Below are 144,179 nucleotides of genomic sequence, written 5' to 3' on the forward strand. Positions count from 1 at the left end.
GGATCTATTCAAAGATACCGAGAAATACACTGATTGCTTCAAAGACAAAAAAGATAAAAATTCAGACACAATACAGGTTATGCAAATTCCCATAACTTCTCACTCACAGTGTAAGAATTGGAGTATGGTCAAGGGACTGTTTGCTAAACCAAGTTTCTTCTTCGTGGCAAGCATATGGAATGAGAATAGAAGGAAAAGAGCTTATTATTCTGTTTTCCCAGATTCACTACATTGGGAGAGGCACAGTAAGCTAACACAAGAACTGGCTTATTTTTTAAAACTGTAATACAGACATGTGCAGTAGAGCAGCATATACAGTGCACATAAAATTCTTTCAAGATTTTCATTTGCAAAGCTATCCTGTGCTGCAAGATCAAGTCTACGACAAGATAAAATTTCATACTATGGATAGTCTGAGAAATGTAATTACATTACTATGTATAGAATGAGATGCAGGATATAATAATCCTGTACCAGTTATAAAAATAAGTAACTATAGATTTGAATATGTGGTTTCAGGTAAGGTAGTGCAATGTAAACTAATATAACAACTATGATACAGCATCCAGAATAGTATTTCAGAGCTCATTTTGAAATATAGGCAAGGCTTTTGAAAATACTTCTCAGTTCTGTCCTTTGTACCATGCCACCACCTAGCACAGGCTTCCAGTTCCAGATAGGATCAGGACTTGGCATTGATATGCACAACCATGTGATAATCTCTGGAAGAGTCAATATGCTGAAATGTTTAACTTTCTTTTTTTTTTTTCCTTTTAATGTATGTGTCTGTATTTTTTTCACATGCAAAAAATGGGAACGCCATACAATTCCATATATATTTTTACTTGGGAAAGGTTGTTTTTATTTTCTCTGCAGAAATTAGATGGTAGATCTACAGAGCGCAGGAATTAAATATGAACATCTTATCTGCAGAAGAATTTTACCTTTAGTCCCATCAACACTGCTCATCCCCTTACAGTTGTGTGGTAAGTCACCCTCCCACTGGCAGAACACAGACAAGGAACATTATGTTATTCAGTGACAACTTAGGAGTCTGACAGCACCTAATATTGCAGAAAGTGGTTGTTCCTCCAACCCACTCCTTCCCACCTGCAGGGGAACAGCACACCAGAGCTGCAGGAAGGGTCATGCTGGCTGCACTGACAGCCTCTCCTGTCGACACCCTCTGTTCCCAAAAGCAATGGGTAGCATTTGGGCAGTGACTAGACAAGTCTATTTTTAGTAACTTTTTATGCCATATATTCTATTCCTGTCACTACAGAGTACTCATGCAAATGTATGTAGGGCTGCTGCTGTTCCAAAGCTGCAATTTCCTGGGCTGCATTAATTTTACTACAGTAGATTATGACAGACAGAAATTATAATGGTAAAGAAGTCTTCATTTACACAAAGGGAGGCGTCTTCTGTTATTTGTAACTGGAATTGCAGTTCCTGTAAAGCTTATTCATGTTATCATCTTTTCGTGATTGCACATCTGTCATTTCTTTTACAGTATTGGTGCTATTTCCAGTTAACCTTATTTTTAGAATAATGGGGGAATTTTCAGTCTCAATTAAGAAGTAGTTCACACTGGAAAATATAATCCTTATTGGCAGGAAAATTGTTTATGGGTTTTAAATTCCTTTACATTCCAGCTCCATCTCTATGTGTTACCATAACCGTTAAGCACTTTCTTGGTTGTCTTGAAGACACCAGCTTCTTTCAAAAATCTTTATTTAATATATTAATCGCCTCTTAATCACATTACCTAGACTCAAGATTCTTTCCTTTGTTATTTGTCAGAGGTTGCTACCCACTAAGTATTATATTATTTTAAAATATCTATATCATATCTAAATATATAGATCCCTTTCTTTTGTAAAATCATTTAGGTTGTTTACTAATATCAGTCAAATGGGTTTTGAATAAACTTTTAGTTCCTTTTTTTTTACTTTATTTTCTATTATTGAATGGATTAGTATCACAGAGATAAATTAGGTAGTTTTATATTTGTTAGACAATTCTAAATGTTGGCATCATATACAATTTTAATTTGATCTCTGATTTTTAATCCTGAGGGGCAGTTTGAGGGGAATGAGGAAAATATTGTCCAACACTTTTATTTCAGCATTTTTTTTTCAGCTTCCAATGGAGTAACTTTTTAGCCAGAAACACCTCTGAGTCTTTGCTCATGAAACCAAGCAATATCAGTCCATACTTGGATAAGAGACACTGAAGAAAAGCAGGTAAAGATCTGATGTAACTTGTGGTGCTTCTCTAGACAGCACCTTTTGCTTTGAGACAGAACAGAGCTGCTGTACCCTCCTGGCACCTGGTGGAAATGAAGTATAAAGATGGAAGCTCCAAATTCAAGTCAAGGTTACAGCAGCTTTTGATTACGAGCTATCCCATGACACATATCACAAGAATATCAGTATCTTGGTCAAACTCCAGTTTGGATAATTATGCGTCTGACTTGAATTCCCTTTGCCATTTCGGTCTCTATGAGCAGCCTTCTTCAATTCCAACTGGAATTCATTTAATGCAACATGTTCATTAAAGTGTAGCTCCATTTCAGGAATGGATGAAGTGAAAAACATACAGTTCATGATTTTTCCAGGACGATTAGAAAGAGTAACAAGGCCTGTCACTCAAGTTATTTTATTTGAGCACCAATCTCTATGTCAGTTAAGTAGCATCCTTGATGATAAAGCTTAGTAGATTTATGACAACACTGTAAATGGTACTGCAAAGACTGTTCCACACAGATATAAATAGTGTGAAGTGGCACAGTGCTCCTTTTTAAACATAGCTGCATTTGTTAACATAGTACATAGAGTGTTTGGTGGAGGAACACAAAGATGGTGGGGGCCAAGAGGGAAAGCTTGTATGAGGAGCAGCTTGAGGTCCCTTGGTCTGTTCAGCCTGAAGGAGACTGAGGGGAGACCTCATTGCAGTCACAATTTCCTTGTGAGGGGGAGAGGGAGGACAGGCAGTGATCTCTTCTCTGTGGTGACCAGTGACAGGACCCAAGGAAACAGCATCGACATGTGTCATGGAAAATTTAGGTTACATATTAGCAAAAAGTTCTTCACCCAGAGGGTGGTTGGTCACTGGAACAGGCTCCCCAGGGAAGTGGTCACAGCACCAAACATGATGGAGTTCAAGGAACATTTAGACAACACTCTCAGGCACATGGTGATACTCTTGGTGCTGTCCTATGCAGGTCCAGAAGCTGAACATTAGTGATTCTTGTGGGTCTCTTCTAACTCAGCATATTCTGTGATTCTGTGATTTTATGAAATGTGATCAAGAGCAGCCATACTGAACTGATGATCTTTGAATCACCAGCACTTTGGAAGTAAACATTTGAGATCAGACTGGGGGAGTGAAAATCCCCAGGTGATGACTGTCTCCAAGGTAAGCTTTTCTACTGGCAGCTGCTCACAAAGATGTTGCTGCAGAAAGAATATGCAGATGTCAGAATAATGAAATTCTTAAAGAGCACTGGGTGCCTTGAGCTCCTCTCCGCTATGGCTTGGAGTTCTGCAAAGCTTCTGTGGGTTAGAAGAGCTCCTCATAACCAGATGGGAAAGAAAAGAGTTTGAGGCAGAATGAGTTTACTCTAGATGTCCAGAAATCAAACTGTTTGCATGTTTGCATCTAAATAATGGCTGTACCTGCAGAATTTCTTCAATGGATGCTTTTCATGAAGAAATAATTTCGTTTTACAGATATGGAGTCTTACTGTGCGCCTCTCAGTATGGAATGCAAGGGTGGTTACAGCTAGTCTAATTACAGCCACCAATAAAGAATAATTTGTAATTAACCACAAAACATTGTAGCAATGGGAAACCAGACAAATTAGAGGCCTGGACCGTCTTCAGCTACTAAAAGGCTGAATTTTCTGCTGTAAGAATAGAAATAACAGAACTAAATATTTTTCCTGTATCTTGCCTTTATGCAGATTTTATCAGTACGTAGATTGTAAAGGGAAAAGCAGAAACAAATATTATTCTCCCTGTGATGGAAAAGATGTGGGAATCATACCAATAGTCATTGTGAGTTTAATCAGAAGAGCATTACAGCTTTTTGATACAAATCCCAGTATCATTCTGGGAAACAGAGCCAAATTTAACAGAGCCAAAATTATCCTTATCTACTGATCAATCTTAAAAATGCCAGGAAAAAGATGCAGGTCCTATAATGAGGAGAAAGAATGCAAAATAGTGCAATTAAGGTAGCAACTGAATAGGAAAAAAAAAAAAACAACAAAACCTTTACCAGTACTACAAACAAGTTTCAAGACTCATGGAGTTGAAAAAGGTGCAATGAAATGAGTGCATTTCATGCCATTGCACTATCTTTATAAGTAGGTCCCCAAGGAAGAGCAAATAAATATGAAGTCTGCACATTTTTAGCACATGATGCTTTAAATAGGATTCCTGTGATCTTTTTATCTGGAGAAAAGAAATGAGACTTAGTTGTTCCACTGTATCTCTGCAAATTCTACTTTGATATGCATCAGCTTTGTGAGCCAATGACAATTTTGTTTTCCTGATCTTGCTATGAAGTTACTCAAGTTATAATATTTTGCTCTCTCCTTGTAGAGCTGGAAGACCTTGCTTGCATCGTGCTGCTGTTCTATGTGCATATAGCAGTTTGGATGATTCCACTTTCCTTATTTGCTGCAGGCAGCTGTTACAATTCCAGCTCTGCCCTAGCATGCTATCTATTATAGATCACAAATCACCCAAATAGCTTATCTAAGAAATATATCACATCTATGTTCTTTGGTATGTCCTTGTCATTTAGCAGCAATCTAAATCTCTGGGCACATTACTGTAACAGATGAAAGAGCAAGAATTAATACAATTCTCCAGCATATTTTTGAAGAATATATATTGGAAATTGAAGAGTTGGGAGTACAAAGGGACTGGTTTAGGATTTCCAAGGAAATGGAAAATTCAATTCTGCCACATATTCAAGCTCTAAAAGGGGCTTTGTTTCCTCCTAAAAAAATTTAAAAAACAAAACCAAACAACAACCAAAGAAATTGACTCAGAAGGAATAACACCATTTATTTCTATAAGTGTCACTTGCTTATAAAGTATGGAAAATTGTTTTTGTGAATTGCTTAATAAAATGAATGGAAATACACACTAGCTTTGGGTTTTTGTTGCTTTGGATTTGAAGAAACTGTTGGATTTTCTCTTTTTTTATAGATTATATACTGCAAAGGTATAGAAAGCCCTGGCTGGTTGCTTATTAATAGTTTCTATCGATCTGGAGAGAAAAAATTGTGAAGCTGTTTGAGAGAAGGATGGAATGATGGCTGATGTTAAGTACCAGTGCTGGTTTGAAATGTTAGTAGTGCTTTTGTACCTACAGCCCTCTAGTTAAAATGTACAGCTTATTCATTCGTCATTTAACAAGGGCTGTATCCTTTACATGTTCTGCACATTTTTCAAATAATGCAGTTTTCTCATTTCAAATCAATTGTTGTCTTACTCCATCTCACCCGTCTCCACAATTCAGTTGTAAATCACTCCATGTGAGGAAAGTCTGTTGTCAACTCAACTATTTAATTTGCTCTTTGTTTGTAGATGTTGGAGCTAGTTTGTTAATTTTCTTTGCAGGGTATGCAGCAATGTCTCTGTATGTCAATCAGAATATTTGTGGGGCCCACTAACTTGGAGATTGCACTGCAGAATTTTGGAGTTTGTACATCTGTTTTGTTAATCACTTTTAACCATTTCATTGCCCATTTCTCGTATTTACAACTCCAAGTCCTAACCCTGGTTTACCTCTTGCTTTGTCTTCCTCTGGTTTCTCACTCAGTTTACCCCAGTTTTCTCTTGCAGGTTTCTTCTTGCCAGAGAGATCTCCAAACTCCACCTATCTATGATAGGGATCAATTATTCTTTTCCTCCTTCTCTGACTACTCTTAGTTCCATTGTTCATCCTGTTCTAGAATTCATAGGATCATAGAATGCTTTATGTACCCCCTGCAATGAGTAGGGACATGGCTCACTAGATCAGATTGCTCAGAGCCTTGTCCAACCTGACCTTGAATATTTCCAGGGATGGGCCATCTACCACCTCTTAGGGCAACTTCTTTCAGTTTTACCACCCTCAAATTCCTCTCCCTTTTTCAAACATGCTTTCTCTAATTACCTCTACGGTTTTCTCTGTTGGGTCCAGACATTCCTTTCTCTTGTCAAAGCCATATCTCTCACCAACAATCACCTCTATAGTTCCTTTCAGAGCTCTGAGTTTTCCCTTTCCTTTCCCTGTGCCAGGGTCACCAGACTCCTTTTCTGAATCTTCTGCTTGTCTTTTCTTTGTCCTCAGGCAGATTCCTTTCTTCCCCCTCCCCAGGGTACCCAGCAGATGAGAGAACTAGAGGTAGGCTCCAGTACCCAGCGCTATGGAGAATACTGGCAGTCCCAGGTTGGGATTAGAAGATAGGCCTAGAATGGTACTTCATTCCTTGCCAGCAAGTTGTTTGACATAGACAAATATTTTGGCTTGAGCTGTAACAGTGTTTATGTATGCTAGAAATGGGAGAGACTTATGTATGCTAAAAAAATATACAAAGGTGTATAAGTAAGGTGTATAATGTAACTGTATTTTATTGATATAAGAATTTATAGTGTAAAAAATCACAGGGCAAATACTGAGTCATATATTTGTCTTGAAGTCTATGTATAAGCAAAATGCAATTTTAGCTGGAATGCTTACTATTGAATGCTACTTTTGAGAGTCTCAGAGATTGAAGTAACTATCCTGTTACTCATTTTAGCACTTTAAGGAGTATCTAGGATTATCCTTGTTTTTTCTTTCATTATAATGTGATATGGGAAGATTACCTGGCCAAAAAAAACAAAACAAAAAAAAACCCCAAAAAAACAACTGCTTAACATGTGAGACTCTCTTTCCTTGTTTTACAACTATAAGATGAGCTATTGTTGGCAACTACACAGTGTACAAAGTAAATAAAGTGCATGGTGAAAATAAAAGAGCATAGTGAAAATGACAACAGCTTCAAGGGGTTTAGCAGAGCCTAGATTATTGGCCACGATTCTTTCCAGGACTACACCAGCAAAATGTGATGACATCCAGTGCTAGCCCTGTGAAACCTGACTGACAGTGTCTGCTGAATGCATTAAGGAGCTGTACTTACATACTAGCAATCTCAAATGTCCAATTTGAAATACTTTTTCCTCATGAAAAGCAGTGTAAAGAGCTGCAGTTAGGCTTTTTCTTTTTGTTTATTGTTTCTGAGCATCTAGAATGCATTCAAGTCACCTCTTGTCAAGCAAAGATCACATCTCAGTCTTGTAGCCAAGAAAACTGATTAAAAATCCAGACTTGCTGGTTTTTTTTATGAAATCTCACCATTCTTGCTTGCTAAAATTTAAGAAAGAAAAATACTGCAAAGTTCACAATACATCTGCTGAGGTTGGCAAAAAGGTGCTAGCACTAACAGACACATTTCTCAAAAGCAATCTTCACATAAACCAAGGATATCTCCAGCTAACAGCCACAGTTGCTCTGTATCCCAGCATTACTAAGACAACTGTGAGTGAAACTGAATCTATTTGCATGAACAGAAACCTAAGATTTTCTTACAACTTCTGATCTTACAAATAGAAAAGATAAACACATTGGTCTTTGTAAGCTCAAAAACATCAAATCCAGAAATAAGCCCCTCTATTTTTTTAACAGATAAATGACTCATTACAGATTTTGTTAAGGGATTTTATATGCATTAGGTCATGACTCTTGTCAGATTTGTGTTGAAAAATTACTAGAAAAGTTTCACACATGAGGGATGTCAGCTGCAGAAGTCCTGCTGCAAAAATCTGATAGCACTGTTTCCAGCAAACATAAACAAGAGGAAAATTTCAGCTGGTTCATTTACTGGTATAAGTGAACTTTTAGATAGTCTGTAGCATATATACCATACTGGGAGATTTTAAGAGCCTAACAGCACTTGCCATATTGAGCTTTATATTCGATGGAGGCTTCATTGTAAAGTCATGTATACTCCTTCATTCATGTAGACTGTACTGCCAACCAATTTTAGGGCATAAAGAAAAGGATAGATTAACCACTTCTGCTTCAGTATCTGGGCTGAGGTGACCCAGATTCACTGATTATATAACAAGTAAATCAGAAAACTCTCAACACAACCTTAGCAAAACAACAGGACCATTTAAACAGTTTCATGTATATCTGTAACCAGCCTATAATTCACTTTAATACTCTGCAAGACACATCTTGTAGATAACGGGGGGGGGGGGTGAGATACATGCTGATGTAAAAGAAGATAGCTTCTTTGCTTCACCAATGTTTTATGTCACTTAGCTGTGTAAGATTTAGGTAGCCTTTACTTCTGCCATGAAAACTGCCTGCCAAACAGCTTATTGGTTTTGCAACTGAGGAAATAAGATCAAGATTTTGGAGAGTAACAGAAGCAGTGGGGTCCTACCCCAGCTTACTTATGAATGAACAAACTACCTTCCTGATGTTCACGTTACTAAATACTGTGACACCACCAGGAGAATGATACTAGAAAGGATGTCAAAGTGCAGTACTTGAAATAGCCATGCATGCTTTTCTCCCCAGAAAAGAAGTATGAAAGAAAGTGAACACAGCCGCTGGTTAATTCTCTCTGTCCAAGTCAGCTGGTATCACTGGTATGATGTTATTAACTTCAGTGACTAATTTGACAGTATTCAGGTGCATTGCAGAAGTACACCTTAATTCTGAAAGTTTCAGTTTTGTCAGTGTGTAAGACAGACTGTGGTTAGTACAGAGCATCTTACAGCTATCATTGATTCCAATTGGAGGCTCAAGTTCCTACAGAACAGATTAATGAAGTCATAAATTTTAATATCAGAAAGGGCCATTATAGTAATCCACTCAGACTTCTTTGAATTCTGAAAGTCAGTAAATGCTGCTTGCATTAAGTCTGTAACTTAGATCTGAGCTAACACATATGTATAGGAAGTATTTCAGTCTTGATTTAAAGACCTGTGTGGCAGCAAATCCGTCAGATTCTAGATAAAGTACTTCATAGTTGGTTACCTCAGATTTCAGTTCTCTTTTTTTTTTCCCCCCCTTTCAACTTCTAACCATCAAGTTTCATTATGACCTTATCAGTTTAACCACCCTTTCTACTCAGGAACTAGGTAAGCTGAGCTTACATGCAGGAAGAATCAAGCTAGGTGCTGTAAGACTATCAGAGAGGAAAACCAGAATTTGTGGAGGGGAAAATGCTGATGAGCTGGCAGATCAAGAGACCCCTGAGGAGCCAGGGATCGTGGTGCAAGCAGGCAGGGAGCAGGCAGGGGGCAGACAGGAACAGGGAGGGCCCCTGGAGCAGGGGTAGGTACAGGCAGGGAGACAAGGTGCCACACATGCCACCCTGCCAGTCCCACAGAGACATCTTGACTGCAGGTCCCTGTGATGGCAGTTTCCCCAAATTCAGATTTATTTTTTTTTCTTTTATAAGAGGATTTCTGATCAGCCAGCAGCCTTTGGTCTCCATCCCCTAGGCCATACTTACATTTGGTGATACCAGAGAGTGTCATTTCCTCAGGTCTCAGCAAATGCCTCCTCCTGCTGCGTGTTTGATCCTTCTAGCTCAGCTGCCGCTTCCCTTTGAGAGGCTCAAAGCAGTCGTCTCCATAACTTGTGATGTGGTTTTTTTAAAGCAATAATTTGATATCAGTTAGTTTATAACGCTGGGTCCTCTGTTTTCAGTATTTTCAAGGCCTCTGCTGTTATCCCACATTAAACTGCAGTTCATAACAGGTCTTGGCACAAATCTCCAGTTCCCAGGACAGGCTCTAACCACAGGCTGATAACAAGTGCTGCAGGCCAGAACTGGGGCATTGAGCCTGTGGCCTGCCACTAAGGATGGAACTGCTCTTCTTAACAGCTTTCATTTATTCTAGGTTTCATGGCAGCAGAGGAAACTCATCGTTAGCTGGTTGTGCAGCGTGACCTGCCCAACATTTATGGTACGGCTGTTCTCAAACATGTATTGCCTCATACTTAGGGCGCACTAAAATTTAATTTAAAATTTAATTTAAAATTTACACCTGTGTAAATTTGAGTTCAGTTATATTAAGTGTTGATCAAATGAGGCTAGCTTTAATCAACTCAGCACTGTCCATTTGGTGACTTGAGGTGTTTATTTGGTTGTTGGTATTTATTTTATATTCTTTTGGGTTACTCCTAAAGATCTGGCAGAAGCCTGGACTAAAAACAGTGGTCCCTGCAGAGATTTCACTGGATCCCCAAAGTGACTACCCTTTGACCGGGAATAGTTCTACTGGAGAGAAGGAACCTCAGCTACCTTCTTTTTCTGAAAGATTTAAGGCTGTAGCCTCCTAAAACACAGGGAAGCTCAGCCTCTTTGCACAACACTGTGTCTTATGTCTTAACATCTAATTATAGTGTCTTGTCTGGTAAAAAGAGGATTTTTTTTTTTTTACTTTGTTGTGATTTCTAACATTCTGAAAAAATACCCTGGAAATGTAAAAGGTTATATGTTAAGGAAACTCTCCCAGCTGACCATTCTGATGGCAATCTGTGAGTCCCACTTCCACCACTCCAGATTTTAATGCTGGGACAGAAGCCCCTTTGCAGGAAGTAGATCCAGTGACCTGACAGGTTTGACTCCCTGCACACCCCACACTAAGACCTAAGTTCCCGTCATCAGCTTGACCCCAGGTTTCCCATAGCAGAGTCCCAGATGTCCTGTTCCTTTTAAGTAATTTAATTACAGAGCAACAAATTACAGAGCTGGGTGCTTCTGGGGAAGGGCCCTCACCAAAAAGATCACTGGGGTTTTATACCCTCACAGTCTATGCACCTGTGCTTCAAACACCTCTTGATCCAATGGTGGGTTTTGGTCTGGGCTCTTCTCATTGTTCACTGGGTCCTGCAGAGTCTCTGGGTGATGGACCATCCCTGCCTGGCTGGTGTCGTAGGTCCACGTGCCTTTGCCAGGCAAAAGGTCAGTGCACCTTCATGGCTCCTTGCTTGTGGTTCCAGCTGTCCAGGGCACAGTAAGCACATCACACACCAAGCAATCTGAACTGGGTGTATTGCTCAACAGTCCTTCTGCTAATATACTGAAAGGAAAAAGAAAAAACTTTCTAGGAATTTAACCACTGCCTTTACATACAGCATTATTACAAGTAACAAACATAACAAAATTAAGGCTACCAAGATTACCATAGTGTAGAATACAAATTCATAGATTTCTGTGCACAAATAATCAAATGATTACAAATACAAAATCACCAAGGATTCTCAGAAGTCCTTTACAACTGATTGATTGCCCACTCTTCATTTGATGTGAGAATAGTGTATCCAGTTTTCCTTACCTAAAAGTTAAACAGCAAAATTTTAAACAGCAAAGTAAGGATATATTTGGAAGGTATACGTCCTTCTCATTCTGGTGATAACTTGGATTTTCTAGAGAATACCTTAATTAAAACTTCATCTCCAGACTATATATTATATACCTGTATTTCAGTTACCATGTGTTGATACCATTGAGCATACTCTTTTCTTCTCTTACACGCTCTTTTTGCATCTACAAAATATACTATGTTAACAGTACAGTTTGAAGGCAAACAAAGCCTGACTTCCTTCATCTATTGGGATGCTGAAAAAGCCATCTGTTAAATTATTTACACTAAAATAGCCTTCTTTAAGTGGTATTTACAAAAGTGCAGTCAAGGGGCCTGGCACCACTGGGTGAGGGGTCACTGCATGTTGGTTAATTGCCCACAAATCCTGCACAAGTACTCAGGGTCTTAATCTAACTTATTCTGGTTTGCAGGCAATATAGGAGGTTATATGCAGACACATATGCTTTAAAATTCCTTTGTCTAAGTATTGGTCTATCTGGTTTTGGATACTTTCCCAGCTTCCAGAGGAATAGGATACTGTCTCAGAGAGGGTAGCATTTCTGCCTTGGTTTTAATGCACATGGGCTCTGCTGAAACCAACAGCTCCCCACCTGTAGTGGTCTTACCCCAGAACTCTGATAATACAGCTTTCAATATTACTAGTATCTTCTGTTCATTTTTTAAGCTCTCAGTAATCATAGTGCCATTATTAAATCTATTCCTTCTGGTGACAAATGCAATTTTGCATCCAAGGCCTGTAGATGCTCTCTCCCTAACAAGCACACTGAGGAATCTTCTACTAATACAAATCTTCCCTGCACAATCTTATTTCTTATTATTGCTAATACAAGTTTACTTTTTTTTTTCCTTCCCAGTGGCTACATGTATGAATATTTTGTCTGTTATTGACCCTCTTGGGTCAAAGTTTATGTGGCTCCTGTATCTACCAGAAATTCAAAAATGACAATCACTCCCCACATACTATATATCCCTGTTGATCTGGGTGTTCTCCACAAATTGTGTATTTCTAAATGTATGGCTCCTCAAATTCAGTGGAATTGCTATCCTCTAGTCAGCATGACAATCTATCCTTGCACAATTACTCCCACACTTGGTTGGAAAGGCCATTCTCTTTGACTATGTCCTAAATTTCCATAATAGTAACACTCCATTCCCACATTCCTTCTCTGTATCTTTCTGCTTTCTGGTTTAGGTCCACCAATTGTATTTGGTCCTTCTCTCATTCATTTTCTCCCCTGGAGGTTTCCTGTCAAGAATACAGCCATCAGATTTTCCACTTTCTTGAATTTCCCTTTTCTCCTCTACACGCTCTGCCCTCTCTTTCTTCCTTCACCCATCACACACAAATACTGCAACACATGAATTTTCTATAATTTTCCTCCCTGCCACCCTGGCATATGCTCCTTAAAATACTTGTGGCTGTGTTGTGCTGCCTGACCTACAAAGACACTAATCTCAAGTGTACCATTAAAGTTTCGTGAAGTCATTCCCCCATTTTCTAGCAAAACCTGTTGGAGGCAACCCCAAAAATCTCTAGGATTGTTGTCCATTCTTTTCTACATTCCATTATTTTAGTCCAGTTAACCTTTCATTCTCCATGAAGATATCGCCTCAACCAGGTTTTGAACTCTTGTCTGACATGCAGCCCTGTACTCCGTGTTATTATCATTCCAATTCGGGTCATTCATTGGCCAGGGGTTCCTGTTTCCTTCTGCTTGCTGTGCCAGTTCTGCTTTGCTATTAATTATTTTTTCCCTTTCACCTGGCTAGAACAGTTCTTTCAAAGGCACCTGCATGTTCCCCCAGCTTGGGTCATGTCCAGTACATATATGACAGCTGAGCACATTTTTTGCCGTCTTCCCTCAGCCTTGGCACCTCACTTCCCCATAATGGCAAATAACTCAGACCCCACGGCTTTGGTAAACACTGGGAATAGCCTCACAGGAGGAAAGTTAGACAGTGTTGAAAGAGTATTTAAAGGACAGGGTGGTGCCAAGGCAGAAAGAGCACCGGGATTCCTGTTTTGGAGGTTAATGCCCGCGATCTGGCACGCCGGGGTTCCTGCTTTGGGGCTCAGCCCCTGCCACCGCCATTGTCACCATCTGTTCAGCTTCCCTCTGCTGACCTCTCATCTGTGCACTGCTGTTCCAAACATAACAATAATCCATGTGACCTGGGAATCCATTTTCCAGACATTGCCACAGGAAAGTTAACTTGCGTAGATCCAAAAGTGCCTTGTGACGGCCTTTGTTCTGCCGAGCTGCCACTGCAGTTGACAGCCAGCCAATGCTCCTAGCACAATGCTCCTGGCTCAATGCTCCTGCCTGCTCCTCGAGTAACAGCAGATGAGTAACATCCCAGACACGCTGTTAAACTTTAAGTGATTTAATCGTGGTGCATCTGTGTGCCTCTGGGGAAGGACCCTCCCAAAACCACGGGAGTTTTATTCCCTCACAGTCTGTGCACCTGCACTTCTCGCAGCTCTTGGTCCAGTGGTGACTTTTGGTCTGGGGTCACCTCACTGCTCATCAGGTCCCACAGAGCCTTGCGGTGACCAGCCACCCCCTGGTTGGTGTTGCTGGTCCCCAAAGAGCCCTTGCCAATTCACAGCTCATTGCCTGGGTTCCCAGCCACTTTCCCCAGCCAGGGCACGCATGTTGCAGAGATATCTGCAAGGGGTGTTTTTCATGCAGCATAAATTGGTATTCTACAGTATAAACTGGTATTCTATTTTTAAATAGACAGTATATTCAAAAATATGTACTAAATGTAATAATATTAATATATAGATACACTTGTGGACAAATATATGCCACAGACAAACTGATACAGAGCACATGTGTTAGTCAAACCAAATCCAACACGGATTTGTCCCTATTCTGGATTAGCAGAGTATTTACAAGGCTGCCCTCGTACTTTCCAGTGCTATACTGTTTACCTAGGTAAAAGGCAATTGCCCTCCTTCTCTTTTCTTAGCTGATGTATGATCTCTTTTATCCTAACAAGATGGAAATAGCAGGTGGAGTAAAGGAAAAATACACTTTAAAGTATTGGCATATGAATCTGAAAATCACTTACCTTTCAACATATTTCTAAAAGGGATCTAAAAAAACCAGTGGTTCTATACAGCAAGAGAGTTTGATATATCATTTTGATTCTGTTTTAGACTTGTGTCCTTTCTTTGCACTCAACACTGTACTTCATAGAATCTCAGAATTGTCTAGGTTGGGAAACGTGTATGATGTCCGATTGTTAACCCAGCACTGCCAAGTCCATCACCAAATCATATTTCATATTTACTGCTTTTTAAATACCTTCAGGGAGGTGTTCTTGTAGACACTGTGTTCATAAAAATGTAAAATTAATAACAGCAATGATCTTAAGAGTTAAAAGCAAACGCAGTTCCATTACAGAGGTTTTGCTCAGTTTGAGTAATTTTAAGCACCATTAAAATATTAACTTTTATAGGCTATATTTTGTCCATGTCAAGTGAATATTTCACAGTGTTGGTCCTTCCACCGAACAGCAAAACATCTCACTACACAATTTGTAGTTCTCACTTTAGGATGCTGATTTGACCCCAAACGGGAAGTTTGGCTTTTTACTGTAACAAAAAAATTCACTTTCTGAGGAGTAATTTTACTTTGGTGAGAAGACACAAGCACCACAACTTAGAAAATCGTGAGCCTTCCTAATGTTTTTGAGCTTCGTGAGAAAAACTGGCACACGCAGCACACTGTGCATTTTGCACAGAAATGAACAGGTTAAACAATTTTTATTTTCCCTTTATGTGATAAATGTCGTGTAAGCCCTAACCGATTCCTTTCTCACCTCCCTGTCTAACAAGACCTACCTCTAGATGAACTAAACATATGGCTGTTTCCTAGCGCATACTTGTTCACAGGAGTGCTTTACTGGGACATCGCAGCAGGAGTGAGAACCCCACAGATATTAGCAGACAGAAGGGCTCACAGCCCTTCCTTCCTTCCTTCCTCCCTCCCTTCCTCCCTTCCAGTAGTGTCAAAGGGTTTGGATGGTCAGGATGGACGGAGTCGAGAGATCTCTAAGGCCAGGTGTTGGAATTTGTGGTTTATTGCAAAGGGCGTGGGTGCAAGGGCCCTGCTTGGAGCTGCCAGCCACAGCTTGGAGCAGGCCCAAAAGAGCAAGAGAGCAAGAGTAAGAGTAAGAGCAATAGTAAAAGGAAGGGTAAGAGAGTAAGACAGTAAAATAAGAGAGTGAGGTTTCTGTTACAATACAATCAATCTTCTGTGGTGAATATTCTAATTTTCACTAACCCATCTAATACAAGGCACAAATCCTATAGCATTTACATACACCCTATAAGAATCATTACATTACCATACTGTGTTACACTTTAAACCCTAAAAATTACTCTTTGGAGCCCTTCTGCCAAACTAGCAGGGTCTGCTCTGACCCTTGGACCTGTCTGCAAGTAGAAGGAATTGTTCAGTCAAGAGGGGATTACTTTCAGCTGGCCATACTATTGTTTTCCAGTTGTTCAGTAACTTAGGTTTGGTATCTCAAAGATGGCTTTCATTTCAATCTCGCTTATAGTTTCCATATTCCCAAAATCTTTTGCCAGGCAATCATATTTATAAGGTTTTCCTGTTTCATCTTCCCCAACCCTCCCTCCCTCCCTCCCTCCCTCCCTCCCTTCCTTCCTCCCTTCCTTCCTCCCTTCCTTCCTCCCTTCCTTCCTCCCTTCCTTCCTCCCTTCCTTCCTTCCTTCCTTCCTTCCTTCCTTCCTTCCTTCCTTCCTTCCTTCCTTCCTTCCTTCCTTCCTTCCTTCCTTCCTTCCTTCCTTCTCGCCGAGCCGAGCCGAGCCGAGCCGAGCCGAGCCGAGCCCAGGCCCCAGGGCCAGGCGCGGGGGGGCCGGGCCGCTCCGCTCCCCTCCGGCCCCTCACGCCGCGGCGGGGGCGGTGCCGGGCGGGGCGGCGCTGGCGGAAGCGCAGCGAGCTCCCGCCTCCCGCCGGGTTCGGGGGTCAGCTGCGTCCGCCGGCTCCGGGCGCCCATGGAGGGCTCGGGGGACGAGGAGCCGGGGTCCGAGGGGCCGCTGCAGCAGCTGGTGAAGCGGCAGCGCAAGGAGAAGCGGGAGCTCCAGGGTGAGGGGCGCCATGCCCGGCGCAGGGCGGGCGGGGAGAAGGCTGGGGAGCGGCGGCGGGGACACGCGGGGCCGGCTGGGCTCGGCGTCTCCTCTCCGCCTTCCCTCGCAGGGAGCCCCGTTCGGCAGCGCGAGTGGCTCGGAGGGGCGGGAGGGACGGCGGCGGCTGCGGAGAAGGAGGGAGCAGCCCTGGCAGTGCCCTCGCAGGGGGACGAGGACGGCGGTAGCGGAATGGAGCGAGCGGGCGGCGGTGTGGCGGCCGGGCCGAGCTGCGGGAGCCGCGCTGGTCCTGCGGGCGGCCTGCCTTCCCGTGACCTGGGGAGCCGGGAGATGAGCGGGAGCTGCGGCTTAATTAATGCTGGGCCATTGGCGTGATGTTCGCGTTTTGTTACTTTGGTTTTAAGTTGAAGGTATGTTTTTTTTAAGGCATTCCAGATTGAAAAACTTGCCTAGGGGCTTTTCCTGCCCAGCCTGTTGCGTTTCTTCATTCCAAGTGCAGTTGATCTGAACCAAATTTTTATGTCCCGTCCAGCCGTAATAAAGTATCTGTACTAAAAGACCTGTGTGGTCTTACAGTGCTTCAGTAAACACTGTAACACTTTACGGTATTTGACCTACCCTATTACAATATGTTAACATAATTAAGGAAGTATGATAGACGAATTCTGTTGAGTTTCATAGTTTATAATAACATTTTTGTTAAGTCTTTCTCGTTGCTCGTATATTGATACGGGCTTTTCCTTGTTTGGTTTTTTTAGTACGTAATGAAAAAGGCCCATCTGGAACCTATTATCAGAGGGTTAAAGAAGAGAGGAGTCAGGTTATATGACTGTCACTAAATCTATAGGAACTTCATGTTTTGAGATGGCTGTTCCTCCCTCAGATTTGGTTGAAATTGAAGAGGGGTAGGAATCAAGCATTGTCATAGGTAAATGGCACATTGATTGGGAGGAGCAGAGGGTTTTTACATCTAGAGAAGGTGATAATGGTAGTTCTCCACTACCAAATGGTGGAAGGGGTAAACACAAGGCAGAGCCCCTTTCTTCCCAGTTGGGACAGGCAGGTGATTTATAGGTACATGTTTGCCTACTAGAAAATACATTCCTGGTTTGTGCATTGATGACTGTTTACCAGAGAGCAAAACTATAAGAATTAACACAAGGTGCATCCCAACACCTCTGGTTGATGGTACTTGCCTCCACACTCCCCCTCCCCCCTTTCCACCACCCATACTCTCCACTGTGTATTTATGTGTGCCTTTTATGTTCTGCATTCATTTCTCCTCTGTTATGTTAACTTTAATGAACAAAGCTGCTTTTCAGTCATATTCAGCTTATTAATCTGTGGGCTGAATGCTTAACATAAAGCTTTCAGTATAAGCATTCTTCCTGCCTCCCTTTGAAAAGTTTCATGATTATTGCCATCATCTTCAGCTCAATTGTGTCAGTCAGGGGTGAAGGACAGGAAAATGTACAGGTGATGAATAGCAAGCAGGGCATTAAATAATTGCTGCTGTAATTCTAAAACAGTGAATACAGAAGTAACAGCGTTAGCAGGAATGTTCGTTTAAGAACACAAGAGAAGACTGTGAGGGGAATCTGGTTGTAGTTTCCTATGTGTAATGGATGGAGCCAGATGCATTAAAGTAGAGAGAATATACTAGAGACACGGGCTGAAGGGCAACAAGAAACATCTTCATGGGAAGAATAAGGGAAAATATTTTCATAGCAAGAATCATTAAGTATTGTGAAAAAAGTTTCCCAGAAAGGTTGCAGAATGCCCATCCCTGGAGACTGCACAGTCACCCGAATAAATTTCAGGTACATTTGAATTAACGTAACCTGATGTAGCTTTGAGTTCAGCCCCACTTTGAGCAGGAGACAGAGCTAGGTAACCTCTGGACACCATTTCTAACCAAACTATTCTGTGATTTTAGAAATGAAACATTGATGTACAGCCTAGATATACTTAGGGACTTCAATCAAGTTAAGATTATTTTGTTTTCAAATACCCATTTTGCTTTTAGAAACTTTGTATTAAGGCTTAGTAAATTCAGTTTTAAATTTTAATCTGCTGCTTGTGTGATAAAAAAATTGCGCATCTTTTCTGGGAGATTTGATATTTTGATGCCCACAAAATCTTTTTGAAGGCAACAGGCCAAAGTCTGCTGCACTGTTGACGTTCATATGTGTTTTTATTAGTTACCTGGCATAAGTTTTTCCTCTTCTTCAGAGAAAGAAAAGGCAGTTTGCATCCTTTAAGAAAAAATATGGCCATTTGGAAAATCTGAGGATTATAACCAGTAGTCTCATAGCTAAGCTATTATACTGATTTGTTGATGTTTGTAAATTAATTTTTGTGTGTGATTTGTAGTCATTTTCTGCAATGACCATAGAGTATATATTGAGAAATAATGTTTTACTACACTGCTTCTCTAACAGCAAAAATTCAAGGCATGAAAAATACTGTTCCCAAGAATGATAAGAAGAGACGAAAACAGCTGGCAGATGAAGTTGCCAAACTAGAGGCAGAACTTGAACAGAAGCACAAGGAGGAATTAAAGCAGCTGAAGGAAGCTTCACCTGAGCAGAATAAGGTATGTGCACTGACTTCAGCTGAAATTGTACAGGTACAATTTGTGTTAGGTCTTTTTTAACTTTTAAAAATTACAATGAAATAACACTTCAAAGTAGTTATCCTTTTATTCACAGTATTAGTGGCTTTTAAACTTAGGAAGGCTTTAGCTCTTAGAATAAATGGGCAGTGCTAGAAGGGGCATGTAACAATAGGGGATTTTTGTTGTTGAGCACTGTTAAGAGAGTGGTTTGGTTGGTTGAAGAATTACTGTAAAACGTTGCTCAAGAGCAGGTTTAGTATAAATTTGCAAAAGCATAACAAAATTCAATGGCAAGATTTACTGTTACTGAATTCATGGATGAGGTTTACAGGGAAAAACACAAATGCTAAGCTGTAACAGAAATTAAATGTAGAATGGGGGAAAAGTGCACCAGCACAAGTAGTATTTCATGTTGCCTTTAAGGCTACATGAGTGACTCAATTATGTTAGAGAATTATTTTTTTAAGTTATTGTTATATTGCCACTCTGGTTATCTTATGTAAGCTACTCAAGTATTGATGACCTTTAACAGGTGTTTGACCCATCCAGTGTGTTTTGTCTTGCAATTTTGTCAACAGTGTGATTTTTTTTTTTTTTTTTTTTTGTTATGGCTCTTACTGGGTTAGGTTTGTAAGTTTTTTTTTTTTTTGAGAAGTTTCAACTCTATCTTTTTCAACTGCTGGTTATGCTTTGATACAGAGGATGGACCCTTCTGCTTTAATTTTCACAGAACTTGCTGATGGCTGGCATGGTGAGGAAAGGTTTTCCTTTCAGCCAGTAAGCAGTATTCACACTCCAGTATGTAAGAGAACATGCATCTTAAATTTGAGATGCACATAACTGTGTTGGGACTGCAGAAAAGTAACACAAATGCAGACAGGAGTTTGGGGTGTGGAATGCTTTGATGGCTTTTGTGCTACACACGGATCTTTGTGGTTAAACTTCATAAAAATACCCTGGAAGAGAACTTAAAACTTTTTAAGAAGATACATATCTTAGTTACTGTTTATACTAATAAGAACATTTAACTTTGTTTTTTCTTTTCAGACAGATTCCATAGCTGATGGGATTGCAAATATAGAGCTTGAAGGAGTAGAGCAGCAGATTCAGCATCATCGAATATCAAAAGCACAGAAGAGGCGGGTATGACTTCATGTTAAACATTTTGCAAATAACTGATTGACTCTTATGTTCAACTAAACATAACTGTAATAGCCAAATTTTGCAGGGGACATTACCTAGGTAATTCTGTGTTGATGCTGTACCTACTGGGTGCCTTGAAAATCTATTAAACTACTGCCTATGTAAGGATTTTAGAAATAGTTGTACTTTTCTATGCTCAGCCATGAGCTGGGAATCAGAATAGGTCAGAAAATGGGAACCATAAAAAAAGAAATTATGTAAAGAGGATGATTTTTTAAATGGCTTTCACTAAAAATATTATTATAGAAGTAGTTTAATTAAATACTATGTGGAAATTATGCAACTGATAATACTTTACACATTTAACAAAAGAACATCAATACAGAAGAAATTATTTTGAAATACTGAGTTGTTAAGAAACACTGCCTAGTGTCTGCTCTGTTAGGCTTAGATCTGGTTAAACATCAAATGTTATGGATTAACATTATCGTGCCTGCATGGATGTTGGGTCAGGGCCAGGGGAATACTGCTTTATTGCATATTTTGTCCTGTGTTACATGATCACTTACAAACATGTTAAAAGGATGTTCATAATTCATGGCACCCTGTCTAGGCAGACCAAGAACTCTGGTCTAGTTTGCCTATATTCTTATTTCCTAAACCAGTCTGGTCTTGATTTGTGGTGAGTTTTAAGTCTGTAAATGGGAAGATCAGTCTTCATACTGTTTGCTTTTTTGCTTGCTTATTTACATTGGTTCATGTTCCCTTGTTAACATCAGCATGAGCTTCTGAAACATTCTATGAAAGTAGGGTTTTTTTGTGCTATTACATCCCTACTAATATTCTCTACATGCATTCTTATCCATCCTTTAGGTTAGGAACAGTCTTTTATGATGTAGCATATCTGTCCTGAGGGAATTTCAGTTTCATGGCCTGAGCTCCATTATGCAGTCATGTACTTAACTGGTAGATCTCACACTTCTTATGAAAGAGGAGTGTATTCTGATGTTTAACTAGAATTCCCATGCTTGACTGTTGAAATAATAGATCCTGAAGAAAGGACTATGATTAAAAGCCTTTATATGAGTGTTGTAAAGTGTTATTTTGCATGTTGATATAAGTAAGATTTCTCTTGTGGTGTTGGAGGCAGTTAGGATATATCTATCACTTAACATTTGCTAAAGTTCGGGTTTATGAGGTCTCTAATTGATAGTACTGATTCAGATGAATATTTTATAGATAAGAATGTACTGAGAAAACATTGGATGTGTTAGATATAAGCATTAAGCTAAGAACTGTTGTACAGGCATATTCTAAATTTTAACATTTGATGTAATTTTTGTGTGTTTTTAATCTAAGGAGAAGAAAGCTGCTTTGGAGAAAGAAAGAGAAGAAAGAATAGCTGAAGCTGAGATACAAAATTTAACAGGTGCTAGACATCTTGAAAGTCAGAAACTTGCCTCCCTATTGGCAGCAAGGCAGTTAGAGATTAAACAAATCCCTTCAGATGGCCATTGCATGTACAGAGCTATTGAAGATCAGCTCAAGGATCACCAAAATTCCTGGACTGTTGCAACTCTGAGGAACCAAACAGCAAAGTATATGCAAAGTCACTTTGATGACTTCCTGCCTTTTCTTACAAACCCTAATACTGGAGATATGTATAGCAGAGGTAAGACTTGTAGTATATGAGATTTTAAAAACTATTATTACTGTGTCTGATTAATCTCAGTTACTGGCTGAATTAATCTCAGGCTGAATTCAGACATGTATGGTGTTTGTAACTTTGTTTGTTACTTTATTGTGTTCCATGGAACACAGAATTATGATCTGCTGTGAAACTTGGTACAGCTGGATCTCTAATTATTTTTAAAAATTAATCTTGGAAATATTATTCCCCATTAAAAAGAAGAAAACAGAACTTCCTGGTTACTAGATGATGTGAACCCATTCTGGGATGTGATTCAGGTTGAGGTGATCTTCTTGTCAAGTTTTGTATTGGTGTTTTCAATGTACACAGGAAAGCTGTTAAAATAGGTGTGAAATTCAAGCAAATCTATTTTATAAGAGTTTGAATAGATGCATCTTCTTATTCTACATTGTTTTTCCACTGCAAAGTATTTTGGAACCATTTTTTACAAGTAGACTAAACTTAAAAAGTATAAAGAGCTTTAGTGTGGATGGTGTCGGCTAAGTAAAAACGGAGTTTATGTACCTCTTATTTGAGCAATACATGATTTATTCATTATGCCTGGAACACCACAAAAATGCATAAATTTCCTTAATGCTACACTTGTTTAATAGGCGTTGCTTTGGATTTAATGTGGCCACTGGGTTCTGTCTTTCCCGTGTTGACAGACATTATTGTCACAGGTTAAGTGTGTCCCAGGAGAAAACTGGATAAAATTCTGCACAGCAACAGAGAATTTTGCTTTTCTGTTATAAAGGAAGTGAATGAAAAGTCATTCTGAGCAGTCTTCAGAAAATCTGAAGATGCTTCTTTCTAAAAATCTGTTTGTAAGGTTCAAAAGCTCAAGGGTTTGTAATTTACAAATTTTGTACTTGGTTTATGTAGAAGATGATCTGGAAAGATTTTCTATATCTATTTACAAATGAACTATTGAGAATAAATACTTCAGAGGTTAAAAACAAGGCAGGTAATCTGGAAACTTAAAGAAACCCTAGCCAACTCTTTAACTGCATGCGGTTGCAAGATTTTTAAAACATATCTGACACCTGACTAATGTAAGAACTAGATATCCTGCTCACTGTCACATTCTTTTCTAAAGTTTCTAAACATCCTCTGAAACTTAACAGGAAACTTAATTGTATGCAATTTCATGTTTGTTGTTACCTGTTGTTCTCTGAATAAAAAATATAAAGTATTAGCTGTACTTCCTTTTTTTTTATCCCTCTCTTCAGTCTGAAATTTTCTTTTTAATGAGGTTATTTTTTTTCCCTCTGCTTTTCTTCAGTGAACATTTTTATTTTCCTTTATAATGTGTTTGTACTTTTCTGGCTCTATTTCTTCATTGCACAATCAGTGATTTTCCTCAGTTGCTTGTTCTCAAACAAGACAACTACTAAAAATTGTCTTTTCTTTCCCTGCAGAGGAATTTGAGAAATACTGTGATGATATAGCAAATACAGCTGCATGGGGTGGTCAGCTGGAAGTAAGTATTGATAATTTTTATTTGTGAATTTCTGAAGGGGGTGAATATGCCTTTAGAAAAGGCTTCTTTAGAAAGAATATCTGAAGTCATAAAGAAACATAGTCATAAATAGCTTATTTAGCACTTATTTAGAATCTCTTGTGGTTATAGGTTGTTTTCCCACCATCTTTTCTGATGGTACGCCACTGTTCTGATGTATTTGACAGGTGAGGTAGTGAATTCATTCATAAATATCATTAGAAAGACTGACACTATGAGTGGGGGAGTGTTGTTAGGTTGTTGTCATGTAAATGAGAACTTGAGCTTCAAAAAATATGTATTTAGTTTGTCTTAATTTTAGGAAAGAACAGTTAGCAAATTAATGAAACTGGCCCAATGTTGCATCCTCTAAACAATGATTAGTTTAAGACAATCTGTTTTCAATTAAAGTTTTGAAAGTTAAAATAATTTTGCTTATTTTAATAAAGTTTATTTTCTGAAAATATTACTAATGTTATGTTTGAACTGTCTGCTAAAATTAAATACCTAGTCTTCCTGTCTCCTGCCTACATTGTTTTTTGTCCTGTTACTAAATTGTTTTTGCCTTAAAGCTAAGGGCTTTGTCACACATTTTACAAACACCTATTGAAGTAGTGCAGATGGATTCTCCTCCCATTGTTGTTGGTGAAGAATATTCAGGCAAACCAATAACACTTGTGTAAGTATGTAATTTTATCACTTAAATTTAGTGCACTTGTTTCTGTAACAGAGGGCTCAGCTTTGATTCTCACCTGCTCTTTTATTTTCTGTTACATGTATGATGTTGAAACACTGCTTGAGTAATGGTTGTGCAGGTCAGAAATTGTTTGTGATTGACACACTTATTTTGGAGAAATAGTAATTGGATTGTGTCTGACGTGCATCAGTCACTGATTTAGAGAATGCTACAAGGTCATTTTACCTATTAAATAATTACGAAGTAATAATGACTTTGATACAATATGGAAACTTTTTGTCTTTCTTCAGAGTATCTGTCAAACTGTGCCTGGAAGTCACCAGAATTTAAAATAGTTTTTATTAATGCTCTTCTGTGTAGTGAACCTCTGCATTTTTGTTGCTAAAGCTTGGCTTTATTTAGGTTGTCTTCCAGTGCTGTTACTGTTGGAATGATGTATAATTTTTGTTAAACTGAACATATTTCTGTAACTTTTTTTTTTAGGTATATGAGGCATGCCTATGGATTAGGAGAACATTACAATTCTGTAAAAGTTCTAACAGATGCTACTACAGAAAACAGCAGCTAGCGTACAAAAGTTGTACATTCACATGGATAAAAGTTGCATTGTGGTGTGCTGGGCTCCAGGAAATTCCCAGTAAGACTGGAAAGTAAATGGAACGGATTATAAATTAGAAACAAAGAATAAAAGACCTGCAGGGTTTGACTATAAATCAAGAATAGCAGAAACAAGAACGAAACAAAACAAAAACCAAAACCACACAACAATATTGTGAACTTGTTGGTGTTAATTATCTTTAGAAGATCTGTAAAATGGTGGCTGTGTAGATCAGGGTTTTTTTTCAATAGAGCTTCCTCTCAATGCTGCAGGGAAAATATCAAGTAATAAAAATTTGTTTTGGTTAATCTGCATTTCTGTTGAAGACTTAAGGTTACCTGAAGGTAGGTCCCTGTTCTATTATTTCTGTCAGATTTTTGCAGTAATGGAAGAGTTGAGGCATTTGAAATAACTGATTGTATTTTGGTTATGGAATACCCTCTGCAGTGTTTCTGTAGTCCTATCAGGATCTAATTTCAACAGTGTGGTATTGATTCCCTTCTTTATTTGGGCAGAGAAGATTTGGAAGTAAATCCAGCAGCAGAATATCTTGCTTGGCTGAAAGAATTGCACAGTCTTCTTAAAGACTTTAATGTAAGATTTTTACCAAGGCTAGATGTAGGGATTTTTTTGGTTTTTTTTGCAGTTGACAGTAGGAATTCAACTCTTGTGCAGAAGGAGCATTGTTGTTTTGGACTGTACATTATCCTGTCAGTGCAAGTTAACTGCACTGTTAATTCTCCACAGTCTTTCAGCTGTGCATTTTGGCGAATCAGAAGACTTACAGAGCTCCTCAGTATCCTCACTTCGGGTATTGAAACCAATCTGAACTCATAATTTCTGGATCTGCTTATCTAAGCACTTTGTCATCTAAAGTGTGATGTTTTATACTGCATTAAACAGCTGGGTACACACAGCTGTAGAAATAACCACCTTGGGTTTTGTCAGTAACTGAAAGTGATCTGGCAAAGAATTAAATTTATTTTAATTCCTTCTTATGATGTACAGAGACTTCAAAGGTTTTAATATGGCTTGACTTTTTACATTAGAAAATGTAGATTGTTGTCTGTAAATGTGACTTCAAAATTAGGAACATACTGAAACCAAAGTTTTAATCCAAAATTTTTTTAACGGGAAAGTGATTTTTGAATTTTTTTTAAAGCCTTAGACAGTAAAAGAATTGTCTGTATTTTACTTCTGCTGAGTTGGTTTGGAGAAAAGTGGTTCATGAAAAGATTAAACACCTTTGCCCTGGTTTGAGGATTATGACCTAACAGTATGTATCTTTTAGTCTTGCAATAGAGCTAGCCTGCAGACTTACATTCCTGGAACTTAGAAAAATCTGCTCGCTCTTAAGTGGAAGATAAGTGATCACTTTATGGGTCAGATTATTTCTGATTTAAAGCACTTTGAAAGAGAGGGGGCAAAAAAAATCAGATAATTACAGCAGGAGTTTTTGGACAAGCAGTTCTTCAGGCTCGTGCCTGCCAGGAAAACAAAGTATTAACCAGATCAGGAATTTTTACCTTCTTATTCATCTATTACAGTATAAGAAATATAGCTGGTTTGTAATACCAAACCAGCTGGTTTAGTGTAAACTTTGGTTTACTTCCTTGATTGTATAAAATGATGGTTTTAATTTTAAACAGAAGGGTAGGATACAACAGTATGAAAAGAATGTTTCTATTTATAATTCCATTACAAATTTCACTAAAAATAATAAGTACTCTTCTCTGCGTTGCTTAGAATTGATATGATATAAAATGCACATGCTGCATTTTATAGATATGCAGTTCTTTGGGTTTTTGGGTTTCATTTTTCTTTGATTAACTGAGAGAGAAAAGATGCCAGACCCAGGGAACATCTTCTTCCAAGAGTTTGTCATGTTGAAGATGTTTACAGTTTGTATAAAGTTAAATTAATTTAATATAGTGAGTGAAAGATCTTTGCTCATGCTGTATGGGACTTGCCAAAAAGTAATAAATTGGTTTATTTGTGGCAAATCGCGTTTGGGTCAGTTTTATCTTGTACTCAAATAGTTCACTTATTTCCTAGTATGAATAAGCTTATCCATTTAAGTTTTAGGATCCTATCCTAGTGTAATAGGAATTATAAAACAACTGACTGTATTCAGGCAGACAGAGCTCCACTCCATATGAAATTGTTTCTGAACAAAATCTATCCTCAGTGTTTTAGCAGTTAAAACTTGAGCTCATCTGAAAAACTGTATTTGAAAATAGTGTTGAACTTCCCCATGCATTAAAAGGATGGAGTGAGACATGGGGGGGGGGGGGGGGAGGTCTTCTCACATTTAAGCTTTCAATTTATTTGCCAGATTACGTTTTTCTCTGCAGAATAACACTATTTGCTTTTAGTGTTTATTTCAGTTGCTTTCCTTGCTTTATCTGTAATTCGGTTTTTTCAGCTGCTGTTTCTTTTAAGGACTGTTGGGTACTTCTTTCAAGGTTAATTGAGATAGTTGCCATTAGGAATGCTCACATAAACAGGAGGGAAGCTGTCTAGTGGTCTGAAATAAATTGCGTACCATATTCTGAAGGGGAAAAATGTATTTGTTGTTGCAAGCTGGTTACATGTGGCTCTTAGTGCTTGTCCTTGTCCCCTTCACTTACTCTGCACCAGAGTCTGCTCTCCTGTCCAGTTGCATAGGCTGCAGGCAGCCCCAGAGAGGGGCTGGGAGGTGGGTGGCAGCCAGAAGGAGTGCAGACCTATCATAATTTATTTAAACAGTAAATCATCTAGTAATTTATTATTTAGATAGTAAATTATTTCAAGGATTTTTTTAAAGAAAGAAATTATGTAAAATGAAGTAAAGCAGTGATGTCCCTTGTGCACATTTATACAATTACCATGACATCTTGTATTTAAATATATTGAAATATTGCACCAAAGCTAAAAAACCTTTTTTCTGTTGAGGGTGGCAGAGCACTGGAGCAGGCTGCCCAGAGAGGTCGTGAAGTCTTCCTCTCTGGGGACATTCAAAACCCACCTGGTTCCTGTGTAACATGCTCTGGGTGACCCTGCCTTGGCAGGGCGGTTTGACTGGATGATCTTCCCTTCCAACCCTAGTGATCCTGTAAAATACAGTGAAGAGGGAATTTGTTTCACAACCACTTGCTTTGAGGTAAAATTGTCGGATTGCTTTTTGCCTTCTCCCCATGCTCTGTTCTTCACCCCTTTTCACATGCAATTCAACAGGGGCTGTGATAGGCTCTAGGAAAAAAAAAACCAAACTGCTGAAATTTGGGGTATATGCAGAGCACATCCCCTCTGTTCCTACTGTGACTCAAGGAGTAAGATGTGTCGGCAGCGTTGTGACTGGGTACATCTGCTGCCTGTGGGATGGTGGCTTCCCCTGGGCTCAGTTATGCTTGAGTGTAACATTGTTATGAATTACAGAATTACTGGAGCTAAATGCATGGGTGACAGTAGAGTGGGGCCAGGAGGGGCACTCCCTCTGGCAGTTTGGGCTGTGGATTTTACTCAGTTCCTCTCTCAGCAGCTCTGGTTGCATTGCAGCTTGTGGATTCAGTGATGTGACAGTGACTGAGTGAGGACAGGCAATGTCCCTTTTGTAGGCAGTGGGGGCGATCGCAGTGCTGGGTCAGTGGCACTTTCCTGCCAAAGGAGCCAATGATGAATGTCCCGGAGATGGCCTGAAAGGTTTGGTGAGAATGGACATCAGAATGTCCCATCTGCATCATCTGGCTGCTTTGGACTGCCATCTGTCATTGGCCATGGAATTGCTGCAAGTGTACAACTTTCTGTTTTTAGTCCTTGAAACACATCGTGCCTCCCTCTGTCTCTCAGGGGATCTCCTGGGATGTATTTATGAATGACAAGCAGCCTGTATTCATTACTTGATCTATAAGAAGTTAAGCAGGCATAAAAATAGGATCTGAAACACAGAAGGCCTTTTCTGTACGTTCCTTGGCTCCAGTGAGAATGCTAACCCACCAATTCCTTTGTTTTGAGCAACTAATAAAAACAACAGATGGGTTATGATTGATCACTAGAGGCATATGATAGATGTACTTTTGAATACAACTTAGCAATTGCCTCTGTTTGTTAGAAACAGGTATAAAAAACTATTCATGCACAAAAATATTGGGTAAAATTCGGAATAAACTGATGTAGTCTCTGTGTTGAAGATTGAATAAATACATCAAGGTGTTAATTGAAAAGCTTTATATTCTTTACAAGTTGGAAAAATTAGAGTGCATAAACTTATATAGCAAGCACATTCAAAAATATTCCTAGGAGCTATGTTTTCTGCACAGGCTCCCTCAACTTCATCAGTTCTGCAAATATTTTGTCATTATATATGAAGGAGTTAGACACATTAAGAATCTGATGGTGCTGTGTTTGTCCATATATGAAAACCTTCCAGATGTGAGTAATGCTGTTTTATTTTTTATTGCTTTTTTTTTTCTTTTCCTTTGAGGGATAGTGTTATGAAAACATTTGAGCAAGGTCTCTTATTTGAAATTATTACATAAATCATAAAGATGCACTTTGGCAATTGCATTCTGGAAGGTATAAATATTTTTAAAAAGCTAAGGATGTTGAGATTTTAAACTAATAATTCTTCCACATACATACATATATATACACACATATATCCTCTAAAATCAAAATGTTAATAAAACCACAATAGTATAAATATGCAATAGTTTGCCATTAAATCATAATAAGGCTCCATTGAGTGGGGAAAGAGTGAGTGGCATCTAATGAAGAGTTATTTTAGTTTTAGCTGTTTGCAGAGTGTTGGAGCACAAAAAACCCCAGAAACATAATGGGGGAAGTAGTTGTGAATTGGGCATGCCCACATGAAATGCACAAAATTATTCAGTGTTGAGGAATATTCTGGATGCTGGTGGCTGGGTGTGCTACACATTGTGCCCTTGGCTGGGGGGGAAGTGACTGGAGCCCCAGGCAAACAGCTGTGAGTGTCCTTTTACACTTCAGTGCTTGTCAACAGTTCCACCATATTAATCAGCAGCCTCCAAAATCCAGAGTTTGGTGAGCTCCCTGAGAGTGTTCTCTGGGTTCACTGGCATCACATCTGCGTTCACATTACATCTCCTTCACTGGTTGGTGGAACCACAGATTACATCAATGGATTTTAAAAACTTTATTTTGATCTCTGGTATATTTATCAGTATTATACATTCTGTGCTTAATGTTACTAATTCAATTTTAGCACTTGGTGTCTGCTTGATCTGCTGCTAGAGTGTTATCCATCTGCTTCTGAACATTTTATCACAACTTTTGCAAACAACAGAAGAATTAGAGTCAACTGGGATATGTTTGAGGAAAAACTACGGGGGACAAGGAAATGGGGAATATAATGCAAGAATGCTTTAAATCCAAGTTGAAAAAGTGTTTTTCAGTAAAAAGCAATAAAGAAGCTATTAAGGAAAATTCTGCTGATCTTCCAAACCTTTACATTTTAGATTGTACATTTATTTTGTGACAATCAAGTAAAAATTGTGTTTGTTTTAAATAGAGAAGAAGCTGGAGAATCTGCAAAAGCTGAGCACTTGCTGTCACTTCTAAAAGAACCTTAGCTTTCCCTATCTTAACAAGTGATATTCTCCCTCTTGTGGAAAGACACATTACTAAAACTATGATAAGAGTCTTTTTCTAGTGAGACCATTTGGCAATTCTGTTATTTTTCATGAAACACTTTGATGCTGTCATGATTATCTACACCATCCCTATGTCCTACTTGTGCCTGACTGAGAGCCTTCTGTCTACTCTTGCCACAGACATCACTGGAAATAAAAAATGTAAAATGGGTTGTGTGGATACAGACTTGAGAAAGGACAGGCTGGGAAGGTGAGGAGGAGAGGGTTAGCTTACTGCTTGTCTGTGGTACAGGTGATGTGTCTGTTCATAGCTCATGGGTCAGGATCAGAGAGATGGCCTAAGTAGGCTTGTAGTAGGTCCCTGTTACACATCAACAAAAATATTTCATATTTTTATTAAGTTTACTAATAGCATGGGTATTTTGCACAGTTTGAGCTCCCTGGCCTACTCCAGAGCCTTAATCTAAAAGTAAGGCAAAGTAGACTAAATTTGGAAATTTTTGCTTTGTCAGTACATTTGGTTATGAAATCTCAGTAAATCCTGTGTCTGAAATTCTGTACCTTTTCTCTGCAAGATTTCTTTACACATTTGAAGAAGCACACACAGGTTATTTGTACAACATAAGAAAGCAAGTCTCAGTAGAGGATTTCTGGAGTATTTCACCTCACAGAATGTATGGTACACATCACAATGATGCATGTGCAATTGAAGTTTGTCCGATGCACAAGTGAAGCTATTATGACCTTCACAGAGTGGCCTTTCCAAAACTCATTAAAAATGTTACATGAAGATTGAAGTAGTCTTTATAAATTTCAAATGCATTGGTATGCAACAATTTGCAATCAGAAGACATAAAAAAATAATTTCCCTTAGCCCCATCCCTGGCAGTGTTCAATGCCAGGCTGGATGGAACCCTGAGCAACCTGGTCTGGTGCAAGATGTTCCTGCCCGTGGCGGTAAACTTTAGGGTTCCTTCTAACCCAAACTGTTCTATGATTATACCAAGGACTGAAATTAAATATTCATTTTAATAAGGAGGAAAAAGAATCCAATTCTGTACTGTGCACTGTAAAAATAGATGAGCAGTACTGACTATTAGAATCTAAGTAAACAGGTCAAGAAGAGAATGAACTGGTAAAGCTTACTTTTTAATAATTAAAACACTATGTTGATTATATATTGTTCAGAGTAAACTCTCAGTAAATTTTATTTGAAGAGCCTTAAAAATTATAAAAATAACTTCACTTCTAATTTTGCACATAGTACATGTCACAAAGATTTCCTTTTGAAGTATTGAAGTGAGGGAATCGATAATTCATAACTATACTAAGTCAAATTATGTTTTAAATTTTGAAACTAAGATTCTGCATGTTGCTCACGTGCACATGGACATACAAAAAATACATAGATATGAAACATGTTCTACATCTTTGGTACTTTCCTCAGTTCATTTTCTAAAGTAATGCAATAGTTAAATTTCTGATGTCAGGGGTGAATGTATCAATACACATGGCATTCTCTTCATTCAGTTAATGCCTTCAAGGATAGTTTAACCCAGTATTGCTGGTACACAGTGCACATGACGTTCTCTTCATTCAATTAATGGCTTAAAGAATAGTTTAACCAAGTATCTGAAGAACTATACACCAAGATTAAAGATATGTATTGAATAACTTTATCTCTTAAATATAGTCTCCTGCTTTAATAATAGCATAAATCAAAAAGCAGGGTGGTGGATGTGGGGTGGGGATATTGGTCTCAAAGCTGGGAAAAATGTAACAAGCTTTAAAAGTGAGCAAGTACCTTCCAACAGTTGGTTTACAAAATATCAAAATTTGATGACATTTTTCTAAATGCAATGTACAACAAATGAGTAAACATGAAGCATGATTTTCATATAAAATGTTAGTTTTAAAGGGATCTCTGGTGGTCCTCCAGACTGACATCCAGCTCACAGCAGCACTAGTTTCAAATAGAGCAAATTATTCTGTCTTTTGTTTTATGAGTGTCATCTTTTACAAGGAAAAACAGGAGGGAAGGCAACTGAGAACTCTGTAGACACAGTCAGAAGAGAAATGCATGTTCTGTGTGTTTGCTTCAGGCTGCAGGTATCTTGCTTCTGTGTCCATGCCAGTCCAAGGGGCCACCTCAGAAATTTTTTATCTGAAGGTTTAGCCAGTTTGAACTGAGTTTTCCAGTTTCTTCAGGCTCAGTCTCTTAGGTCATAGTGAGGGAGATGTTTGCTTGGGGTTTACCTATCACTTTGATTGCTACAGCCAGCTGACAGACTGCTTTAAAGGTATTTCTGCTTATTCAACCTTTTTACAGTACTGGTGTGCTGTATTCACTACAATTAACTCACCTGATGCTTATTCCTTTAGGCAAATCTTTCATTTCATCCTTCTTGTTAACTCTGCATTTCTTATATGAGCTATTGTGTTTAGTGCTTTTCAGATAAATCATTTTATTGGAAAATACATGAAGAGTTACAGAGACTGTCATCTCCTTCTGCTAGGGACTGTTTGAGTTACTGAAGAATTGGATATCAGTTGTTTCTTGAGACTCCCGGAGCTCTCAGCTGTGTACCCTGGTGGTTGTGAGCACATTCCTTGGCAAAGAAATCTGCTTACCATGTTTGGGCAGATGGGGAGCAACTCGCCCTTTCATTTTCTGTTTGAATTTCAGTTTGTAATTTTTTGTTTGCAATTTTCCATTTCCAAAGATCTTTTCATGATCACACCTCCCTCCAGTTTAGCAGCAGCTCCACATCTCATTAAAGCAGTTTCTATTTCTTGCACCTCTTTAATAAAGGTCTTACAAGACTGGACTTGACATTACTAATGAACTTTGTCACACAGCATTAGCTATCCCTCTCAGCAGATGCCTTGAATTCTTTATAATTCTTCCTGAGCCTTTCTACATCATGGAACACCAGTCCCAATGAACATGGAGTGTTTCTGACGCACTTTGTTATGAGGCATCAAATACTTTGCTAATTGGATGTAAACTACACAAGTTATTGTACAAAAATTGCTCATTTCATAGGCCTTTCACCTCTTTTGAAAAGACTTCTCCATCTAAGAGTAGGTAATCATTTCTTTGCATGTGCAAATTCTTGCTGTGACTGCCAGTAAGAGCTCCACCCATATGATGATTTTTTTCAAAATCTGGGTTTCATCCATGAGTATCTGGTCTCAGGCCAGGGAGTTAATATCAAATAGTTTGCAGAAACTCTGTGTTATAACTCATAGAGTACGTAATGAAAAGAGTGACTTGGAAATGGAATGTCCTAAATTCCTTGGCCATGTCCCTCAGTCATCCAGTCCTCAAGACACGTTTGCATTTTTATTTACTTTCTGAACCGCTGATAGCCCTAATTTTTCCCGAGATCCTCTTAAAGTTATAGAGTTTTGGGAGTAAAAGATTTGTGGGTTGGATAATGAACTTTCAACCCCATATGAAATGATGTAATGTAGTTAAAAACTGCTCTTGAAAGAGACTGAGGTGGATATGCCTCATTCCAAATGTGGGTGACTTAAAGGGTCCTATTATGGAAAAATAAATGGAGCTTCATACTCATAATTACTTTAGCTGACATGTTTAGCTGAGCAGCAATAAAACATACATCATCTTAATATATATTGTTAATCTTGCCAATGATTTATACCATGCAAGCTGAAATTACCTCACCCAGTTAGAGAAAATGAAGTCAGTGAAAAGCAGCTAAGGATAATTAAGCTAGACAAAGCTTGCAAGTAGGTTGTTCACTGCTCAGTACATGCTATTACAAATTATTTAAATACTAAAAGACAACATGAAATTCCTTTCTTTTAACCATAATTGATCCTGCTGTGGATGTGTTCAAACAAAAAAGATATTTCAGATATCTCATAACAGTAAATAAACATAGTTTTATTTCATTTGGAGAAATGTATTAGAGTGTACAGATTTTAGGCTAAGATCTCCAGCCTTGACAAGCTTCTGATAAATCATGGATGCAAAGCAACAAACAAGCAAACTTTGCTGTTTGGGGGAGTGTGTCTAAACACACTTCTGTCTGTACTGCTTGGGAGAGAGAATTTTTGTTTAGGTATGTTTCTCACAGCCTTTTCTACTCTGAGAGCAATCAGCCTGGTGATGGCAGGAACTGGGAATCTTTGTAATAAGATAAAATTGTGTATTCATCTACCTTTTATCCTTTTCTATTTAAGATGATTATTCTTTAGATAAAACATACAGAAATTATACTTATTGGGATATTTTTAAGCACTTTGGCATAGAAGGAGATAATTATATTTTATTGTCTAACAATATCCTTCTTTTCAATTTGGCCCTCGTGGCAGATTTTGTAGCATCATTGTGCGAGATGGACTAGTAAGGTTCATACACATTTTGAAGTAATTAATAATGAAAACCAGATGAGCAATGAGCAATTTCACTAAAAAAAAAAAAAAGAAAACAAATGTTCAAACCTAAGATTTAGAGGAAAAGAAAATTATATGCTTTTAAGTTTTTGTCATTGTTTGTCGTGTAAGAACTTGGAGCAGTATCTCAGTCCAAGATTTCAAACAGAACATCGTTGGCTCTTTAGTCATGGTTATGCAGTTGCTTGAGGTCATCATCACTTATGTTCTTTATGCCAGTGAACACAGGAAAAGACAAATTTCTTCAAAGCAAAGGCCGGATTTAATAAGCTGTTTCTGGTTACTCCTAGTTGTTTTTTATAACTGAGTTGTAAAGGATATGCTCCTATGCAAACCTAATTTTTTTGAGATGGTGTGCATTACATTTCTATGCTGGTGGTGGAACACAGGTGCATCTTTGTGCTTGTTATACAGGCCACTGATTCACTGTGGTAGATAAGGCCACAGAGGTTAAATGTTTTGTCTGCAATATGATGAATTGTACAACAGGAAAGAGAATTGTATTACACAAAGATGTGTGATGAGAAATTGAGATGGAATTGCAAATCTCTAGGAAGCGTTTGGATGTGCAGTACTGAGAAAGTGGAAATCCTGAACCTCTTCAGCATGAGCATAAATATCTATGGAAGTAAATTAATTTTAAAATGGCCAAAGTATTTGGATTTTAAAACTGTAATTTTTCTGTTTCTCGATGATCTTAGATAAAATAATTAACAGTACTGAAGGACTGAATATTTGATTCTTTCCTTACACAGGTGCGTAACTACAGGCTTTATTCTGGTTTATCATTTATAGTTTTATAAAGCATTTTAAAGACATCAAATGCATTTTGGGTCCCAGTACAGGCGATGGAAAGGAAGATTGAGGATAGTCAACACCTTGGAAGCCCAAATCTCTTAAGAGTCATTTGAATGTGGAGCTACTCCCAGCCAACAGTAACATCTGGATTTCACAACAGCTTAAATAACTTTCCAGATGGATGTTGCTTATGTTCCCATTTCCATAGACACAGCTGACATTGTGAAAAAAGAGTGAGAAGCTTGAGGATCTGTTTATAGCATCTGTATAGTGCTTACCTTGTTCTTAATGGCAAGTCATCCATTTCATGGAGCTTGAGGGTCAAGGAATTGCCATGGTTGGAAGAGATCTCCTGAGATCATCTAGCATAACCCCCTGCTCAGGCAATTTAAATCTCTTGGCATGTATCCTGGTTTTGGCCCAGAGCAGCAGGAGGTGGAATGGCCAAGACCGATGTTACTTGATACCAATTTATGTCATTGCCAGCGGTGGGGGAAAGGGATGCTCTCTTTTATCCAAGATGAAAGGCATTCTTTTGCAGTGGCAAAAAAGCATGGGGAAGAGTCAAATGGCATTTGTTGTGTATTTTTTGTTTACACAGAAAACTGTGTAAATGGGTTTCTTTATCTTATACCTTTTGTTATTAATATTGTTGCTGTTACTGTTAATTTTCTTATCTTATTGCTGTTTCCAGTAAATTGTTCTTATCTTAATCTGTAATTTTCACCTTTTGTGCCTCAAATTCCCAGCTCAATCCCCGGAGTAGTAAAGGGGAAGGGAAGGAGGGAACGGTGAGCAATCAAGCAGTGTCTGGTTTGGGAGAATCCTGGTGGGGGCACTGAAGTGGGGAATACCATTCCTAAACCACAACAGTATGTTCGCTATGGATAGGAATCTCATTCGGTTTCTGAAGATGTTGTACTGAATGTTGAATAGAGAGTAATATTCACAGTGTCTTGAATTCTGAAGCGAGGCATTACTAATCTGCTGGATGCATCACACGGCAGGACCTTGCAGGCAGAAGGCTGCTGCAGCCCAGTGCCAGGCACTCTGCTGGACCCTGCTTGGTGTGCATGGCTCCAAGAAACAACCTTTATCCTTCATGTGCTCCTCATTCTAAAGTTTCTGAAGCAGGCTGAGGACAGTTTGTCCAGCTCAGGAGGGTAACATTTCTACAGAATGGAAGTGAAGGTATGTATAAGTTTTTAATAAGAGTTCAGCATGAAGATTTTTAGGGGTTTGTGGGATTAGAAAAAATTCTGGGATAGCACTGAAGGGCTGAGTATGCAGAAAAAGGCAGAACTGTTGTAACCTTATCCATACTGGATTTTGGCTCTGGTTTTTGCAAGTGAAACCTCCTCCAAACTTCACTCAGTTTGCAGCCCAAATGATGCAGGGAGTAAGTGAAAAATGAAGCACTGTGGACACTGAAGGGTCTGACGCACAAGTTCATTTTCTGACCCTCAGTCACTTATCAGCATGGATGTCTTCTATGAATTTCAATCCTAATTAGAATATTATTTATACTGCAGCATAAATAATATGTAAATAGTAAATTAATTTATTCTTCCTAAATTAAAAATAATCTAACTTGTGTTTTTAATTTCAGAAAACTTACGTTTTCTTCAGCAACATTACTGACTGTTCCTTGCTGAGGGTTGCATATGACTAGGCAGATAACAGTGGCCCTGTCCTGAAGATCTCTACAATTAAATAGATTTTAAATAAATTTTGTCTTGAAGACAAAATTTGTGTGTAAACTGCGCCCTTGGAAACCTTTGTACCTTTGAAGCCATTTTGAAAGAACGAACACTGTACAGAACATCTGGCAGAAAAAGAATTCAGCAGTACTTGGAGTACAGATCTGTGGAAAATAATTTTGAAATGTTGGTGTTGCACTGGTGTTTCTTCAGAAAAAAATGTACAGCAGCTTTTATTTTCAGAAGAAAATGAAAGTAAGCTGAAATATACACCTGCTAGTGTAGAGAAAGTGCTGTGCTCCTACCCAGGGTAGTCAGGGATTGGATGCTGTTACTGTGCCGTAGAGCAAGCAGGGAATGCACTCACTAGATCAATCAGATTGCTCTCTTTGGTATTGTTTACAATAATTGTTAATTAGTTTCCTAGGATAGTACCTCATTTGCGGTCAAAATAAAATGTACACCAGATGGAGAGAAAAAGAATTCCAAAGCAGTAATCTATTCGTATGCATAATTTTTCCTTGTAACTCTAATGGTGGTGGTTTTTGCTGTTTAAACTCCAGCAACAGATAGATCAAGCAGATGACATTGCTTAAACATTATTCAGGGTTTTATGGGTAAACCATAAGCAATTGATATATGGTTGCTTTTTGACTGGCTTTTTTCAAGTGTTTTAATTTGATATTGTGATTAACATTTTTGCATTTGTAGACTTTGAGTTCAAATTTTAAAGCCGCAGAAAATTTTGGATGTGCTTGAAGTGTTACTTGAAATATGTTTCAGCATTTTTGCTTTAAGTCCTGCCTTTCCTTAGTTTTGAAATTGGCTTTTAAAATGTGATGTAGGAATGCCTTGATTTAGAAATAAATGCATTCTTCAAAATGAAGATAAAATACTAGGTTTGAAATGCTTGTAGAGTTTTGTGTTGTTTTTTCTTTTCTGGGACAACTTTAAGAGCCTCTAAGAACTCATGGAAAATAGTGAGAAAGCATGAATTCCTTTATCTTTAGAAAGGCTGTATTCATATTCTACCCACGTTTTTATTCTTGTGGGTTATTTCATTTGGAATCAAGATTATTGTTACTTTCTTTTATGCTAAGAATCTGATCATTCATGAATTCTCTCTTCACCTAAAATTAGAGAGTTTTGTTATTCCTCACCCTTTTGAAAGAAACATGTTGTTACAAAGACAAAACTGATTCAGGAAACATATTCTTAAGTATGAAATTAGTAAGTAATTTCAGTGGGAGTCTCAAGGTGCTTGAATTTAAGGATGTGCTTAGTAAGCTTCTTCAACTCATCAAAGTTTACTTATTTTGAAATAATTCTACTATGTCTAATACTTCTATAGTATATGACCTTAAGGATAAGTAGGTATTCCATAAGAAGGTGTGGATTTTTTTTTCCCCATGTGGATTATTTTTTCTGCTTAGAATAAAGGATTGCTGGAATGCAGACATTTCTGGAGATGTTTGGCTCTCTGATGGAGCCTGTGGGGACTTTGGTCTTGATTTTTTTTTTTGTTTTGAACAATGAAACTGGCTGAGAGATGAACTTTTATGCTGCTGTACGAACTGTGAGGGGTATCTTGGCTATGCTCTAAATGTTCTCTCACCTTCCTGAATCTGAACATTTCACTAAGAGGGTGTTTAAAGAACACTTAACATTTTGGTTTTTATGTAGAATAAAAATGTAAAAAATTACATACTAAATTCATATCCCCATTCCATTAAGATGATATTAAGAAGGCTGTAGTAGGTGCCTAGATATAAGGAGTTGACAAAACAAACAAAACCAGAGCTGGTCAGGGGACTTTATTTGTACTTTGCCTTTAAAGGTCTTTAGAAATCAACATTTTATGTGCAATCAGATTGCACTGCCAAATACAGGAAGATCAGACTGTTTTCATAGCTGTCTAGTCTAAGATATAGCATTAAACACGATATAAAAGCCAATTATTTAAAATAGGTAAGGTGATCCTATGAGGGTTTTATTTTTTACATTCAACAATTTATGTAATGTATGTGACGCTTTTCCGTTGGTTATGGGATAAATCAAAATCCATGTATACCAAGGAGAAAAGCATATTACTGAAGTTTATGCAGTGTTCACAGAGCAAATATTCACATGAGCCCTGGCACAATGTCTTGTCTGTGTAGGAAGACATCCCCGTATACTGGTTAAACATTTAGAAACCTTGGGAAAATAAATGCACATAGATAATTTTGTAGAACATTAAAAATTATCTGTAATTTATGTACAAAAATTGTTTTGTCCAGGTTTTACTGTTAAATGTACACATTCTAATTTACGCCGAAATATTTGTTCTGTTTTCTTTTGCAAAAGCAGTTTCATTACAGCCTGAAGTTTCCCCGTGTTTCTTGCTTGATATTATATGGACATTGGTGTAAGTTATTGACTTTTAAGTAACACAATTTGCAAATACACGTACAAATGAATAAGGCAACATCAAAGTGGTAGATAATTATACCTGCAGATAGAATAAGTCTTTGGTGACAGACGGGCCTCATTTATCAGCCACTGGGGTCTAGCATGGCTTGAGGCAGCAGAAGGTTGAAGAAGAGTTGGAAAATAGAATCATGGTGCAGCAAAGTGGACGCTGTCTCTAACAGCTGCCCAAACCTTTGGGCTTCAGTGTAGGTTCTCATTACTCCTTTGTAGTTCTTTACAGTTTGTGCAAACGATGGTCATGAGACATATTTATCTTCTCATGAGCTGCCGAGTAACATTTCCTCCTTCCATTTATGGGTGGGCAGAGAGCATTTGAATTGCAAGAGAGGATCATGCACAGAGCTTCTCTGCCCCTGGAGACCAAAATAATAGTTGTAAGTGGCAAATTTGTATCAGTACAGACAGGTGAAATTAGTCTTGTTTCTCATTTAAAATACATAAGTAAGCATGCCAGATTCTTTGAAGTCTGTAAAGGCCTGAAAAGTCTCTCTGAGTTAATAAAAGTTTCTCCCTCATTCTGGTAACTAAGTTTTCTGTAGAAATTCTCCTGAGGTATGTTTTGAAGCAAGTTGGGATTTTAAAAAAAAAATACTGTATCTTGGAGGAAGTTTCCCATCTCTCCAGTGAAATCCTATTACAATTTCAGCTGTGGCAAAATTAACTCAAATGAATTATAGTTTGAAATAACAAATCTGTGCTATATATGCCTTATTTTACACAATGTTCTGCCCAATGTCTAACTTAAAAATATTGCACGTTTCTGAATGAGTGATTCATTTGAGGGAAGTAATTCTAAATTGGAAAAGTGCAAAATTGATTAGAAATTAAGAAACCACCAGTGAATATTTGCATCAGTGCATTTGAGCACATGGGGACAGGTTTTAAACAGGGTGAAAGAGAAATGCCTGTACAGAGTATGGGAGTCAGAAGAAATCTTGCATAAGAGGAGGAAAATTATTTGTAAATCAGCATAAGAGAAGACAAAGGCAACACAAGACCTACAAAGTCTAAATTTTAAAAGTAGCAATGAAAAAGGAAATAGGAGGCAGAAATAAAACCAATTGTTTTGTCATTTGCAAAGATCAGGAACTAAACAAAAGCAACTGCTAAGCACCTGACTCAGCAAACTATCCAGCCATATGCTCAAGTGCATTTTTACTTGACAAAGTACTCCACAGTCAATTAAGCAATCACTGGGGTCAGGAGGAATCTTTCCATAACAGCTATGAGAATTTTATCTCTTAGATTTTATTCCTTTTTAATTTAGTAACATGCAGGTTTTGTGTTCCCACTGTTTATGGGATTAGACAAAATGAGGCTGAGATAAAGATAAAGATTTTTGTAGTTTCTACGTAAAATTGAAATGCATGAATAATGAAAAGCACTGTCTTCCTGTTTACTTTCCAAAAAATATTTGAAAAAGTTGCGTCAATCACTGGGTTTCTGTTTTGGAAATATAGCTTCAAAATATAGGATTTGAAGTATGTAAGAGAGAAAATTGGCATGAAATTACTTCAGTTGTCTGTACTCCCTCTCCATGACAAGGGACAGTGGTAACTTCATAAGGTTTGGAGCTATCTAGGACAAATTTAATTATTTGGGCAAGTGTAAAGTTCTGCAACAGCTGTTCAGTAGCAGTGGCAAATTTCTCTTGCCCTGATGAGCATCCCTGCTCCCTCAGACAGCACAGAATGCTCTATGCCAGCCATCTTTATCAGCTGTTCTCCACCCTCTAGTTGGTGCCATGCTCATATTCCTAGGAAAAACAAGATGTACTATGTTGTGTGATGTAGTAATTACCTTAGAGACCCAGGATCATGTTCAAAACCTTGAGATGTTTACTGAGACTACCTATTTTACTATTACCTGTTGTTAAATTGTCTAATCTAAGTAACATTTTATAATTAAGAAAGCACATAACTACTGCCTTTTCTTCATCAGTGAGGTCATTAGCAATTGCATCAGAAGAGAAAAAGAGTATATCCTAATTATCACATGAGGCAGAGCTACTGAGAAGAGATAGATAGATAGACAGACAGACAGATAGATAGATAGATAGATAGATCACCTAGAAGAGATTTTTTTTTTTCCTGTTAATATAGATCAGTAACAATTAGGACAAATTGTCCAAATCATAGAGTCAAGGGCAGGCAAGAATGATCATACATAGAATTACTTTTAAAAATAAACAATTGTATAAAATAGGACACAGTTGCATAAAATGGACACATAGCTGCATTTGGTTGGGTTTTCTTCTCAATTCTGTAATTTTATGAAAAATAAAATGGGCTGTGGTTTGGGATTTGGGGACTATAGAGCTGTGTAATGGACATTTTGAATAAAATATTTGGAGTTAACTAGATGGCATATATGAATGACCAATCTTTTTTTTTTTTTTTTTTTTTTTTTTTTTTTTTAGTACATTTTAATGGATTCTTAAGCATCTGGCATGTGAGTCATTGTGTTCCAGCTATCCAGCACCAGTCTACCAGTGGGTTGTTTTTGTTCCTGGGCTTTGGAAGAAATTGCTGAAAGAGTAGCAACATTCCTGATCTCAGGGCACTTGGCAAGTATACTGGGAGATTTAGTTTGAATTACTTGTATACTTTTGAAATTTGAAATTGTTTGTATGGGGAAGTTTAAAATACATACTTTCAAACTGAAACATTTTGTCTGTTTCTAGTCACTAAATCCCAGGCAAGGATGAGAATTTCTATTGAAGTAAGCAAGATAGCTCAGTGCAGCTGTTTGTTGTGTGACTTTTCTGAGGTTACTGTCTTGTAGTAGTGAAGTAATTTAGAAAATTAATATTCTTATGTCTCTATATATCTTTCATGGAACTAGTATTTCTGGAACTAGTAAAAGCTGATGTTACAATTAGGATTATTATTAGTACAGATCTTTTTGTCTACTCTTTAATTTGGCAGCAATAGATTTCCTGTGTACTAATGATCATTAAGCCAGTTCAGCAAACAAGAACTTTGGGGAGAAAAATCATTAAGATATTTTTGATCTCAAGTTTGAAGAGTAACCTCTTTTTATTCAGTATCCACTGTGCATTCTTTATGTGAAAGTTTCTGTTAAGTGTGCAGACTACCAGGTAGTGGTCTCATAAAATATATATTCAAATACTTTAAATTACAATGAGGTAAGAAAAGACTGTGTGGATATGTTGATAGTTTTAGATTACTTATTTTCAAGAACTGTTTTAGCTTTCCCACAGGCTGCATGGAATTTGCTCAGCTGTGATCCCAGAATTCTGTCAGTTTTCTGCTTCTGAGGGCAGGAAGATATTAGCTACTTGAATACTAAATTTCAATTATTGCACTTCATAGGCTTTCCTTTTTGAATGGCTATACTTTCTGTTGTGTGTTGTAAACTCTATTACCACTGTGATTTATATTATGACAGCCTACAGATCTGGATTAATATGCTGCTTCATAAATACACTGTTAACTTAGTTTCCTCAGTGAGTAATTAAGTATCTGTTTCAGCTGGATGAAATTAAGTCAACGAGTGAAGTATATGGACACTCTAAAATTGCAGGTTTTTCTGATTAATGCTTTCACTGACTGAAGTGTGACTCTAAAATACTCATCAACATCACAGTTTGTTGTAAGAGAGGGTAGAAATGAGGCACTTGGAAGTTTTTGCGTAGGGAGAGAAGAGTGTGATAAGATATTTTATCACGGGATGCAAAAGAAGGGATTTCATCTACTGAAGGGTCTGGAGGCAAGGTATTTCTGATTACTCAGACAGTGATACCCTCTCTCATTAGGCTGCCAGAACAGAAAACTTACTATTGAAGAAAGGCTGTATATTGGGATAATGTGTGATGTAGTATTCATTCCACTGCCATAAGATGATGTAACCCTCAGTAGAGAGGAATGCAGTGAGGGGGTTAAGCACAAGAACAATTTGTCCCTCCTGAGCAAGGTCCTGAGCAACTTGATCTGTCTTTGAAGTTATCCATTCTTTGAGGAAGTGTTTGGATGAAATGGCCTTCAGGTGTCCTTCCCCTCTTAAATTATATTCTATGCTTCTAAGGATGTCTGGAGATAAAGCTCTTCAGGAACACTTGTTTCATGGTACTAGTTCCCAAATTGTTCTCCCATGAGACAACCCACAATCAGTGAGCTCCTAAGTGTTCTGTGGTTGATGACATTATGTTCATTCAAGTAAATGGTAACTTGACCAGTTGCACTTTTTGAACATAGTAACATTTTGTACCTATCTGCTGTTTGTCTAATGCACAAGACTGTTTCACCTGAATTCTAGGGAAAACAGAACACAGTCATGGGAGGTGTTAAGGAAACTTTCCTGTCTGACCATCCAGGAGTCACTCAAGCAGTCACAGTCTCACACCTGAGCTGGGACCAAGGCCCCTTCATCCAACCACCTGATGAGTGTCCTACATGATTCCCTACACACTCCACATTCACATACTCCAGCCAGGTTTTCTAACTGGCTCAACCCTAGGTTTCCCATATCAGAGTCTTGGGCCTCTGTATCCTTAAAATAATTTAATCATGGTGCAACACCAGAATAACAACTTGTGCCTAGAAATGGAGCCTGAATAAAGGATTCCCTGGAACTTCTATAACCTTACCTTCAGTGTGCAATAGTCTGTGGTCTTCCTGTAGGTTCACTGGCTCCTGCTGTGTCTCTCAGTGTCAGCCCACCTGGCTGGTGCCACAGGTCCCCTTGAACTGCCCTTTGCAGTTCATGGCCTCTTGCCATGGGCTCCTGCCACCCAGAGCTCAATTTGCACCAGGCACGGCAGCTGCACCATGAGCTGCCTGCACTGACTGCAATCTTCAACAGGAGCTCAGGCTCAGCCCGGCCAGCTGTATCTGTGCCTCAGTGTCCCACAGCCTCTGGTGGGCCAGGTCTCAGCACCAGCACTTACAGATTAGGTCTCAGACATGAGAATGGACATTCTTCAGGATGAGCTTAAATGCTCAGTACACACTGCTTTGAACCGACAGGATGCCCGGAGTGAACAGAGACTTTGAATCTCATTCTCTGGAGGTTGGGGCTGGAACTCAAACCAGTGAAGATCTGCTTCTGTGATGTGGTTACTCCATTCCACAGGCTGCTTGAGCACCCACCAGTCAATAAGATATGCAAGAGAAGGGGTCGCTTGAGTTCAAATTTTTTTGGTTTTCTAAATTGAAAAGTTCTCCTTTATTTGTGTTGTTTATAGGCTGGTTTGTGCACTCAGTAATCAGAAAATCTGGTTTACTCTCTCTGTTGTAACATTTGGGTAAGTGAGATAATATGAAGAAACCGATGCCTGTGATTTAAGTATTTTTTCAACATGCGTTTTTGATGTTGAAACTTTAAACAACATTTCTCTTGCACAGACAAATCTGTGTCAAGGGTAAGGGGTTGCCACAAAATGTTTCTGTTAAATACCAGTGTCTGTGTATATAGATTTATGTATTTTGGCTGTCAAGATATGTTCTCAAATGTAAGAGCTGTTAAATCTGTTTCTAGTCCATTCTGTGACACTTAACCCAGTTTAAAAAGAAAGAAAGCTCTTTTTTTACTAATTTGAAGATAACCTTCAAACAGCTGCTAGAAACAACCTTAAAAGGAAATTAAAAATCCCATTTTCTTTACAGGACTTTTCCATAATAAGTGGACACTACTACATTTCTTTTTGTCTTTTTAAATTTGCTAGAATTATCTATTATATCTTGCTAATATTTTATGAAAAAAAATAATTAGCACCTGTATGGCAATTTATTAACAGACAGCTGTAAGGATCTCATCAGGAACAGAGTTTAAGAGGGTGGTTGCATTATGACATTATTTTTTTTGCCTGTTTTACGCTCCCTTTGCCACATTCATTAGATGTGCTCAGATCAGACTGTGCCTGAGCATAATGAGCTCCCGTGGTTCAATACCTTGCTCATCAATCAGTTGACCTCCTGTCTTAAATTCTGATCAGTAAACACATTTGAAATGTAGTGAGCAAACCTTTTTTTTTTGATTCTACAGATATCTTATTTTCAACAACTGTGTTAATAAACTGTGTAGTTAATATTATCCAGTTCAAAACCCATCATGTCACGACACAGCATCAAATCAGAACAATGCTCCTGCACCCTGCAATAGCCAAAGGTAAGTACCATGTAGAGCCACTCGATGTCAGTGTTGCTTCACCGAGTTTTGCCTAGGACAGCATCCTTTAAAGTGCTGAGAAGCCCATTTAAAGATAAGATGTTTAAGTAGAGCCCAAGCCTTTTGAGCCATGTCTGGCTTCTGTGTTACCTCGATGCTACTGTCCCCATAGTTTCATAAATGTTCGGTATGGTGAGGGGATGGAGATTATAGCTTTACGTGTTTCGTGAAGGGTAAGAATCATATCTTTGTCAGTTTAGGTCCACATTCAAGTAATTGGTGACTGAAATCAGTACTTTTGAAGTTAATTATTTCCGAAAATGCATTTCATCCAACTGTGGGAGATAAATTGGCAAGATTTGCAGTTTGTGAATTTTGTCTGGCTTTGATGCATCAGAATTTGAGAGAGGGAAGTTATTTAAATATCAGTAATAAATGATTTGCATACTTACACATATGCTTCTTCTCTGGCTGTTGTGGTTTAACCTAGGTTTATGTAATACATGTGACTGATAACCTACTTTTTTTACAAATTCTCAAAATTCAGGAATGCTGTTTTGAACAGTGTAGATTTCTATCACTGTTTTTGTGTTGTTGCATTTGTCAGCATTCTGTTATAATTCCAGTAGCTTCTATGATATACCTATATGCTGTGTTCTGCAATATATGAACTGCACAGTTTGGTCTCTCTAAATTAGTTCCACTCACCCCCTTTGTAAAATTTGACTTTGATTCCTATCCAGTTGTGCTTTGTCAAAATACTTTAAATTTTTCATAGGAAAAGTTTGTCTAGGAATTTTAGCCGTAGTTGCTAAAGACACAAGCTTTATGTGACCAAGGTTTTTGCCCGTCTTATTTACCTAAGTCTTTCATTTAGTATCACCTTAATTCTTTAGCCATACTTATTTGACAGAAACAGAGCAGTACCAAAACTGAGTTTGTAAAAATTTTTGGTCAGGATGGAGAACAAGGATGAACAGGAATTAGTTTCTGCACAGAACAAAAAGGTGTGGAAAGCTAAATCATTATGTATTCATTATATATTAAGATCTAAATAATATATATGTTTTTGCCAGTGGACAGCCATAAAGGTGCATGTAGCTTTGGATTAATGATAGCACTGTGAGTTGGATCCTCTGGATGTTCTTGGGGAGCAAATGATGCACATCAGCAGGAGTACAGGTTTAGCTCATTCACACTGGTTTAATGCTGGATATTTGCAGATATTTAGTTAAGTGATCTGTCTTCCTGAGAAGACTTAGAAAGAGCAAGTCACACTGCAGAATAACAGTGGTTGAGGTTGGAAGGGAGCACAGTGGATCCCCTGGTCCAACCTCCCTGCTCAAGCAGGGCCATCCCAGAGCACGTGGCACAGGATTGTGTCCAGATGGTTCTTGAAAATCTCCAGTGGGGGAGACTCCACAGCATGTTCCATTATTTCTATCTGTGCCTGTCTTAGGTATGAATAACCTCATTGAAGTTCTATGAGCATACGTAAACATAAGTACAGTTTTTGAACTTGCCTGCCAGTTTATGTGAAGTCTAAAGGCTGTTCTCATGCAAGAATCAAAAGATTTCCCACAAAATCTGCTTCCATATGAAGTGGGGTTTTGGGGTTCTCTGTCAGAGTTTGCCAGAGTTGTTTCCTTTGGAGGTCTAAGTTGGAGTAAGGTGTTAGAGTTTTACTTTATTTTAATCCCTTGAGGCAAGCTAGAGAATCAAACCTTCTTCACAAACCCACCATGTATATAAACTTCCCATATATGTAAATGTTAGAGGAGCTGATGAAAATAGATGAAAGCTGATGAAAATGAAAGAGTGCCCCCACAGAGGTTACCCCATTTATTTTTGTAACCTGTTGTAAATCAGGTTTTAAAAGCTCACCATACCTGATCTATATGCGATAAAAATCTCCTCCTATATACTACCTGTATTCTAATTTTTTTATTTATGGTGATTATCTTTTTGGCATTTTACATACATATTCTACTAGAATTATATTTTTATGCATTTCCAGAACAAACAAACAACTATGTAATCACTTGAAAATAGGTTTCACTTATATGAGATTATCAAAAAAGCTAATTGTGATCCATTTAATATTACAAATGTGTGTGTGAACGCATTGACTTAAATGGACAAAACTGAAGATTTCTCATGTTTATCCTTTGGTCTTCCAGAAAATGAAGTTTTATTCACTGGTTTCATTACAGGAGAGGGTCTCATAGTCCTGATAGTTCAGGTACATTCTGATACAAATCAACCTATGAGAAGCCTGCATACTGTAAGAGTGTATAGATTAAAGATCTAACCAGCTGATAGGAAAAAGTTAAAACATCATAGGTGTGATACAGAATATTTCCATTAGGATACTGAAGTGTTCTAAGAAAGTGGAGGCGTTTTTATATTTCTTTAAGATTCAAAGGTTGTGATATAGTGTAGTGAGGTATAGACTTGTTATACATACCTATACACAAGTTTTCCCTTTAAAATGTTTATTTCTTTGGGAATTTGTAACTGAAATGTTGCTTTGTGTCATAGCTGAGAGTATTTATTAATTTCAGAATTACAATGAAGAATGTATTTCAATAGTGGTGGCATTATCAACTTCAGATTTATGGATAATGCAGTTTTTTACTTATCAAAATAACTGTTGGGGCAAAACAAAGTTTCCACAAAAATTTCACAACAGCTGTGGGATGGTTGCATGCACCCACAGAGAGATACCATCCCTTGTTGTTGGTAGGGGACAAAAATCCATGGATAATGGAAATCCTAGGTGTTCAGATACTAATCTGGGATTGTTGAAAACTTGTCCAGTTTAACTGACTGTAACTGGAGGTGAGAAAATCTCAATTACAGACTTTTTCAAACATCGTCACAATTTTGGTGCAAGAACTTCGAGGAATGGAGAATATGTTCTTGTGTGTTTAGAGATGGTTCTTTGTTTTCCTCTAATGCATTTTTTTTCCCTGTTTCAGAATATTCAGAGCTTCCAGCAAAGAATGATAAAAAAAAAAGAGGCTAGGCTCTTTTACACAAGTACCTATATTTGGGTATGCTTTTGCACACACATATTCATGTGTAGAAATGCATCTTGATTTTTATTTCATTGTAAACACTGTTATAGTTAGAGGTACTTAAAATTTCATGAAAATGAAGCAGCACCTGACTGCTGAGTAACTTTCTCTGTAGCTGTGAGGATTGCTGTCCACTTCTGACTATTAAAAGAAGGAAAAGATTTGTGTTGTGAAATGCTCGGCAGACATAAATGCCTCAATTATGAAGTTCCTGAACTGCATTTTTAAATTTAAAAAAAAAACAAACAGAGAAAACAAAAAACACAAACCAGAAAACCAGAAAAAAAAGCCCCCCAAACCAAAAAAAGGATGCTTAGAGGTTTATTCTAATGAACAGAAGTAAGATCACCTGTCTTTAAAAAGTGTGTGCTGTTAATGGGTGCACAGGCCAGAAAGTAAGGGTCTGTCTCAAGCTAAGAAATTATTTATTTCTCTTTCTTTATTCTTTTTACTTTTGCAATGGTGTGGGACACAGTTGTGGACATAACTGAATGTCACTCATTAGAATGCACCGATGCATTTGTCTTTGTGCCAGTCTACCTGCTGCATTTGGAAGCAGTCTCATTTTTCTAAAGTTTTTTTGGATGTAAAATGCTTCTGGTTTTTTTCTCTTCCTTAATCTAAACAATAAAATGTAAATTAATTTCTATTTTAAAAAGGAAATATTTAAAAAATAAATTTATTTTTATTGCTTACTACAGAACAGTGATTGGGAAGACACTTCACCCATATGATGGATCTTACATTTCAACTTAAATTTCGTTGCCATCCAGAGATACAGAAAACTAGGAGGAAATCTTACTGTGTCCCTGCTCCATATCAGTCAAGGCATTTAAATGCCCAAACATTTAAAGCTCTTCTATGCCCTTATCACTTTATGTCTGAGCACTTTGTATCATACGCATGGTGCATGACATTATTACAAGAACAAATGTTGCTTGGTGAACTCTCTGTGCTGAGAGAGCCTTTGCTGAGGGGACAGCCAAGAGCAGAAAGGACGGGCTTTGAACAAGAACTATTGTCACGGGAATTTTTGGCACTGCCCACATGCAGTCCCTCGCTACACTTTGAGCTTGTTACTCTGGAGGTTTCAGCCTACATTGCTACCTGATGTTCTGCATTTGCTACATAAATAAGTTTTTTGCTGTCATTTAGAAGACAAAATACTGATGGAGTAAGACAAGTCTCCTAGCATGAGCTTTACCAGGGTCTCAATGCCTTCTGCCTGTGTCCAGAAAGCTCCCCCCAGGAGAGACAGGGCTGCTCTGCGGGCTTGGCAGGGAGATTCCTGCTCTGCTGGGCACTTCTTGCTCAGATTAGCATAGCCCAGCCTATATCACACACACACACCCAGTAATACCTCATTTTGCCACTGGAATGAGGCCAAAAGCACAAGCATTACAGGGATATAAAGCGGGAAGTTACTGGAAAGAATCACAAACTAACGTGAGACTAGACCAAATTTTTGCAAACAGCAGAAAATGTGATCTTTGTTGTAGACGGTTCTTGCATTTAATGTAGCTGTTTATATGATTGAAGTACTTAATAAGTGTTTTCATTGAGTATAGTTACAGAACAGCTGCAGAAATCTTAAGTGCTTCTGTTAATTTTTTTTTTTCTCTGTAGTTTGGAACTGAAAAAGTCTCAGAAGAAAACTGCAGACTGACAGAGATCATCAGGCTGATTCCTTGACTGTGTGCTCTCCTGACAGAGGCACTGCTTTTGTGGGGTAGGAATGATGACAGGGGCAAAAAGGAAAAGAAGCACAGTCTGGAGGAAGATCCAGGCTGTTCGCGTTGAAGATATCAAAGCCTGGTGTATGAGAAGGCTGCCTATCTTGAAATGGGTGCCTGTCTACAACTGGAAGGAAAATTTGGTTCCTGATACTGTTTCTGGGATGATGCTAGCCATCCAACAGGTGACTCAAGGTACAGTTAACTAAATTCAGATTAATATTTTAAGTTTGGTCATATCTAATGTTGATTTGAATCTAAATAAAATTATAAGGAAAAATATATAGTCTTAACTCATTTATAGCTTGGATGTTTAAATGTGGATAGAAATGCTTTGGGATATTGTAGTTAATTTATGTGGAACTTTACTATTTATCCTATACTTTTGACACTTTTTCAAACATTTAATGTGGAAGGTGAGAGAGCAGTAACCCTTCATACAGGATATTGTTATATAAATGTTTTATCAGTTAAATGACCACCTTTTTCTCTATTTCACATGGAAAACAAACAAAAAATATAACTAAATGCTAATTGTGCCATAAGATATGCTATTCTGGAAGAAACACGTTCATGGTGCTATTACCTGTAAAATTCCAAAACAGAGCAGGAAAAATTCACAACTTTCTGTGCACAGTGTTCCTGCCAGAGACATTATCCAGGGAGAGGATCTGTGGCATCCATAGCTTGTATGCTGATTTAATGCTGTATTGCATTACCTACCACACACCTCTTTTCAAGCTGCAATACAAAGTAGGGGTGGAGCTATACTTCATTTTGCAGCCAGCTTAAAAAAAACAAAAACAACAACAACAAAAGAAAAAAAAAGAAAAAGAAGGAAAAGGAAGAACTTCCCAAACCCTGCACAATGACCTGAAGAAATTTTAAGTTCCAGTCATCTTGCTTGGTAAAGTGATTGCTACAGGGAAATAAATGCTTTTGTCAGTTTTTGGTGTGTCTTTGATAGTCTCACCTTCTTATGACAGTATCTTATATTGGTCTCAGACAAATCAAAGCTTCTTATCTCAGATGGACTTTAACTCCTTCCTTCATGTGAATGACATCTATTGTTTCCTAACAGTCTTCCATATTAAGTATGTCTATCATTCATGTTACATTATAAACACTCCTTTAATTGAATTATGCTGGAACTGGAAACAACTGATTTGTGTAAGTATTTGTGCTTTTAAAGTAATTAGGAACATCTGCACTGGCATGAGTTAAGAATCTTAATACCATAACTCTGCAAAGTATCTAATTTCACTGGTATGTGTGTATACAACAATTGCAATTAAAATGCTGTTAATAGCAGTATGTTGAAATTCATGTTCAAATTCAAAAATGCTATGTTAAACAGCATTTCTGCAGTGTTGGTAGTTCCAGCCAGGATTTTCATGTTTGACTCTTGTACCAAGAAGTTTTTTACTGTAACAGATAAATTTTAGAAGACCAGTAAAGACAGAAAATACAGGTTTATGTTTCCTAGATTATTTTTAAGTACTCTAGAATCAATTTTATCCTTATTTTATGCTGTTTAAAAAGAAATACTTTTAAAGTCTTGATCTGTTTTTTCTTTCTCTGCTTGCTGCTTCTCAAGATTTTGGAATGATTGTAGGGGATGAAATAGGGAGAGAGTTAGAGATAAAAGCATTTAATCATGTTTGTGGTGCTTTAATTTGAATGCAAATATAAGCTCTTCCCCTAATGTTGTAAGCATTCCAGTTACCAGAACTATCCTAACATTTCCACAGGAAGATTTATGCATGAAAAGAAGTTCCATTTTTAATATAGCACAAAGCAAAAAACTCCAGATTTTGAGAGGTTTTATTGTGACTGTTTTCTTCCACCCACAAGATAAACCAAGAAATTTTGTAATGCAATGTAAGGCAGAAATGCTAATAATAGCAGGGAAAAAAATGTGATAATTGGCTTGTTGAGCATAGTGTCAACCTCAGCAACAGGTTTAAGCAAATTCAACTATAAGGAAATAAACCTGAGTTATGTTAGTATTTGGAAAAATGTACAGTCATGTTCGTGTGCACAGTTTTTTGAGTGCTGAAAACTGCAAACTGCAGGGTGGAGAGCAGTCCAGTAGCTCAAGAAAAATTAAGAAAGGCCTTCCAACTGAACTGTGTTTTTCACAATTGCCTTCTGTGGGATTTCTTACTCATCTGGCATTGGTCATATTCAGACTATTCAGGTTGGCAACTGCTCTGATCTGGTGTAATGAATGTTTATTCCAGCTTCTAATCTAAATTTTAGATAAAATTGCTGGTTTCTCTTTGTAAGGAAGAATAGGTGAAAGTCACTGTCCTCACTGTGTCATAGGGAAAGTAACAAAACTGGACTGGGAAAGAGGAGACTGAGGGGTGTAGTGAGATGGAAAGTAAAGGCATGGGATTACCATGATGTGTTGCTGGCCATTTGTGATAAAAGAGTCATTGCTGAAACCATTGTCTACTAAAAATAATAAATAAATATTAATTCAGGAGTCCCAAAATTCAATGCTCTTTACCTATTGAGACAATACTTATATTGTCTCTATATGTATCCCCTAGTTTTAGAGTCCTTTTTCTAGTTCTACAGAATATGGAGAAAGAAATGTCAAAGATAATTATGCTTCTAAAAATTTTATGAAAATATCATGTAGGAAAAAGACCCTACAAGTTCTAAAAAAAAAAAAAAAAACCACCTTTCAAATGCACCAATTGGTCCAAAGGTCCAGCTGGACTTGCAGTCTCAGACTGCAAAGTCAGTCAGCCACAAGTCAAAATCAGTAAAGGAAATCAGGCTTCATCAGTTCCAACTATTTAATATTAGCTCCAAATGTAATTTAATAATGCTAACATAGAATCCTTATTCTTAGTTTTATACCTAAGGTTGAAAAAAGAATCTTTGAATCGAAAATTAACATCATGATGCAGTCTTGAAGTTTGCTATAATCTGTAATAAAAAGTTGAGAAATCTGGGCATTTTTATTTTGGTAAGCACTACATAATTTGTCTCAAAAATTTCTCAAACTCTGTTATTGATAGACCAGAGTAAGATCCTCTTAATTAACAAAATAAATTCCTAATTTTCTTGTTGGATTAGCATTCATTGCTCTCTTCCCTTTGTCTATAAAACATATTAATACTCCATCAGCAGTCATTCTACGAAGAATCTTCTTTCCATTTAATTCTGTATCCCTCATCCTTGCCAACAAATTCAATTGCTAGATAAATCCATGAGATGTCTCATAAGTGCCTGACCTTTCTCTTTTCCAAATTGAAATCATGCTAATAAAACAAAGGGTCTGCTGTGCAGGTAAGTGGTTCTCAGCAAGCTGCTTTTTTGTTCTTCACTGGTCAATGAAGATTTAGTTGGTAAGTGTTAATGAACATTAAGTTATTAGAGAGCATCCGAAGGAGGGGAAGAAGGATGATGAAGGACCTTGAGGGGAAGCTAAATGAGGAGCAGCAGAGGTCACTTAGTTTATTCAGCCTGGAGGAGACTGAGGGGAAACCTCAACATGCTGGTGAGGGGAGGTGGAGAGGCAGGTGCTGATCTCTTCTCTCTGGTGACCAGTGACAGGACTTGAGGAAACTGAGTCAGGAGGGTTTAGGTTGGATATCAGGAAAAGGTTTATCACCCAGAGGGTGGCTGGGCACTGGAACAGGCTCCCCAGGGGAGTGGTCACAGCACCAGCCTGACAGAATTCAAGAAGCATTGGACAGTGCTCTCAGGCACATGGTGTGACTCTTGGGGTGTCCTGGGCAGGGCCAGGAGTTGGACTCGATGATCTTTATGAATCCCTTCCAACTCAGTTTATTCCGTGGTTCTATGCTTGTGAGAAGTGGTGAATGACTGTGCTTACATCACTTTTTTCTTTTCTTTCATTCACTTATTAAGTTGTCTATCTTACTGACAAGTTTTCTAACTTCTGCTTTTCTGATTCTTTCCTGCATCCTTTGAGGCTGGGTGGGTACCTAACTGCTGGCTAGAATCAACACAGGCATGATTCATCTGACTAAACTGAACTATCCTCTTTGTTAAGATTGATCAATTATATTAATAAGATTTCCTCTGAGTGTAACAGGGGATGGGCTCAGGTGTAGACAATGATGAGGCAGACATCAAAGTTTAGGTGTCTTAACCATTATATCCATGGCATTGTGGCTAATAAACAGTTCATGTTTAACAGTTCATGGTTAAGGGCAGGTCTGACTGTTTTCCTTTCTGTAATTCATCCATTGACCTGTCACAATAGAATTATTTGTGGGTTTTTTTGTGTGACATGGTCACTTCATACTCATATAAGAAGAATGCTTTGATCAGCCTCAGTCTGAATTTTTCTTGGTTTCCTTTCTTAATGATAAAATTAAGATATATTATGATGTAACCTTTCCATGTAGCTAAATCTCATACAACTGTCATGTTTTTTCTGTGGCCTTCTGAATATGTGCTACAGTCCCAACATATCTCTTCAGAATGCAGCTGCTTAACTTATTTTCACAGTAGTAACTTCTTTTGCACCAAGAAAATGATTCATCTTTACTTTCAAGGCCTTTCATAGATGATTTTTCCTGACATTATTTATTAATACCAAGCTCTTGATCCATCTACCATTAATCCACTTTGTTGTCCTTCTTCATTCAGTCTTGTCTTTTCAAACAAACAGCTTTTTGCCTCAGGATTTAAATTCTGCAGTGTATATTTGTTGGTAGTCATACCTCACTATTTTGCTATTGAGAATGTGGTGTTTGTGGTTTGTTTCTTTGCTTGTTTTGCTCTTTGTTTTTTTCCTGGGCAGAATTGTGCACACTGCTCACAAGGCTGGCATATAGAAGCCATGTAGCTAGTAGCATGACGCATCAATAAACTTCCCTGAATGCAACAGAAATAAATCCAAGTTTGTCAGAAAAAGTTTATATAAGACTCTCATGCAGCTGAGTTCATTGCCAGAGAAATTATTACCAAAGTTAGTCTGCTTGAATATATATTTTAGTGTATGTAACTTATTTATGTTCTCTATACATGTAGGGAACACAAATATGTCTGAAGCATTTTGGTCATGACATGCTGTGAAAATTAAATGCTCTGCATAACATCTGAAGTTGCCTTACTCTTCTGGATGTAAATTTCTAATGTAGGTACCTAACTTCAGACAATGTCAACCCCTCTCTCAGGCTTTTTCCAAGATCTCTCTTGAGGTTTTGATAATTATAAACCATATCTTCAAGCTCTTAATGAGCAGACAGACTCCTGTTTCACAAATATATGACTTATATATTTTTATTTTTTTTTTTGTAATTTTCTGGGTGATCATAATGCTTATACCCTGTACTTTTCATTATAACAATTTAGAGCTCCTTACACTGTCCAGTAATAGAAAAGTATATGGGTATATATGGATAGGGAAATTAGACACACAAAAATGATTTTGATTGAAACAGTGAAATTACTTATGCAATATTACATTGAGAGTTTATGATGCAGAGAATTCAGGTTTCAGTACTTTGGTACTGATGTGAATGTCTAATACTGCAACTGAGTTAAACCCTTCCAAAAAATCCCAAACATACAAGTGCTTTCTCGGCCTTTAAAAACATGAGTACAAAACAAAGGCACGCTACCTTCTACTGAAGGATTTGGTCTGAATGGAAGCCTCAGTGTAAAATTAGAACTTTGACTTAGTTTCTTGAAGGATGACAACTTTTCCATGTGGGAAATGGTCAAGAACATGGATATATAACTTTCAAACAGAGAAAAGGAAACACATGGAGATTGAAGGCTGAGATGGGTAGTTGCCATCTCAGGATTCTGAAAAATTAGGTAAGTGTCATTACATATCTGGTAACATGTACCCTAGATGATTCTGTCAAATTTAGAATTATATTCTATGATTGATTGTGAGTATAGTGTTGTACCCCAGTTACAAGTCTGTATTGCAGACAAGGGACTGGACCAGACGCAAGCCATAGAGTTGTATTTCTCTTTAGTAGTAATTATAATAATAATGAGAAAACTGAATAATGAAAATAAATGAAAATAAATAATAATTAATAATGAAAAAAAAGTAAAACAATAAAGGACACCAGACTGGTTGATTCAGCTATGCAATTCTGAAGCAAGGCTCTGGGAGAGCTGGTGGGTTTTGCTTCAGATTTATGCATGGATTCTAAAGACAAATCTGCTGCTGCTCTCAGGTAGAGGTGGTTTTAATGATATGTTGGAAAATACTAAGCCTATTTGGAAATAAAAAGGCTGCTGTGTGAGTTAAGAGGTGCAAAGAAGCTGATGACCACTGGCAGTGCTATCTGTTGATCCATTATCACAAATATAGTGTGTTGTTTTGGTTGCCTATGTTCATGGAAGATGATCTCAGTAGAAGAAAAGGCTAAGAGAAGCAGCAGACAAACAAAGATTATATTTGGGAGAAAAATTAAATGGCCCAGACAGGTTAATTAAAACATGCAAAGGTTTGTTCCTTATCAGGAAAGCCTTCTAAACTAAAAGACAGTTGCAGCTCATGGAGAAGTGAAAATAAATTATCTTGAATATGTTTAGATTTAAAATTGGAAATAATTCTAAAAATATTGTATTTAAATATTGGGTTCAGAAAATGGATCTCCTTATCACATAATTCCATTTATGGGTGGGCTAAATTACAAACAATTGTGTTTGGCTGTCATAAGATAAGGGAGAGCAGACCACAAAGAAGGTCTTCACAAATTTATGCTCCCTTTCGATTTTATGTGCTTTTGAGCTGCTGCTCAAAAAAAAAAAAAAAACCAAAAAAGTTAACATTTTGAACTTCTGTATATATATGAAAAAGTTAAGACAAATGTAATGTGTGGGAGTTCCAAAATGAAAACACTGCCACTGTATTTCTGATTCTGTCTTTTCTTGCTAAGTTGATGGAATCATAAACATTATTCTGTTTCTTTTGAAATAAACATTTTAACATTTTTCTGTGTGTTACATTGCATGTATGCAATAGCTTCCCATTGGAAGGATGACAGTATAAGATCTGGAGTTTCAAATTTATCAGATTGCAATGATGTCAGTGTTTGTAGATTAAAAAAAATATATTCTTTTGTAGGCAGCTAGTTCATGTAGAATTTATATATAATATTATACATTTGCTGCCTTTCCTATGACCTATCATGAACAAGAAATGCTTTGGCTCAAGTGAATTTTGGTGGGCTGTTTTTTTGGAGGGTGGAGGGCCCTTGAGACATATTTCCTTTAAAAGTTAAATATGTAGATGGCATCTGATGAAATCAGTATTGTTATTTCTGCCAACTTCTTTTCTTTTTCATTCTTCAGGCCCAATAATAACTTACTGAGCCTTGGTGTGGTTTGTATGTTTTAATTAAAGTTAATTTAATCTGGAGCTGGATTTATTGCTGAACAACTAATTCTTTAACACTGGCTGGAGATCCTGACATTTAAAAAAATTAACTATACTGCCTTCCTGCATTCCAGAACTGGTGCCCAGTGTTTTGGAAGGCATTATGCCAAAAACTTATATAATTTTTTTTTCTTAGCTTTTCATGGAGGAACCCCAGCTGTGTCTTCTCAAGGGTGATAGTTACCAGCGGTTTATTTCATGCTCTCATCATAAATGTAGGCATAAATATACTCTGAGCTGACTAACTGGAGCTAATAATTTTATTAAGGGGTAAAGCTGCCTTGTAAATATACATCTGGCTTACAAATAACATGTGTAGATGAAATCGAATAGGCACGTTTGGAAACAGAGCCAGAAAAACTCCTACAGGATGTGTTGGAGAATCCCTGTAGTTCATGATTTGTGGAAGAGAGTGTCTGTTTGAACTCTTTTATAGTTCTTCCATGCAAAGAATAATGATGTAAGCTGAATATGAAATTAAACATGTTAGTGAGTAAATGTGGGACAATGTTTCACACTTTACAACTTTCCAGTGGAGGAGCAAGGCACTTAGGCTGCTGTGCATGCAATATTTTTTTTCTAATGTCTACAAAAATTCTTCCAAGTTGCACATGGGCTAATACAGACCTGTCTAACAGACTGCTGGAAATGTGAATTCAGCTTCTGGATGACCTCTGACTCCCCTGGGGCCTCCTGTCCAGGTGCAGTCTGGTGTACCTACGTTGTATGAACAGATGGGTTGTGTGGATCCCTGGGCCTTGGGGTGTCTGAGCACCACGGACAGAGACTGAGAAACCCAGGAAATGCTGATTCTTCCAGGAAGAAACGACACCACATATAATCTTCCAGATAAGAAAACTGTTAGTGTTCAGATCCTTGGCCACTGATTTGCCAAAATGGATGCCCTTTTCATGGATTTCAGAAAGTCCATCTCATTTGTAATCCCTCATGACAGGTTTTTGTTTCTCCACAGCACTAATTCTTCTCAGAAGATTACCTTATAGTTACCTGCTTGCCAGAAATTTCTGAAGGCTTCATTCTCGGATTATTCTTACTGAAATACAGAGAAATTTACCTATAATCCACTTTCATGGATTCAAAATGCTTTGATTCTTGAAGTGACCAAATTCTTCAGGTATTATGGCTGACTGACTAGTGGATAATAGTTCACAGAACTCACTGTGAAACAGTTTATAAAATTGTTTATAAAATTTGACATTGTGTCAGATTCATCCTAAAGGGGTATTAATGTTTCATCTCAGATTGTCTGTCAAGAATGATAGCTTTTTTTGAGGAGCTCTATTAAAAGAAAAGAAAACACTAGAATTTTTTAATGTTCTATTTTGTATGTATCTCTATTATATACAGAAGGGTCATGCTGTCTTGAATAGTGAAATCATAAGCAGGTCATGCCATACACTTGTTTCTTGTACCATAGTGCTTGCATATTTTCCTTCTGAACATTAAGACACAAATGTCAGTATCTGGAGATCTATAAAGTGGCAGAATAGAACAGTGTTTTCTCAGATCTGCCTTTGATGTAGTAGTCAGATGGTACGTTGGGAGAGCTGCATTTCAGAATCAGTGAAATAAATGCTGTGAATTCAGGTACTGTGGCCAACACAGCTGAGGTGCTTAACCCTCACCAGGCTGAAGGAGACAGTTGCATGGGAAGGAACTGCATTGAAGGATCCTTCAAAAAAGAGGGGGGCTGCCAAATCAACATTGTGTGGTCTCTGAAATATTTATGGTTAATTTTTCAGTATCTCTCCTTCTGTTTTGTCTTTGCATTCTTCATTATGAATGACAGAAGAACCAAGGAATGATTTGAAGCTCTTGGTACTTTGTCACTAACTAAGTAAGACAGAAGGTACAATCCACTTGTGTAACCCCAGCAAATGGGGCCAGTAAGTAACAGAGGTCTTGCAAACATGAGGTAAAGGTGCATTGAGAGAACTGATACTGAGCTTCCCATTTTTGGAGGTTAATGATATTATTTCCAAAGGATCTTTTTGTACTAAGAGCTATTACTAAGCCATTGTCAAAGAACCCTCCAGAACTGTAGTTTGTGTGTAGGAAAACTGTTACGAAATATAATATTAATTTTTTTCCTGTGGTGGAAAAAAATGTTTTTGTTTTTGTTTTTTTTTTTTCTTCAATAGAAGTTAGCTATCTTGGAGTTAGAAATTAAAGCCTGGGATATGGGTCATTGATTGTCTGGTTAGTCTCCAATAAGTATTGATAGGAGACTGATTAAATATGTATCAATTCTACATTTTAGGGCATCTCCAGAAAATACCTTTCTTACTACCTAAGAAAATATTTTTCTTACTATAATAGAACTTTGTGAGCAAATGGAGAAATTGCATTTTTCTGAAGAATCAGAGACTGACCACAACTGCAGATAGCATTTTTGAGTGGTCTAAGATGAATTAGTGTCATTTAGGGTTCCATAAACCTTGAGTCTGACCATCTTAGTATAGTCGCACTTAAGAGTGAAAGGTTACAATTACACAAAGCTTTGAATTTACCCTCTATCAGAAAAACTTTTAAAATATATAGCTTTTTACAGTAAGTACTAAATTATACTCCTCAGGTTAATTATAGGCTTAAGAATTTTCCTGCTTCTTCATTTAATTTCTGGTTGGCACCTAGTATTTCCAGAAGACATGGTAGAGTTTTCCTCAAAACAGATGTCTGTATCACGAGCATATTTCCAGATGCAGAAAATTGTTAACTAGTTGACTGTACTCTAGTGATTCATAGCTCTTCCTATGGAAAATATTTTTTTTATTGCTGTAGCTTTGGCACTAATCTAATTAGCAGAAGCTTCTAACTTAAATGCAGACCTTTATCCTGTGGAAGGAGATGGCCTTCTTTCTCTTTGTATCAGGCTTGTTATTTTGCAGTTGCATTTGACATCATGCACCAGTGTCAAACACCTCTTGCTTTTCAGCATGGTGTGCCAGAGGATTTTTAAACTCCTGGTGCTAGTCACAGGTCATGGTTTTCAGTGAAAGTGTGTTCCACAATGTTATCTTATGATAAGGAGGTAGTTAAAACAAACAATATTAATGTACTGTATCCGAACTTACTGTTCAATATTTGTTTGCATTTCTTTACATGGAATTTATATTCTTATATGAAAACCTTAATGTCACTGCCATGGGGGCTTCTCCATATTACCAGTGAAGATTATGTGAGATCCTTACTTTATGATCTATTTCTTTTAAGAATTACTCTTTGAAATGAAAAAAATAAAATAATGTTTCCTGTCTTTTGACAGGAAAGTTCTTGAGCAAACAGAATTCATTCCAGTGAAGTTTAATATGAAAATTAATGAAATAAGCTTAAATATACTACAGATTACATCTTGAAAAGTATTTGAACCTTTAGAACATTTAGAACTTTTAGAAAACCTGAAGTCGTTACTGATTCTATTTCATAATGTTTCTCTGTTCTCACACACTTCAGTCAGTGATATGCTTCAGTAACAGGAGTAAAAACCCAACAAATAGAGCCAGGACTCAAGTCAAAGGTAATTTTAGCTCTGTCCTGATTGCCATGACCTCACCCTTTAAAAAAATTACACACTGCTTCTAGAAAATTAATACAAAATGTGAAAGGTCTAGGCATGAAATGGAGAAAAGCAAGGGCTGAATTTAGGTTCAGATTATCTGCCTGTAAACAAATTATATTTATCAGCAGCAAATCATCTGGATTTACAACCTCAACCAGGATTAACAGGCTTTTCCCAAAAACCTTCTAAAGTATGTATCTGTCTCAGCATTCAGTACTGAAGCTTGTGTGTTTCCCTTATGCTTATCCACAGAGACAGGCCACTTCATTTCAATTACGTTGTTATAATTAAGATGAGACTGAAATTATACTGATTTTCCTGATTCCTTTACTTTTTGGAAAGTAAAATAAATTAGCCTGGCATAAAGCTTTCTTGAAAGGCTGGAATGTCTGTGTCAGTAGTATTTGATTAGTAAAATAATTCCAAATTTTTAGTTTCCTTTTTTTTTTTTTCAAAAATGGTTATAATATAAGAGCTTTTCAGTGTTAAACAAGCTTTAAAAATTTCTTTCTCCTATTCTCTATTTCCGTCCCCTCCTCCATGCTGGATTTTATCTGGATAGGGTCATGTAGTTCTCTCCTGTGCTGTTTTTATTCTCTTCAGGCACACCCTTTTGTGTTGCTCTTGGGTCAGAATCTTCTTTTGCCTCTATTGACCATGTGAACATGGAAGCTGCTCTACAGTTTCAAAGACCTTTCTGGTTTATGATAACACTGTGCTAAGAGAAAAATGTGGAAGTGACTATCAGTAAATGCTCTAATTTACAAGGCTGAAGAGCAACCAAGTCCATTTCTGTTTAAAAGAAGTTTAGAACTAAAAGCATTTTAAAATATCTCTTCTCCAAGTCATAGCTGATAGTGCTACTTTGCTGGGCACAATGTGGATAAAAATGATCCATGTAGGTTTCCTCCCAGCAAAATCTTCACTGTGAGGTTTTTTTAAGAAGAGATGAATTGCTTCCCTGAGAACTTGACACTTCTGATCTTTTTGCATTTTCTTGTTCCCCCTCCCCCTATATGTGCACTTTTTTACAGACTCAAATGAAAATTTAAGGAGATTTTGAATAAAAATGTTCAGAATTGCCTCTGAAAGCCCATAAACAAAGACACTCTTTGGCACTGTCCATATTATCAAAGGCCAATAACACCAACATTTCAGATAAAGAATGCTTTCTGGAGCAGTTATGAAAGCCCAGTGAGAACAACTGATCCTACAGGTTAGATTTTCTTTGGGGATTTCACATGTACAGAGAAGGAAGGCAACTCCATTTCAGATATCTGAATCACCTGTGTCACAGACCACACGTGGTCATTCCCCCAGTGCACACACGTCTGCCCTAGGCTTGTGAATACACTCAGGTTGAAGATGGACTTCAGAAAGGCTTCTTTGTGCTACACTGGCCAGTCCCTTCTTCCAGGCTGCATGATGAGGTACTCACCAAAATTTATGGAGCAACGGTGCAAGGGAAGTTCTACTCTCAGTTTACAGTAATAAGAGTTGTGAAATAGCAGTAGAGCCTGCTGCCTACATAGTCTGGGCTGTGTTCTCCTTCTGATAAGTTGTAAGAAGCCAGTGTAGTCTCACTTGCTATCTTAGGTATCACAAATTGAAAAGCAGCCAAATCTGCTGCTTTGCAGGAATTTCTCTGTTGAAAGATGAGTTTCTGTCCAAGACTTTCTAAGGAAAGGATGGATGCTGTCCTCTATAGCTCAGCAATGAAGGTTATTAGTAAGTCTATAAAGTTAAACCTGAACCAATTCCATTCGTTCTCCATCTTAATATGAAAGCAGAATACATACTGTTTCTGAACTGGCAGCTTTACTTGATGAAAGAAATGTTAATATCTAAAGACTTAAAAACCCCAGGCACAAAAGGAGGATGTACTCTGGAATATTTTTTTGTTTGAGAAATTAGAAGAAAGCAGACTGAAGGGGCTCCATCCAAACCAAAATTACAGGTTTTGAATTATTTGTAAGACATAACCATCCCACTGTCTGGAGACCTGGCAGTCTCAAAGCCATGTTTGTGAGGGAGGGGGTGAAACAATGCTGCATCCTTCTGTGAGGCCTGGCTATTAAAAGGGGCTTGGAACTACTGATGGAGACAGCTTGCAAACATGGAAGGATATGTGGATTTTGATGATGAAATGAAAAACCTTCCACAGTTATTTCTGATCCTTATTGTACAGTAGTTTACTTACACACTAGGTTTTAAATGAAGGTGCTCTTATTCCTGCTCTTAATAAAATTGCAGACATTTCCTCATAAAAATAATAATTTAAAAAACCGACAACAAAGCAAACAGAACAGTTTTATCTTCATACAGGAAAGTAATTCTCTTTAACTTTCTGCAGGGCTGGCCTTTGCTGTTCTGTCTTCAGTCCATCCAGTTTTTGGTTTATATGGATCTTTCTTCCCTGTCATTATTTATGCCATATTTGGAATGGGACGTCATGTTGCAACAGGTAAGTGTCTATTTGCTAAAGTCATTTTCAAAAATAAGGAACTGGATACTGAAATTTGTTCTTGTCTAAAGGTCAATGGAAGGAAAATTATTTATGATTAAACAGAAATAAAAGGTTTTTGTGCTTCTCTTTACAACTATTTTTGTCAGTTTAAGTACTTTAAAGAGCCTCATTAAGAATATATTGGAGTTACTCCTGCCATTATAATTAAATATTGCATTGACACTTCCTTTGTAAATGTAATTTAGTAAGAGCTTTTGTATTTTAACTCTGCTTTAGAAATCTGCTTCGGGCTAAGAGTTTAATAAATGGCTCTGCCAACAAGATGTATGTAAATGGAAATGAAAAAGGTTTGACTGCCTCTTAAACCATAGAAAACACACATTACTTCTCACCTGTCTAAAATACAAATCCTGCATTTCTCAAGAAAAGAAAAAAAACCTTCTGAGGCCATTACCTGCTATTATATTAAAGCTAGAGACTCTCCCACTAAGGACACTTGTCGTCTTTCAGAGAAGTTGGGTAGACAGTGAAAGATGCTGCCTGGCTAGTCTGGTAGTTATGAGTTACTTGTTTACCCTCAGCAGAGCCTCAGCAGCTGAAGAATTGAATGGCTTTGTGCTCCTAATAGGTTAATAAATGCTGTTTCTGAGCCCAAAGAAATCAAATTATAGAGGGCAGCTGGAAATAATACTCATTACATTGAACTACAAATTTTTTGCTGTGCAGGAATGGGCACTCGATGGTCCCTGAAGTTTGCAAGAAGGATGAGTAGCAACACACAGCATGGCTGGGTAAAGGGAAGCAGCCCCTGTAGCTGTCAGAGCATTTAAGCAGGGAGGAAGTATCTCTTCCTTGAAGAGGAGAAAACCTTCTGAAAGGAGAAAAGATGGTTCTGGATAATTACACTCAAACTCCGCAGTCTGATTGCACAAGTGAATGCAATGTTCTACTGAGAAGTTAGCAACACATTTTGAGCACCCTTTTTGATCCAAAAAGTTACATTATAAAAAATAAAATCCTGAACAGCTATAAATTGACTTAGGGAAAAAGGAAAGCTGAAAGTTTGTTTTCCCTAGATATACAGAAAGTATTTGAGCCTTTTGATGTCCAAAAAGGATCTGTGGATGTGTTAGTGTCCTAATGTTGTAATGAATAGGGGACTGTACTCAACTCATGTTAAAAAGGAAGCATTTCAAAAAAAGGCAGAAATTTAGAATCTGGAAAATAAACTTTACTCTTGAATATAGATAGATTAAAACTTTAGCCTATATTAAAAAGCTGTTTCAAAATGAAACAATTTGGAAGTGTATTGTCAGAAGTTTGTTGGTATAAGACTATTAGGAAGACAAGAATTCACGATATGTAGGAAAGATAAGTAAGCATCTGGCTGACATAAATTCTAGTAATGAAAACAGATTATAAAACAGGTAAGTACAAGCTGTTAAACCTGCCATTTTATCCTTGAGGGGGAATACTGTTCAGAGAATGACTTGCTGAGTTCCACAGCTTCATGTCTGCAGATTTCTGCATGGTCTTTGGTGTGGAAACTCTTTCCATTCATAATTCTATTTCAAAATTTGATCTCAATTAAATAAAAGGAAACAAAAGAGTTTTCTTGCACACATGGAATTTTTTGTAATTAATAAATTTGAGTGACATATATTGTTGGTCTTTTCAGAAGGAAGGTCTCATGCACTTCTTTCCCCAGCCTCAGTTAAGGAATCTTGGTGTGTAGCTGAGTGTGGAGGAGCTATACTGCCTGCCTCAAATGTTCCATAATTCCTTATGGACACTGGAGACAACCTCTTCACTTACTAGAATTTTCTGTAAGATCTGTGATGCTCTCCATATGTACACAGGCTGTAGAAGTGTCCTTTGCTAGTGAAGGTAGTCATGTTAATATGAAATGGAAAATCCATCAATGGCCCTGTTCTGTTAACTTCTATTCACTTGAAATGCCTCTTCTTTGAAATAGCTGATCTACTTCAAAAGATTTGTCACATAAGCAACAAACATATACACCTTTTTCTTGACTCTCATTAACATTATTGATTTTGAGCCATCCTCTAAGACAGCTTTATCTACCATAAATAACACATACAAGTCTTTGATTTAAGATAGAATTTAAGGTAAACTGTTTTCAAATTTAATTTTATGCAAGCACCTTACAGCCATAGAATGGCCAGCTTTGGAAGGAACCTTAAGGATCATCCAGTTCCAACCCCTCTGCCACGGTCAGGAACACATTCCACTAGGTCAAGTTGCTTAGAGCCCCATCCAACCAAGGCCTCATCCAGCATTGAACACTTCCAAGGATGGAGGAGAAAAAAAAAGTATATTTAGACCTTGTTGGAGAGGAGTTAATGTGACTTCTGTAAAGGAAAATCATACCATGCTACCTTCTAGGCTATTGTATGAATGTCAACAAGTGCATGGAGAAGGGATATACTTTGAATGTAAGATATCAAAATGGTCAAACAGCTACTGATAAGGTTCCACACCAAAGGTTACTATAGAAACTAAGTTGTCCTTGTGACAGAAGAAAAGTCCTTTTATTAATTATTAGCAGGTTGAAAGATATGAAGCAAAAGGCTGGACTTCATGATCATTTTTCAGGGTGGTGGTGTCCCTGGTGGGTTCCTGTGGAGTTCATGCCGTGAGCTTTACTCCGAGGGCAGGACTGTGTTCACCAGGTCCTGCAGCAGTAGAAAAAAAGGCAAAGTTCAGAAATTGCTTTAAAAGAGTTTTAAAGTAAGAAAAACAGTACAGCCGGTGCTGAACTTCCACAGCCTCAGAGGACATTGTGGAAGGAGAAATTACAAGCAAGTTCAGACAAACCTTTGACAAATTAATGAATGCTAGTCCACATGCAAAATCAAAAAAAGCCAGTTAAGGAAGTATTTCTCCAACACAGTAGCGATGGATGCTGGCAGTGAGGGCAATGGCTCACAGAAAATGGCCAAACTTGTGTACTTTCCCCAGGCAACACCTCTGGATATCACAGCTGGATCCAGAGTGCTGGACAAGATGGGCCATTGCTCTGACATAGCAAGATATTCTTCTGCTCTAATAGTTCTGCTTGTTTGTTTCTTTCAGTGGTGAATTGTCATCCTCATTTAACTTTGTGTCATTAAATGTGCTTTACCTCTCTCACCAAATAAATGTTTTGCTCATAATTTGCCTCCATTTATTAGAGTGCTGGGTATTATTTAATGGGCTAGGTACTATACATATAGTGCAATTTAATTGCCCTAGAAATTTGAATGGCGAACACTTGGGATTCTCAGACAAATAGCTTGATCACATCCAGGGTGAGTTAAAAGCATTTCTGATAATTTGAAATAATTGTAAATGGTTGCATTTGAATCTCTTTTGTAAACCTGTCTTAACGAATGTGCTAAAAAAAAAAAAAGACTTACATTTAATTTGCCTGTATAAATGGTATTTTATGGGAAGAAATATGTGATACATAGAAAAATTACCTTAAAATTGTTATTATGATGACAGGAATGTACAAAATAGCACTTTTACTCATAATGGCTGTTTTGAAAAAGAGACCATGAGTGACGAGTACAGTCAGATATCCAATTATTGGTGATTAATGTGTGGCTTTTTTTACAGGAACTTTTGCTTTAACTTCCTTAATATCTGCCAATGCAGTTGAGCGTCTTGTTCCTTCAGTCAGAACTAATTTCACTGCAAACAATAATTCACGAATTTTGGGTTTGTCAGAATTTGAAATCCAGAGGATTGGAGTTGCTGCAGCAGTTTCATTTCTAGGAGGAATCATTCAGGTTGGTGGTGATCCCATTTTCTCTATGCTATTGATGTACTGCCTTTGTGAAAGCTACGACATTTGTAATACTTTTTATTCTTCTCTGAGAAAAACTCATGAAAACATCTGCTTCAATGGTCATAAATTATGAAATGAATGTGCTTTAAGATTTGGCTACTCCTTTGTTGAGATGTAGTAATTATCTGTATACATACTCCCAGTGTTTTACAATATGAAGCAAAACCACATTTTCTACCATAATACTCGCAGTTGGTGTCCCTTTCATTCTCCTTCAGAAACAAACATGAATCAGCTCCTGGTAAGCACTGACATATTCCTGAGGCTCTCTGTTGCCCTTGGCTTGAAAAGCAAGACTACAATATCCAATGATTAAAAACAGTAGGGAAAACTTTAAATTCTCTTTAGAGTTCACACACCCATCATTAAAGTGAAATAGTAAAACAGATGTTGTCAAATGATTCTCTAAAGTTTACTTAAATTAACAGAGGTCTTTTAAATTTCTTCTTTTTTCTTATTCTGGCTAAAAGGGCTAAGTTTCTTTATCCATTACCAGTTGCTTAAATCTTCAATGCGGTTTCCCTCTTTCCTTGTAAATATTAAAATAGAAGTAATGTTCCAGCATGTGACATTGCAACACCTCCTGGGTACCTGGGCTCCTGAAACAATCCCAGACCCCTTCACTTGGTGCTTTGGATCCCTCTCCCACACAGAGGATGAGCAAAGGAGCCCAAAATGAGATTGTCAGTAGCCCACACGCTTGGCAGGAACCGGGGCATATACTTTTGTTAGTCAGTAGGAAATAGCAAGAAGCATTGTTATTTCTGTTTCATTTTATGATTCTTTTACTGGTTTATGATGAGGATTCTTTTATTGTATTATGACTTGGAGTAGGAGCATGAGGGACAGCCTACAGACAACAAAAGAAAGCAGGGCTGATATAGATTGTGCCTAACTGTGCCTGCACATGCTGTCCCAATGCACCAGCACATGCAGCACAGCACTGCATCTTATGCAGGGTGCTTGCAACAGCAGAGATGAATGGAGCTCTTCATGCAGGAGTCCTGTGCTCACAGCTTGGAAATCTCCTACATCATCCCCAGAGAGGCCAAAATACCTCATGTTGGTGCCTGCATTCATTTGATGTAAATTCTAAATCCAGTGCAGAAATTATGTTACTTGGTGGCTGCAGAATCCCATTAGGTGTGTGAGTCCTCTAGACCTCTTTCATCCTGAAAAGTTCTGGTTTTTCATATGCCTTCAACTGCATTGGTTGATTTATCTCAGCCCATGTCCTGTTTAATCCTGACTGGAATGAGAAGAACTGGTAAATCCTCTCTGCATCTTCATAGCAGGTTTGACAGGGAACTGTGCCACGTGCATGGGCTCTTGTCCCAGGTAAATAATGTCACTTGCAAATAATTGTCACTAGAATCATACTGACACAGATGGTGCTTGTCGTTTGCTGCCACTAGTCCTTTATGGGAGTTTAATGGCTGGAGACCAGAGTAAAACAGTTCTTTCCTAAGAAGTGCCTTGAAGCTACTAATAATGTGTATGCAGGTGAAAGTCCTGATCAAGGCTGAGATTAAATGTTGCCATCTTCCCAGGTGCTGTTGAGTGTGGGAATCTGTTTCTCACCAAGATTCCAGTCTCCCTACTAACAGTTGCTGCAAACCCTGACAAGGTGACGGGGCACATCTTGCTCTTAATGGAGAGCTAAGTCAGTCACCTTCTTCTATTTATCAGATTAGATTAGAAATTAACTACCAGCCTGGAGTTAATGTATGTGTATCACACAAGAAGAACTGTGTGATGCATTTTGAGGCAACAGCTTTTCATTGAAGACATTCTGAAATACAAAAAGGAGTTGTATCTTCCATGTAGCTGGCATTTGAGATGGTATTGCTCTGGGAAGGGACCAGACCTGGATTATGTTATATACAATAAAACTTTAATTTTTCTGAAAAACAGTCAAAATGCAGTTCTCTAATCAGCCACTAATTGCACAAAAAACCCCCATATGCTGTGACTAAACCATACCTTGGGCAGCCTCCAGATGAAGGATGAAAAGTCCTTGCCAAAACAGCAGTTTCCTTCTTGGGAAGAGTATGTAAAGGGCTGAACACCCTTGGCCTAAAAAGCAATTTGATGCTATTTTTCCAGTAGCCTGGCTAAGTACTCTAATTGGCAAATAATGTTAAAATAAAAGGGAAAACATAAGAAACAGTGAGTGATAGAGGGGAGGCAGGGGAGGGATGCTTTTGAGATGAATTGCTGTTGCCTAGCTTGTGTTTAGTGCAGACCACAACGGTGCATTTTTGTGTGAGGCAAACTCTGAGCATACTCTGTGAATTTCAGTGCCATAAATTAATTAGAAATAGAACTGTTTTCTGATCATAAGACAAGGAGAGGTAGTGCTTGTCACAATTGAAATTTGGGGTTTAGCTGCTTAAATTTTTCTCAAAGTAATAAATTTCAGAGTCCTAAATTACTTCTGAAATCAGATGTTTGAGGAAGTGGTCATACAAGAGGAAATATATTTAGTTATCTTAAGAGGTGTTCTGATGAAGATAAAATAGCCTTAAAATAGAAAATAAGTAAACATAAAAAAGGTAATTACCAAAGCTATTTAATATAATACATTCATTATTTCATTTTAAAAGTAGAATGGAAGGCATAATGAAAATTTTCTTAATGTTTGTGTAGCTGTTACTCTATAAAGATAAACAGGGCAGGTAAAACAAATCAAATTAATGGAATTCTTCCCTGATATTAAATACCTCAGAGGTATTGATGGGGAGAGAAAAATGGTAGCACATAAGAAACACCTACAGAGTAATTTTGTAATTAGAATTGGATGCTGCCTTTATAACATTTAAAAAATCCTCAAAAGACCTTTTAGGTAATATCTTTTTTTCCTTATTAATGTATTATATGTGAAAGCATACTTGCATAAATTTATGTCTCTAAAATAATCTCAGCACACTAAACTGAAATTCAGGATTAAGATTTGCTGAATAAATAGAGGAAAGCTCCTTGTAGATCAAACTGAGAAGAAAAATACCCTAGGAAAAAACTTTGTTCTCTTAAGACCACAGTGTTATAGACTTCAGTTGGGCTACTCTTCTGTAAAGGCGAGATAGCTGCTAATTGCATTCCAGTCTTGTAACATATTTATCAGTAAGTTTTTCATCTACTGTATTTTAAAATCTAACATGTAATTAGTTGCTGATACGCAGTGTTGGAAATAAAATGTTTCTGGTTTTCAGGAGAACAAATTTACACAGTCTATTATCAATTTGCTAATAACAAAGGAGCACATTTGCATAAGAAGGGTGTTTTTGTAAGGCAATATTCTTGTCCAAATCTCTATTACCCTGTGGGAAAAATGATGCTGCACTATTCTGTTACACATAGCTCTGCATGAGGAAAAAAAATGAGTCTATTATACAGAAATAATCAGGAAAAAAGTTCATTTTTCTTTTACAGTGGAAATACCTTATTGCAGATTTATATTCTGTATTTCAAAAATTACAAGTAGACTGGGTGGGACCTCTGGTTCCTACAATTATGGTAGAGCATACTATATGTTAGTACAGAAAGACCATAGAAAAGACATTTTCGGGTCCTGGAATGAGGAAAGTTCACTCTGCACACCATCAGAAGCTACCAGACACTCTCAAGACACCCAAAATGATTATAAGAGCTGCAGCTCAGAAGGCCAAAAGCTAGTGGTCTGCCACTTGGATGTCTATTGAAACAGGCCATGGAGAGTTTTACATTGGCAACTCAGCCAAGCTGAACTGTGTCTGACTGCTGTCTCCAGAGGGTCCATAGTTGTGTTCACTTCTGCAACCTTAGATTTTGAGATAACTGATAAAATGTGCTAAATGAGGAGCTCACAGTCCGTACGGTTTCCCTCCAAGAGATGTTCCCCATGTCTGCCCTCATTGACCCAGTCCATGCAGCAAATGATCAGAAAGGGCACCACCACCCCTTTGTCTGCTGTTAACAGTGAAAAACCCCTTCCACTACCGTGGAGTTTTGAGGGGTTTAAAATTAATTCTCCAAAGCTGAATCTGTGCATCAGGTAACATGATATCAGTCTTTCAATTTCTGTGGACAGAAAGTTTGACATTAGTGATTTCAAAAGAGCTGTTAAGTGATAAAAATTTTTGCTGGCCATGAAGTTAAATTGACTACATGTTGAATGGAATTTTAATAATAATAAAGTGAGCATGTTGTCATGGGAAGAAAGTATTGAAAGTGGACAAGAACCAAAGGTTCTGAATTAATGAATATAGAGGGCTTTGCTTTTTGCAAATGCTCATTTTTCTTCTCCTGGCTAAATTCCCATTCTCTTCTACTTGTCGCAGTAAAATTATGGAGCAGTAAAGACAGCTGCAAGAAAAGGTTCCCTTTGTACTGTCTTTCTTCCAATTTGAAATTTACTTTTTTTTCCTATTGTTTTTAGAAATCACACCTTCCACCACTTCTGCCTAATCACTTCATTGTATACCTTTTTTCCATGCTGTGCATTAACTCAAGTCTACTGCTTTCTCTTTCTTTCTCTCATATTGTTTTTATTTTTCTCTGAAAGGTCTTGATTTCATTTACACGAATTTATTCAAGAATGTATACCTGGCAAAAGCAAAATTCAACTCAAGAACGTTACTTCTTAAGGAGCCTTTTTACACGGTGTTATGTACTGAAAACGCCAAACAAGTAAACAACAGCCAAGTGCCCTTCAAACTATTTTTATACTTTGTATATTCTTTCCCTGAAATATGCTTTTATCCTTTAGGAAATAAGTTCTTAAAAATTAGAAATTCTAAAATATGTGATTTTTTTTTTTCTTTTACAGTTTAAGAAAATCTCAGCATTATGACAAATAATAAAAAGGAAAAAAAAATGCTTGTTTCTTTTTTTCCTGTTGTGGCACTTTACTGTCACTTTTCTCTGTAGTTTGTCTGCATCAGGAACATAAATAAATCATTAAATATACTAGAAAATAAAGTAGAAGACCCACAAAAATGAGCATCACAACCAATAGCCAAGATAAAGCAGATTATTACACATTTCTTTAAGAATATTGAACTTTCTACGGTTTGGTCAGTGTTACTGGGTGAAAGATTTTATGACATAATACAATGTAATGCAATTGAGCACTGTCAGCTTAGCTAAATTTCAAATGGTGCTTATTCAAAATGCAGTGGTAGCCAAGCTTAAATGGTTGTAGCCCAGCATGGAGGGTGAATTGTAAAGTCAGTCTGGGCCTGTGTAAATGCTAATAATTTTATGTGTCAAGAAAACTCACATGCAACTAGATTTGGGAGGCTTGTTTCAAAACTATTTTCCTCCTCATGATCCAAGGAGTTTCTGTACATTACTTGTGTTGCAAGGACAACATGAGGTTCCCATACCAGTTTATGCTAAAATTTACACACTCCACCGAGAATGTTTCCTGTTCTGGTTGCTTCATTTTCAGATCTTCTCCATAGAAGATGTATGGGTGCACATCATATTTATTTAACTGTCATGTAAATGAAGAGTAGGATGTTCATGCTCTTGAAATACTCGTTTGTCTCTGGAAGTCCTGAGCTACCTTCTGCAGCAAGGGGAGGGGAGCAAGTGTAGGCTGTTGCTTGTTTAGCTGAGTAGCTACAGAAATTGTCTAACTGAAACCATACTCATGTTTGCATGCATTTTGCAGAGCCTACAGTTACATGCAATCAACAAAAACTGTGTTCAAAATATTTTCTTTTATGAAGCACCCTCTTTAAAATGCGGAAGATTAAAAGAAAGTAAAAAAACCAAAAAGTAGACCTGGGAGTGTTGCTGAAGATTCTAAGCTCAACAATCATTTTGCTGTAACTCACAATAATAACTTTCTCTGAAATTCTAATAGTAATTAATACTTCTCTGCAATATTATGTAGTACACAGAATTGTCTCTGTGGTTTTGAATCCATGGCTAAATAAACATCAGATTTCCTGGAAACTAAGCTATTACACAGTTAGAAATTTCACATTCAGACAATAGAAACCAATCTTAGAAAACAAACAAAAATTCACTAGGGAAGGAAGAATTTAATTCTTATTGAACTTTGCTACTGTGAACAATGTTTTAAATATATTAGTAGACACACTGTTAGAACAAACAGCTAAACAAAATATCTGAAATTAGTAATTATCAGTTTTAGGCCTGAATAACTAAATTACTAGTCACTGAGGGTATACAGTAATTATCATTATTGGAGTCCAATCTTGAATGGCAATCAATGTTCCAATTACTCATAGTAAAGAGCAATTTGCATGCTATTAGTGGGAAGTAGAAGAAAAATTCAGATTTAATCTCTCAAATGGAAGTGGATAGTGCTCACTAGAGGTTTTATGATAAATTAAAACCCACTTATTTTGATATTTTTGTTTCTTTCATGGTACTATGCTCAAGGGTCACTGCATACAGATGACTTTTATGGTGAGACCATGAATAGTTTTTAAGCATTAAGAATGATAACATCTGAAAATGACAGAAAAAAACCTAAAACAAAACAAAGGGGAAAAAAAAGTATGGTAGATTGTGATATATTCCAAAATTATGATATTTAGTATTATAAACACAAGATGAAATTCTTAAAAAGCGTTGTAACAAACAATTCTGTGCCAAGAGCATGTAAATTTCAGGCAGAAAAATGGCAAATGCAAAAGACCATAGAGGTAAGAAACTGCAAAACTCATTGTGAGGAGAGATAATGTCAGTGTAACTTAATGTGGATCAGAAAAGCATTAAATTTTATGGAAACCACAGTAGCAGCTGTAGCTGTGCAACAACTTTGTTCAAAGAATTAAGAGTTGTCAAATCTCATACTTTGGAGGGAAAGAATGTTTGAAGTCCAGGATAAGGGCAGCAAACACATCAATACCTACAATAGTTGTAGATCCTGCTGTAGTTTAAATTCCTGGATTAGAGGTTTCACCACAAGAGTCTCTGTAGTACCTCACAAATTTGGTATCTGTTGAAATTACTAATATTGGGAATCCTGAGAGTGACATTATGGCAATCAGAAAGCTGGGCAAGATATGGCAATCAGAAAGCTGGGCAAGATATGGCTCTTGACCCATTTAGGCTGGATAGCAGTGGAGCAGGAATGAGTCTCAGAACCAGCCTCACTTTTTGAGTTGTTGTATGTCTTGTTGCAGTGTTGAGTTGATGTTTTTATGGTGTTTATTGTGCTCATGTATTTGAGCAGGAAAGAATATTTAGAGTTTCTTTGAGTCTGCTTTTGTTACTGACCAGTATTAGAGTCTGGTAAACTAGTGAGTAAAGTATTGCAGGTAAACCCACAGAACTTTAGTGGGTTCCATTTTCAGCTATATTTGTCTTCCACTTTTGCTTTGTATCTTTAGCTCATTAATCTTATAACTTATTAAAGGGACTCTGACACATTGTCTTATCACCAAGAAGCTGCATTTTGTAGTAGTTGCTGATCCTCCTGCGTTTACCTTTCAGGTAGCAATGTTCACGCTGCAGTTGGGCAGTGCCACTTTCTTGTTAACAGAGCCCGTGATAAGCGCGATGACAACAGGAGCAGCTACACACGTTGTGACTTCACAAGTGAAGTATCTGCTGGGGATGAAAATGCCATATATATCAGGACCACTGGCATTTTTTCATGTGAGTTCAGTGAAAGAGATGGATTACCTCATTAGCTACCATTTTATTATATGCACTATTTGCCTCTTTGTAAGAGTATGGAATTTGTTATGCAGACATATGAATGAACAAAAGATGAACCTTTATCTTGCTTTAACTGTTTGTAAGAAGAGAATTGGAAAACCTGATAGAGAACTAGCAGGAATTAGTACAGTAATTTAAAATGTGTTTGTTAGGGCATCAATAATTCCATTTATTATCCTGAGTCATTATACACTCATTCAGGGAGGGTAGTTTCTCTCTTGGTCAGCATGTGGAAGGAATATAAACATAAATTTAAACATATTTTCTTCATATGCTGCTGAATAAAATTTGACCATCACTGCGGTAAAAAGAAAATGATCCGTGATTGGTGCATCTCCTATGCAAAAATTACTCTAGATATGTTATTTATTGTTTTATGACATGACACTGCCATAAACACAGCAAGTGGACAGCTTTAAGGTAATTTTTACAAAATGCATGCAGCATTTCATTCAGTATTGTTGCATATGAGTGGTTAGGCTTCTTAAAGCATCACCACCAGAGGTATTGGCAAAAAGCAGGTATAAGCTTAAAATGAACTTAGGAAATTGTGACTTTAACAGAATTCAGTGGCAAGGCTCACTCACTCCAAGGATGAAGCATTCCTAGGAAAATTGCATTAGTATCAATTTAGAATGAATTGCATGAAGGGTGAAAAGGGGTAAGGGTGCAAAGGTTATGGATACAAAAAAATAAGGTGTGCTAAAGGGTTTAACAGAATTTCATCATTAGGTAACATTTATGAAGTTATTAAATGGGATTTTAAAATAAATATAGCAGTGATTTAATTACAGTTTCATGATAGCAACATTCACACCATAATAATTTCAGATGCACACAGGCAAAGATGTATACATGTCTGTCTGTGAGTGTAAAGGTGCTTATCAAATATTCCCCTTGGCTTCAGGGCTATACTCATGGCAAATGGCTGAGTGTTTCTCCCTGGGCAGGGGTTGCACCTCAAGGAGTCTGAGTGCATGTATGTGTATCAGCCCAGGCCTTGCTGTAAGTGATGGCCTTTCCAGCATTGCAGACTTGAGGGTTCACGAGCTCCGAGAGGTGTCCCACACCTCCAGGAGAGGTGCTGGCACAGCCCACTGTGGCCCCCAAAGCTCAGAAAGCCTCACTTAGGACTGTGTGTGCAGGGTCACAAGCTGATTTGCTTTAGTCATCAGTTGGTTCCCATCCTGGCCATAACCCTGGTTGGCAGCTACTGGAGTTTCCAAAACATTTGGAAATTGTTTCCAAAACTTTGGTGACAATGGTGGTGTTCTACTTGGGCTCCAGTTGAGGTAGGGAATGTTCCAAGGCTGTCAGGTGATGACTGATCACCCTTTGTTCCCCACCTTGGCCCACAGTGGATATTGCTGCTGCTACAGTGTTTTCCACCTGTATCATGTGAAAGCACCTGGTACGGTCAAGGACACATCACCACCCGTGTCATGGCTACAGCCCTTGAAAAGTACATATTTTTGGCTGAAACTAGAAAGAGCAAAGCTGTATAATCTTATTACACAAAAGTCACAAACATATTCTTGATGGCAACTTATTCCAGCAAGCGCTGAGTTTTGGTGCTGTGAGCATAATCTCTTGGCATTATTAGTGTTACAACAGTACCTGTCAAAATGATATTTTGCTCATAATAAAACTATATCTACTTGCTGAGGTGATATTTACATTGTATTGATAGTGAGACTTCATCTAGTCAGCCACTAAATTAGGACACGTTATTTAAAAGCACTGACTATGTCTTCGTGCCCTACTACGTGCTTTACTTTTTCCTATTATTTGGAAAGTTTGTTAATGTGAAATCTTGACTAGAAGATGTTGCTTTTTAGAATGTTTTCCTCATCATATTTTATAAATTTGATAGCTTTTCATATGGATATTTATCTTGTTGATTTTTTTACAGGACCAATTTATTAATGAAAATTAGGAGCATGTAATAAACACAAGTAATTTATCAATTTATCTTGTACATACCTAAAATTGTCATAGCTATTTTTATGAGTGGTCAGTTGGCTTATTAGACTATTAAAAATTGTTCTTCATATTTTCTTTTATTCTTTAAAAACCTTTTAATAAATGATTCTTAATATAAAATGTGAATAGCCTCTTTTTCATGGCGTTTCCATGGAAACTATACTTACATATAGGAATATTGTCATCTTGTAGAGATGACTGGTGTTAAGTACTGCAGCCAAGGCACAATCAAAATATACATTATGAGCAATAATAAAGAACAGCAGTGATATGAAGAAATATTTCCACCTTGGCATGCTGATGATATCATAAATGAGTCATTCAAATGCTCTGAAAGAAATCTATTCCCTTACCCCTTGTATTTTTAATGAATTTGAAACAAGTTCTTTGCCATTCTCTTCTCTTGAAACCAAACCCCTTTGAACACATTCCAAAGAAAAATTTTCCTGTTTGTTTTTAAGGTTCTGAATTGGTCTGTAAATTGTGTGAAAATAAATGACCAAAAAAAAATCTACCCTGTACAACTTGAAAGAATAATAAAAAAGGGGCAATTTTTCTATATAAGTATTTTTAAATATTTCTGGTGTCTGTTCAGACATATGAATTACCTTAAGAAGGTCCAGTATCTCAGTCAAAAGCACCAGAGCTAGACTTTAACAATAATTTTCTTCAGTGGTTGTAGTTTTATGTGAAAATTATATTAATTAGATATAAGGTAGTTTGCACATGTATCTAGAGAGTGAAAGGCAACTTTGGCAGGTATCTCTGGACTTCAAATTACTTTAGTTCAGATTTCTTTACTTCAAATTCTTGAAATCCAAAGACTTGTTCTTTTGATTACATTTTTTTTCTCTGTCCACTCCAAAACACCTCCCACTCACAAAACCAATTGCTTTGCCTCAGGCAGCCTCTGGGTTGGCAAAGCAAGAATAAGAATATTTAATAAAGTGTGATAGGAGAGTTGCAAGTATAGCAAGCCAGTGAAATGAATTCTTTATAGCATGTGAGATCATGGTTAAATATGTAGAAAGGAACTTTGCATATGGAGAACAAATCTAGTGCACTGGCCTTGAGCCTATGGTGTTTCTGTGTTTACACATAGGTTATGTAACTTATTAAATTTTGTTTTCCCTGTACACAGTTTGTCACATTTCAATTGAGCTGCACAGTACTGCATCTGCTGGTATTTTGCAAATAGAAAAGTGAAGGTGAAGAAGAAAAGCAGTGAGGGAATAATGCATGTGAGATCTAACTTTACAAGGGAAAAGAGTGATCAAGTTTTACTCAGCATCTGAAAACGGAAGAACATACTTGTATTTGCCCCTTATTTGTGTACAGACATATTTCTCTTTCCACGTTTCTGAGAAAACACAACACTTTAAAATGAACTGCTGTGTAGGAAACTTGCTTTGCAAAACAGGGTCTTCTGTGGCTGTGTTGCAAGTCTGTTGCAAAATCCTTGTGTGGTTTTTCTGCAATTCTGAAAAACACCCCCAAACCTTCACGTTCTTCTATCAGTCCTTTCTTTTCACCCCTTTTTTTCCCGGTTACCTTTACAACTCAGAGTATTTGCCTGTACATTTTCCCTTCAGGGAACATATTTAAAAGACATCAGAATGAAAGATTTTTGAAAATGAAATGAAGCTGTCCATTCTTAAAATGTATTGTGTTAAATAGCATGTTCCTTTAATTCCTTTGTTTGTTCCAGCCTCTATACACATTTTAGAGCTAATCTTTTGGGGTTTCATGTAGATGTTAAAAAAACAACTCAGAGAATTTCATTAATACTTTTAAATACACACCCTTTCTAGAATACAAACCATTACAATGTTCAATATCATCTCAAAACAGATGGTTTCCCATGAGAAAAGGAACTTTCAGTGTCTGTATGTACATGTGCAAAGCTCACATACTGCTTGTTTCACTTAGGTCCAAATTTGCATTGATTACCAAAAAAGTCCACTGATTGCTCATAATATTGTCATATAGGTTCTATTAGGAATCTTTACACAAAACTAGAATGAACCTGAAAACACAAAAGGCAAACAGCTCAATTGATATATTACTGCTGATTTAAAAAATATTTTAAATTATATGGCAAAGACTGCTTCATACATTGCAATATCAAGCTAAATTCTGCTGCATAATATCCAAATTATTTCTGTAAGTGCATCATCTAAATATATGCAATGCTGAACTTATAATTACATTTTTGATTAAAGCATTTGTAAATGCTTCATTTGAATCAGATGCGAATGCTATTGCAAGCTTGAGCTTTATGTACTTAGATTTAGGATTTATAGTTTGATCTTGGATGAGTACAGTAACTGACTGGACGGAATGCCATGTAAAATGTACACTTTAAAGAGATGTCTACTGTCTATGTTAATTACATTCCTGTTAAGAGCCACATGCTCTTTCTTTCTTGTGAAAGTGTCTTCTCATTTCACTGGTCATATAATGAATGGAGTGGTTTTAGGTTTTCAGAAAATGGTTACCCAGGAACCAACTAGTCAGTGGAAGCTCTTTAGTCCAATGCAGTAATTAGTTAAATATGAATGTATTACTGCCAGAATTGTTTTAGTGTACTACAGACACTTTGGGGATAGGGCTGTTTGGGCTACTGAATTTGAATGACCTACAAAGAGTTGGTAATTCCATTATTTTTCATTTATTGACTGATGTAGACTACATACAGAAGGGTACAACTTCAAGAAAGACCAAAATATATACTAGGCTGTTCACATAAAGATTTTGCAAAGTATGAAAAACCTATGTCAAAGGTTTACAAGATTTGGCTATGTATTTTTAAAATTAAATGAAAATATCTTTATTTCTCAGTTTGAAAGACAAAAACTGTTGAAGTTTGTGTATATTCCTTCACTAAAATTTACTTATTCGCTCAGTCTTTTGTCTCACTTTATCTAAGAAAATTAGATTTGATGCCATGAACATAGATAGCTAATGTTGACACTTCAATATGTAGCATTCATTTCAAAACAAATCCCATCTGTCTGACTTCAGCAAGTAGGAATCAACCCATTTCTTCCCTTTTCTTGCCATTTCACCTTAGATCTAGCTCAGTCTTTGGTGAGTTTGTGGGCACAGTTTTCCAGGTTGCCTCCTCTTGTCTTAATCACAGCTTCTGTTTGGGCACTGAGCCAAGTCCTGTGCCCTCTTCATAATACATTCTTGGAAAAGTATGGGTACAGATCTAATCTCAAGTCACTCAAGATGCAATTCACATATATTCTGATTACAATGGGACAATATGTGGTTAAAGACTGTGGTTTAATTGCCATTCCTCAGATTTAAGACATATCTCGATCATATTACTTAGCAAGTTGATTTTAAAATATTTTCCTGGTTTTTGAGAAATGTTTGTGCTGGGTTATATTGTGCATCCTTAATCGAAACCTCAAGGGCTATATTTCCTCTTTATGAGGAAAATTACTTTTCTGAAACCATATTTGGGCTGGTTTTTTTTTTTCCTTTTCTAGATTATGAAAATATTCTCAGAGAGAAAAAATCAGGAAGTTATTTTGATTTACTCATTCTTCAATATGAGCATCACCTCTTCAGTGAGTGACAGAATTAGAACAGTAGAAATAAATGTTATCATCATATTGACTACCTTTCTGCTAGAACAGGGTTTTTTCCTAAGATAATTTTTCTAGTATTTTTCCTGTCCAATATAAATGTATGTGTTTAACCTCCAAACTGTCAAAACCTGTTATCATTGTATATATATTTGAGAATAAGTTCTCTAGAGCAGAAAATTATTAATCCTTATTTTGATAAAACTACAAGTGTCACTTCTGATTTATTTTAGTAGTCTTCTTAGTCACTGACAGAGAAAACACCTTTTTAATATATTACTATTATTATTTCAAGCTTCACTTGCTTGATTTTATTAACCTTTATGTTGGCTTTAAGAAAAAGTTACTTGTGATGTCGAAGTCTACATCCTAATCTTAACTTCTGTTCTCTCCATGGTTTATATTTCAAGATGCACAATGGAATTTAAATGCAGAACTCAAGGGACTAAGCCTATCATATTTTTTCCCTTACAGCTTTAGTAAGCTTGTGTATTGTATCCATTTTTATGGCTGGCTTTTCTTTCAAGCAATAGACTATTGCTTTTCTTCACGAGACCTGAAAATAACTTGTGATAAGATCTCATGATTTCTTTATTTATCAGGATAGATGTTCTCTCTAACTTTATTCACCCCTTCTAACTGTTTCAGCACACTTTTAATTTTTTTCATTACTTTCTGGTTATCTGCTACCATACTGATTTATGCCTTATTTCCTGAACCCACAAATTCAGCACAGAGCAAAAATTACAATTCACTGTGTCATCTGTGCTGGTGCAAAGGCAACTGCATTCTTCTGAGTCTGTTACTTACAGCATTGTATTCATCATCAAAGACCCCTGTTGCTCATCACCATTGGTCATTCCATTCCTGTTCTGTATTTCTGTTCTTCATGTTCCTTATATTTCAGCACCATATTTCCTTTGTTCATCACAGAATGAACTACATTTTTCTAACCTGTTTTACAGGTTATGGCAGCACATATTAACTGCTGAAAAGCTGAAGTACTCCTGTTCACAGCTCCATAGCTCTGGCCTGGTGTCCTCTTTCCCTCTTAACTCTGCAGTCTGCAGAAAAGGAAACAAACAGGGCTAAGCAGATTACTTTAGCTATTTAAATAACCAGTAACATATGTATGCAAGCTTGGCAACTATTGAGTGTGGGCAGCACCTGGACCTGACCAAAGCATGCTCTGTGGAGAGCTGTGTAAGGGGCAAGAGCAACCAATGGGGACACTGAGGATGCCCTGCTGAAATTACTCTGGGAAAACATTACCCTGAGAAAATGATTGCAGAGGCTGCTCATCTTGAAAGATTCCCATAGCGTCTCTTCCCATCCAGCCACCACTGCATTTTTCTTTCCCTTTTCTTTTTCCTCACCTTCTCTTTCCCCCTCTTTTCTGTCTTTTAATTTTTTGTTTCCCTCAGAAATAACTTTCACTACTAGCGTTGATAGACTTTATATGCTGAGGCCTCTACAAATAAACCTTTGTGCAATAAACTATTCTCAACATTTTTATGTGACACATTTATCACACTGAACTTAATGAAACTGAATAAGAAAAGGAAACATATCACATTTATTGAATTTTATAGCCTGCATCTACCAATACAAATTTGTAAATTAGTATAATACAGATATTCACTGCATTTTTTTTTTTTTTAGTTTTCAAAACTCCATAGGATTAGTGATTTTCTTTCTTGTAAAATCTAAAATACAGGCCAAAAACTTGTTCAATGACTCAGCTCCTGCAGTATTGATTCAGCTCTCACTCATTATTTGTCTGAAGTTGTGAGAAGATGCCCTGGCACATGACCAAGAATATATTTTTGATCTGTGATTGTTATTTGCTGTTCACTGTAGATTTATGCCTATGTGTTTGAGAATATCAGAACAGTTCAGTTGGAGGCATTACTTCTCTCCTTGCTGAGCATCGTGGTACTTGTTCTTGTTAAAGAGCTGAATGAGAAATTTCACAGAAACATTAAAGTTGTCCTTCCCATCGATCTACTTTTGGTAAGTACAAAATTATACATCAGGCTTTTTCTTACAAAGCTTTCAGTGGCACAGTCTGCTGAAGTTTACTGTGCTGCCTATAGTTACTAACACCCACACCTGCCACTTATTAAAGAGACAGCTGATTTTCATGGCTGTAAGTTAATTGTAAGAACAGGAAGTAGTTTGGCTTAATAATTAAGAAAGAAATTACATAAGCTCCCGATTTGTATAATATTTTTCATATGTTTACTACTTTTTTACATAATCACAAGGACATGAAGCCTAGACTGTTAAAGTGTAAGAAGTTTGGAATAGCAAATAAAAAGTAACTGGCACATTGTAACTCCAGGCAAGTCTTGTGCTGGGTAGTTGTGCCTTAGATGTTGCTTGTTATTTATCTATGACAAAGTTAAATAGCTATGCTAATTCTTTCTGTCATTTTACTAACACTTTTCCTTTAACATGGTATAGACTAAATTGAAATTAGCAATTGCATTGTAAACCCCCACTTTAAGGATTAAAGGATTAAGCTGTAGTCAAATGATCAGCAGCAGATCACCAGGGGATAGTTTGTGTTTTTCTCTAAACCTCTAAAAAAAAAAATGAAGTAAGGACAGTTGGTTTTTGGAGTCTATTATTGAAATTGCTCCTCCGTTACTGGAAAGAAAATATTTACAAGGGCAAAATGCTGGAAAAAGGAGGTAATGTGGTCCTGGTCTCAGTGTTACCTTTTTAAAAATATTGGATAAAATGTAGCATAAAACTAAGGATTGTGGACAGGAACCCTGTTCTATTGGGATTTGTGTGTTCATCTCATTTGAAATGCAGGAAATGAGTTTGAACGTCCTTGGGGTCAAACTTCATACTCCCTCTGCAAGATTCATCACTGCTAGAACATAACAAGAGTCACACATCCTCTGCTGTGTTCTGTGCTGAAGTCAGCACTGCCAGTCTGGATCAGATGAATCAGATTTCTCAGGAACTCCTAAGTTATGAACTCTTTTAAGATGCTCACATGAATGGCAGTGCTCTGGGCACATGCTGAACAGAGGGACTTTGGACACTGATTGCCAGGGCTCCTGAGGCTTTACAGGGAGCCATACAAATCTCTTGCAGTAACTGTGCTGGTTTTGTATTAATTGAGTTTTAGTGAGGAGGGAATGAGTTTAGCTATGGAAGTGATGTTTTAAGAGAAGCTGTTAATAGCTTGCTTTTTATTTGGTAAAATTAATGTACAAACAACACTATAGTCTCACTTCATTATTGTGTCCAAATCTTAGTTTCTTTTGACTCTCTTCCACGTTTGAAAAAAAAATAAATCATAATAATACTTCCCTGATTTACTGGATGGATCTAAGGATAAAGATATGAACAGTGCCACGGGTTTAGGTATGGCAATAATAGGGACCATGTCAGAAGCAACAGAAATGTAACATCCTTTTTTCTTTGAATCAACAGATAATTGCTACATCCATTGCTTGCTACTGTGCTGATATGGAATATGTCTACAGGATAGAAGTTGTGGGAAATATTCCTAAAGGGTAATATGGATTTTATTAACTTGTGGCTCTTAAATATTTTTATTTCTCAGAACAGTCTCTGAAAGGGTCAAAGCAGTTTCCGAAATATGAAATGGTAAAAATTATTTTGTTTGTTTCCTGTCTCCTCAGATACTTTCTCACAATTCAATCCCAGATTAACAAATTATATGTGCATAGAAATCATCACAAAAATACATTCTTGTACATTTTTCATAGCTTTTTATTGCTTTGTGGAATAAAAAATAAGTATTAAGTACTTGATGATGTATGACAGGAGGGCAGGACACTTTTAAAAGATTATTGCAACCTGGTTTTTGAGAGTTGCCTTGCGTTATTGTAGCAGAAGGAATTTCCAGTGAGATAAGGTTTGTAAATTGCTACACTTCATTCCTCTCCACCCATACTGTAATTTTAGAAAATGTGATTTCTGAGAAAATGTGAAAGATTTAATTATGCTTAAACTAGAAAAGAACATTTTTACTATAGTTAATGATGCTCTTTCCTCCATGACATTGAAAAGAAGGCAAAAAAAATTCAATATAATTAGCTAGAAAGAGAAATTAGGTTAGTTGTCAGACAAAATGTTCAGACTCTACAGGTTGTTATGGAAGATCACAGCTGTTGTGTAATCTCTTGCTTAGATATTGCAGGGTTTCCCTAAATTTCACAAAGTATGACTCCAAGACAGCATGAGCACATGTGTGGCAGCTTGCACTGAAAGAAATAAAATAGGGGACATTTCTGAGAAAGAATATGGTTTTTAAGTATTTAGAACATGCTGTGAATCTGAGACTAAAACACAGCTAAGTGTGTCCCTTCTATGTGTAATGAATAAGTAAACTGTATTTGTGCAGTTTTAATCAGAAATTTATTTTCTGTCTAACCTCATACAAGCAGTGTTGAAAAACAGAAGCAGAGCCTGGATCATTCCTGCATATTTTAAAGTTTACCTGAAAAACCTAACTGCCTTGTCAGTGGAGAGCATCAGAAACCTTAATTTGATTTTCAGACAGTGTGATTTGTGCTCTGGAAAGACCAAAGCCTTTTTAAGGAGTTCAGGGACAATCTGGGGTGGTTTGCTTCATAACTTGAGTAGTTTCACTGGAACCCCCATTAGATGGAATAAATGTCTGTACTGTCAGTAACCAACAGGAATACAGAATTTTTTAAAGATTTAAATTTAACTTTACAGGAGAGCCAACTATATTAAAATAGGAGAAAATATACAGTAGTCTCTTCTACTGAACATTACAAAGTTAGTGAATGGTTGCTAAGGTTATTTGTCAGTCATGGAGTTAATTTATCAGCATCTCTTTATAATTTCTCAAATTGAAGTTTTCAAATTGAATACTCCATCTGAAACTGTTTCATCTTCTACAGATTCTCTTCTGCTGTTCCCAACAGACTGAGATTTATTAATCTAAAATATAGAAAAAAGTCACTTTAAAAGTAATACAAAAATTAGCTGTTCCTGCGGAGATTGTTTCTCTGGTATTCACATAAGCTGCAGGTTTATAGAGACTATGTATCAAGTTTTGCAAAAATTACTGTCTTTATTTTTTATAGGTTGCCATCACCAAAAGCACCACCCATGAGTGTCCTGCCTGAAGTAGTCACTGAAGCTTTTGGAGTGGCACTGGTTGGTTATGTAGCCTCACTAGCTCTTGCTCAAGGCTCTGCTAAAAAATTTAAATACAGTGTGGATGACAACCAGGTAAAGCTCTTAGAGTCACTGAGCCATGAAATGACTTCACCATTTGGGGAAAGTATTATAGATGAATGCCCAGTAGGAAAAGTTATGTTCCATGCAGCATCCTGACACTTTCTAGTGTTTACAGTAACACCCAAATTTTGTTTAAATTATCTCAGCAGAATGCACTCATTGGTTTAACTACTCCTTTTGGGGAAGCTCATCCTTCAGGATAATCTTGTAATGCTACATTCAGTGCAGCATTTGGGTATTCATGCATTTTTCATTAATTTTCATAATGCTCTAAGATGGGACAGCTTCTCCTTTTGCAGCTCTTATAGACAAGCTATGATGTTAAATGAGCCATCAATTCATGAAATAAGACAATTCTAAACCAAAACCAGGTACTTATAGCCCCAGGGCTTATCTCATGTTATACTAAGAAATTATTTATACTTATGCAAAGTAGAAGTCTCACCTGAAATAAAGGTTTATTTGTATCTAAGAAGCTGGATGAGTTCAGAGGGTACTGCCAAATTTACAACCATAGGAGCTTTCTGTTCTGAGTTCCACTTTGCAGAGGACATGTTTAAGTAGAAGTGGGCCATCTCTACACCACTACATTGCTTGTCATGGTGGGTGGGTAACTCCAAGCCAGCTGGAAATCCATGGAGATGCTAATTCAAGCACTGTGGTAAGAAAGGCTCAATTTCAGATAACTGGCACTAGTACTGTGGGCTGTAAATGTTGCCTCCACCTTTACATTAAGTGGGATAGATGATATAGGGTTGAATGAAGAACAGTTGTTTTGCAGTTGGAGATCTATTTGAGCACCCTATGTGGACAGGTTGGTCTTGCTATATCAGGTCCTGTCCCTCACAATTCTTATGTCATTGGAAAACACTGTGGGCACATTCTTGCCTATTCAGGTCTCTAAAATATTTCTCAGTTGGAATATATTGGGCCATTAATTTCTACTGATGCTTCAGAGCCATGTTTGTATGGAGCAGAGGGAGAATGCTTTGAGCTCAGTGCAGGACAGGCTCCAGGATGACATGCTGCTTTGTCTCAAGGCACTCCACAGAACACAGCAACTTTTTTCTCTTTCTGCAGCTTTGGAAATTTTGTAGCTTACCCAGCTTCATTACTGAAGTCTTGGAAACTCTGTGTATGTGTGCATCAAATAAAGGCGCAAAAGAGCAAAACCTCTGTGAGAGGAGAGCACCTCTGTGTGAGAGAACCTCTGAGAGGTGGTGTGGCTGTACTGCCTTCAGGGGCCAGGCATGGTGCTTGGCACGGGGGCTCGTGGGTGTGTGAGGCTGCAGGGCAAGCTTTAAGGGGGTGCTGTTCTGTGCTGTGAAGACAAACTCATGAGCTGGGGTTTTCCTGGCTGGATACAGCGCCATTTTCCTGCACCTACCATTTTCCTCCTTCTTCTTAGGCTGCACATACAAAGTGGATTCTCCAGTTTTAGTTCTATGAATCTTTGTCCAGACATGTCTGCATTTTGACTGTGAACAAACACCAAATACATTTGTGATGAAAGGCAGCATGCATATAGTATGGCTACCACACTTCATTTTCACTAAAACATGATTTAAAGGAAGAGAAACCAGTGTCTGTCTTTTTTTCCGGGGAGCCATAAACCAGAAATTATCTGGACAGTTTCAAGACACCAGTACTTGGGGCTTTGGCCCCAAGTTAAAAAAGCAGACGTGGATCAAGATGTCAATATCTTGGTTGAACTTAATCTTCAAAACTTAGCAATAGCATTTATTATGTGAACAAAATATCCATCCTTCTTTTGATGAATCTGGTTCAACAGCTCTGTCATTCAAATTAGTTCTGAGTTGTGAGAAGATCTATTCTGTTGGGAAACCCTTTGTCATATACCTGTGGGATTTTTTTCCCTCAAAAATGTGTCCATCCTTTATCATTGCTAATACTTATGCAGGGGACTCCTTTGTTGGCAAGATGCATTGAAATGACAGAACAATAGGAAAAAAACATCTTCTATTTGACAACTTTGCAGGAATTTTTGGCTCATGGCCTCAGCAACGTGATTCCTTCATTTTTCTTTTGCATCCCAAGTGCTGCAGCGATGGGACGGACGGCACTTTTATACAGTACGGGCGCCAAAACACAGGTAACAGCTTAGAGAGAGGCATGTCAGAGATTTAAAGCTGTGGTACTGCTCATTGCAATTTGTACTGATTTGTCCATCGTATTTCCCTTGTCTCCCTTTTCCTCTATCCTGGGAATGACTCTGCCCTATCATTTTTATTAATCTGCATGAAATTGCATCTGATTGGTGATGTCTTCCTAGGAAAGATAATGGTTCCATTTATTAATTTTGACCTGTTTCATTCAATAGGAACCGTAAAGTCTTTGGCAGCAAGGAAGTTTGGAGTTGTGTCTTTAGACTGCAGGAAACAACATAAAAGCCCTTTCAGTTTATGTGAATTTGTCAGCATGGTAAAAAAGTGCCCTCTAATGGTGTTTAATGGATTTAATGGTACAGTCTAAACTGAAGTTTTAGGGGGGAAAAAAATCACATTTCATTTGTCTGATTTAATTGATCTTCTGTCTGATTTCTAAAATAAAACGAAAGTAACCTTTAGATCTGTTTGTTAAAAAAACCCCAAGTAATCTCCCAGCTTCTACCTTGTGGCATGGTACACTTGTCCTATCCCTCAGTGTACACTGAGCCCACAGAGATGACATTTAGAGTTTTGAGGACGCTTGTTGCTATTTCCTACTGTCAGAAACTAAACCCACAAGCTGTTATTACAGGAAAGAGGGGAGTGTAATTGCTGAGAATAAGTGTGACCTTGTCAGCCTGTCCGCATTGTGCTTGTGGACAAGAGAGGTGACAAACCACCTGGGCCCCTCCACAGCATTGCCTCTTCCTCTGAAACCCAAGGGCCCTTCAGTGGCAGCCTGCCATATCAATGCCATGTCCTTTGGAGCTTGTTGCTATTCTCCCAGGAAACAAGTGACAAGGCAAGAGGAAACACCAACAAGCTGATCCATAGAAGGTTTAGATTAGGTATAGGGATTTTTTGTTTTTCACAGAAAGGGCTGTAAAACATTGGAACAGACTGCCCAGAGTAATAGCAGAGACATCACCCTGGGAAGTTTTCAAAAATTGTGTGAATATGGCACTTGAGAACATGGTTTGATGGTGAACATGGTGGTGGTGCAGGGTTGATAGTTGGACTTGATGACCTTAAAGGTCTCTTCTAACCTTAATAGTCCTATGATTCAATGATTCTATTTTCATTTTATAGCTGTTTCTCTTGCCTGTGTAAAGGAAATTAGCTGCAAGGAAAAGGTTCATGAGGTACAAGACTAAATACTATCCATAGGTACTGTTTCTTCTCAACCATGTCTTGCAATTATTTCTCATTCTGATGCCACAATATTAAGGAATTATACAGGGCTTTACTTCAATACTCTACATTTTAAGTACTTGCTAATTAGCCTACAGAGTACTCTGAATTCTATTAATAACCTAACAAATAATAATCTTGAGAAGTATTTATATGCAAATATTTTAGCTACTATTTGACTATTAGTTATTTCACATATTTTAGTTGAATTTAATGTCATACAATGTGCTGTCATTCTCACAGACATTCTGTTCTGTAATCTGTTAATGTACTGATTGTACAATTTACAGTTGTACTGCATGGTGCTGCATTGGCTTTTCCATGGAAGGTTTGAGGTAACCTGCAAACCTATAACCTGAAGGCATATGGGGTATTTGACCATGTTGGCTCTGGAACATGTAGGGAAAAACCCTGATAAAAGGTTATTCAATACATGAAATGGAAAAAGAAACCACTATAATTTGATTTCAAGACAGCAAACACAATAAAAATCTGCTTGGTTTATTCATTGGTTTCACAGTATAGCAGTGCCTGTGTCTAAAAGTTAAGCGTGTGGCTATGAGTTAGCACTATGAGAGTATTTTAATAGGCATAACAATCTCTCCCCTGCTTTCTTGGAGAGCAGCACATCAGCTTAATGCTCTCCTTTGTGGCTGTCCAGGCAGAATGAGGAGATGAGAAGATCATCACTTATAAATATTGGTCAGGTCATAGGCAAAAAGAAGCCTTTCTTTAACATAGAGGGACGTCTGTTTGGCATAGGACATGAAAAAATACAAAGAGCCTTTCAGGGACACAGAGCAGCCTTTTTTTTCTCAAATGTCTATACCTGGATTGCAGTTTTGTCATTTGTTCCTCAGTGATATATTTTCCTGGGACAAAACAGAAGTGAGGAACTCTACCATGGACTAGAAGTGTCCTTCAAATAGAATAAACACCTTTTTTCTTGCTCTTCATGAAGGCAGAAAGAGGGAAAAGTTCCTTGTGACTTTACCAGCAGATTTTCTGTCCCTTTTTATGTAAACACTCTGTCTATCCTTCTAGATGTTATTTTTAAGTACACCATGACTTTAATTTTCTAGTGTTTTAACAACTTGTCTGGTTTTGTTTTTAACAACTTGTCTCTTAAAGTGAAACCTAATTATTTTAGTAAAGAAACATATTATCTATACAAAAATAAAGTGAGCATCTGTCTACTTATCGTCAAAAACATTCTGTGAATCTGAACTGTATATTTATAAGACCAGAAGTGCTCAGTGAGCACTCAGAGCAGAATAGGACAGGGAAATTTTACTGTAGTTTGCCATCAGATTAATACCATAAATAGTGTGAAGAAATATGTAATTATTAGACTGTATATTTTTCTGAATTAATATTACTTGCATTTATTATACTCTTTAATATATTTTTAAATGGTAACTGCATTTTCTTAAGTAAAAACTGATATTAACATGAAATTGTTAGTGGTTTCTGGTTTAACAGTAGCTTTCTTTTAATGCTAATCCAAATAAAAGACGTTAGAAGTCTTCTCTTGTGGAAAAAATGATAGCATACATAATTCTTGCTTAGTTCTATGACAGGTTTATTATTTAGTACAACATAGGGTGCATGGCTATAAATAAGTTGCAGAATGACAGTGGGTGCTGAGAACTTCTGGGATGAGATATTGGACACACAGGTTCCATTTAAAACCCAAGTGTGTAAGTGATGCTCTGATCTGTGTCAGTGTGCTGGCAGCAGGGTCAAGCACAAGATGTTGAGATCTCTCTCTGTTATCACTGTAGTTGATTAAAGATAATAGCCAGAGATTAAAATTGAAATTACATTTATCTGCAATCCACAGATACGTTAATAGCTAACACCTTCAACACCTGATTCTTGACTTTGTCTACAATATTTTATAATTTATCCTTTTCACAATTTATTTTGTTGTTTTTGTTGTTGTCAGACTGAATGATCTGTAATTCTTGTTTATTGCTTTAGGTGGCTTGCCTTATCTCATGTGTATTAATTCTAGTGGTGATCTACACAATTGGACCTCTGCTGTACTGGCTTCCAATGGTATGGTACTTACCTGTTTAAAGGTTAAGATGTCAAACATTTTCTAATGGCAGTTTCTTTCAGGGAAAGGTAGTGCAATCTCTAAAACAGCTTTGTTTCATTTCAGTGGCTGAAAAAATAGTACAGGCATGAAAAGTTTTGAAATCATAAAATACAGAGTTGGCAGTGTAAGTCATATAGATTTTAGACATATATAGTTACATATATTGGGTATCATGTAAGCATATAGAAGTTAATTTATCTTCTACTTACTTTTGGCATGTATTTATGAAAAATATACACCCAGGTTACTGTGGATTTGTAAATTGACTAAGTATGGTGGAAATTAATGAAGATTCATATTTCTCCAGATATGCATATGATACACAACTTTGTTTTTCAAATAAATATGACACAAATTATTTTAGATAGTGATATAAGCTTAATTACAGAAAGGTTATTAAATATTCTTATATCTCTGTCATGGAATACATCTATGCTAAGACTCTTTAAAGCAGTGTGGCATCTTTTCACATAAGCTGTATCTAGCTTTTGGTATTACAAATTAATAGTTAATTTTAACTAGAGGCATGTCAAAGCTGCTAAATACAGATCCAAAATTATCCACAATTCTGCCATGTATGTACATGAAGTTTTAACTCAACTATGTTTTAAAATTGCTTTGTGCTGTTGTTTACATGGTGTCATGAAAGTTCTCACTTTTCAAACACAGATCCTTTTATAGTATACATGCAAAGTAAGGACACTTAAAGAAGTGTGTACAGTATGTCCTGGTTTTTTTGCTATACTTCTTTCCTACTTTCATTTATTTTTATATTAATTATATGTAAATTTTGACCAGTTTCCTGTAGGCTTTCCCCCCCATATTATAAGAATACTTTTTGGTTTTTGCATTCTTGATACTTTATTTCTCTTCTAATATGCTTTTCAGCCTGTCTATGCACTGTAAGTCCATCGGTTTGTACTCCATTCTTTTTGGCTCTAGATGATTTCTTCATCTGTCTCCTCCTCCTTCCTAAGTCAAAGAAAAACAAAATTTTTTTGCTTCAAAATTAATTGACTTTGCCCTAGAGGCCTTCTCTAGGGGAAGGGAAGGGAAGGGAAGGGAAGGGAAGGGAAGGGAAGGGAAGGGAAGGGAAGGGAAGGGAAGGGAAGGGAAGGGAAGGGAAGGGAAGGGAAGGGAAGGGAAGGGAAGGGAAGGGAAGGGAAGGGAAGGGAAGGGAAGGGAAGGGAAGGGAAGGGAAGGGAAGGGAAGGGAAGGGAAGGGAAGGGGTTAAAATTCTTCACTGCATAGAAGCTGAGTGATGATTTGCTTTAGAGTCCTTCAGACTGCAGCAGAAGGTATTTGGTCTGGTGATGCATGGAAGGGTCCTGGGTAACCCTGAGGTTTCTGTCATTTTTCTCACAATTAGGTAGCCTGTAGATTGCCTTCACAAAAAAAAGAAAAAAGGGGATACGGGGGTTGTTGCTGTTAGCATCTGTCACAAGGACACCTGTACTTGTCCCATTGTCTAAACACCTACCAGATTATTTTTATAATTTAATTGTGGTATTGACTGCTAAATTAAAGAAACAGCACTTGTTTTCACTGTCAACTCTGCAAATGGCTTTTGTATTTATGTCTTTGCAGTGTGTGTTAGCAAGCATTATTGTTGTGGGCTTGAAGGGGATGTTAATGCAGTTCCGTGACTTAAAAAAATATTGGAATGTGGATAAAATAGACTGGGTAAGTAAAACTAAATCTAAGGAGGTTTTCTGAGATCATTTGGCAAACATCTGTTAACTACACTTTTAATAGCTCTGTGGCCCTAGAAGAAATTAGTGCAAGATATTATTAGCAGTACTTTTTGTGCACTATCAGCTCAGAATAACAGCATCTGAAATACCAGTTGTATTTAAAAATAGCATTTTAACAAATTATAAAGAATCAAACCTAATGCTAGAGATGTGTATACAGGCAGAGCAAGTTAATGTGAGCAAATATATGTCTAATTTTTATGTCTTTTCTATCTGTTAAACATGCTTTTGCTACTGTAGCATTATTGAGGAGATTTTGGTATCGTCATCCTCTGGGAAAAGGGAATGACCACATAGGAAAAACAGAACTGGAAACACTAGTGATGCAGAAAGAATCAAGAATATATTGAGGGGTACTGTAGGTAAACTGCCTTAACTCTTTCAGATTTTGCAATGCAGAGTATCTACAGTTTGAACATAGAGAAACATTCTGCACTGTGAGAGGAGGAATATGTCAGGAAAAGTAGATAGGTGAAAAGAGACATTGTATGAAAATCTAGTTTACTGCAAACTAAACGGCCTGACAGAATTTGTGCAGAATTCCTAGCAAATAGTAAAGCTGAATCCATGTGTAAGAAGACTCCTGGATTTCTCTTCTGTGTGATATTTTGGGTGTAATGGCCAATTAGTGGAACCAAAATTTCTATGCACTTAGATAAATTTATACCTGCTGACATCTCATATGTTTGAATTAACAGTATTCAGAAAGGTATTTTGGCTACATAGTCCTTTTCTGTGGTGGGAAATACAGGTAATTGTAGTTAATGTTGGACTTCTTTGAATTCACCAGTGACTTAGTATTCTACAGCAGTAATGGTTAAGTCTGGACAGAATAAAACCTTTTTTTAATACAGTATGATTTTAGTATGGGAAACAGAGTGAAGTAAACAACATCAAGTTTGACTATGAGATTATTCGCACATGATTGCAGAAAACTAGAGGTTCAGAAAACTTGTTTTTGTGGGTTTCTTTTGTATTATCCAGAAGAAAAGCTCTATATTTTCTGAAATCTTTTCTTCCTCAAGCAGTAAAATTCCGAAAATATTTTCTATATCTTGTTTTGTATTTGATCTTCAGCTTAACCCATATTGCCAGTGACAGAAATGATGGATGGGGTGGATCAAGAATTATTTTGGGAACAATGAACTTAAAATCATTGGTAGTTATGGGAGATAGATACATCTTCTCCATCATTTCATTGAGACAATAAGTAGTTACACTTTCCAGCAGAATCTTGTGGAATCTGATTAGATTTGACATGTCTTCACAGATAGACTAACCTGACTGATTTTTGCTTTTCTGGTTTTGGCAGAAAAGGTTGTGTGAATAGTTAGTTAGTACATCTCTGACATCATTATTTCTAAGAGAGGTCATAGAATGGGGGAGTTTGCTGGGCTCATCTTTTTGACAAAACATACTTGAGCAATTATTTATCTTCAAGTCATTCTACCATCAGTCCTTAGGATGACAGGATAAATCATCTTGCCTTAAATACCATAGTTTAAAGTAAGGCTGTAAACATTGATCTTGCATTGCTGCCTGCTCTGAGGAGCCCCACCAAGCCCAGTGATTTGTGTAACTACACTGGTGTTATTTTGGCCTGAAAGGAATCACCCCAGTAATTGACAGAACCCTGGAAATGAATCATTCCATCACCCAGGTTATCCAAAGTGTTTTGAAGATAGAAACTGTAAGAAAAAACATGTGGAAATAATTAGTAGTTGTCTTTTCTGGAACAGATTCTTTGAAGGGTGTGTCATGTAACATCAAAGTCAGGTTTTTTTTGGTGATAGGTCTGGAAAATGATAGTGCATGGAAATGGAATATTACAGAGTTTGTTACCTTGTTCCTTCACACTTCTTTAAGCATCTCATTAAACACAAATGGGATGAATAATATTTATCTGTTGATCAGTTCTCTACAAACATAATCCTTTTAAATGTAGAAGGTAAGATATTGTTCAGGGGTTGGAGTTGAGGAAATTCATTGGTTCCTTCCATCACAGGATATTCTGTGTTTCTATGAAATCTCTTCTTTCAGCCATGGGCTTTTTCTTTCAGATTTACATCCTGCCTCTCAGATCACATTTTATTGCTTCTCAGCTACTATCCCACTGTCCTTATTCCAGAGGTCTCTTTCCTGCCATTCATAGCATCCATATGAACTTCAAATGTCTCCTGCTTCAGTTAAGGTCTTCTGTCAGTCCCTACACTTTTGGTTGGATGACTTCAGCAATCTCAGATTAATAATTTCAGTATTCCACTATGTATGTTATATGCATAACTGAGAGTGATTTGTCTTGATCTATTTTTCTACTTTTTCTGAGAATAGTCAAGAAGCTAATCTGTAAATATATCTCAATTCTCAGGTCCTCAAGTCAAAAGATGATTTCTTTGCCTTTCCTGTAAACCTAATTTCTTATGCAGGCCAACTTGACTAACTTGCTGGTTTTATTCTCCAGCTTGACAGTGCTGGTGATACTAGTGATACTTTCCTAATATTACTAAAAAGCCCAGTGAAGTTCTTGTGAAGTCTTGATTTTAAGGCCCGGGTTCACAGATAAGCTGCCTTTTAAGACAGGAAAAAACTACTGCTTGGCAATGGACTGCTGAAGAAAAATGTTCTCCTTACTGTTAACTGTTGGACTTGAAAGTAACCAAACATGGGGGAAAAATATTTTGGAAGGTGATGTTCTAAATGAAAAATTATAACAGAATAAGGATCATTTTCATGAGTTAATTATGTAGCAGGGATTTGAGAAGTTCAGCAATGAAATACTCTTGCGTTTAAAGATAAAAAAATGTTTTAAAGTTGCACATATGTCTTTACCAGAAAATGACACCAGCTGAGATGAAGCCAGGTTGCAGACCTGACTTTTAAAGCAGGGAGAATGGTAAGAATTTATGGTAAAAATTACACATTCCCAACACGGTGTTGTGATGAGAGGCAGTTATGGATGCATGAATTGTAATTGTATGCACACATTAATATTAAAGGATGTAAGGAATGCTACTAATTCAGCAATTAAAGGAGATCCAAGAATGAGGGTCTCACTTTTGAAAAGTATCCTCCAAGATCTTGCCATTGTGAATTTCTAAGACACACATCTAACACCTTGTCAATCTATTTTGTCAAAAATTTTAGAGAAGAGGGCCTAGAAAGGGTCTTCCTTGAAATTTGGAGCTCATTAGTGCATTTTCTTGGGTTTTTTTAGAACTTCTTCAGATATTATACTTAGGAGGAAGATGGCCTTTTAAATTTGTTCCTCACACATGGGTCCTGATTCATGAGAGGGCTCTGAGAGCTCTCAGGACTCTGCTATATAAACAATTTTCCACAAAGTAGGAAACCATCTCTTCTGTGAGAATAATTTTACATCAATGACTCTATCTTATGAAATCCTAGGGAGATTTTCTATTTTTCCTGTATTAGTGAATATGCTAGTGTGAGTTATATTATTTGTGCTCTAGTTGGTCTCAGTGGGGTGGAAGGAATTTGTAAATGCTTAATCCATTGAAAGCATGATTACCATATAAATTATTTTTAAAGATAATTATTTCTATCAGTCCCTCTGTTTCCAGGGCTGTTTGCAAACAAATACTGTCTCAACCATTGTGTATGGAATGCCTGTGAAAAATTATATAAAAGATCTACCATACCATTTTATTATCATAGGATCATTTAGGTTGGAAAAGACCTTTAAAGACCATCTAGTCCAACTGTTAACCCAACACTGCCAAGTCTACCCCTAAACCATATCCCTTAATGCATTAGGCAGTTCCTGCTCTGTGGCTGTGGTGGGCTTCACTTGAATCCCAAGTTTTGATAACGGGTGTGCTGAGGATGAATGCACACATTAGTCATTTGTCTGCAGAAGGATGTGGGAGCATGGCCATGTTACTCAGTTTTCAGAGCCAGTGCCTCCTCCAGGACTCCAGTATCTTCTGCTGAGACAGTTCCTGAATGAGCAGGACTGTGATGTGACTCTTCTTTTTGGCTATATGCTGGAAGGCCTCTATTTGAGCAACTCATCACAGCCTCACATTACAGATAGCACAGAACTGGTCAGTTGAATCATGTCCATCTCTTCCTCCATTAAGCAACAGCATAACCAGCTAAGAGTTAGATGAGCTGCATCCTAAGTTTTCTTCATTCTCATAACCAAATCCATTGATTGTGGTAAGAAACTAGGCAGCTGTGTTGCAGATTGTTATATGCAAGGAAGCCTACCCATTCAGGCAATAGCTGATCATCTCAGTTTGCAATGAAACAGGGAAATGCATAATCTGGTTTCAAACTGGTACAGAAACATTCCTTATTACCATACCTTAGCACTGTATTTTTTAGCCCTAGGTTCAGTAAGTATTCTGTAACTTATTTATATGATCTTTTCCTACCAAGTGCGAATTTCAGACTGTCATCAATGGCGGATGACTAGACCCTTTGAAGTGGAAAGTCTAGATGGAGGCAGCTGCTGTACATGGTCACTCCCTCTCAGTGCTTCTGATGCTTTCTGATAGATACAGGAGTTGGCATAAATCCATTTCTTCTGCCTGCTTCTTTTCTCCCTCTTTGGAGTTTTTTTTTAAACTAGTAGAGTAGTTTGAAGGTGGATTTTGTTTTGATTTTTCATATTAATATATGCCTATAACACATTATTGCTAAGATTTGAAGTGTGATTAGATTCTGTCTGTCCTGAATATGCAATAACCATACTGAAGTAAGCTGCCAAGGAAAACTTTGATATTTTTATTACTTCTTTGCTGAACTTTGTAATAATACATGAATTTAAAAAAACCAAATCTATCAAATCAACATCTTTCTACAAGTTTGAAGCTACCCTAATTAAAGAAGAACTGATTCTAGGCCGATACAAAGCGCTAAAAAGGGTGATTGACTAATGAGAGTACGATTGTTTTGGCTCAGCCCCTACAACAATGACAGTGTCTGATTACAGTTGAGATGTAAGATACTAGGCTGCTGGAGAGGTACTTAACTAGGTTTCTCAGTAGTCAGCAATACTTAAACATTTCTGGCATTCTTCCTATGCAGACTTTTATTGCATTTTTAGGCTTTCTGTTTCTTCTGAGACATAAGAATTTTGCAGGTCTGCAGCAGTGATTTAGATGTGATGAGGTTCAGGTCTGCAGCTGAACTGGATTGCACTAGAGTGGATTCAGGTGTTGTCAGGGCTCAGCCTTACTAAGATAGTCTAATCTTTATCTCACTGATTTTCAGGTTTTTAGTAGCTCTGTTAGCCTTTTAGATAACAATGGATGTGGCCAGGTGAGCTTCTTTATTTGTAAATATTAGTGTTACTTTCTTTTTCATTAATCAATATCTGTTGCTCATAAAGGTGGTCTTTGCAAATATATTACACAAAAAGTTGTATAAGATGTCATGTTAAAATACAACTAGTGATTGAGGACAGTTTCAGAGGATGAACTACCTCCTCACCTAGCAGCCCTCCTGTTGAAGAAACTGAAAAGTCTTTTGCAGTAGTTAGAAATCTTGAAGATAAGGAAGGAGAAGGTTGACAGTCATGGTAGAACTGTCCTCTGTGAAGCACAAGTTAGTATGGTATGACACATTTTATAATTCATAAAATAACAGTTCTGAAATCTGCTCAAGCAACATTCCTGTGGTCTCTCATTCTCTCATTCTATTGTCTCTGCCTTTTGTAAATTAAGATTATCCTCTCTGATACTTTCACTTAACACTGATTGTGCCATTGTAATGTGATCTGTTATTCTGCAAACATGAACAAGGAGCACTGTAATTCTTGAAATGGGCACCTGTGGGTATCAGTATATCCAGAGGAGTGAAAATACTTTCAATTTTTTTAACACCTTTTATATAAAGATGAGATGGCAGTCTTCGCTTAAGGCTCCCTCAAGGAAAGAAAAATGTACTTTATTATACCAATTTAGGTTGGTATAAGAAATCGAGTAATTTGTACTTTTACTTTATTCCTAAAATTCTTTTAATTGTAAAATCTGCATGTCTCTTAGCCATACACATCATTGTAGCATGGAAAGAAAAGTGATCATTTCTGGTAAGAAAATAATTAAGGAAAAATTGAAATGTGAAAATTTTTAAAAGTTCTTTTTATTTTTTTTAAAAAGTGACTTTAGTTACAGATATGCTTCTGAGTATTTTTTAAACTTGTATTTAAAATGAATCCAAAATTTTAGTAATCAAATATTAAAAGATGGGGAAGTAATATGGAATTTCACCATTTCCATTGGAAGGAATTAACTCCCCAGTAATTTTTATTTGTTATAGAGTTGTTTTTGTCAACTGTACTCTGATAAATGCCACTTCTAATCAGCCTCCTTGTAAATTGTCATTCTCACTTATATGATTAGTGGAAGAAAAGCTCTCTGTGTGTGACCTCATTAGGGCACCTCATTATGTGAAAGGAAAGGAGGATTTAAAATCTATGCAGTGAAGAAGGTGACAAGAATTTGCAATGTGAAAAATAAAATACAGGTTTTCCAAAACAACTGAGTTTATTCTGACTTAAGGTGTTAGCACAAATACAAATGCTATTTTAAGTAACCCTGGAAGGAACCTCTGCGATCACTGGGATGAGTTGTGTCCCATGGTGAGGCATTACTTTAATTGCTAATTAAGTCTTCAGTATTTGCCAGTTCAAAGATCCAAATGTTCACATCTGAGAAACTGTCTTAGTTTTAAAAAACTTAATTTCTGTAGATTCATAAAGCACACACTGCTATAAAATTTGAAACTAATTACTTCTTTTTGCTCCCCTCCTTAAAGAGCATATGGGTTAGTACCTACGTGTTTACAATATGCTTTGCTGCTAATGTGGGACTGTTGTATGGTGTTGTCTGCACTATAGTAATCGTGATTTTCCGCTTTCCCAGGTAAGAAACAATTTATTGAAATGTTCTAATAGCATTTCATTATGTATTCGTTCTGCATATTGCTTCACAGTCAGGGTAGACATACGGGATACTAAATTTAACAACTAAATTTCAGTTTTTCAGTTGCAGAAAATTGCAAGATAAGACAATTCAAAAGGAAAAGTCACATCTGTCCATTTACCATAAACTAAGGAATATCTAAAACATTTTAGAAATTTGTATTATTTTATCATTTCTCTTATTATTACACATCTGTAGGATTCATTATGTGAAGGTAGCATAAAATCAAAAGGAAGATTAATAATATTTTTCCATTTTTCCATTTATTTGCTTCTTAAGGAAAAATATATCAGGCTACCTTTTGTAACTAAGAGCCTTTATAAACTCCTAGGTACTGTGTTGCACAGGAGTTGGTAGTCGACAATTGCACTGCTAATATAGATTAATGAAACATAACTGTACAACTATTCTAATGTCTAACAAAAATTACAAGTTCTGTGTATGACTTAGAAAAGTCAGGACAGATAAACTAGAGCAATCAGAAATTTGCTTTTTTTTATATATATATTGCAGTTGCTACTTTGGATAATGAGTAAAGGGAAATATAGCTGAGGTTCTTGCTTGATTTGTGCTACAGAATTAATTCACAGCTCACCAGTCCTGGAAATGACTTGCTGTTTGCATGAACATTGAATTCCACTGAAATTAAGTACAATATAGACAGCTCGATTAAATGCTTGTTAAAGTTAATGGCGTTAGACATTTGTGCACAGCTCCATTCTCATAGAAGAAGTTGCAGAAACAGCATGAAAACAGTTCAAAATTTCAAGGCAGTAAAAAATTATGGGCAATAGCTTCTGCTTGAATCAACCAATACTTTTGTGATAACATTGTGCTACTCAGCCAACTAAAATTTTGGTAAATTCTGGTAGAAAAGCAAAAGGCAAGTTTTCATATTGTTTTTGTCCTGAACCTGGATGTTAGAGGTTCTCCAACAGCAGACAGGGATGGATAGCTAACACAAAAGAGCCTGATCTAGTGGAGATCTCAGTCTGAATCTGGACTTGTTAATGCAAATAAGACTCTTCCCAGTGATGCCTGTGTTCTTCAGTGAAGCTGCACGATTGTCCATACCATCAAAAGGCATTGAACAAGGTAGCAGCCTTAAAACTGGTATGGCACAGATGGGGTTAACAAGATAACACGTAGTAAGCCATGCAGTCATGAGCAAAAGTGTTAGCAGAAGGGAAGCAAGGAAAATACCATAGATTATTTATTGTAAAGTTTCTGCTCAAATGTCAGAGTACTGGGTATGCTACATGTTACGTATCGGGATGTATTAAAGCCAGCAGCAGCTACAGCTTCATTTATGCAAAGATGAGAGAACAGCTGATGTTTGCAAGGCTCATTTATCTGGCCCCAATACCTGCAAATACTTTTGCATATTGGTGCATCTGTCTCAGAGGACAGATAGTTTCATAGCCTTCTGCAGTTAAATGTGTTCCTATAAATGGCATGTTGAATCAGAGGATCCTATGCTGAACTCCCTTTCCAAGGCAACTTTCTCTTTTCACTGTGTACAGAACATAGGAATACTGGCCCTTTCCAGGAAGTCCCCCATTTTGATAGCTAGAGTGCAACGTTCTGCTTCATCATATGTGTCAATTTCAGTGACAAATAAAATATCTTTGTTTTTCATGACCAACAGCTATTCTACATATTTATTTTTCCCTTTCCTTACAATATGATTATATAGTAATGGAACTTCTTTACTTTTGAAGCTATCAATTATATATGAGCTACCTTGACTTGAAAGTAGCCAGCAAATTAAAATTAAAATATTCTGCACAAAAGAATTTAAATATTTATATTTTCAAAGTGATCTCATAATTCTAAAATGAACGTTTTACTCTTTAAGAGGATGATTATCAGAAAAAATAAGGTCTGTAATCACAAAAATACTCACAGATTGCATTTTCAGACTTTTAAACTGTAATGCTGTAGTTTGGGATGTGTGTCTTTTTGTTTCTGCTCAAGACTATCAATGATTTGCTGTATAGATTTTTCTCTATATGTTGATTACAGAGCAAAGACACTGAATTTGAAAAATATGAAAGAGGTGGAATATAAATACAAAGCAGAAGATAATTGTGTAAGTTATTTTTTTAAAACTTTTTGTTTGTGTGTGTGTTTCACTAATTCAGATTTATTTGTTTTCTCTAGTTAGTTACCAGATTGTAATCAGGGAGTCAAGGGAATGCTTTTATGATATGGCCACTTGAAATCTAAAGCCAGGATAATATAATAATAACAGAACTAGTTGGCCATCAGAGACTGGAATATTTTCATGCTTCTGCTGCTTGTCTGAAAAGGGAATGTAGGCAAGTCCTTTTAGATCTATCTATCTTAGTTTGTTTGTCATTTTTAGCTATGAATTGCTCTTTCTCAAAGTTTCCTAATTCCTAAGTTTAAGGAAATTCCTTGCCAGAATGGCAAGGGCCATCTAAGCAGGCAATAGCAGTCTCTGTTATCACTTTTCCGAAGAGTCCTTTGGTATTTTCATCATCCCCAATCTCTTTTCTGAAACCATTTCTGTCACCAGCCCCTCATGATCAGATTGTCCCAGAGGACACCACGAGGCTGGGCAAAGAGGGGCAGCACCACAAAATAGTGACAGACCGCTTCACAAATCACATTACTCTGTGCACATGAGAAATGGATACAAGAATCTCTCTCAAAGACTGTGCCTTTAAAATTTGGCTACTTACAAACTTCAACCAACCAGTCAGATTCTTTTTGTTATTTTCATTGCAATTATCGTCAAAGTCGCTTTTTGTTCAGGTCTGTGGTAAGAAGAGAAGGGTAATGACCCAGAGAGGTGAACTCCCTCCTCCAAGATGAAATGGTAGGTCAGCAGCCAAGAGAGAAGTAGAACCACGTGTCCTTTCAGCACAGAGCCCCACCACCAGGACATCCTGCCTTCTCCACTGTGGCAGTTTCTCCTACGTCCTTTTTCCTTTCCTAGTGCTGATGAAGGCTCTTATGTATCAGTAAACCACATGCTCAGCAGTTACTGCTTCACCATTAAGCAGATCTTCTTTAAAGAATTTATTATTTCTGGCAAATGTCCTCCATCAGCGCTATCTTGGGCTAAAAATCTGAACTTCCAAGAGCTCAAGGGCATTTACTGTTTTGGCATGCTGAGAAACGTTGGAATGAAAGGTACATAAGAATGGGGAGGACTCTGAAATGTGAATTTAAAACACTGTTCTTGAGGCTGGACCAGCTGTCAATTATTATATCACTTTTCATTCTTAATAAAAGTGTTGGACTAACTTTGTCAGAGATAGGTAACCAAAATTTGATTTGCCTGCTCTTTTGCATATCAGTTCATGAAGCACTTTGTGCAAATACCTATATATGTTTTTTCTTTTTTTTAAGCTTACTGCTCCCCTGCTTTTTTTCCCCCCCTAATTCAGTAAGATTAATGCCAGTAACCTAGTAATGACAAACTAGTGTCTGCAGACAGTGGGGAAAATGACATTATGTTAGAGAAGTAAATTGCTCAAGAGCTTATTGCACAAAACAAAGAAGGAAAATATGCCTTTAATTGAATTTAGAGTCACTGGATTGCAGCAGGCATTTAGGTTAATTTTTAATGTATGAATGTTAGACTGATCCAAGTTTCCCTGGTAAATAACAGATTATACATAAACAACAGGACTTTTAAACATGAAAATATGCAAGCTTAATGACCTACCCTGCCATTAAGGTCTGTGGATTTATAGGGGTTATTTAATCAATAGGAGAAAAGACATTTTAATGTGGAAAAAATCAAAGTGTATTTAGAAGCTTATGTGAAACACATTTCATCTGAGGTGTTCACTGGCACTGCACTCAAGCAGAGCCAGTGCTGTGCAGAGCGTGCAATTGCCTGGGGCCTTCTAAGTGGTGGCAGGGGCAGACACGTGAAATAAATTCCCTGGTTTCTTAGCAAGGACACAACAAAGAGGAAGTTCATTTTTCTCTGAACAGTTCTTGTTAACAAAGAATCAAACAAGAGCCAGGAATAACTGGCTGGTCAAATTTAGGCACAGTTGACCTTGTCCACTCTAGACAAAAATTATACCTAAGTCTACCATCTGTTTGATCTAGCCTTATGATTTGAGCCTTTCCAGCTTTGTACCTTATGCTTATGGAAGCTTGATCATCACAGGATTAGTGATCTTTGATCTTTGCACATCAGTCTTCCTTTTTTTCTTAGCTTTTATCTTCTGCCTTGCCATAGCAATGCAGGGTCCACTTGTCTCCACACCAAGCTGTGTATAGCACCATTTTTGTGGGAATCTGTGGGATGTCAGAGCATTTCTCCATTCAAGCATATACCATCTTCTGCTTACCCCTTATTCTAGAGCTCTATTCCATACAAACTGAGACATTTTAACTGCCAGTTGAGCTTTGCCACTTGTCTGACTGTGGCATACTGGTGGTGCAGTATTTACTGTAATCATATTCATAGGTAAATTGTGCAAAGTCCCTATACACAGTCTGGGGTTCTTTGCCTCAGTTTGGGATGTTTGAAATGTTTCCTTTATTTCATGGTCAGTGTGGTGGTGTCTGAGAGATCATCTCATTCCCTGAAGCCTGAACAGCAGTCTGCAATAAGGAGGTAGTTTATGTGGGTTGTGGTGAAGATTTCCATTCCTGTTTTGCTTGAAAGTCTGTTGGGAAAACTGCATATCTTCAGTGCAATCCCAAACAATTTTTAACTACTTATAAAATGGTCTGTGTCAGCTCCACATACTTGTGTTTGACTGTGACCTTGTTACATGAATTTTGCTAGGAAGAAGAGAGTCTTTTTTGACTCACATTCTCTTGCAAATTCTTGATTTTTACTTCCATTGTCATACAACTTGTGGAAAATTGAGAGTTCAGTAGAATTAACTTAATTCTACCTTCTACAGATCCAGTCTTTTAGCATGTCTTGTTGCTGTCCAACATATTTATATATAAATATTAATTTTCTTATTGGCTTTTGAAAGTGTTTTAAAAGTACACCTCCAGAGTGAGAGAATAGCACTTGTTTTGAGCAAAATGTTTCCCACTTGTACCTGGGGGATTCTGAACATTATCTGGTGCCCTTCCAACATTTTTCTGCTGTGCAACATTTATGTTTTGAGCTATACTATCTGGCTGAAGGTACTGGCAAACTGGCTGTAGCTTATTCAGTGAAGTGCAGAGACAGGCCCAAGGGTGACAGAGAGCTCTCATGTAGATTACCGTATTGGTTGTAGAAATGTGCTGGTAAAGCTTTAAATGTGCCACTCAAGGTTGATCTGGATCCACTAAGTATTTTCATGGAGAACTATCTCTGTACTAAGGTCATCTTCAGATCACCAAGATGAAGATTTCTAGCTTTCCCCAAATCACCTGCAGTGTTTGCCCTAAATGCTTGTGTACTTTTTTCAAGTTGTGTTTGTCTAATAAAATATATTCCCTGTCTGCAAATGTTACTTTGTCTATGCTTGGGGATTATACCAACTGAAATAATGTTACTATAATTTTTAGCTAATAGTTCTTAGTATTATGCCTCATAATGTGTGCGCTTTTTTTTCATGCCAAATAATATTGTAGATAATTTTCATTATATATTATGTGTGTTTCCATTCTTACTTCAGTTATGTTCGAAGGCTGATCAACAGAATTATCTGTTAAATCATTCTCACAATCCAAAGCTCCTCATAGGTTAATTTACAGGTATTTTCAGGTTTCTTAAAGAAATGGGTCTGGGGTTCGTTCTCCAAATCCAAGATGAACTTTTCAGCATTATGTTTATTTCATTCCCCAGGAATCACTAAAACAGGTAAAAATAGTTTCAGTCAACAGCCCGTTAGTCTTTTTGAATGCCAGAAAATTTCACGCTGACCTGTTAAAGATAATCCAGAAGGATGCCATGAGCAGCCAGGTATGTGATATTGTAAACAAGGTGGGATGTGCTTTACACTTCCAGTAATCACCATAACTGGGTTGAAGATCGTGTTTGCTCTCCTTGCATTTCTTAGAGAATGCAATCACATACTGAAACAGGTATAAAAAAGTAACATTAGAAATGATTCATTTAGAATAGAATAAAGATAATCCTAATCTTAATCAGATTCAATATTGACTGTTTTCATATTATTATCTGAAAATAGTATCTCTTCTATTTCTGCATGTGATCCTGTAAGAAGCATTAAAGCACTGATCCAAAACTTCAAAAATTTCTAGAACTTACATAACCTCAGTTGATATAAGGCTGGGATTTTAGAAGGACAATGAGTAGCTACAAATATGCTTGAATAAAATGTGATTTTTTTTTTTTTTTTTCTGGAGATAAGTCCATGAGAGATGGACACTTCATTTCTAACTATAAATAATTTGGGGGTTATTAGGAAGAAAGTGACTACTTTTTTCTCTATGGTATTGTTTCTTTTTCCTCTTTTCCACTGATTGTATTAGAAAAATAAACAGTATACAAATTGCGTATATCACATTTTTGGAGAATACCCTACATTTTCCCAGTTCATCTGCATATAACTACTGAAACTTCCTGCAACACTTCCTAAAAGGGAAAAAATAAATTATCATTTTTCTATCAATACCATGAAGACATTCCAATATGATACAATGCCTACTGTAGACATTTTCATCCAGTTTGGCGTCTTGTGCTGAGAAAATCCCAGCTGTGTCTTAGACGGGTTGTTAAGACAGCAACATGTGTCTACCACCTCCGCTGTCCCTTGACAAGGAGTTGTGCTACCCATATGTGCTCAGTTGGGTGGAAATTCAGCTCAGAAAAGATGCTGCTTTTTTTTCCCTTGGTTTTGCTAGGCTGGCTGATTTGGATTACTATGATAAAAGGCTTCCAAACAGAGAGAAATTACTTAGAATTTGCATGGAATTGATTTGAGTCAATTTAATAAGTAAATTTAATAAGTTAATTTATACGTTACTTATAAAGGAGATTTTATCCTTTGTCTTTTCTGTAAGGTACTCAGCAGTACAGCTGCCTGAAATACTGTGGGGCTTCTTATTTTTTTTAATGAATAATGTCTTTCTGTACTACATAATGAGTGTGAAAAAAAATGCTGTTTCAATTTTGTTTGTGCTCCGATTCTGGTTTTAACTCATGTTTTTTTGTTTGTGCTCTGATTCTGGTTTTAACTCATGTTTCTACTGAGAACTTGCATATTGAAGTAATTATTTTAAAAATTGTTCAGATAAATGTAGTTCTTTAATAAATATACACGTCAAAAATGTTCTTAATAAAATGTTAGCATAGCAGATGAGATTGCAGCAAGTAGAAAATTAATCAGAACTTAATCTTATAAAATCGCTGCCAAGAATTTTTCTTGTCAAGACATCCTTCCCATCTTTTGACCACTTCTTAACCACTCTGCACTTCCTCAAAGACGTTGTGTCCAAAATATGCTTTCTAGTGAACCCAAACTTGACAGAGGTTGAGTCAGCTAAAAAGAAATGCAAAATATCAGTTTGAGTATGTATCTCAGTATTCTTCTAAAGTTATACCAGAAAATATTATATATCATATATCCAATAGCTTCTCTTGTTACTCTGCAATGGACTGGTTTTCCTTGGTGTGTTAATCAGCTGTTGCTTTTATTTCAGTGTGAGCAGAACAGATTGCTCTGTTCATTTTCCAATGGAAGTTGCCATGGTGAGTTTATTATCTACAAATGATGTTAAAACCAAGATGGATGTAAATGTGCAAAATAGCTCTGCATTTTTCTATATATTTCTAGGTACACACAGGTTTTGTGGAAATAAATATTTTCGGTTAGACCAAACATTCAATGAAGCATGAATGCTGAAAGTGTTAAACTGTGTTAACCTCGGCCTAAAGAGTCCTGTTCTTCATTCTGTTTTTGACTGACTTTTTAAGATTTTAAAAGCAGGGAATCCCTTGAGAATGCCTTTTCTGACAGAGTAGAAGGTTCTAGTGGAAGTCTCACTGCCCATCACACGGGGGTTGGAACCAGATGATTTAAGGTCTCTTCCAACCCAAACCATTCTCTGATTCTGTGTCCCTGTTTGTTGCACTGGAATGTGTGTGTGTATAAAGAGACAGGTACATAGTGGGGGAAACACTTCCCGTGTTGTTGCCTGGACTTATCTTCAGACTTGGCTGAAGAGACTGCTTTGCTAAGCTCTGGTCTTGGGGTTTTTTTGCGTGCACAGAGTTGAATATTAGTATGAAAAAGTAAAAGTAAGATTAGAACCATGTTAAATCTTTGTGATCTTTAAAGTCAAGTAGGAGAAAATCACAGAAAATGTCAATTAAAATGTTAGTGACATAACAACCAATATGATACAGTATATCAATACAACATATAATAAGATACCCTAGAGATTTTCTTTCTATTAAGGATTAAGCTGGACACTCCACTTTTTCCATGTTTTGTAACACTTAAATCAAACCAGAGCACATACATTCCCATGGGAGAGCTGCAGCAACCTTTTGCAGTGGATAATTTATACAGATGACTTCATTGTGGATAGAATTAAAACAGTGTTTAAAACACTTATAAGCATTTAGGCCGCAGTAGAAAATCTGATTTGGATGCTGTTGTCTGAATGTTTGTGCTTGTGAACTAGACTCGGGACATTTTTATGGTATTATGGTGTTTAGTTAACTTGGGGGTGACAGATTGCTTTGCTGTAGCATAGTAACCTGTGAAAATGTTTATTGAAGATTATATTGTATTTTATTGACTCTGTTGTAAAATACTACATTTGAGAAACCCTTACCAGTACATATTTCAGTCATCTTGATGATTGACTGGTTTCTCATATTACAAAAGTGGCAGAAAACACAAGACCTCTTTTCTGAAAGCCTAAGTCCAGCCTTGAGGACTTAAATGCTGCTGTTACTTGTACCAATCAGTCAATGGTGATTCTTCATGGGGTCTTTAAAACAACACAGAAAAAAGAAAAATCCCTTTAAACAGAAAAGCAAAATGCTGAGCTTAAATTTTCAAGACAGAGAGGTTACGTGGGGACACAATCTTTAAGCCTTATGGCAGTTGTCCAGGAAAGCATGGAAATTTTTGTCTTTGTCAGAATCTTTCCTTTCTCCCTTTGGGGAACACTGTCTGTATCAGCACCAAATGAAAGGGCTGCTCTTGCTCATGCAACTGATCCAAAGAGAGTGCAGCTCTTTACCTGTCCTCCCATTTAGAGGCCAGGCAGCCTCTACTGCAATTCAGGATGCAGCAGGGAATCATTACACTGAGCCTGGGAGATTACATGAACCCTTTCTGGGTTTTTATCAGAGTAATTTTCTGGAGGTTCCCTTTAAAATTCAGTATTTTTTGTTGGTATGTATCTATTCATGTATGTTGGACAGTACAAAGACAGTAAATGTCTGGAGATGCAAGTCCAGAAGTCTTTGGTTTTCAGACTACTGTCAGAAAGGAATTACCACCATTATAAATATGCATCATGGAGAAATTCCAAGTCCCCTCAATAGTGTAAAATCTTTACCTCTGCTCTGCCAAAGCCATTTAATTTAACTCATCTTTACAATCAGAATTCCTTTCCTTCATATTTTTCTTTTTTTTTTTCAGTGTGTGCATTATGATAACAAACATTTGTTCACAGAACAATGTAAATAACATGTGCATTATTTTCTAGTTCTCCCTTTATGAAAGCCAGGAATCATTTATCTGTGTGCTAGGATGCATTTAGAAGAGAGTATGTTTAGATTAAACACAAGATGGCCTGAGGTTGAAGAATAAGAACTTCGCAAATCTTACCAGCACAATTTTCTTCTCCAGCATCAATATGTTATTGTGCATTAAAAAAATAGCCAAACAAAAACCAGCACAGTAAAATCCTAGGAAAATTAAATACTCTACATATATTTCTTCCTTATTGTTGAATATTAAATTAAGTAATAGGCATATGTTTAGGAACTATGGAACTCAGTGTCATATCAGAACTTAAAAGAAAAATAGATACATTTTCTGTGTATCTGAAGAAAAATATTCCAAAGTAGTCACAATGACTCAATGAGAAATTCAAATTTGAATAAACAATTGCTTAATTCTTGAGCCACTATTGCTACCTAAAACATCTCCATTAATATGTTCTGTCTGTCATCACTTCTTTCCATTGTCCTAAAGGTTCATTTGTTCTTCTAAATATAGCATTTGCTTGCCTGATACCCCAGCACATAACAATAAAATTTTTATTGTGATAGTTTGGGCTAATTTTGTTGAGCTATCATCATTTTTATACCCATTTCTTGAGTATTATCCTTTTAATTAAAGTTTTTCATTTATCAAATGTCTAGGTGAGTTGGTGCAGTCATGTCACAGTGAGCGACGTGTTTTGATATTAGACTGCAGTGGACTGAATTTCTTTGACTACACTGGAGTCTCAGTGCTTCTTCAGGTATTCATGACATTGGAAACATTCTGCTTATGCTATAATCATACATATGAGTTACTGGGGCCAACTTCTAGTCACTCCACCTATATCTGTGGATAAAAATTTCACCCATAGAAAAGATGAACATAGATTTGGTATTAAATTGTACCATGTTTATATATAAAATTACATTAAAATATTTCTAAATATTTTGGATAACAGTACAAATATATGTATCTATATGCAATGAAGAGGAGTTTTGGAACTTTTCCTTTTTTTTTTTTTTAAGTTTATTTAGGTCATATTTGACCCTGCCACGTGAATTGTAGAGATATGTAAATTTGCCACTTTAAAATTTCAGCTTTAATTCTGTGATTTTATCTGTATATTCCACTGTCTGCTAAGACAGAGGTCAAAACATGATCTCCATCCTTTCTCCTGTGGGCAACATATCTTGCAGACTGGGTTCAGGCGTTGCAGGAGTTCCAAGATGCTCCCAGAAGACTAAATCCAGCAGTCACTGGTTACTGTGGTGAATGGAACTAAATCCTGATGGTAGCTGGCCACAATTGGTGTTTCCTTGGGGCCAGTCCTGTGTAATATCTTTGTTGATGATTTGGACAAAGGGATCGAGTGTACACTCAGTCAGTTTGCAGATGAGACCAAGCTGGGTGGCAGTGTTGGTCTGCTGGAGAGCAGGAAGGCTCTGCAGAGGGTTCTGGACAGGCTGGATCAATGGGCCAAGACCAGTTGGGTGAGGTTTAGCAAGGTGAAGTGCTAGGTCCTGTGCTTGGGTCACAACAAGCCCAGGAGTGCCACAGGCTGGGGCAGAGTGGCTGGAATGATATGGGTTAGTGGTAGACTTGGCAATGCCAAGTTAATGCCTGGACTTGATAACCTTAAATGTCTTTCCCAACCTAAACAATTCTATGAGTCTTTAAGGAGTTCTATATGGTGGATAAAAAATTATATTCAAAATCTGTTTCTTATATTTCCATCAGATTTGGAGCTGAAAAGTTGTGTAGTGAGTACAGGGTTAAGTGGGGTATAAGAGGTTTCATTTGCATAATTTTTCTGAGTAAGATAGATGACTTGAACTTGGGTCTTAGTCCAGGCCTCTTCTTGTCCAAACAATTTTCTCAATTTACTGCAGTGATTGGACATTGAAGTAAGTGTTGCCTTAAAAGATTTTATATTAAAACTGCATATATAGGCAGAGATATAATGAAAAAGAAAACTGGAAAAATAAGGTTAGTGGGAGTGACTCTTTATCAGCTATCCCTTTGAAATATAGGGCATTCAATACAATATTGATTTTTAAAAATGTGAAACTGGTTTTCAAAAGGTCTTAGAGACCTCCAAATTAAAAATTATGTCAAAGAAGTGTTTGGTAAATTTGAGAGAGGTAAGTCTAGCATGGACTGTGAAGTGCCCAGGTTGGTAGTGCAGATTCTGGATAAATGGTTGGTCCAAAACCAAGTGACTCCTCCTCCTATCACAGTCAACACGTCCTTGTTGTTACACTCCTTCCCAGACTAGCACCATTGATGTCAGAGATGGTAGACTTTTGAACTGAGTAAGATTTTTGCTTTATTTTAAAAATAGAATATTCTGATGGGGTTCTCACTGAATCTCTTCTCTCAGATTTTTTTCTACTTCACATGGATTAATTAAACATTTTTGAAGCAGTAACTGCTTAGGATATTCCCCATTTGGCAGAAAAATGCCCTATTCCGGTTTTAGAGTTATTTTCACTTTTTTTTTGCTTATTTGTTGTTTTTTTGTTTTCTGTCTTCTTAATATTTTGTCTCTGGGGAGTTGAACACTTTCTAAGAAAGAATAAAAAACAACTTACTGTTGAATGCAGCATGATAGTTATGGTGCTTTGTTGATAAAAGTCTCCGTTTCCCAGGTCTGATTCCTGTCTGTGTGGTCTGGTAGTAAGCATATGGTGAGGACATGGGAAAACATGTTGAAAAAAGAGAACTGGAAATAATACCCTTAAAAACTACAGTCATAAATTTCAAAATTATTAACCAAATTCAGTTTTAATTCTCAGCAGAGCTGGAGAAGAGGTGGTAGGAAACAAATGTGCCTTGGTGATGTTTTCATTATAGAAGGGCTCGCTCTGGTGGCTGCTGGCAGTACAGCTGCTGCAGCAGCATTTCTCAGCTGATACTTAAAACAGTTTTTTGTTTTTTGTTTTTTTTTTTTTTAATTTCTTGTTTTCAAACATAGATTTACATGGACTGTAAAAACAGATACATCGATGTGTTGCTAACACACTGCAAAGGCAAGTATCAGCTTACAGTAAAAATTTTAACATGAAGGTTTATACATCCTCACTACCTTCTCAGTGCTCATGTCTTTGTTTTATTGCAGCTTCCTTGATAAAAGCAATGCAGTATGGTGGAAATCTTGACTCTGAAAATCCTGTATTTTTTGAATCTATTTCTTCAGCAATTGAAGCCATTCAGATTCACAGGGTAAGGCTTACAGGCAGAAGTAGGTAAAGCCTGGAGGGCTTCCTGGATGCTCACAGCAATTTGTTAAAATCTGGGAAAGTCTTATTTAACCAGTGAACCTTTTATGTAGGAATCTTTTATCTGTCTGTAATCTACAACTGGTCCTCAGGCTGAGGAATGCAGTTTTCCATTTTTTTTTTCTGCTAGCACTCTCTTCCTATCACCATGTCTCCTTTAACAACAGCTTTCGATCTTCTATGATAGATCCAGAGGCACTGTGTTGTGGTGCTTTCATCCAGGCTCATTCTCCATTGGAAAGATTTATGTCATCTAGAAACACCTAATACAGCTTCTCCATGAGACAAATAAACCCACACACAGTTCTGCATTACTGAAACTACATTCCTGTGTCTCAGCCTGGGGTGCTTGAAGCTACTTCACACACCACAGCACTGGTCTGACTGAAATGGTTCTGGGTCCCCAGCTTGTTTGGTTTGGGTTAGAAATCTTGTCTCTGTCCTGCACTGTACCACGCTCTGTTGGCTCACTGGTGGAAAGAGGGGAATTGCACGAGGTGGAAGAGAGAGCTAGAGGGAGAAGGGAGGATTGAGCATCTATTTACTTGCTCAATGATTCTTGCATTCCTTTTTAAAAAAATTGCAAACCTGGATTATAAATCCCCTTGAATTATATGATCCTTTTCCACTGTTGTGGCAGTGTAAGTGAGCATGCATTAAAAGCAGTGTGCTTTCCTGTGGTTTTATTTATGATTCAAACATGGCTAGACCTTGGCTCAGAGCCTTCTCCAAGAGACATTAAACTCATCATGGTCTGTGGTTTGGTAGTTTGTCTTTATAAATTCACTTTGTGTTTTACTAATTAAATCAGACTTGCCTATGGACAAAAACCCTTTCCACTGATTTATCCAGATTAAGGTGAGTTGGCACAGTTGGTCTAGTAGTGAATTGACCAGAAAAACATGTTCTCTTCAGCACTTTTCAACATTTTTCATTATGTCCAAAAAAAAAAAAAAAAAAAAAAAAAAGAAAAAGTTGAAATGGTAACTGCAGGGCAAAAATAATGGGGTTGGAGATTGTATATTTTGTCTGGGTCTGATTAGATGAATTAGAATGATTGTTGTGTTATAACATGTCTGCATTTTTTATTGACATCATTAACTTTCCTAACATTCTTGTAAGATTGTTACGTACTAGCATTCCCATTTTATGGAAATGGGACATGGATAGACCAGGACAAATGTTCATAATGAAAAGGGGGAGTTAAAACTCAAAGTCCACTTTTAAAGGAATTGATTGCTTGTTTCTCCCACAGATGCGAGGCAAATCAAACCTCTGCATAGTGGCTTAGCAGTTTAGTCTGAAAGACTTGCATGCAGCCTCAAATTTTAAATATAATTATGTACAGTGTATATACACTGCTGATGCTTCTTCAGAGTATTCACAGTATGTGCTTCAGGAGTTTTTGTGTTCATTGTGTTGAACATCTGAAGCCAAGGTGGACAGGAGTGAAAAGGCAGGGTGAGTGCAATAGCAGCATCACACTGTAGCTACCAGTCTATATGCTCCTCCTGTGCCTTTTTAAGGTGCTGAGGGCAGTAGGACTTTTGAGTGTTAACATGACAGAATAGGCAGAATAGGATAGGAAAAAAATACAAGGAAGGAGTTGGAGACTGACAGAAAGTGATTTGTTCCGATTTACATTTCAGCTTCCTCATATAGCAGGAAATAGTCTTCCACTGTCAGAAAGGTAGAGGTGAGAGGGCTTTGTGGTTCATTTTCATTTCTGCTGCTGCTCAGAAATGCAAAGATGTTCATATTTACATGCTCCAATAAAAATGTTGTGTTGTTCTCATTTTTATGTTTATAAATTGATAAGATACCTGCCTATTACTTTTTGCAGTTAATAATAAATAATTGAAATATCATTTTTTATAATGGTGGCATTTTCAAGCTAGCACTTCTTCATCTCCTAATTTTACATTATATTCTAGGAAAATATTATAATACTTTTTTTCCCTGTTTGTCTCAATTTAGAATTACAGCAAGTTCAGTGAACAGAGTGAAGTGTGATACCCACCCATTGAGCATAGCGAGTTTCATCTGCTTACATTCAAAATGAACTGCATCATGGCTTCTCCTTCACCTTTTTCTCCAGTGGATCTCATAGATGATCTTTTGTATACCATTTTATTTAGTACATTCAGTAACGACAGATCTGCCTTTCAGAGAGAAAATCTTTCAGCTGCAATCACTCAGATAATTTTTATGCAATTGTTCTATGGGGGTTTTATAAAATATATTTATATGCATTTAGATACAAATTATTGGAAAGCAGACATGAGGTACTGTGTTTACCAGTTAGGTGTATTCTTTTAGGTATCATCTATTGTAATATTAGTTGTAATATGCATCTGTAGTTTTGTGTATGGAATAGAGACATTATGAATTCTTAAGAGTATGTTATAATGATACAGTATCTGCAGGAAGGCATATATTAATGCATACTTTTTTCAAATGATTTTACTTACTCATTCCTCTGTTCAAGACAACCATTTGCTGTAACAGCATCATATCACAGCTATCATATGCTTCCACTTTTTATACTTGGTTTGTATGCTTTTTTAATGCCACCCCAGATCAATGGAAGAACTTGCAATTATATGCAGAGAAGGCAGATGCATGTTGACCACGAACACCAGATTGCCTCCCTCTCAATTAGTTGTCTTGTGCTGTTATGGTTTGTTACATTTTCATAGCCACAGGTATTCTATAGCTCAGACTGAAGAGGAAAAACTGGTAATATTTTTCCAAAACTTTTTTTTTCCTAGCATATTTTTTCCAGTCTGTATTTCCAGTTTGAGTTGTGATTTGTTTGGTGTTGAAATCTTCAGCTGAGGCAGCTGAAAGGTGATTGTAGCGACACAAAAGGTGTGTGCACCACATTTCAGCCACAATCCTGATGTGCAGTATACTGTGTGTGAGCACACAAAGTGGGTGGAGGAATTCACAGATTGAGTATTTGGTTTGTATTTATGGGCTGTCAGCAGTCGTATTAGATTATACTATCACATCAGTATCATGTTATATGGCAATGAATTAAGGCCTTCCAGTACCTGAAGGGAGCCTACAAGAAACATGGAGAGAGACTGTTTGCAAGAGCATGTAGTGATAGGACAAGGGGGAATGGCTTCAAACTGAGAGACAGCAGATTTAGACTAGATATTGGAACAATTCTTTACTGTGACAATGCTGAGACACTGGAACAGCTGACCACAGAAGTTATGGATGCCCTGACTCTGGAAATGTTCAAGCTGAGGTTTCAGCAACTTGTTCTAGTGGAAGGTGTCTCTGCACATGGCAGGGTGTTGGAACCAGATGATCTTTAAGGGGCCTTCAAACCTATGCCATTCTATGATTCTATGTATGATTTTTCTCCTCTTGCCTTTGTTCCCTTATGCGAACACCAGCAGTAGTAAAACATGAGTTAAGCAAAAAGGAATCAACAAATGAGAAAGATAAAGAAAATAGGGGGTTTTGGTTTTATTCATCAACTTAAAAAAAATCTATGGAAGCTCAAGGTGGATGAAATTAGCATGTCCGTAATGGCCATCTTACACTACGGAGAGGAGGGAAGCACAAGGAGGCTTTTTGCAGCTCACACATATAGGCAAGATCTAGTTCTAAGCATGCTGTTTTCAGCAGCACTTGCATGTGTATGCTTGTCTGGACCCTCCTTGCTCTGTCTGCCCAAAGCTGCTGCCTGTAGATAACGTGGCTCATGGAGTGACTTTTGTGACTCTACATAGTTAAGACATTTATAAGCTCTTCCTCAAGTCTTGGTCATTCCACACTAGTAGACGATAATGGGAGAGAGCCATGGGTTTCTTGCCCTTTCAATTATGAGTAACTCTTGTAGTTATTCCTTTCTTTGTCCCACAGAGGACCAGAAATGTTCTGTACAAGTACTTCTGAGACTGCTTTGGTAATTACTGTGCAAAAGGTTGATAAGTAACTGTGAGAAACTCATTATATGCAGGAGAAATAAATTCAGTATGCTGTCCCAAGCACATTAATTTCAGATGCTGTAGTTGATTGCAAATGGCTCATTACATCACTGGACTCAGTAACAGGCTATAACGTTTGATTAATATTTTCCTGAAACAGTTTTAGTAATTTATTAACACTTTAGAAACTATTTACAACATACTTTAATCATAGAAGAACCAATTTTATGTCACAGCTGAATGGAGATTTCTACTTAACTGCAAACTGAATAAATGAATAAATAGTATCTTTTCTACTAGGTTCAGCATTTGTTCTTTGTCAGCTAAATGTTTTTTTCTGAAAATTTATAGATTAGTTGATTAATGAAGTTGTTAAAAACAGGGTCTTTAGCAAAGATAACATCTTTCACTTTTCAGGAGACTTTCACTTTTATTCTGATGGATCTTGTAAATGGAATAACACAAATACTTTTTAAATTCCTTGGAGAGTTAGCCTTTTAAGAAACCTTCTGCATTAAATAATCAATTTTGTAGTGCTTGTCAAAATAACTTCTAATTTTTACTGCTTTCAATAGGAACAATTTTTGCCCAGTTAAATGGCTTGCTTAGAGGTAAACATTTATTTCCTATTACCTCCAACTTTCTAGCTAGCACTGGACTTTGGGATTATATTTCTGTAATCTATTTTGCTATATATAATTAGTCTAAATAATGTTCAATTGCTGAGAGTATGCATAGTTAATTATATTCTCTGTCTGGCAAGTGGCATCACTTAGGATAGTTGTTTCTCAGCAGAACAGTGTTTAAGGGACATGTGAAGATAGCTGCCCTTTCAATTTCTTCTAAAATACCTGTACTGATTTTAAGCTCTGTCAAACCACAACTGCTCTATAGAACAATGGGCTGTGAGGGAGGGAGCGTAATTTCTTTTTTACCATTGACTTGGAAGTGCAAATTGCAAATTACAAACTACTGATGTGGTTTCCATTTCTCCACCCCCCATCATTCTGAGCTACTGATATTTACTAAAACATGTGATCGTGCATTGCCTCTCTTCAAATGGCCAGGATGCCATTGCCACTAGCCCTCATGGACTGCCAGATCCCTGGTTGCTGTGCTGGGGAATGGGAGTTGCTTAATGTCCACCCTGAGCTGCTCTCTGCAAATCCCTGGTGATGGTGTGCTTGTGCCACTCAGAGAGTCACCTGATAAGCAACTGCTTAATTCTTTGGTGAAGATTTAAAGAAACACCATAAACCTCCTGGATTAAGTTTTGGAGACATTTCCCACTATCAATTTCAACACTTCCCTCAGTGCTATTTTGTATAGACTGCCCACAGGCTTTCCTCTGGCTCTCAGAGAGAATCATCACGTAAATATATGGAAGCCCAACCCAAAACATCACAATTAACTTTACTGGAATGGAATTAAATAGAATAGAGTAACATTTGAAAGAAACCAACAGTGATCATCTAGTCCAGCTGCTGTTATTATAAAATAATATCATAATTAAAATAAACTATACTTATGCTACTGATCCAGAAGCGCAAAAGGAGCCAAGCTCATCCTGCAGCAAAGAGCCTGTGCACAAAGCCTGTGTGTCCTTATGGCTGTGCAGACCTGGCCACACTATCCTAACGGAGGTGAATCACAGTCAGGAACAATAATGGGTTTAGTTATTTTTGCCCTGCTGAGGCAGACCTTTGTACCTTCAGCCTTTTTCACTTGAGCATCCCTAGGGCCTTTCTGGAATAATGCAAAGTTTTATTAACTGTGGTTACATGTGAGAGCTTATGCAGTGTTAGCAATAAGAGCAAACTGGAGTTCCCTCTGTCCTCAGTGATTTCTAAAGGTGCAAGAGAGAGACTGCACCTGCCAGCAGAGGCTCAAGGAAGTCTCTCATTACAAATGGGTTTCAAGTAATGGAACTGATGAGTTTACTACTCTTAGTAAGCAATTCTGAAAATCTAACCATTCACGTTGATTCCCGTATGCATACTTAGATATTTAGATTTTATCTTGCAAAATTCACCATGTATGAGTCACCAAGCTTTTGCAAATCAGTGCCTCAATTTTGCACATTTGGTGTATTCTGCACTTCATAGCGTAACTAATACAAGATTGTTTTTTGCAGAGATGGTCCAAAGTTATCAGACATTATACATTTATTTGACATGCTCAGGAATTTTTAGCTATTTTTAGGAACTCATTGCACATTTTAAATAGTATATCACATGAGTAAAGATTTTTCTCAATATGTAAGATTTGTTAACCAGAGTATATTAAAATGGTGATCTGATAATGTGCTTCTTATAGAATTAGTTTCACACGTTGCAAAACAAAGCAAGCAATGAGGTGAAAAAAGAGAGAGCAAACTGATGTCAAAGAATGAGAATAATGGCAATTAAAATTAGGCATAAAATATGTCATAAGGAAAAGACTGTTAACATTATATTTATGCAAATTAAATGTTTCTAATTCTTGTCATATGTCTTTCATTTTAAAGGTTATTTGCCCTGATTTTCTGATTCAAGTGTCACAAGGTCTGGCTGTAGCTGTTTTGACATAATTTATTTGACAGCTCTGTGTGTCATAAATATATAATGTAACAAGGAAAGGTATCTTCACTGTTGAATGAAAACATTAATGTGTCAATACTGTGTATGAATACTGTTTGACATTTACTAGTTTCAAAAATAAAATACACAGTATGCCTTGAAAATATGGTATTTCTATTTTTGGAAGACACTTTCTTTGTCTACAGGAACTCATAAATAAATGAAGGAGCGCAGTTCCACAGTGTATGCTAAATGGTGCCTTCATCATTAAGATAGATTTTGCTAAAGATCACATAATCTGTACGTTTCCATATGTTTTATAATGCATATAAATATGTTTTTCTTTTTACAATTCTGTGTATTAGCATATACAAAAATAAATTTATACTGAAATAAATTGGAATATGAGACAATTTGCATGTAGAAGAAGGAAAATGCCCTCATTATTTCAATTTTTTTTTACATTCTGTACTAGCCGCTTTGTTATGAGATGTCTTCTTCAACCTCAAAAATATTAAATCTTAACAATGAAAAAAGAGAAATTGCTTTACATTCAGAAGTTTTATTTCCTCGCAGCTCTTACAGGAGCATGGTATATAAAAGACATTTTTACCTCTGTAAGAAATACATAAATCTTGGTCCAATTTCTCCAGTATTGCCTCTCTGCATGCACAGTCATTCAAATATGTCTTTTTTAAATTGTCATTTGCATCTACAGATGGCTCACCTCATATCCAATTGGCACATACTGATGGCACTGCTTATATGCAGTCTGTGGCTTATCCCAGTAGAGAGGAAATGATGGGCAAACCTTCCCACCACCTCCCAATAACTGTAATGGAATTAATGAAAAATGGATTGACATAATCTTTAAAAATTTGGCCTTGAAAGTAGCAGCTTAATTTTTCAAGCCTGGTAATTTATGAAAGCATTTGCTTCTACCAAAATGAATGCAACTGCTACGTTTTTTGGATTTTACAGTGGTATGAAAAAGTATAAACAATTTACAGTGCCATAAACTCCTAGATGCTAGACAGCTAAATGTTCTCAACATTAACCTTAAGGACATAAGCTATTTTATAGAGCTATCCTTTCCAATTACACTCACACAATAGCAGGGAAACCTCCAAGTTGTCTCGCTTTGGAGTGAGATAACTGAGAAAATATCATTATTTTTGTTCCCAGAATAGACATGTAGAAGCCCAAAATCAGCTCCCACCAGGAACTTGAAAGGTAACTTGAAGTGCAACTCCTTCCCTTCTGGGAATCTGGTTCCACAGCAGCTCTAGAAAGCATGACATGCAAAAGCAGAGAAAGGGATGCTTGGTTAATCTTTTTGTCATGTGTTTTTTAATAAAGAGGTGTTTCGTGCTGGATACATTCAGGTGGTTAATATTTAAGAAGAACCAAGAGAATGGTTCATGTTGTTGCTCTGACTGACTCAATGGTGATAAATGTTTCTCATTCCAATTGTGCTTTGACTGTGATTTAAAAACACAGCAAAATGTTATGAATTCTTGAAAGCCCTACAATGCTGAATTAAGCTGTACGCTGTATATTCACTTAAATCCCACAAAATATATCCCGCTAATTAGGACACACTGTTTTATATTCCATTTGAGAGGCAAAATTATCTGCTCCCTTAACTGCTACTTGCAATAGTTGTAAGATTTTGGGGAAGGTGCATTTTTGCACATTTGCTCTGATTTGTAGTGCAGGTAGAATAGTAAAAAATGTTTGCTGCTCATTGGGTCTGGAAATTAGGTCTCTCTGAGGTCATAGCAACAGGACTGGAATTGTGAGTTGATACTACAGAGTGGGTATTTTATACTCCAGTATAAATTAATAATTTCAAAAACTCTCAGCCTCTCAAGTGCATTTTTGCTCTCTCTCTCTCTCTGTGTCTGTATTTAAATCTCAGGAATTTCATTGCTTTCTGGTTTAGCTTGGATCCTACAGCCAAATTCTTAATTCAGAATACCTCCATAAAGAAAGATACGTTTTGAAAGAACAAGAGCAATCCTAATGTATCTGGTAGGGGAAAAAAATGCACTTTTTGGTTCTGGAGTGCTTCCAGATTTGAAACATGTTTTGGAATATTATGTTTGTAATCTACAATTTGTGATCATTTTGATCTTATTTTCAGTAATAAAATTGTGTTTAAATCTGCTGATCACAGCTCAGGTTTGGTGCTGGCCTGACTCCACTGTTGCCCTGGTTTCAGAGGTCTCCAGTATACCTTATCTTAAGTTCCCAACCCCATGAAACAGAGCTGGTGACTTGTAGGTGATCCATGATGCTCTGCAGGACTGGAGACTGCTGGCTTCGCTGCTTCCTTCTGCCTGTCTCCTAGCAGGAGACAACCTGCTCTACAGACTGCAGAGCTCTAGTGGCTGAAGAAGTGATTGAAATACAAGTGAAATGCTGCAGATGCAGAGCTGGAGACCAGGGCTAAAATGGTGGTAGGTTGTGAGACTGTTGTGCATGGGACTGGGAGGAGAAGGGTGTTGGGGTGGACACCAGGATATGGGAAGAGGCTGTACAGGAGAAAAAGACTCAAACAAACAACACTGTGATATTGTGCATGAATGAAAAAGCTGAAGAGCAAAGGTACAGCTGGGATGTCAGGCTGCATGGAGGTGCTGGATTAAAGGGAGGCAGATCATAATCATTTGAACCAATTCCTTTTGGCAGGCCCTTAGTCACTAGACAAGGTCATCTTCTTCCAAAGTGCAGTTTGCCTCACACAAGGATAATTTCCTCACAGTGCGACTGATCCTGTTAATTTGGTTTTAGCAACATTTCAATTGCTTCATATCAATAAGAGTTCAGGGATTTTTTTCTGGAGTCAGACATCTTTTTCAGAAAAAATGCAGCATTTATAGGTATTTCATTCATATAACTATGAAGTACACACATTACAAAGCACACATCTCCCTCTTTTCAGCTTCACAAACTATAAGTTTTCAGAGAGGCAAGTGGTCCATAAGGACTAACAGGTGTACCCCAAATATTGCCACCTTCATGTTATGGGCAGCCCTTGCAAACACTGTGCTCAAAGCATGTCAATCATTTCTCCATCATTTTCACCATTCAGATACTTTACCAGGATCCACCTGAGGTAGTAGCAGTTTCATTCATGTCATGTCTCAAAGAAAATTTAGCACGGGACTAGAAGTATGTAACAAAAAGTTAAAGGGGAAACACTTTGAGTTAAAATATTAATTCCAGGTTAGGATAGCAGTTTTAGAATAACCAGTCCATTAGGGCTAATCAACAGTTAGCTATGGGCAAAGTTGGTAGAGTTGTATGGGGTATCCTGTACCCTGTGCCTTGGTGAGTACCTCCACTCTGTGCAGAGAAAGGCCAAACCAGGTAGTGCAGTAGAGTGTTCAGTACCCTCAGTGCTCTTCAGAGCTGCACTGAGATGCACTGCCCCAGAGATGTGCAGGCACTACACAAAGGACCACTGTGACCCACTGAGCACTGGGCAACCAAGCATTAGTGCAGGCGGAGACATTATTGCACCTTTTATCAAGAGAGAGACATCCGTGTGGCTTTGGCCAGCTGCTGAATCTGTCTTTATTAACATGCTCCTCAGCTTAGAATGGCATCATCCTGCCTGCTTGGGTTGCACACACCAAGTCGTGGTCTGAGAACTTGAACCAAGTGTTTCCTGATCGCCAAAGTCTACTGTGCCCAAGTCTGGACTTACCTGCAGGAAGGTACCTTAACTCTTCTATTTCTCCTTCCTGTGAACTTATCTGGCTGCAGAGAAAAGAGGGCAACAGGATTCATTGGTGACAAGGGCAAAGACAGTAGACGGCATGAGCTGGTGATCTAAGTTCCTGGGGTCTGGTGGTTTAACATTAAATATATATATAGTCCTAGGAAGAGGGAATGATACCCGGAAGTTCCTCACTCCTGTGATTTCCCCAGGCACTAAAATATGGTGTCTCCTTCTGCCAGGCAGCCCAGTTATGCTTAAACTCTTTTTGGCATAGTTTTGTTGTAAGGTACCCTCACCCACCAGTTGCAAGGTTATTACCCTGAAGGTAAAATGGTAGATGTGAATTTTGTCAGTCTGAGAAGGAAGTGGTTTCTGGATTTCTCAACTCATATGGCAAAACCTGAGCTACTGTATCAAAGGTGCTGTCCTAGCTTATGCATGAAATAAGGCCTAACAATACGTTAGCTCTCTGCTGTCAACACAACGGACACACTGGAAATATCAATGAGAAGCACCTCTGTATTTCTGCAAGGGAAATACCTCACTGCTTGGTCTGGTCAGTTGTGGACAACTCTGGTTCCACCAGAGCCACAAGTCTGGACACTAGGTAAAAGCAAATACAGTGTTCTAATACCTAAAGTCCTGAGCAACTGCCAAAACGTTTTACTACGTGTTGGAGGTATTTCCTCTGCCCACACAGTTGTCAAAAAGGACAAAAAACAAAAGAAAAAAAAGAAAGTGATTGATGTTTAATTCTGCGGTATGTAAAGCGTTTCTGCATCAGTGATTTCTCCCCCATGGAACACAGCAGGTAAGTCTTCATAACAGTCAAGCTTAACTTTTTTTTCTTCCCCCTTCAATTTCCTGGCATTTGCAAATATAAGATAGGTCCTTAATGTTATATTAACATAGATTTTTTTGGTGTCAATTAACAGATAAATTCATTATGAAAACTCATTTAGGAAAGGGCTGACACCAGACAAAGCCTTGAGGCAGCTGTGGAATGCTGGGATGAAACATCTGCTCCATCAAATTGTACTCAGATGCTCCCATTTCTCAGCTGTTCACCCCTGCTCCACAGCATCTCAAGCAGTCACTTACGTCCTCGGGATATACAAGTTCGGACACAGACCCAAAGACAAAGGCCAAATGTCTCCATCAATTCTTCCAGGCATAACCAGCTAAAGAAAGTTGTCAAGATATGCAACCCTTTCACATCATGAAACAAAAAAAAAAATCTGTAAAAGCTACATGCCATTTTCATTTTTCATTTGAGATTTGATTTTGTTATTTACTCAGTACTGAATTTGACAACCATCTCAAATATTGAATCTACTTCTGAAACCCACCTATTTTCTATGTTATGGACCTCATTTGCTATTTTAGCTAATACAAAAATGCCTTCCATTACAAGCTGTGTTGCTTCTCATGACATAATACAAATTGACTCAGAAAGTAGCATATGCTGTTATCACCCATAATAGATCAGCCACATCTCAAGGATTGGAAGCCAAAATTACCATTTGGCATGTCTGTAAATTCAAATATAACGTCTGTCCCAGGTTGGAAATTAATGGAATTTTATCTTTTTTATAGATATATATCAAAGCTTTCGCTACTGCCATAAGAGATTTTTCATTTAGTATTTGTGTTAAAGAAATTCTCCGTGGGTGTTTAATGTTGTTGAAGAGCTCATCAGGCTGCAATTTGCAAAACACATCTCCTTCTGCCTCCCTGCAGATTGTTTCCTCCACTTTGAGGTTCAGTGCTTCCAGAAACCGAGCTGCAAGAAGGTCCTGAGAAGCTGCATCTCTGTCTCCCTGTCTCAAGGCAAGACCCACTAAACCATTTCCAACAGTTATTCCTCAGCAAAGTACAAGGCAATACTAAAATATTATACACTTACACATATACACATCTCTTCATATATGTGTAGTGTACATCAAAAATTCATCCCTATTGGTTGGTACTACTTACCTTTATTTTTAAAGGGCCAATAATACAGAAAAAGGCAATTATGGAGGATAAACCTTATCTGAACACTTTCAGAACAGAAAACTCTCTGACAGCAGTCAGATTTCCATGAACATACATGGCAAGATCAGACCTTTCACAAGTATCTCATTTCTTACCTGTAGCTGGGGTGCATTTTCAACCAGCACACAAGCTCTGGTGGGGATTTTTCACCCAATTGTACAGATTTTTTTTTCATTCTCTGCCACTCGTTTTTTTCATGAGGATTTCTTTTCAACAGCTATGGTTTCTAAAACGGACAAATTATGCGTCCAGTTCTGCAAACCTGCCTGCAATGAACGCCTTTCGAAATCAGTGGAGCTTTCACATGGCAGATGGCTCCCTAGGATTGAGCTCTACATAATTTTGCAATATTTTAGCTGGGGATATTTTAGTGGCTTTTTCCCTATGCATGACAGCATGATTTGCTAGCTGCTAGAAAATGTCATCAGACCCTTTTTCATTCCACAAAAATGAAACCTTTGGATTTGTTTTGAACGAGCAAAAATGTTTTCTTTCCCTGTTGTACAGGACACTCCTATCCAATGAAAAATATTTCCAGATCAAAACAGTGACACGTGAAGGGTAGAAGGGTAAACCAGCCATGTTGTGAATCAAAATAGACGTAAAGCCAAAAGAAGGGGGAAGAGGTTTTGCTAAAAGACTTTAAACAAATGTTCTATTATTGAAAATGCTTCTATCCCCTAAGATCCTTGTGGAGGACTTTATAATTATTAAATTATTTCATTTTCATTATCTTATTTAATTTTTTGTATTTGTTAAAAAAGGATTAATTCAATGATTGTTGCATGTCAATCCACATCTAGACTGCCTCCTACAAAAACGCAGCAAAACCAAAAAAAAGTTGCTTCAGAACTCTCTTTATTTTGCCAGTACTTGTCCCAGTACCAGAAGGAATGAATTCACCATCCCTGGCCAGCCCTACTTCTGCATGCATAGATTGCAGTGGATCATTTTACACTAGTTTTGCCAATGGACTTTACAGGGAACATTCTCCTTCAAGTTGGTCACACAACTGGTTAGGGGTAACAAGACACGTTCTAAAAAGCTACTCTAGTGCTTAAAATGGACTTGCATGTCCAACTGATGTTTGAATTCAAAAGACCTGTCAGTGAGTGAAGTAAAGGTTACCTGGCTCCCTGGGCATTCCACTGAATGAAATGGGAGGCCTATTTAGATAGTTTACATTTCCCAGTGTGTCATTCCCATAGAAGATCTATGTAGCCATGACTTATAATCTCTGGCTAGTAAGACTGATTCTGCTGTCCTTTTTTTTTTTTGCATTTTTAAAAAATCTAAGTATCTATGTCTCTATTCTGAAGAAATGCAGATATTCTGAATACATCTCACTCCATCCTAGAATTTGTAGTCTGTAATATTATTTACAGCACACACAAATAAACAACTTTTGTAGTTTTCTCCATTCTGATCTTGAGACTAATTACTCCTTTCCAATGTCTCCACTTGTTTCTATAACACACTCCTTCTTTGACCATACAGTATGATGGCTATTCAACAAAAGTAAAATTAATGTGGCTTCCTTGTTTCCTTCTTTATACAACAGTGTAATCGATAATATCATCTGACTTCTGGAGACAGGAACTGTTAGTTAACCTTCCTTGCTGCTCTTGGCTGAATAGTTGCTGGGCTTTGCAGCATGTAAGACATTGTAAATTACAGAAAAATAGTGGCTATCTTCAAAACTATGGTGATACAGCAGTCATTTTAACAGCAGGATATTTTGATTCATTGTTCATATAATAAACACTTCAGGATTTGAGTCTGACCTATTGAAGAGGGTTTTTTTTTGTTCAAAATAATTCTTAACCACTGATTGTACCAATGGTATTCTGAGCCAGACACTTGATCAGAAAGGTGTGGAGCCTTGGGAGACTGTTCAGACTCCCACCTGAGATCTCCATGCAAATTTCACGTGCTGTTCTGCCTGACCATGGAAATACAAATGGGAAAAAAACTCACTAAGAAAACAGCACTAGTCATGGAAGGGGATCATGCTTGGGTTTTGTTTTGTTGTTGTTGTTGTGTTGTTTTTTTATTAATGATATTGAAAAAATTGTAACAAAGGAGAATGAATTGCAAGGAATTTGGTTTGGCAGTTGAGAATCATGAATGTGTTTTGCAGCTGGTAACCAACACAGCCAGGAAGGAAGAGTGCTCATTATTGCACCAGAGACAAGAAGTCAGAACATGAGGAGTTAATAAGAGCACATTTAGAAAATTAGGGAAATGGGACCTTAAGGAAACACTCTAAGGCATAACTTGCAAAGCCATTTTTGCTAATCAAAGAGGCACTGCAAACTTGGCTGACATTTGCTTTAATGAAAGACTTTCATTTTTGTCCAGCTCCTCCACAGAGTTCAAAACTGTGTAGCTGAACTCTAAACTAGTATTTTGTGTTGAAGGTCTGAACATTTTTGTCAACAGAAAAATCAATGGATTATGCGTTCCCATTTTCCAAACTCTGTTCAGCCAGCGTAGGTGAGCTTTTGCTTACAGTCACAGACTTGTAGACCTAAGTTAGTCCATGAGGATGAAAATGGAATTAGTTTTGCTGTAGGATTACTACATTTAGTTTGACATTCTTTGTACAAACTTACAAAAGTCTGAACCAGACCGGTAACTTCCTTTATACATTCCTTCAAAACATTCCCATTTCCTCAATTTACAAGCACTCTTCTCTGTTTTGGCGGAACCTGTTTATTGTCATCTTAGTAAAAATCCACACACACACATGTACAGTATTCTAGAAACAGGCAATCTCTTGGTCTGCTTTTATAGTCTGAAAGATAAATTACATATTGGATTATAATTTAAAAACTTAAAATCCATTTAAGTTTTTTCTCTGCTAGGGTTCTTAAAAAGTTTAGTCTAACTTACATCAGAATTAAATCACAAAGAAGAGAAAATAAGGAATACTTACTATCACAGGTAATGTTTTTCGAAATTGTAATAATTTTTATTAAATTTTTTTGTGGAGTCACATCCAGAATAAAAGCAATAGTGTTGTCTTCTCCAATTTGAGATTTGAGGGGAAGTAGGTGGCGTGTCAAAAAAAGGCAGAGCATCCCTGAGATCAGTATATCCACCATAAAAAAACATCATTAAAAAAGAGATGAATTTATGGATTGAACCCTTAAGAAGAGTTGATGAGCTGAGATATTCCCTGCCTTGCCTCATAGGTGAATTCTGATCCCAACAGCATCCCAAACCAGAGCTGGTTAAAGAGAGGGTAAGTATGTCAGAACAAATTAATTCTTATATTTTATTCTGGAAAAAAAAAATCCTTTATTTTCGTTCTGTGAAAAGGGATTGAGCAGGGGAAATAAACTGTTTTGATTTTAAAAGCCCCTTATTCCACCAGCTATACTGATTAGGTACCTGAAACATGAAAGTGAAGTTCTTTTTGTCCACTGGTAACAGTGAACATATTTAGTTTTTATTTGAATTTTTGTACTATTACTCAAAAGGATGAACATTTTTAAATTCTTTTAGTAAAATTTCATGTTAATTGCAAAATAGTTTTTCACTGGGGAAAATATCTTGATAAAATGTTGCCAATTTAGCCTGATATAAATGAGAATTAAATCCTTCCATGTTGCTAGAGAATAACCATGATATAAATGAAATTATAATTTACCAGGGAAAAGCAAGTTTAATTTATGGGAGATAAGAGCCTCAGTGGCTGTTCAGCTGAAAACCCTTAACATCCTTCCAAAGGCTCAGTCTGAGTTGCATTCAATGTTTTAGCTGCTCACAAAATACAGATTTTAATTCAGAGGATGGAGCTGTCTTGACCAAAACTTCTGTGGTGTTGTGTTTGCAATCTGTGTTTTCACTTCAGGAAATGCTAACACAGGCAGACTGTGAATGGCTGACACCCTTTTAATACTTTGATGCTGAACTTAATCTGAGCTGAGCGGGTTTTTTTTTTTTGTTTTTTTTTTTTGGTTTGGTTTTTTGTTTGTTTGTTTGTTTTTTGGTTTTGTGGGTTTTTTTTATTATTATCCATTAATGATAAACAGCAGCTCGGTTAATTAATCCATGTGTTTCAAGAACTGTCAATATGGTAAAAAGGTTTGCGCATAATTCTCACTAACACTTGAACAAAAGACCTGTAAAGTTTCTCTACTTCTTTGACAGTGATTTTGAAGAACACACAGCTATACTTGAACTTTATTATCAGGAATTAATGCAAAATAAAAATGCTTTTAATCTAAGAACAGAAACAGTGCTCTATTTACACAAGATACTTCTAACAATAATATTGATTATGTAAACAAGGCTATCATTATTTATTCCAGTAATTTGTTGGTATTTAAGGAGATGTCTGAAAACTCTGCACTCAACTTGCATTTGAAAATGTTTTAAAAAGGTGAACTAAAACTGAATAATGAACTCTATGGGTATTTCACAGACTAACCAGACTTGCGACTTGCTATCTGAGAGAAACAGAAAAGAATTTTATGAAAGAGCTTCCTGATAAAATTGCAATTTAATTATTCTCAAAATACCCAATCTATTGATTTTGAGCAAATGTACCATGAAAAAAGTAAAAGAAAACCAAAACTGATTTATTTTTTATTGGTTTCATTTACTATGCTATTCAAATGCATTGAATATCATGCTATATGTAAAGGAGATTTTAATATAACCTAAAGCCCAAACAAAATACCTAGAATTATACCTGGAATCTCAAGAATTTCTGCAATTTGAAATAGAGTGATTTTTATTTTTCTAGACTAATATTATTGAGATTAAACTACGATCATTAGATAGATTTCCAAAACAGATTGCTTCAATCAGCATGTACTAATGATTTCTTGATTTTTTTTTATTTAATGAGAAATACCAGAATTTCATCTCCCCCCTTAATTTAATTCAAAGGAGAAAAAAGGAGAAATAATTACTCAAGAATTTCAATGGCATTGTTTAATAATAAAAATTATTAACTATGAAAGTAGACGTTGGGAAATCTTGGTTTATGAGGTTGCATGAAGACTGTTATTTCTTATTATATTAACAAATTTGTATATGTGCATATGTTAAATAAAACCAAGGATTTTGGTCTGGCAGTTAAAATATTTGGGGGCTCACTACCTGTATTGTCTTAACTGGTAGAGTATATTTATCACTTTCATGAGGGCACATAATTTATAACTACTCTTCACTTGACCTGAGCCACTAAAGCAAATGGATTACCATCAGTTCAAGTCAGTTTATACAAAGACCTTATTCAGTGACAATGCACTGCTCCAGCACAATAACCTAACAAAGGCCCCACATAAAAGACTTGGTAGTGTATTTTTAGGCTACTTCGTATAATTTTGATCTACTTCAGTATACTTTGCATACCTTCTCTGTGTTGATATATTTGAGTTTTAAGTACAAGGGGCTTTGTATAAAACTACAGAGGAATGAAATAGGGAATTAAAGGAAAAAAAATAAGAACCCCTTCAATGCTTTCATTTGTGGTCAGTCACCACTGTACACCCTCTCATTTCTTTTGAGATTTGTAGTCAAGCCGAGATCTACAGCCATCTGTTTTTAATCTCTATTCAGGATGATAATCAATGAACTCTAGCCACAGTCTATAGAGAAACTGCAAATCTTTTTGGGATAATTTCCAGAGGATAATAATATTCACAAGAGACTTCTTTTGCCTTTCTTATCTCCAACTACAGTTTTTCATAAAAGAATGGTATCATAGCTGCCTGTTCCAACAATTGCTTCTATCATGATGCATTATTGCCAGTGAGCTAAACAATTGAAGTCATAAATCTTTGAGCTTTTAGCTCTGCTACCACTGCCCAAAGGAGATTTTGTGAGACACAAGTGAGCTAAAGAGTGTCAAGTGACTAAATTCAAGAGGGTGAAATGTACTATTTCCTTCTAATATATTGTCTGGATTTTCTTTCAAGAAAACATAGCATGAAATAAAGTTCCTTCACAAGTCTGAGTTTAAACACGGTGCACTTGCTTCAGTTGATGCCCATCAGACACCAACCATACTGACAGAAACGAGTAATTCCACTAACTGTACATTACATTGAGAAATACATATAGCAGAAAGAAACTATTAGTTTCTGTCCTGGTGCCCATTGACTTGGCATCTGCTGAGGATAAAATGCACAAATGCATATGCTAAGAAGTTCTAATCTCGCTGGCTCTTGCACAGTTCAGTGCTGAGCACTCCCCTACGCTCACACTTCCGTGCACGACCTGCAGCCATCCCGCCAAAGCCAGAAAACACGAGGTTTTGTAAACCCCTGACAGGGTCTGCACTGCTGCTGCTTCTCCCCTCCTCATATTGAGGAAAAAGTGGAGAGAGTATCTGGGACTAAAGGAGGTACAGGTCCCCCAGTCCCAAACTGAATTAACTTCTGGACTGGTGGACAGCACAATACTCTTCTCTGAGTTGGCTGAAGTCACTCTCTAGAGGGTCATTACCACATAAGCAGGTCCATCCCTTGCAGAGGGGCATGAGGGCATGGTAAATCAGCCTACCAAACTGCTCCAAAAAAAAAAAAAAAAAAGCAACAGTCCTCAACCCCTAGTTCTCCCAAATGTGCTTTATTATTTCTTCTAGAAATCTGTCCGAAATGAAATTGGCATAAACTTAGGAAATTCTTTCTGATCTGAGATTCAGGCCTCTTATCTGAATTGCATCACTGCACTTCAAAATCATATCCTTGTTGATGTGAATATCCGTTTTTTCAAATTATTGTTCTGTATGTCATGTAAGTTGCAGCATTCTTATCTCTCTTGAGAATATACTAAGCTATTTTTTCAGATTTTTGCAACATTTTTTTAGGATGTTGAGATTCTACATTTTAAATATGAACAGCTGAATTCTCCCCTTAGATACATAAATGCAATTCCCACTGAAATCAATTAAAGCTGTCTTGAAATCTCACGGAGTATCATTAACTTTATATCCATTTATATCTTGAAAGTAATTGGACATAGATCATGTGAATTGTCTAATGGAAAGATGAATCACCCCCAGTTCACTATCTGGAAGGAGAGTTTGGATACTTGATACACTGCTTTTCACTTCCTGCAAATTTTCAGAACCACAGCTTCCCTCAACACCTCCATTTGTGTAAAATATTTCAATTTCATGGTGCTAATCCTCTTTTTTTTGGTGAGCTTTATTTAATTTCCTGCCAAGAAAGGAAGAACTATGGGGGAAAAAATTAGTTCTTAACTGAGTCTACTCCCATATAAAATATTTCTACTCTACAATATTATGGGGAACATTTTAAAACAAAGCAGACATTATAAGAAAACAGCAAGGCTATAGTATTAACCTGAGAAGTATTTACAAGGAAAATGACTACAGTGATGGAAATTCCAGTTGTTCCAGACTAGTGCTTACCCCATCCAAGTCAATATATTTTTTGCCACTGATTTTTGTGCTGGACAGAGTTTCAGTCTGCTCAAGGGCTGGGACTTCTCTCTAGCCAGTGGAATTTTTAAGCATGTGAGAAAAAAAAATGAAATGGAATTTTCTTGAAAATTTTATTTCAAGAATCCACAGAAACACTGATAAGCACATTGCTTATTCTAGAACAACTTCTTAATTACACAACATCTCTAGTTTTCATTAAAAATAATAACAGCGTTATACAAAGTACTCCATATTAATTGCAAAATATTTTTTCTGAAGCAATTTCTAAGATATTAGTTTCATTGTTTAAATAGAACCATTTTCTTGGTTTTAACAGCTTTAATTCTCATTGAAATAAAGTTAGGGTCGGGTGGAAAATCCACTTTTAAAGATATATCTGCCCTTCCAGATAGTCTGTGTGAGGCATCATTCTTGGGAATGGGAGTGTGAGGAAAACTGGGAGGCAGCATCTGGAGCCAAGGACCTGGGGAAGCAGCTTTTCTGTCTTCCTTCCATTTCTACCACAAATTTAGTTAGCTTTAGCTTTACACATGCAATTGCCTTCCTGACCATGCTTTTAATAGAAGAGCCATAAACTTTTAATTAAGAGGTACTCTGAAAGAAACAGCATATTTTCATAGAGTAATAGTCTCTTGCTGGCAGCAGACAAGGTGTTTACTGAAATGAGATTTATCTTCAAAGCAGAAGATATTGATCATATGCTATTACAACCACAGCACTATTTCTTTCACCAGGTGATGGATGGCGAAGCAATGATCTTGACTGATGGGTGTCAGTACACAAGAGAAACAGTGGTTTAATGTACTTTTTCAATAGTAGATCTCTGGAAAGTTCAGGTCATAATTGCCCTTTCTGGGGGCCAGAAAAGTACGACAATTTCAAAATGAGAAAATAATGGATATTTCCTCCATAGAACAAATTTTCCATTTGAAATACTATTATTAGTCCATTTCTTAATTGATGGGCTTGTAAGTACTCAATTACAATAATTTTAAATTATTTCAATGTTTTTTCCTGGAAATAAAATTATTTCACTAATAAAGTATAATAGAGAATAAGGAACACTTATTTTTTACATTCAGCCTCAGAGTTTCGCCCAAGATCCATGAAATGTTTCTGCGAACACAGAGTATTCCTGCTGCCACCACCTCCTTGTGTATTTTTGGGTGTTGACGTGTTGACTTAGTTTGTCCACAAATTACCTACTGGGACTTCTGGTTCCCCTCTCCTGTGGCTATGAAAATCTCAATTATCTCTTTAAGCTCAGTGATGAATTCTGTATGTATCTTAAGAGGTAGAGGATATCTCCCTTCTAATCTCTTCTTAGGGTACAGCCCTGCCTAATCCATTTGCTCTTTAAAAACATCCACAGTTCATTCATCCTTTCTCAACATACAAAGAAAGTATGTGAAAATACCATTCTTTAAAGAGAGATGAGAAAGCCCAGGTTTCTTTTATGTTGGCCATTCTGTGCTGAAAACTGTAGGCAGGATATCTTATTCAATAAAAATGGTAAGAACTCTAGCTATGGCTTCCTTATCCCTTTTTGGTTTTTTTCCATTTCATTTTATGTCTTGCTCCTGAGAACTTGTTATATCTCACAAATCATGGGATCTGCTCTAAATATTGTGGTTTATTAGCTTTCAAAAGTTCTGGGCCTTTCTGCCCTAATGATGATACAGTAATATTGGGCGAAAGTGATTAAGCATTTTTATTTCTACTTCTTAATTAATTCCCTGGGGATTTAGAATCTGTGGAAAAATATTTTTTCCCTGTGGCCTGTTACATACCACGGTGAATTAGGAGCCTTACAGAAGACATAAGAAATTACACTCATCTCTATTTTCACAAGTTTATTTGGTCGGCTTCAAGTCCCCTGTACTTTCAAAGAAAAACAGAAACGAATTAAGCATTTTTCAGTTTGGAAAAAAAATTGCAAAATAGGGTGCATGATAAGTGTGGGATTTGTGCTGTGGCTACCTAATGAAACAGCACTGCTAAACGTGGTGTTTATATTCCCTTAAGACGTGGAAAAAAAAGGGCTTTGAAGACCTCCAGAGGGAGGTCTTTTCTGGCAAGTTGAAACATCTAAATGATCTCCTCTCTGGGAGCCTGAAGGGGAATCTGGGGTTTCCTATTGATCATACATGATGTAAAACAGATTATGCAGTTATCCATCTCTGGTGATCCCCTTGCCCAAATACTGCATCCCTCTTGCTTCTGCTGTAAGGAGGGGAGGGCAAGGAAGGGATTTTTTGCTTTACTAGACATTTTCTTGGCTTACATCTCTCTCTCTCTGGTTCTACTCTGGTATAAACTCCAGCTAGCATAGGCTTGTGTTGTTGGTAGCTTCGCTACCGCGGGGTATAGGGATGGATTAAAGTGTGGGCATGAAATAAGGAGCTGGGAAACAGATGAGAATGAAAATGGATCTCGCCTTCTATTTTTACATCTGTCCTTGCCGCCTTGCTCGGCTGGATTTGCCATGTCGGTGTTTCGGGCCCCGAGGAGCGGCTTGGACGAGCTCCCGCTGCCGGCTCCGCGGCCTCTCCCTCAGCAGCGGTACGAACGCCGCTCCCGCGTGGGGCCCGGGATCCCGCGGCCCGGCTGCCCGGCCGTGGCGGGCCCGGCGTGGGGCACGGGCTCTGCCTGGCGCCAACAGGAGCCGGCCCCGCTGTTCCCCGGCCCTGTTCTGCCCCGCTCTGCCCCGTTCTGTCCCGTTCTGTCCCGCTCTGCCCCGTTCTGCCCCGTTCTGTCCCGTTCTGCCCCGCTCTGCCCCGTTCTGACCCGTTCTGCCCCGTTCTGTCCCGTTCTGTCCCGCTCTGCCCCGTTCTGCCCCGTTCTGTCCCGTTCTGCCCCGTTCTGTCCCGTTCTGTCCCGTTCTGTCCCGCTCTGCCCCGTTCTGCCCCGTTCTGTCCCGTTCTGCCCCGTTCTGTCCCGTTCTGCCCCGTTCTGTCCCGTTCTGCCCCGTTCTGTCCCGCTCTGTCCCGTTCTGCCCCGCTCTGCCCCGCTCTGCCCGGTTCTGCCCCGGCCCCGCTGTGCCCAAGCCCCGCGCTGTGGGCCTGCTTCGCCCTTCGTCTAAAAATAAAACCGCCATCAAAACCATTCGGGGGAGTCAGCTACTAAACCACTTAATTCCCAAATCCATACCATGGGTGATTTAGAAAGGACAATTAAAAACCCAGGGTCTCTTATATGTTTTTATTGTGAGCTTCACCAGCCCGGAGTGCTGCCTGCCATCCACTGCACTAAATAAAGCCTCGGCACACAAATTGCGATGGTGTTTTATAGGTGGCTGCTTGGCTTCCCCTCCTCTGCCCCAGACTGTCAGAAAATGCTTTCTTGGATATAAATACTTATTTATTTTATTTTTATTTTTTATTTTGTTTTGTTTGGTTTCCTTTTAATTTTCTTATAATTTTATATTTTACTTTAGTTCATTTTGTTCTATTTTATTTTTCTCTGACTGTAGATTTAGGGCTGGATTGAAAATAATCAGAATGGCAATGAGACAATCACCTAGTGTGAGATCAGCCCTGACTTGCTGTGAGCTTAACCACCCTTCTCCTGGGCAAAGTAAAGGAGCAGCAGGGTTTGGGAACGAGCCAACTCCATCACAGCTCTGTTATTATGCCAGCAGCCCCAGAACATAACCCTCCCCAGGACTGGGACCAAGGGTTCACTCTCACCTTACCTGTCAAAGCCAAAGAAGATAAGACTTGCAATTAAAGTGGACACAATTCTGCTTTAATATCTATTAATTCTGGAGTAACAAAGCTAAGAGTAGAGTGACTAAAACAAGAGTCACAGCAGGATTTACATGAAATTAATTTTTTGTTCTCATGTTGTCCTCCCGGCTGCTCAAAAACAAGCTAATACCATGCTAATGTTTCTTTTAATAGACACTGCATGAAACTTGCCTGTTCACACCCTGCAGAATCCGAACAAGAACCTGGCCCAGATCGTATGTTCTGCGTCTCCATCTGTGCTAGTGGGTCAAACTGCTCTGTGAAGAGAGCTCTCCAATAGCTCCTGGTATTCAGATCAACTAGTGAGAATCTGAAGTGCCAGGGATTTGGATTGAATTCAGCTCTCCTTTTGATTCAAAAGAATCCAGACAAACTCGCAAGTGAAAACCTTCCTGTCTTTTCCAGGTTGGAAAGGAGGGTGAGCTGGAGTAGTAGGTGGGAAGGCCTTCGCTCTGTGTGCTGGAGCAGAGCGGGGCACGGTGCTAGAGCAGCAGGAGCGGAAGATGCCTCTCATGCCTGCAGTGAAACCTAGCAGACAGAAACAGGGGATCTAGTCCACAACAAAGGTCCTTGACGGTGCTGTGTTCAGTGTGTAAGCCTTTGTGAAAGTGCTTTCTCTGTTGTTCCCCACCCCAGACAATTCATGATGCTCATTGGATAGCATTAATGGAGTTGTGTTTCCTTCCATTTTCCACAACTGCCTGTTTTTCTACTTGTCTCCCCTTTTCCGTTTCCTGTTGGCACTGCACCCTAAACTCCTAACCTCTTACACACATGCACCGTTTTTTTTCACTTGCTGGGGGAGGTGCTGCACAATGAGATCCATGTAGTGAGAGTTCAATTGCTACATGTTGGAGCACAACATATGCTAGCCAGTTTTCTCACCCACCACCCCTCTCTGTGGGATTTCTCAGCACATTTGCTTCCCAGCTCCTGCACTCAACATGTGCTGCAAAGTGTAGTGGAATATCCGGGTCTGAGGCCCTGCAGTGTACAGGAGGACTCTTCCTGACTTGTATTAATACTGCTGCCAGTGAAATCTGTGGCATTTTGATTGCTTTGGAGCTCCAGTGCTGAAACGGTTTTCTTTCTGCCTACCCATATGACTCTCCTTTCAGCTTTTTGCCTTCACATGAAAGAGAGGGCAAAAAAATTCTTTTGATGTTTTTTGAGAATATTGCAAGATATTCTCATGAAAACACCATTTCATTTGCTCAGGCTCTTGTTCATACAGACTTTCATGACTTCCAGGATTGACTATTTTAATTTGTTCCTGGTGGTGTTCCAGATTGTTTGCTAAACTGGCTGCAGATGGTTTTGAATGTTGCTGCTGCCAGAATTGTTACTAGGACTTGATCTGCAGATCATATTTCTCCAGTCTCACGTTCCCTCTACCCTGGTGCCTGTTAAGCAGCATATGGCTTTAAAATTCTTTGCTGACTTTTAAAGCTTGCACTGGCCCTGATTCTTTTTACCTTCCTGGCCTTATAATGCTTTAGATTTTGGCTTAGGCTTGTGGCTTGTCTGATGTAATGGCCACTGACAGTTCAGAGCCAGCATCCAAAAACCAGGGTCGAGTATTACTTTGGGTTTTGCTCCTTGTCATACTTTTCTTTCAGTGATATGAAGGAAGTGAGTAGATTTTTTACTTCTATTGCCCAATATTCTAATGCTTATTCCAATCTTTACACTAAGCTTTTCTACATAGATTTTTCACACAGATGCGGACACACACAAAGTCAACATACAAACAGTGTGCTTCTCCTTTAAAATTCAAAAGTGTGACCAAAAGAAACTTCATTCCCACCTGATGTAAAAGAGAGCTGGTCTAATAAATTCTGGAGAGCCACTTCCTGATGACACTAGGTGAAGAGGGATTGGTTCTTGTGTGTACATGGCATGGAAAAAATTGGGAACATCGCCTTTTCTTATTTGCCTGCCCTTCAAATACTTTGATTACTGAAAGCTAAGGAGTGTCACTCTTAACTGTCTATCAACTTTGTGTTGCCTCAGCTGAAAAGGAGGTATGCAAGAACACTGCCTTGCATGTGTATATTTTGTCACATAATGTTTGGTTCTCCCCCTAACTAGTGAGACCCTGCTGCTGGTTTTGATCCCTCCCAGATGCAGAACAAAGGACAATAGAAAGGGACTGTATTCTTTTCATCTGTTACTGAATGTGCTCACAGAATTTTTATTAATGGCGGTACAGCACAAAATGCACAATGGGTGAAATTTTCTATTTACTGAAATGTATGGGAATTTTCTTGGTGGCTTTATTAGAGCCCAGGCTTTAAGGAGCAAGGTTTAGAAGCAGAGATGGCTTGTACTGCAAGGTTGGCAAGTGCATGGAAAGAGTTCTGTTTTCAGTAACTTAAGTGAGGATTGCTCTGGGGGTCACTGAGGTGCAATCAGGGGTTGCCTGATTTAGATCCCCATCCAGAAAGCCACTCTGCAAGCCCAACCACTGGTATTTATTCTTCAAGTGTTAGTACAGGGGGAGTTCCTGTTCTCTTGCTATCTTTGACCCCCTCTGGACACTGAGATGTTTGTCTCCATCTGGAAAGAATTCGCAGTGCTCTCTTCTGTTCCCACCTCAGTCTGCAAGACCACACCAGGACCCTAGCGTATCCCACTCCTTTACCTTCACCGACTGCAGTGCAGTTATTTCTGAGAAGATACGTGCAAGTTTCTTTGGCCTGACTAGTTCTGAGTTTACAGATTTCTTTTTCTTCTTAAATCTGTCTCTTGGTGAGGTCCTATATATTCTGTACTTACTCCTTTTTATTCTTCATCAAAGTGGAAAGTAGAACACAGGATCTATTTGCCCTATGGAAAACCATTCCAGACTTTTTTGCTTCTTTCACTTCTTTCAGAACTGACCACAGCTGCAGATTACATAAATTTCTAGAAAAGAAAAAACAAAAAAAAAAAAGTTCGGAGGGAGAATTTGACTTAGGAAGAAAGTGGGAAAAAGAGGGGGGGGAAAGATAGAAGAATTTGAAAACTTATGTCCACTGCCTTTTAATCTGAATGTGTTCTATGTTTTTTGCTTTTGTGTTGTTCTGTCAAAAAAAAAAGGGGGGGGAAGGAAAGGGTAGAAAAGTATGGACATATCGGCACTTCTTCATAAAAATACTTTTCTCAAGAGTGTTGTATATTTTATGAAAGAAAAAGTCAAAGTTCAGATTACTTTTTGGATCATAGAATATATTAAATTTATTTCTCTGTGGTAAATTTGTCAAGGGAGAATTGTAGTACTCAATAAAGTAAAGTTCGAGTGCCCTAGTAAGTTTAGAAAGTATTGGAAAGCAACTGTACCTATAAGGCAGGGATCACAAGACAAAGGATATGGAAACTCATTAAAGCTCATGACAGTTTACTGCCATGATATTGAGGCCAGATGACTTACAACGTCCCCAGGTATACAGCCAAATCGGTGATAAGTAAAAAATCAGGAATTATTTTTCTCCTGTGTGTGCATTTTAAGACTAGTATGGGAACATGACGCACAGGACTGCAGTCAGCTATTTAAACAAGATGTTGTTGAGCAATTAGAAAAATGAGTTCTGGAAAATTAGGAAAAAAGAGTAAATGAAATTATCTGAGAGCTAGAGAAGTTACTTTCCCTTCACAGACTGGAAGCACCGTATGTTTACTCAAGTGAAAAGGTGGATGTTGAAGTAATCTCTAATCAAACAGATATGGCCACAGCAAGAGCTATGCCTGGAAGCTCTGGCCTGATGAAGCCAGAAGAAAACATGAAACAGGCCCTGAGCATCAATGGCAAGAAACTACTGCAAAACAATAAAAATTAAAAAATAAACAAATAAAAAAAATTAAAAAAACACCCTACACTGCCTAAATACTGCCTAAACAAGTCTGAATGCATTTCTGGGAGACTTGTGTTCACACAAGTTTTACTTTAGTCACACATATTACTGAGTTCACTCACTGCATGGACACTGGATAAAATGCTGTGCTCTGGGATGTTCAGGAGAACAGACTGAAAGAGATGTTGACTCATTCTTACCTTAAACTTTAGAAAACTGGGATGTGACGTTCAGGATTCTGTTTCTGTTACATCTTGCTTCACACAGAAAGGTAGAACAACAACCCCAAGACATTACTTGTCTTTGTATTTTAAGGGCAAAACCAAGGAATACCAGTATTTTTGCAGAACTGGTTAAAATGCATTTCAGTATATACTTTCAGTTCCTTTGACTGAAGTTCAATTTCTTAACAATTCCAAATAAAATTGTCTCATTTTGATTTATTTAGTTGAACATTCTGAGTTCAGGACTCAGAGGGACTTTGATTCCTCACATGAACTGTAGTTCAAATGTAGCATCCCCATTTTTCCTCTGTGGTTTGGGGTACCCAGTTTAACTGGACCTGATGTTTCAGCTTCAGGAATGTCTTTGGTGCTACTCAGACAAGGAAGCTTTTGTAAAAAACAAACAAACAAACAAAAAAAACACAACTGGAGCATGCATTATCTGAGCTAAGCTGCCATGAGACGTTTCTTTGACTTTTGTGACCATGAGGTAAGGTCTAACTGATCTGGTCTGAAGTGATTTAACCAGCCAAAATGTTTTTCTTGGAGTCAGTGTTGCCCAGTGAAGATTCAGAAACTTCAAGGAATATTATTGTTTCCTTGCAGTAAAGTTCAGTTTTGCAGAAAATGCACTTTATATGAGAAAGCATTTGTGGAAATTTCATGACTAGTTTTATTTAAGAACTGGAGAACCAGCTCTTAATTGAAAGGGGGAGAGTGCCAAATATTAACACCCCCAGGGACAACAAAACTGATTGAATATGTGTCTAATGTTCTGTTTTTAATCCAAAGGAAACTGCTTCGATGGCATACATGTTGTTTTAAGTTTTTTTCATTTTCCTGAAAAAGTGTCTAAGTGAAACAGCATGTTCTTTATGCTGGGGTCCCATTCCCTCGGGTTACTCTCATCGTGCTCACAGCGCAGAAGTGCTGCTCTTTCCTCTGAGCAAGCAGGCACGCCAGCAGTGTGGGGGCTAGAAACAACAATGAGGAAAACACTGCAGTGGTCCTTGTGTGGGCCTGACTAACTGCTGGGTTGTGAGCTGCAGGGATTGGAGACCTGAGCTTTCTTAAAATTGTTCTCCATTGATACATCCCTTCCTGAAGTTACAGCTCTTATGAACAGCCCCACTTGATGATTAAAATGAATGGTGGAACACTAAAAATGGCAAAGTTTTCACCTCTTTTCAAAATCACAGATTCACAGATTGGCTGAAGTTGGCAGGACCTCTGGGGGTCATCTGGTTCAGTTCACCCCACTCAAACAGGGCCACCCAGAGCCAGTTGCCCAAGACCATGTCTAGATAGCTTTTGAATGTTTCCAAAGAGGGAGACTTCACAGCCTCTCTGGGCAACCTGTTAGTGCTTGGTCATCCTGATAGTAAAAATGTGTTTCCTGCCATTCAGAGGGAACCTCCTGTGCTTCACTTTGTGCCTTTTCTACTAGTCCTGTCACTGGGCACTGCTGAAAAGATCCTATAGCCATTGATGAAGTCCCCCTTGAGCCTTCTCTTCTGTGTAAACAGTTCCAGCTCTCTCAGCCTTTCCTCATAGGAGGGGTGCTTCAGATGCTTCAGTCATCTTCATGGCCCTTTGTTGCACTCTCTCCAGGATGTTCGTGTCTCTGTTGTACTGAGGAGCCAGAACTGTGCACAGCACTCCAGGTGTGGCTTCACCCTGCTCAGTAGAGGGGCTAGATCACCTCCCTCAACCTGTTGGTAGTGGTCTGCCTAATGCAGCCCAGGCTACTGTATGTCATTTTATCCACAAGGACGCATTATTGCCTCATGTTCAACTTGGTGTCCATCGGGGCCCCAGGTCCCTTCCACAACACTGATTTCTAGCAGGGTTGCTCCCAGAATACAGTAGTGCATGGAGTTTTTCCTTCCCGGGTGCAGCACTTTGAACCTGCCCTTGCTGAACTTTGTGAGGACTTACTTATAAAACTAGGTGTTACCTGATACTAATCTTCACCATTCAGACACAAATTACATTAAATAGAGTGGATCATTTAAATAAAATAATTCTGATCTTTTGTCAACACTTACCGACGAACTGTTTATATATTCACCAGCAGCACTATTAGAGTCATTAAAGTATCCTACCTCCTGCCATATCAGATCCACCTTCTCCAGAAAATCTCCATGTCGTTGATCAATATGCTTTAGCAATGATGAAAATCTAATGAGGTGGAGCTATTGAGGCTGCCCTTGACTGTGAAATAACATTACCAAAGCTTCCAAATCTCAGCTGCCGAGAGAAAAAAAGAAAACATCTTGATTTTTATCCCTTAACTCACTACCATTGCTGCACATGCTGAGAGCACAATGTATCATCTCTGAGAAAAACTCACGTCTGTAGTACAGACCTTTCACTTACAGACAGTGATCAGATGGTCTATTGCAATACAGCCAGGTGACTTAAGGAGATATGGATCACAGTCAAGGTTGCCTTGGTAGCTCTAGCTTTCCAATGCTTTTAAGTTTGTAGGATAAGCTGCAGTAATGTTACTGTAATATCATCTGGTTTAGTGCTTATTAAGCTGCATCAAACTGCATGATTTTTCTTGAAAAACATTGCATATTTATATGCATGTGCATATACAGTTTTTTAAAATTAAATTTGTAACATGAACAGCTGTTATAAATTTAGGTGCAGTGGCACACCCTGTATGGTACTTACTTCCTGGAAAGGCTGATGAATAATTGTAATTCTGGCAAATATATTTGCTTAGGTAACTCTAAGGCTGAAAGATATCTTTACAATCTGGTGTTAAATACCATGTAAGGAAAAAAAAGTCTCATCCAAAAGTCATGTGCAAATGTAGGCAAAGCTAAATCAAATCTGAACCTCTTTTATAGGACAGAAATCCAGAACTGAGGTCACATTAAACCACAATCCAATTCTGTAGACAACATCCTGAGAAAAAGCAGAAATTCTGAGAAAAACTCATCCATCCATAACAAGCAGGTTCTTCTCATCAGTGAACACAAAGCCAG

At 37.5% G+C, this 144,179-nt stretch overlaps 2 protein-coding genes across 5 annotated transcripts; both read left to right on the forward strand.

The window, feature by feature from the left end:
* Positions 1 to 16,464: 16,464 nt before the first annotated feature.
* Positions 16,465 to 26,820, forward strand: OTUD6B (OTU deubiquitinase 6B). Of its 4 annotated transcripts, none has more exons than XM_062490128.1 (7): positions 16,465 to 16,582; positions 19,023 to 19,181; positions 20,250 to 20,341; positions 21,701 to 22,013; positions 23,453 to 23,514; positions 24,105 to 24,211; positions 24,713 to 26,820. In XM_062490128.1, exons 1-7 carry the CDS (start codon positions 16,492 to 16,494, stop codon positions 24,795 to 24,797), a joined length of 909 nt encoding a protein of 302 aa, XP_062346112.1. In that variant the 5' UTR covers positions 16,465 to 16,491; the 3' UTR covers positions 24,798 to 26,820. The 4 variants fall into 4 exon arrangements, with proteins under 4 accessions (XP_062346112.1, XP_062346104.1, XP_062346129.1 ...); XM_062490120.1 differs by having other exon boundaries at positions 19,023 to 19,177; positions 20,246 to 20,341; XM_062490136.1 differs by lacking the exon at positions 16,465 to 16,582 and adding an exon at positions 16,945 to 16,991 and having other exon boundaries at positions 19,023 to 19,177; positions 20,246 to 20,341.
* Positions 26,821 to 50,778: 23,958 nt separating this feature from the next.
* SLC26A7 (solute carrier family 26 member 7) lies at positions 50,779 to 113,673 on the forward strand. Its single transcript, XM_062502900.1, has 17 exons — positions 50,779 to 50,968; positions 64,103 to 64,213; positions 67,838 to 68,010; positions 75,525 to 75,689; positions 83,195 to 83,347; positions 84,788 to 84,870; positions 86,437 to 86,584; positions 88,593 to 88,706; positions 91,936 to 92,013; positions 93,644 to 93,739; positions 100,594 to 100,700; positions 102,786 to 102,852; positions 106,549 to 106,686; positions 108,369 to 108,417; positions 111,055 to 111,155; positions 113,370 to 113,424; positions 113,514 to 113,673. Exons 1-17 carry the CDS (start codon positions 50,779 to 50,781, stop codon positions 113,642 to 113,644), a joined length of 1,959 nt encoding a protein of 652 aa, XP_062358884.1. The 3' UTR covers positions 113,645 to 113,673.
* Positions 113,674 to 144,179: the final 30,506 nt, after the last annotated feature.

The sequence above is a fragment of the Cinclus cinclus genome, chromosome 1 (genome assembly GCF_963662255.1).
Source record: "Cinclus cinclus chromosome 1, bCinCin1.1, whole genome shotgun sequence".
Taxonomy (NCBI): Eukaryota; Metazoa; Chordata; class Aves; order Passeriformes; family Cinclidae; genus Cinclus; species Cinclus cinclus.

Excerpts from the sequence above, each read along its gene's own strand:
- OTUD6B (XM_062490128.1), top strand. The coding sequence starts at position 16,492 with ATGGAGGGCTCGGGGGACGAGGAGCCGGGGTCCGAGGGGCCGCTGCAG. Across the intron at positions 16,583-19,022 it reads GGAGAAGCGGGAGCTCCAGG|CAAAAATTCAAGGCATGAAA; the intron begins GTGAGGGGCGCC and ends CTTCTCTAACAG. Across the intron at positions 19,182-20,249 it reads ACCTGAGCAGAATAAGGTAT|ATTCCATAGCTGATGGGATT; the intron begins GTGCACTGACTT and ends CTTTTCAGACAG.
- SLC26A7 (XM_062502900.1), top strand. The coding sequence starts at position 50,779 with ATGACAGGGGCAAAAAGGAAAAGAAGCACAGTCTGGAGGAAGATCCAG. Across the intron at positions 86,585-88,592 it reads ACAGTGTGGATGACAACCAG|GAATTTTTGGCTCATGGCCT; the intron begins GTAAAGCTCTTA and ends ACAACTTTGCAG. Across the intron at positions 88,707-91,935 it reads GTACGGGCGCCAAAACACAG|GTGGCTTGCCTTATCTCATG; the intron begins GTAACAGCTTAG and ends TTATTGCTTTAG.